Source organism: Sturnira hondurensis, unplaced genomic scaffold (assembly GCF_014824575.4).
Source record: "Sturnira hondurensis isolate 20B ecotype Veracruz unplaced genomic scaffold, ASM1482457v3 Scaffold0011299, whole genome shotgun sequence".
Classification (NCBI taxonomy): domain Eukaryota; kingdom Metazoa; phylum Chordata; class Mammalia; order Chiroptera; family Phyllostomidae; genus Sturnira; species Sturnira hondurensis.
Genome location: NW_028083930.1, coordinates 451456 through 580454, shown reverse-complemented (window position 1 = coordinate 580454; position 128999 = coordinate 451456). Strand labels below are relative to the sequence as shown.

Below are 128999 nucleotides of genomic sequence, written 5' to 3'. Positions count from 1 at the left end.
TACAGTCACAAATTAGAGGAACATATGAAGGCTAAACTAATTGAAATGAAGGGAGATGCACAGGAAACCAATAGTGATGGAAAGGAAACTGGGACTCAAATCAATGGAATGGACCAGAAGGAAGAACGAAACATCCAACCAGAAAGGAATGAAGAAATGAGAATTCAAAAAAATGAGGAGAGGCTTAGGAATCTCCAGGACATCTTTAAACATTCCAACATCCGGATTATAGGGGTACCAGAAGGGGGAAAGAAACAGCCACGAGTGGAAAATGTATTTGAACAAATAATAAAGGAGAACTTCCCCAGTCTGGCAAAGGAAATAGACTTCCAGGAAATCCAGGAAGCTCAGAGAGCCCCAAAGAAGTTGGACCCAAGAAGGAACACACCAAGGCACATCATAATTACATTAGCCAAGATGAAAATGAAGGACAGAATCCTAGAAGCAGCAAGAGATAAGGGGGCGGTCACCTACAAAGGAGTACCCATCAGACTGTCAGCTGATTTCTCAAAAGAGACCTTACAGGCAAGAAGGGACTGGAAAGAAGTATTTCAAGTCATGAAATCCAAAGACCTACAGTCAAGATTGCTTTATCCAGCAAAGTTTTCATTTAGAATGGAAGGACAGATAAAGTGCTTCTCAGATAAGGTCAAGTTCAAGGAGTTCATCATCACCAAGCCCTTACTATATGAAATGCTAAAGGGACTTGTATAAGAAAGAGGTGATGAAAAATATTAACAGTGAAAGGACAGCAAACACACAGTTATTAAAAACCACACCTAAAACAAAAGCAAACCAAGAGGACAGCTAGATCAGGAGCAGAACCATAGAAATGAAGAACACATGGAGGGTTAGAAACAGGGGGGTGGAGGAGGAGAAGAGGGGAGAAGGCACAGAAAATAGCATAGATGGTAGGTAGAAAATAGATAGGGGGGAGGGTGAGAATAGTGGGGGAAATATAGAATCTAAAGAAATTGAGACACGTGGTTATAAACTAAGGGGGGGAGAATAGTGGGGGAGGGAGGGTGCGAGTGGAGGGGAATGAAGGGGGGGAATAGAACAACTGTAATGATATAATCAATAAAATATATTAAAAATAAATAAATAAATGTGAAAGTCTTGAAAAATACTTATTATCGAAAGATTTTTATAGACATTGCTAAGCATTTCTTAACATTTTTATTTTAAATTAAAACTTAAACAACATTAACTTTAATTTTAAATTAGTGTGACTCCAAATTATACAGTATATGTAGAAATCAGAAAGAATACACCCCAAGTAGTTATCTCTGGATTGTAGAGTTATAATTATTGTATTCCAAATTTTCCTTTTTACCCTTTTGTTTTTATTTTTCTCTAATGAACATATAGTTAGATAACAAAGAGGAAAAAATAATTTTTAATTAAAAAGTAAAGAAAACTAGGGTCCTCAGCTATACTCATTGATTATTACAGTTATTTAGCTGTATTACAAAGAATTAAATGACCCTGGCTGGTGTGGCTCAGTGGAATGAGTGCCATCCTGTGAACCAAAGAGCTGCCAGTTAGGTTCCCAGTCACAGTACACGCCTGGGGTGCAGGCCAGGTCCCCAGTGAGGGGTACTCGAGGGGCAACCACACATTGATGTCCCTCTCCCCTTCTTTCTTCCTCCCTTCCTCTCTTTCTAAAAATAAATAAATGAAACTCTTTTTTAGAAAGTTAAATGTAGTTTATATGGTTTAGTTTCCTCTAAGTGTGTGTGTATGTATAAATATATATACTACATATAATAAGTAGGCTTATCTTTCTACTTATGTTTTGCTTGGACTGCTTTAAAATAAAGTGATATGCTAATTGATGGCAAAGAGAGCCACCCAGAATTATGCAAAATGCCAGAAGGAGAACTTTGGCAGGCTTTAATTTAGCACTCTGAAAAATTATAATTTTATTGCAAATAAGCCACAAAGTGGATTTCCTACATGTGATTTTTAGAGTTACCTATAAGTACCTGGTTTATCCAAGGCAACTTAATACAGTTAATGAACCTTATACAAATATTTACAGGCCCAGAAAGAGGTTTATTAGCAGACTTGGCCTTCCTTGCAGGATGTTAACAGTGAATTCCTGCCAGCCCCTACAACACATACAAAGAAATGCTAGGAAGATTTTGCCAATGGTTTAGGCAAGGAAAAATGTGGAGCTGTGAAGTTTGTGTTATTTACTAGATGAGTCTGAGAGTGTATTCATAAACAATAATGCAAATGCCCAAAATAAACTAAGTGGTATATGTAAAACCTACAAATTAAGAGCCCAAATTTTAAAGCACAAATTAAGTGCTTTAAAAACAAAAAGGCGGGCCCTGGCTGGCGTAACTCAGTGGATTGAGCGCGGGCCTGTGAACCACACCATCACGGTTCGATTCCCAGTCAGGGCACATGCCTGGGTTGCAGGCCAGTTCCCAGTGGGGGATGCACAAGAGGCAACCATACATTGATGTTTCTCTCCTTCTCTCCTTCCCTTCTCCTCTAAAGATGAATAAATAAAATATTTTAAAAAACAAAAAGGCATTTCTCTAACATAACCACTCCCTTTTTCCTTTGCCCATTAATGCAAGCTGGACTTCCTACTGTGGGATTGCCCAGGATTCAATCTTAGGTACCCTCTAAACCAACTTCACCCTGACCCTTGTTTTAAGTAATGTCTGTAATCTGGTGACTGACTCCCAGACACATATGTGTCTTTCCTGTGACTTCCCAGCTAAGACACCTGACATCTGAAGCTTGACAGGTCTATCCTAAACTCTGTCTTCCTATCTAAATCTACTACTCCTCTCAGTTTTCACAGCTCAATAAAGGGCATTGCTATTGTCCTAGCTGCCCACCCTGAAAGCCTAGGATTCATTTTGGATTTTCCTTTTCATTTTCCCAACATCGAATCTTCAGCAAATCAAGTCAATTCTCTCTCCAAAACACAAAAATACATATGAAATCCACCCCCTGCTCACCACATCATCTCTCATCTGGATTATTGTAATAACCTCCCAATTGCTCTTTCTAGAACCCATTCCCCAGTGAGGGGCCAATGATATTTAAAATTTAATTTGTAGCCCTGACCGGTGTGGCACGGTGGGTTGGGCATCATCCCGCAAACTGAAAGGTCACTGGTTCAATTCCAGGTCAGCACACATGCCTGGGTTGGAGGCATACAAGAGGCAACTTATTGATCAATGTTTCTTTCCCTCCCTTTCTCTCTTTCTCTAAAAATAAACAAAATCTTAAACAAAAGCCCACCAAATCTTTTTAAAATTTCAATTTGTATGAATTTATTTTTATTTTTGTGACACTATCACAGATGTCCCAATTTCCCTTTTTTTTGCTCACCTCCACCTAGCCCTTGCCCTCCCCTTCCCTCTGGCCATCACCACATTGTTGTGTGTGCCTATGGGTTATGCATATATGCTCTTTGGCTAATCCCTTCACCTTCTTTCATCCAGTGCCTTCACTTCCCTCTCCTCTGACAGCTGTAAGTCTGTTCCATGTGTCCATGCCTATGTTTCTGTTTTGCTTACAGCTTATTTTGTTCATTAGATTCCACATATAAGTGAGATGTTTTGGTATTTGTTCCTCTGACTGACTTACTTCACTTAGCATAATACTCTCCAGGTCCATCCATGCTGTTGCAAAAGGAGAGATGTCCTTCCTTTTTCCGGCCCTCTATTGGTTTTCTATTCAACTTGGAAACCCCTCCCTGAACTTCTCACCTTGTATAGTTGACAAGGTTTATGAATGCCTGTCCTCTGCTCCCTACTCCTCGCAAATTGTTCTCAAGCTTCAAGGGCCTTCTTTTTATTTCTGGGATCCCAAGTTCATCCTACAGAGGGCTGCTGCTCTTTTTGTTTCCTTTGCCTTAAAGTTCCCCCATCCCACTCACACCCCATCCACGTTAATTAGTTTTTGAAACAGTAAAGAATTAAAGAATTGAGAGCATACAGTGTGTAACTGGCAACCAGACGACTTGAGTACTCATCTCCCACTCTTTTCAAGATATTTTACTTACCCTAAACCGCTAATGATCATGACTACTGTCAACAGCAACTGAAGTGTTTCCTTGGCTTATGATTTCCTCTTCTCTGAAACAAGTCCCAACAGTTAACATCTCTCTTGGAAATTTAGAGCATAGACATTGAGATCCAAATCTGAGGTCACTGGAGCTGGTCACCTGCTGTGCAAGTCCCCAAACTGTCCAATTTCTGCCAGATTTCCTTATTCAGCTCCTCCTTTGGAGTTCATGAACTGCCTGGTATTCTTTAGTAAATCTTTTATCTAAAGTTGATTCCTGTAACTTATAACTAAAACAATCTTTGACTAAAACAATGAAGCATTCTATCTTTTAAAAAATATTNTCATCTCCCACTCTTTTCAAGATATTTTACTTACCCTAAACCACTAATGATCATGACTACTGTCAACAGCAACTGAAGTGTTTCCTTGGCTTATGATTTCCTCTTCTCTGAAACAAGTCCCAACAGTTAACTTCTCTCTTGGAAATTTAGAGCCTAGACATTGAGATCCAAATCTGAGGTCACTGGAGCTGGTCACCTGCTGTGCAAGTCCCCAAACTGTCCAATTTCTGCCAGATTTCCTTATTCAGCTCCTCCTTTGGAGTTCATGAACTGCCTGGTATTCTTTAGTAAATCTTTTATCTAAAGTTGATTCCTGTAACTTATAACTAAAACAATCTTTGACTAAAACAATGAAGCATTCTATCTTTTAAAAAATATTTTATTTATTTATCTTTAGAGGGGAAGGGAAAGAGAGAAGGAGAGAAATATCAATGTATGGTTGCCTCTCTTGCATCCCATGCCTGGAACTGGCCTGCAACCCAGTCATGTACCCTGACTGGGAACCAAACCTCGATCCTTTGGTTCGCAGGCCCGCGCTCAGTCCACCGAGCCACACCAGCCAGGGCTGAAGCATCCTATCTTAATTACCTAGTCTGCTTCCTACAACTCAGCCTCACAGAATTCTTCTTTTACTGGGGACTATTGGCTATTTCAGGGCATCTGTGAAACTTGAAACCAGCACTAATGTTGGTATATATAGAACCATTTAATATGCATCCTCTTCCCTCACACACATGTGTGCACACATATGCACACACTCTCCTGCATTCTCTCCAGATCCTCTCATCACCCTTTTTAACTTTACTCCAGCACCCTTCAGGATAGATTCTATTCTGTTTCGTGTTTGCCAATGCACATCAATAAATCTAACTCTGAAAGGGAAACCTCTCTCTCCTAGAAGAAACTCATTCCTTTTCCTTTCCTGGGTTATCTTATTTCTATTTAAATGCCCTCATTACCTATGTTTCAATCTGCAGGGTAACAGGCTTCAATTTTTGGAGGTCAGGATTCCTTTGACAAAGGCTACAGACACTCTCACAAAAATATTCATATACATGAACATACATTTGAATGCAACAAAAGTTCTTGGAATCACTCTGCTAAGAATAATATTTCTGTGACATCGTTCTATCACTATACACACACCACCATTAATTCCTACCCTTCTCTAACACCTTTGCTGCCATAGATACTGATAAAATAAACCTGGCTCCTCCTTCTTTGAGTTTACTGTGCTGACAAAAAAAGGAAAAAGGAAAAAGTTTCTCTAACTCTTACAGTTAGAATTATTAATCATTAAAAGCTTCCTCCATTAGAATACTTCCCCAGGACAAACATTTTACATTGTCCTAGATAATAGTTAATATCACATAAGTTACATTTTAAATGCTTTCCTTCATGGGGAGACATTCTTGGACCCTGTCTGAGATTAGGAAACAGCCAAATCTCATCAGTAGCACATTTATCAAGAATTTATTAGGTGGATTATTTTCTGGCAAGATTATCATAGTGATTAATCTCATTCATTACTTGTTAATTTTACAAGGTAACATTTTCGAACCAGTTCCCAGGTTCTAAAGATGTTGTTAATTTGAAACCTGCAGCTTATGTACTAACTCTACCTTTTAATTAGAAAAGAAGTCCAAAAATGTTGGTGATTTTTGGGTTGCATTCTCCAAGTTATATTTGAGTTAACTGAGGAAAATAAAAAGTAGAGAAGAAAGATGGAAAAAAGAAAGGCAGGGTGGGTGCAGTAGAGAAAGAATTCTAAGATTAGAGGCAGATGAGAGATTGAACCGAAAAGTCTTTTTTCCCCCACAATGCCAGTGGGTCACAACTGGCCTCAAGGCCCTAAGGCTTCTTTTCAGCCCAGTCAGCTTCCTGGTGGATGCATTTATTTTTTATTATTTACTTTTCAATAGAGAATGGTCTAGAGCAGGGTTTCTCAAAGTTGACAGGGTTGGCATTTAGAGCCAGGTAATTCCTTGTTGTGAGGGTTGTCCTGTGCATTGTAGGTTGTTTAACAATATTCCTGGTCGCTACTCACTAGATACCAGTAACATTTTCCAGTTGTGACAACAAAAAATTTTGCCACAGTGAGGGGCAAAATTGCCCCCAACTGAGAATCACCAAATAGAGAAAAAGTCCACAGTCAGACAAATTTAGGTTCTAACCCTAGCTCCATCCCAAAAGCCTATGACTTTAAAAAAGTACTATTTATCTGAGCCTGTTTTCTTGTCAGAAAGTAATACTTTTCTCAAGTTGTTTTGAGAATGAAGTGAAATGAAATATGTGAAAAGGTTACCAACAGGTACTTGGTAAAAATTGAACACTTATTCAAAAATTGAAGCCTCACTTATTGAACATTTATTGAGTATTTATTTATATTGGATGCTAAGAACATAAACACACACAAAAATCTTGTCCTCCAAGAGCTAACTGACCTCAAAAGAGACAAACAAGAAACTATAATAGACAACATGCATTAATAAAAATTATTTACCAAACCTTACATAATTCTGGCTCTATTTTTGTTTTTAATAGTTAATCTCTCTTTATAAGCTCACCTTGCATGTCTCCTGATAGAGGAAGGGGCCAATGAGTGGGGTCTTGAAAAATGAGTAGCAGTTCATCAGAAAAACAGAAGCACACTAGGCAGAGAAACAGAATGAGCAAAGGCTTAATAGTCTAGTAATTTCATGGAACTGTGTTATCCAGAGGACTACAATGAGGCTGAGTAGGAGAATTCAGCGCAAGATGAAGGATGATAAGTAATTTGGACTTTTTCTTACAAGTCACAAAGACTTCTAGGGTGCTCTTACCAGGATGGTGGCAGGACCAGATCTGCTTTGGAAACACTTTGGCAGCAGTGAGGAGGATAAATGAGAGGTGAAATGAAGGGCAGAAGAGATGGGAAGCAAGACAACCACTCAGGAGCTATTCGTTCCAGATGAGAGGTAATGAGGGCCTGAAAAGCAGACTCAACAATGACAATAGCAAGATGCCAGTAGGCTCCAGGGACATTAAAACATAAAACTGACAGGATTTAACAACTGATTAGATGAAGAAGAGGATAGCAAGTAAAGAAGAAGGAATAAAAGGTAATTATAAGATTCTATCTTAGAAAATTTGGTGGATACTAATGGCATTTAGAGATGACAAGCACATAAACTGCTCTTTTTCACAGCTGCTGCCATTAACTATGCAAAGGGTCCCACTATCTCCAGCTTTCATTTGACAGATTCATGTACAACTCAATTCAACAGACCTAGGAGAGTACAGGCCACACCCAGAAGTTTGGAGACATCAGTTATGCCTGTCCATCTTTGCTTGGTTCTGGGAAAGTCCCAGGAAAATAGTATCATGAATAAGAAATAATCACTGTTGGTCATTTGTGTATGCAAGACACAAAAATAGGAAATTACAGTACAATGTGACCTGCATTACATAATAGAGGTACTGAGTCAGAGAATGTTTTGTAAAGGTCATCCTTAGAGTAAATAGGAGCTGTTCAGAAAAACATGAGGACGAAAAGAATGTTTTAGCCAAAGGAACAACAGATGAAAAAGCATGAAGAGGTAGTATAATTGGGTATGACTGTAGGGTGAGTGAGATAAAAGGTAAAGCCAGAGATGTAGAGACAGATCGTAAAATGTCTTGTGAGCTAAGGATTAGCAAAAGTATAATTTTCAAAGAAAGCCCCCAACACTTAGTAGGAAAGAAAAAAAGATGACAAACATCTCAGTACATAGTGAGGCATATTTAATTTTTTAAGAGTTTATTTGAGACAAGCCTTTAAGTAGGTTCATCAAGAAAAGAAGAGAGAGGACCCAAATAAACACAATCAGAAATGAAAGAGGAGAGATTACAACTGATACCACAGAAATAGAAGGGATTGTAAGGAATTACTATGAAGAACTGTATGCCAAGAATTTTGAAAATCTAGGTGAAATGGAAAGATTTCTAGAAAAATATAATCTTCCAAAACTCAGTGAAAAAGAAGCAGAAAACCTGAACAGACCAATAACAGTAGATGAAATTGAAGCAGTAATCAAAAAACTCCCATCACACGAAAGCCCTGGACCAGATGGTTTCACAGGAGAATTCTACAAAGCATTTAAGGAAGAGCTAACCCCTGTTCTTCATAGACTATTCCAAAAAATCCAAAATAATGGAAAACTCCAAAGCTCTTTTTATGAAGCCAGCATCATCCTAATTCCAAAACCAGATAGAGACACAACAAAGAAAGAAAACTTTAGGCCAATATTGCCGATGAACATAGATGCTAAAATCCTCAATAAAATATTGGCAAATCGCATCCCACAATACATCAAAAAGATCATACACCACGACCAAGTGGGATTCATCCCAGGGATTCAAGGACAGTTCAATATCCAGAAATCAGTAAATGTAATACATAAACAAAAGCAAAGACAAAAACCACATGATCATATCAATAGATGCAGAAAAAGCTTTTGATAAGGTACAACACCCATTTATGATAAAGGTACTCAGCAAAGTGGGAATAGAGGGAGCATTCCTCAATAAAATATGAAAGACCTACAGCCAACATCATACTCAATGGGCAAAAACTAAAAGCTTTTCCACTAAGATCAGGAACAAGACAACGTTGTCCACTTTCACCACTTCTGTCATTGTTTGCAGATGACATGATAGTGTACATGGAAAATCCTATAGCCTCTACCAAAAAACTGCTTGAACTAATAAATGAATTTGGCAAAACAGCGGGATATAAAGTCAATATCCAGAAATCAAAGGCATTTCTGTATACTAACAATGAATCAGCAGAAGCAGACATCAAGAAAAAAATCCCATTCGATACAGCAAAAACAAAAATAAAATATCTGGGAATAAATCTAACTAAGGAGGCAAAACACCTCTATACAGAAAACTACACAACACTGAAGAAAAAAATCAAGGAAGACACAAACAAATGGAAACATATAGTGTGTTCATGGATTGGAAGAATTAACATCATCAAAATGTCCATACTACCCAAAGCAATTGACAGATTCAATGCAATACCTATTAAAGTACCAATGGCATATTTCACAGACATAGAACAAACACTTCAAAAATTTATATGGAACCAGAAAAGACCCCGAATAGCAGCTGCAATGTTAAGAAAGAACAAAGTAGGAGGGATCACAATACCTGACATCAAACTGTATTACAAGGCCACTGTAATCAAAACAGCCTGGTAGTGACATAAAAACAGGCACATAGACCAATGGAATAGAACAGAGAGCCCAGAAATAAACCCAACTCTCTACAGTCAATTAATATTCAATAAAGGGGGCAGTAACATCAAATGGAGTAAAGATAGCCTCTTCAACAAATGGTGTTGGGAGAACTGGACAGCTACATGCAAAAAAATGAAACTTGAGCACCGACTTACACCATACACCAAAATAAATTCAAGGTGGGTAAAAGACTTAAATATAAGCCATGACACCATTAAGGTCCTAGAGGGGAACATTGGCAGGAAAATCTCAGATATTTCACACAGCAACATTTTTAGTGGTATGTCCCCTAGAGCAAGAAATATAAAGGAAAGAATAAACAAATGGGATCTCATCAAAATAAAAAGCTTCTGCATGGCTAAAGAAAACAGTATTAAAATTAAAAGACAACCAACTGTATGGGAAAACATATTTGTCAATGATACCTCAAAGGTTTAATCTCTAAAATATACAAAGAATTCAGACGACTTCACTCTAAGACAACTAACTCAATTTAAAAATGGGAAAAGGACTTGAACAGACACTTCTGCAAGAAGGACATAAAGAAGATCCAGAGACACATGAAGAGATGCTCAATATCGCTAGCTATCAAAGAGATGCAAATTAAAACCACAATGAGATACTACTTCACACCTGTCAGAATGGCTATCATAAATAAAGCAACAAACAACAAATGTTAGAGAGGTGGTGGGGAAAAGGGGGCCCTAGTTCACTGTTGGTGGGATTGCAGACTGGTACAACCATTATGGAAAACAGTATGGAATTTTCTCAGAAAACTAAAAATGGACCTGCCTTTTGACCCAGCAATTCCTCTGCTGGGATTATATCCTAAGAACCCTAAAACACCAATCCAAAACAACCTATGCACCCCAATGCTCATAGCAGCACAATTTACAATAGCCAAGAGGTGAAAATAACCTAGGTGCCTGTCAGTAAATGACTGAATCAAAAAATTATGGTACATATACATAATGGAATTCTATGCAGCAGAAAGGAGCTCCTACCCTTTGCAACAGCATGGATGGAACTGGAAAGTATTATGCTGAGTGAAATAAGCCAGGTGTTGAAAGAAAAATACCGTATGATCTCACCTTTAACAGGAAGCTAAACAAAAAAAGAAACAAGCAAGCAAAATAAAAACAAAGACACTGAAATAGAGAACAGGGACAGTGACCAGAGGGGAGAGGGGAGGGAATTTCAGGGGAAAAAGGGGAGGAATTTAGAGGAACTAGTATAAAGGACACATGCACAACTAAGGTGGGTAGAAATGGGAGGGAGATGGGAAGCACAGATGGGGGGGCTGGGATGGGAGTAAAAGAGAAAACTGTACTTGAAAAATAATTAAATAAAAAGAGTTTATTTGAACAAAATTTGATTTGATTTGATTTGAGAAAGTGAAACTGGAAATGTTTAGGTGTGCTCCAACCACAGGAACTGGGGGAAAATCTCCTATAGAGAAGAGGAGGAAGCAAAGCAAGAAATTTATTGACTGTAAGTTAAGCTGTTGTATTATTTGGGGAAGCCAACTTGGCTGTTGGTGATTGGTTAACTTTAGGTTTTGATTTCTTAACCTTGAGGCATTTACAGGCATTAGATCCACCTTGGTCTAAGGTGTTTCCTTCATTAACACTAATTATGTACCAAATTCTGTGTTAGGCTGGGCCAGTTGATGGATTATTGTTCTCCCAAGTACTTCATATGCACTTTGTTCTAGCCATTGTCACATTGAGTTGTCATCTTTCCATTGGTGTCCTCTATTAGATATTGTAAATTCCCCAAAGCCAGAACTGTTGACATAATCATCCTTATCACCGGTCTTAGTGTCTGCTCTTATAAATGTTTGCTACATGATCTGTCTGGTGAAAAAATTTTCCTGAATATCTTACCTTCTAGGGTCCATAGCATCATTTGGACAAGAGTTAGTAAACTCTGATCTTGGACAAAATGCATATATTCTGAGCCTTAGTTAGTGTCGCAGACTCTGTCCAGCAGAGTCCACCTATTGTGGCTGACAATGAGAATCAATACACAGGCAACAATCCTGTGTGGAAAAAGGGAACAGGCACAATTACTCTCTCAAGGGGAGAGTGCCTAGGTGCCTCGGCCACTCCCTCAAGAGGGGAGCACCTTGACCCTTGCCTAGACAGGCTTTTATTGTTTTCCTGGGGTCTTACATCATAGAAAGATTTATTATCTATCACATAGATTATTATTGTCTACATTCTAGGTACAATCAAGGAAATAAAAATAACATGCAAAGGAGAATGGCAATGAGCTCATTAGCTCTGTCCTTGGGAGAACTCATACAGGCTTTGGATATTACCTTGAAGATAGACAATACACATTTGTTGTTTTAGACCAGGGTGATAGAGTTTTACCAAGAGCAAGCCATAACAATCTGTATGCATTTTCTAGGCCTGATTCCCATGGGAAAACTTGTTTTGAAGGTCTGCCTTCTGCCCACCACTTCGCTTCTGTAGGTTTTCCATACAGAGCTGAGTCACATTTGCCAGGCCAAGACAAACCAGTCTCCTACAAGTTAGGGTTCTCATCTATAAAAACAGAATTTAAAATTTTTTTCATGTCTGAAAATATGTGAAAGTACTTTGTAGCACTGTTCGAGTATGTTTTATATATTTCATCTTCCTTACAAGCTAACCTGTGCTCAAAACTCAGGAAAAGAAATAGGTTGAGCCCAGAGTTGTTATTATAGGCTGGTAAAATGCTAATGTAAATTGTATTTTTCAATGAGCATTCATGTTGTTTCACTAGATGCTGTGAATTACACTGTCTGCTCCTTGCTCACTCCACTCACTTATATTCACCTTCTTGCTGTACATTAAATATGCCAAGCTCATTCTTCCCTCCTTGTTTTTGCACTATTTACTCAGCAAGATATACACTTTTCCCAGGTAGCTACACGATTACCTTCGCTTCTTTCAGGTCTCTGCTCAAATGCCACCTCAAGACACCTTCTCTAAGTACTTTATCTAAAACTGCATCTGCTTCTTTTCTCACTGCCATCACTTTCTACTTCCTTAGTTTGCCTTACTTTTTCTTTATAACAATCATCACAATCATGCATTTCCTTATCCTTTGCCTTCCATGAAAGCTCCATGAAAAGAGTGCCTCATAGCTGTATCCACAATATCTAGAACAATGCCTGGCACATAGAAGACAGAGCCTTTTGCTAGGTACCTGCCTAAATGGCATTTGGTAAATAAATGTTTGTCACTGAAAGCACCTGTCATCATATGGAATTAAGGACTTGCAAAACATAGTAGTATTAGAAGACCTAGTCTTGCCATTAACAAGGTGTTTACCCTTGGAAAGTCACTTATTTCTGAGCCTCAATTTTCTAACCTGTAAATTAGGAAGAGTATTATCCTCTACCTTCCCATTTTACAAATCATAGAATTGTTGTGGAATAGGGTCTCATATAGCATTTTACTAATAAGGTATGTTTGTTAGTGTTAATTCAAGAGCACATTGTCTCACTCATCTATTACCAGACCTGACATGGGTCTGGATCTATAAACAATTGCCAAAAGAATGGACAGCAGAGGTTGAAATTTTCCTTTGTGAAATGAACTGAGCTTCAAATATTCATACTCTTAAATAGTCACTATAAGTGTCATTTCATTTTATATAGCACACATATTGGGTTGACCAAAAAGTTCATTTGATTTTTTCCTTAAGATGGCTCTACTAGTAGTGTTTAGTTGTTGCTTACCTCATTGAAAAAAATTTTGTTAGACTGTGACAGCTGTCATATCAGCACATATTTCTAAAAATCAAAATTGGTGAATTTTTGTGTAGCCATTTTAATATTGAAGATGGAATAAAATATGCAATGTTTTTGTCATATATGCTTTATTATCTCAAGAAAGGTGAAAATGCAACTGAACTGCGAAAAAAGATCTATACAAGTATGGAGAAGGTGCTGTGACTGATGGAACATGTCAAAAGTGATTTGTCAAGTTTTGTGCTGAAAATTTCTTGCTGGATGATGTTCCATGGTTGGGTAGACCACTTGAAGTTCATAGTGATCAAACTGAGACATTGAGAACAATCAATGTTGTACCACGCAGAAGATAGCCAACATACTCAAAATATCCAAATCAATAAAGTTAAAAAATGAAAAAGGTGCCTTTTGTTTTATGGACAAAAATCATAGGACTTTTGGCCAACCCATAATTAGGAAAGTGAGCAGCTAGAAATATTTCTATTTGGTACAGCTTTTGTTCAGGATAATAAATATGAATGCTTGTTTTGACTAAATGAATGGTTCTCCTGGGTCAGCGCTAAATAACTGCTTCTGCTATTCTGATAATTTTGATCCAGGCAGAAGATACATGCTTTTATCAACAGAGCATCAATCCTTGAACAACCACTCAATACAAGGGAGAAAAGAAATGCTGTATAATTTAGGGACATGAGCCAAGCTTCCACTCATTAGAGTAAGCTAATGTATGACAGGAATACACAAATACAAAATTGTTAAACCAGAACCAAACATTTTCTATACATACATTTTCATGTATAACTACTATCTTTTCAATGAACTAGATCAGGATTAGAAGGAATAGCCCTGGCTGGTGTAGCTCAGTGGAGTGAGCCCAGGCTGTGAACCAAAGGGTCACTAGTTCAATTCCCAATCATGGCACATGCCTGGGTTGCAGGCCAGGTCCCCGGTGGGGGCCATGTGAGAGGCAACCACATATTGATGTTTCTCTCGTTCTCTCCTTCCATTCCCCTCTCTCTAAAAATAAATAAATAAAATCTTTAAAAAAAGATTAGAAGGAATAAAGTTTATAGTAACCGAAGTAAAAGTTATTTAGTATAAACCCAGGTTCTTGCCATTAGGTTGGGGGGAAAGGCTTAAGTCTAGACTAAAAAAGGTGCTCCTTCTTTAAAGACTTGTAAACAGATGTTAAAACTGAGGTGATGGGGAATAGCTTGTTCTGTATCAACATATGCACTTTGGGTATATTACCTCATTTAGTCCTTACAATCTCCATTACACAGACAGAAAAACTAATTTATCTAGAGATAAGTAAGAATCTTGCCCAAAGTCAAACACTGTGATTTGAGTCTAAGCTACCTGAATCTGAGGTCTCTTATGCCATGCCATTAGTCTAAGTCATGAAATTTTATTTGTATGAATACACACTGCAGAGCAGGAGAAATTTAACAATGTTCACTTACCTTTTGGAAACTATGGCCAAGTATTTCCATAGTTTGATTTGCAAACACCCAGGCATACAAACATAGAGTTCAGCATATCAACTTATTAAACCAGGCTATGGAGAAAAAGGGCATTATGAAGTCAGCAGAAACAAAGAACTTATATAACTTTGTGCAAGGATTTGGATATGAGGTTATTAAATGGTCTGGAATTATTAAAAACGAAAGTTTAGGAATGACAGAAACTTTTGCACAACTGCAAGAGAACATTCTCTTAAGCAAATACGTAAAAGATTAGGACGGACAAATTGGTTGGCAAGACACTTATTAGGGTGTGTTAAGTTCCATTTATTTTGCAGCAATCTTGTTTGGGCACTTTGGAAAAATCCAAAACATAATACAGTGGAGTATGACATTTAGTCGGTGAAAATTCACTTCAAATTCTAGCCCTGTCATTTATTAGTAGTCATTTAGTCTTTGAGCCTCTTTGTTCTTCTATAAAATGGGGAGTTGGGGAGTGTGAAGACCAACTCTAAGGTGTTGCTGTGAAAGTTACGAGAAACCACATATGGCAGAATATGTACCCCAAATCAGTTAATTATGAAAAGCTAGAACTCACCATCAAGATGTAAAATCAGTTAATCAGTGGTCGGGCAGGGGGTAGGGGTGAGGGCAGATATCAGGAATCCAAAACACATCTTTTATCTGGAGAACTTCTTAGAGATGATTACTACCCTATGTTTTCTTAGGAAGGAGACAGAAACACTTGCACAAAAGAATTATTTGTTCACCTTTGAGGGAAGGTAAATCCCTTTCGCTGTTTTAAAGACCAAGGAAAGATCCAAACTTCTTAATTATGTATTATCTACCATGCTTTCTCTCAGGGAATCTTTGAGGTTCAAGAATATCTGTTAAGGTTGAACACAAAATTAGAGAAATCTGAAAATAGACAGGGTGTTAAATTATATTAAATATTATAGGTTTGTATGAAAATATTTCTACTCCTAGATGGAAAATTTCACCTGGGACAGTGCCTAAATCCATGCTAATGTATTTAGTGGTGAAGTTCAGTGATATTTGCAACTTCACAATTCAGGAAAAAATATATAAATAAAATATGTACATAAAGGAAATATGGCAAAAAGTTAATTGTTGAACTTAGGTGGTAGGTATACTAGTAATGTTTAAAACTGTTCATAACTGCCCTGGAGGGTGTGGCTCAATGGATTGAGTGCTGGCCTGTGAATCAGGAGGTTGATAGTTTGATTCCCAGTCAGGGCACATGCCTAGGTTGCAGGTCCAGTCTCCAGTAGGGCGTAATTGAAAGGCAACTACACATTGATGTTTCTCTCCTTCTCTTTATCCCTCCCTTTCCTTATCTAAAAATAAATAAATAAAATCTAAAAAAAATGTTCATAAAAAAGTATAGGGGGCAGGGAATAGTTGCATTTAGGTACTACCCCAGGTGAAATCTTCCATCTTTTCCTTTTTTCAGCTCATCATACAGATGGTTGAAACGTGGGTGCTGATGCAGAAAAAGCTGATGGGGAAATAAAACAATATATCCCATACTAAGCTAAAGTCAATTAACTAAAAGACAAGTCCTACAAGACTTTTAAAACAATGTTATGTCACTTACAGTCATTCAGCCAGATGGTGAGAAGTCATTATTAACTAAAATCTATGATTTTAAGAAAGAAATTTATTTGTGTGAGTATAGGGAATAGTATTGACTTTCCAATGGACCTAATCCAAGGAATTTATCTAGGTATATTGAGGGATCACATTTGGAAGACATTAAGGCAACTAAGGAATAAGTTACATAGTTACCTCTGCTTTGAACACAGACTATCTTAAGAATCAATCCTCATATGATAATAATTAATGCGTATCTGTCAGTGGGTACACTTATCTTCAGGGGTGGTATAAAAACAAAAAGAATTGTGTAGAGAAAAAACCAAAGTGCTACAGACAATTTTAGGTGTGATTGAAGACCAATAAAGAAACAAAAAATTGCAAGTAAAAGAAGATAAAAAAAAAGATTTTACAGAACCAGAAAACAAAAATTAAAAAACCCAAGAAACCAAATAAAATAATCTCAAGTTAATTTACTACATTTTTGTACCACACAAGCTTTGCAGCATACAAACTTTGCACCTCTTAAGAAACACCTATAGTTCTTTGGTAGAGAATTTCTTGCAGGACAGGATCTGGAATTGAAGTTCCCTCCAAAGACCCCAACAGAACTCCACTGACTTCTAAGAATGTCAAGAGAATGATCTAAAACATGAAAAATGTTTCAAGTCTTATTTAGAATATTAAAAATTAATAGCAATCTAAACATCTAATAGAAGTATGACACACTTACAATGTAAACTTCCTTATAATTTCAATATAAGTATGAAGAATAAGCCACAATAAAAAATGTTGAAGTAAAAAAAATTAATAAGTAAATATACTTATGACTATTTTAAAAAATAGTCAGGAAGTCAAGAATACCAAAAAGACAATTATACAGGGATGTAAGAACTCTGTTACCACCCCTTTTCCTACAAAAAAAGTTTAATTCCTGTTATTAAGAAGAATGGGATCACAGTTCGATTCCCAGTCAGGGCACATGCCTGGGTTGCATGCCGGTTCCTTGCAGGCTAACTACCAGCAGGGGATGCACAAAAGGCAACCATACATTGATGTTTCTCTCCCTCTCTCCTTCCCCTCTAAAGATAAATAAATAAATAAAATCTTTAAAAAAAAAAGAAGAATGGCATGGCTGAAACGCCACTAGTGAACAGTTATAAACTAAGAGCTCAAGAGATAATACTTAACGCAGGATAGATTACATATTATAAGGTCACAGTCCTCAATTGTCTCTTCTATTTTCACAAAAACAGCAACCCATGCAAAGCCATCTATTCTTCCCTTTTTTCTAATGGCAGGTCCCAAGATGTCCATCAAAATACTGCCAGGAATAGCATTCTTAATTATGACCACGTACACACAACTTGTTCTCAAAGGCTTTTTTTGCCTGACCTGACATGAAATACACTACTTCTTTGGAGGATGTTTATTCATTTGTTTTACCATGGAAGAGCAATGTTGTTAAATTATGCATCTTTTAAAATCACAATCACAAAATCAAACTCATATATTACTATTGTAGGTTAGTGTTAGGAAATCCCCAACCTAATGGGCTATGTTTAAAAAATGTTTTAGGGTGCTTGGTTTAAACTCAGAAAGCATTTTTTCTCAGAAATATTATAGTAATAAGGGAAATGGATCTACAAAGCCTCATTTTCACAATCTCTCCAAGTATTTCCTGGTCTAAAAGACTAATGGATACTTAGGATGCTTCATATGCTTTCCAGGAGCCTCTCACACAGGTCTCCATTTCTATCATGGTATTTTCATAAGTGGGGTATTTTTAAGCTGGAAAATGCCATACTAACAATTTTAGTTTTTATCACCTAAAATATATTAATATTTATTTTTACAACAGATAACACTTGATTAACTTAAATTCTAGATGAAAGATATTTTTTTAAAAAATCAGAATTAAAAACAAAGAGGTATAAGAGAACACTAAAATGTCCTAATAGTTTGCAGACCTGAAACATCAAAAGCAAGATGCTATTTTAAAATATGTAACAACTCAGGTTTAAAATGAATAAATTTAAATTTAATCCCCTTTGAATAAAACCAAAACTGGCAATCTAATACCACTGGGACAAGGTGCTGAAAAACTAAGTTATAAAACAAATACATAAAACATAATTACAATTTAAATGCTTTGAATTCTTTATCTTTTAAGCCTACACTTTTAATACAGAACTAATTTTCCTAACCTAAACACATACAGTCTTATTACTTAACACTTTATATTTAAAAACTGTGCTTTAGGAAAAAAGTGGGGGTTAAAAGATAAGACTGCTTCTGACAGTAACATAGTATAACTCAAACAAATGCTTAGACCTTATGTCTCTAACTGTATTTCTGCATTTTTCTACAAAAACATTTTAATATCCAATAGTTTCATCAGCCCTTCCATTTTCAAACATCCCTCCCATTTCCTAAAGGGTAGACCTTAATACTGAGTCTCCTTTACACATAAGGCAGACAATAATTTTAATTTGTGGAATCAGGGTATTATGCTCCAAATTGAACATTCACTAGAGTGCTTAGGATGTTCAAAAATTTCCCAAAGCTCTCTCCTGGTCCTTTCAGAACAATCATAATGTAATAGAAATGCAGAGATTAGTCATATTTGAGTCTCTCTGTCAGGGGTTTCTCCTTGTAATGGGAAATAACTTGAATTAGGATGGAACAGTTGATAAGCAGGAAGAACAAACCAGCTAACCATATAAACAAAAAGGTGTTCTTTCCTTGAAACTCGAGAAGATATGCAGGAGCCAGCCATAAGGCCTGCCCTATGAACCACAGCATTAGGAGAACTACAGCTCTTTTCCAAGGCATTCTCACTAGTGGCATCACAAGGGGCAGTAGGCAGAGGTACCAAAGAAAGTACTGAGAGGTGCAGACTTTGTTAAAAGTCACAAAAATGGACGTATGAAGAAAACAACAAAAGACAAGGTCTCTGTAATATGCGAAAGACACTGCTGAAAGCAAGATGAACTGTGGTAGGAATGCAGCAATTCCCAGGGGAAAGCTCCACTTGCTTTCTGCGGTCAAATACAGCATGTAGAAGTATGGAGAAAAGTTGTGGCGTATATCTCTCCTAGTCAGATGATAAAGGTAGGTGTGCTCCAAAAATTCCCAACCATATTTATAGTAAAAACCGAAACTCAGGGCAAAAAATGTGAGTCCAGTAACTACTACATAGAGCACCACAGCCCGATCACACAACCTCTTCAGGAATTGGTGAAAACGAGCCTGGAAGGAATACCGGGATTGGCAGAGGCTTCTGTCGTCGCGATCGGGAAGCAAATGGAGGGCCATGGGAAGGATATATGTCAGCGGATATATCTTCATATGCACTGCAAAACCATGGAATACAGCGGCGCACGCGACGAGTCTTTTTTCTATTAGGTACAGGGCCATAAGCACCAAAGAGGCAACGACCGAGTCCGCATTACCTCGGCTGGATACCACCATAGGCAAGGGATTAAGAAGCCAAAAGACACAGTAACCGCAGGCATGGCGGCGGCCCAACCCCTTAAGCAGCAGCAGGCGGTATAAGAGGAAAGCCGTGAGGAGGTCACAGGTGATAAAGAGAAACTTTCCAAAGAGGTCGCTGACGTAGATGTTGGGAATGAGGAGCCAAGCAAGCAGTGGCGTGTAACGGTAGGTCGCCCTCAGATAAGGCGAGTGTCCCTCCGTGACGAAACGCGCGGCGTCGGTGAAAACGTGGTAGTCGACGTCCGTGTACCTTACGAACAATGTCCGGTCCTGGAAGACCCCGTAGAAAACCAGGGCGACTCGGGCAAGGGAGGCCACACCAAACACCCGGGCGGGGGTTACCCGGTGGCTCAGGAACCATTCTGCCCAGTGCTCGGCCGGACCCATGATTTAACTGGGCGATAGCCGCTGAGTCCCAGCGCCGAACTGCCTTCGAATCCCTAACCTTCGATCCGGATCCTCGCCTCCACTTGCTCGCCCATCTCGCGCCAGCTAGGCGGCCCACCGAAACAACTACCGGCTAGTACTTCCGGCATGAAGCCCGCCCCCTGCTGTTTTCGGTCGCGAGCCCAGAGTTAGCTTTCTCCTAATTCGCTGTCTCGCTTTTACTCTTCCTCCGTCGGGGGCGGAATTTCTGGTCCTTGTAGAAGGCGACTTCCGCTTGCCTTATTACGCGGTGGAGCTGGGATTTCTCCTGTGTGAACCCTTTTACCCGCCCTAATTCCAGTGGGCGGAGCCAGACCCCGAAAAGGAGCGATCAGCGAACTGTATTCCTCAGTCCTGGGCAGAAGACCAAAGCCAGAAAAATGGAGTGAAGGGAAGCTGAACCTGTTTTAGTTTCTGACGGGTTACTCCGCCACCTCGCGGTTTATCCCAGCGGTTTGTGGGCCCCGGGTTCGGCTAGGATGAGTTGAAGAAAGCCCAGAGCGAATGCGTCTCCTGCAGTATTTGGACATGTTTATACGAATTTTGAAATCATCAGTTTACTAAATTCGAATTTAGGCAATCCTAGATGGAAGAATAGGAAGGACGGGGAAGCTTTGTAGCGTTCCTAGACTCTGCAGGGCTCTGCAGGCCATTTAGGCAGCCACTATTTGCTCTTGCTCTGTCAAGGTTGTCTTCCCCTCCCCAGTCACTACTTGATCGTTCAGGCCTCAGCTCAAGTGTTAATCCTAAAGGCATATGATGGCTTTCAGCTCATTTTTCACCAGGTAGTATGATTTAGATGCCAGACCTCTGCGCTAACTGAGGGTAGAGAGGCTCTAAGCTCTAGAAAATCATTTGCACACAAAGACCCTGGCCTGCACCAGTTCCTACTGTCCCAATACTCCAAAACTCCCTTTTGGAATGACCGTCTTTTTATTATAGTATTTGTCACATGGCTTTGTGATAACCGATTTTTTGTGTGTATCTCTTTCCTAGTTTTCCATCAGGACACTTTGAGTTCTTTAAAAACAGATTATTATTTGTCCTTTTCTATATCCCCATATCTGACACATTACCAGACCTATAGTAAAGATTCAATAACACTTAAATTGATTTTAGATGTCCCTATTACCAAAATATCTCTAGAGTGGCATCCTTGGCGTGCTCCCAACTCCCGGTCCTTTTTTCTTTCAAATAGCCTTTACGTATCTCAAGTTCTGCCCTCTTTACTACCGTACTTCAAACTTACTTTCATGAATTTCTCACCAAGGAGTTCAGCCCATTACCTGTTTCCCTTCTGCCGGCACTTACTGCACTTACAGTGTGCATTGTGGAATTTCATAATTTAATTCAGATTGTATCTATAACCCTATCAATGAGACAATAGGGGTTTTGAGGTTAGAGATTATATCTTATCCTTAATTTTTTTCAATTACTCATTTCTTTTGCAGTCTTAGGCACATGGTAAATGTTCAGTAAATACTGATGTACTTGATTTTACAGATTGACCCTATTTCCTACAGGCAGTCTTCTAGACTAGCATAAGGAGAGTAAAAGATATTATCCAGTCTGAGCATGCAGCTCCCAGGACTACCCTCCATTCATCCATTATATAGCTTATAATTATCCTTTGGAGGAACATGTTACTCTTTTACATTCCATATTCATATTCTGATATCTCTGCACTTTTATATGTGTTGGTGTAATTATATGCCTTATATTGATAATTACTTTTAACCATTTTCTGCATTTTAGTAACCATACATACAAGAAGAACACATAAAGAATAATAATGCTGGTAATGATTTCTAATAGCCAGCTTTGTAGAATTATTTACAATGTGCCAGGCATTGTGCTAAATGTTTACCATGAATGGAAGATATTCTGATTTTTACAAATGAAAAAATCAAGGCTTATAGCATTAGCTGGTGTGACTCAGTAGATTGAGTGCCGGCCTGTGAACCAGAAGGTTGCCAGTTTGATTCCCTGGCAGGGCATATGCCTGGGTTGCAAGCCAGGTCCCCAATTGGAGGTGTACGAGAAGCAACCACACATTGATGTTTCTCTCTTTCTCCCTCCCTTCCCCTCTCTCTAAAAATAAATAAAACCTTTTAAAAATCATTAAAAATAATTTAAAAAAGGAAATCAAGGCTTATGAATATTAAATAATGTTTCTAAGTGACATAGTGAACTAGTGACAGAGTTAGAACTCAAAAGCAGGTCTGTCTGATTCAAAATATTCATAACAACTATGCAGCTAACCCAAAATTAAATGTCAATGATTAGTTCTGATTTTCTCCTCTGCCTCCTCTCACTGATCTCTTGTATGAATCTTTTTGATAGGCTCTCTGTGATTCTTCTCTGATTTATTCTTTGTCATATAAGTGAGACTCAGTCCCAGAAAGTAGAGTATTGGCAAGTAATGGTCAGAGGATTAACTAAGTATGGGTTCCCCTAGCTGGGCAGGTTTAGGTGGTATGACAGAGAGGTTTCAGCCCATTTGTTTCTATAGAGACCTAAAAAAGAATTGGGAGGCACCTGATTTGGGCACATAAGGAAACAACTAATCAAAAGAAACTAAGTTTGGATCACTGAAGTCAAAGGAATGAGATATAAATAGTAGTTATGGGAATGAAAAAGGGACTGACTACCCATACAGAGCTTTTTACACTGGGCTTAGGGATTCTGTCTTCTCGCTTATCCATAAAAGAGCCACATTTTTTCATATGCTCAACTGTTCATTACCCCTTGAACTATTATAGTTCTTCCTAATACCCCCTTTCAGTGTCTGCCTCTAGGTTTCCATTCATTTAGAGCCAATGGCTAGGGGAAAAGTACAGACATGTATAGCTCATCCCTAGCCTCCTTAGCCAGGACCTAGACCTTGGTCATTATGCTGTATATGCTCTCATTACCTTTCCAGATCCACTCTTCAGCTTTTTGACATCTGTGCTCTACGTGGTTAATCTCTATGGACAGCATCACATAGGCTTCTTTGCCCTGTGGATTCCTATTAGAACACGTCAGTGGGAGGAACGAGCAGATCTTTGTCTGAGTTCCTCTACCTAAGGCCATGTCTTCCACTGAAGCTATAGCCCTCTCCCTTAGCCACCACTCTCTCCAGGTTCCAAAAACTGCCCCTTTCAGTTTAAAACTGGTAAAGGCTTCCTACTGTTATAAGTCCCAGATGTTTCACTATTGATTTGTTGGTTTATTAACCCAATCACACCTTTGTAAATAATCCCTTTATTAAATCATGTCCAGTTAGCCCTTTGAGTGCGTCATCCATTTTCTGCTGGAACCCTAATTCAATTACTTTCTTTTTCTGGTAGATCTTGCTTATATTTCCTAGTTTGTAATTTTTAAATCTATTTTTTAATCTATTTCTAATTTTCATGCTCAGAATCCTTAGTCCAGACCTTCAACAACTCAATTTAATATGACTGAACACCTATACCAGGAGTCACCAACCCCCAGGACATGGACCAGTACCTATCCATGGCCTGTTAGGAACTGGGCTGCACAGCAGGAGGTGAGCAGTGCCCAACAAGTGAAGCTCCACGTGTATTTACAGCCACTCCCTATCATTCCCATTACCACCTATGCTTGGCCTCCTGTCAGATCAGTGGCAGCATTAGATTTTCATAGGAGTTGAAACCCTACTATGAACTGCACATGTGAGGGACCTGGGTTGCATGCTCCTTATGAGAATCTAATGCCTGATGATGTGAGGTGAGTTGAGGCAGTGAGGCTAGTGCTGGGGAATGGCTGCAAATACAAATTATCATTAGCAGAGAGGTTTGACTGCCCGGAGACCATAATAAATCAATTGCTTGCAGACTCATATCAAAACCCTATCAGTGAGTGGCAAGTGACAATTAAGCTGCTATAAAGCCATCCTTGCCACTCCAGTCCATGGAAAAATTATCACTTTTGCCAAAAATTGCCAAAAAGGTTGGGGGCCACTGACCTATGTTAGTCTAGGATCTGTGACATTACCTTTCCTACAAGCTTTTGCAAGTCTGTTAACTGGTTTAGTGTCTCCTGTCTCTGAATTCTACTGTGAGATTGATATTCATAGTAAATACTTTAATTAGATTCTGTCCTTCCTCAAACATCTTCAGTATTTACCAACTGCCTATAAAAAATAATAAACTATTTAGCCTGACATTTAATCCCTCCATTACTCGACCTTTTTAACCTATTTACCTATAAGGCCTTTAATTCTAGGTTTATTAACTGTCCCTTAAATATGCCTGTGCTTTCTTCCTACAATACTTTTGCTTAAGCTGTACCACCTGCAAAGAATTGTATTTCTCTTCTCTCTAATCTCTTCCTAGACCTTAACAAGTGGAAATGATCTATTATATTATTTAATAGTTAATTATGCCATGCCTTATGAAATATATAATTCTTTTATGATTATTTAACAAATATACCAACTCTACAGCAAACTATCTGTGTGAACTTTAGGCAAGTTCCTTTCCTCTCCATTGTCTTCCTTTGGTGCATTTATTGAATGTCATACATGCCAGGTGCTGTGCTAAGTGCTGAGCTTGATCAACTTGATCACTAGGTCCCTGATAACCACACATTGACATGAATCCCAGTCACCTGGCACTTAATGTCTGAGTGATAGGACACTAGTCAAATAAATTTACAAGTAATATAAAATTGTAGCTGTGGTAACAACTATGAAAGAGAAATACATGGTGCAATCATAGCTTTTAACAGGGTCTGATCTAAGATGGGCATAGTAAAATTTAACAAGGTTAAATTAGGGGTTGGCAAGCAGTAGAGATTGTTCCACAGAAGCAGGTGCAAAACCTAATATGATTGTATGTCCCTTTATGCAGTATATCATGTCTTCCTTTTTTTTTTGTTACTTAAATGGTACCTTCCACCTAATAGGGACTCGATATTTGCTGATCTTTTTCTTGCATCTATGTCAAATGTGCTCTAACCAGAACTCTTAGACTGATACCATTCCTTGCCTAGTGCCTGTCCCTGTAAAATGTTTTCCATAGAGATCTCACTTTTTGGAACTTATTGTTAATGATATATCTATCTGGGCCTTAGTGTATGCTACTTGTTATTTTAGCTTGTTTTCCTCATAAGTTTGTAAGTTTCTTCAAACTTTAAGGGACTATATTTCATATATTTTATATATGATATATGATGTGTGCACTGGCCCACAGTGTCCACAGAGTTATGGATGAGATATGAAATAAATTCACACAGACTACCGAGTCCTGTGGAGGAAAAGGGACAGCATGGCTACTCCCTCAAGGGGGGAGTGCCTCGGAGTGGCCTAGCCACTCTCTCAAGGGGAGAGAGCCCCAACCCTTGCCCAAACAGGCTTTTATTGAGTTCAATTAGCACAGGAATACAGGTAAAGTTCATTAATTATTATCAGGCAGTAAGTATCAAACAATAGATAACAAAGAACTCTGAGGGCCTATTCTGAGTCAGGGTCTGTTAGCTAAAGGGCTACAAAACTTTGGGAAACAAACTCATTTCCTGCTCGGACCCCTATCGTTTAACTAAGAGCATTAGCAAGGCAGATTTCACAGGATTTTACGTATTCTTTCTTAGGCCTGATCGCCCAGGGAGCCCTCCCTTTCCAGCACAGGGCTTCACTGCCCTCTGTCATTGTTTCAGGCTTAAGTCAGGTAGTGGAAGTAAGGCAGCCAAGAGATTAGGAGACTTCTCCCAAACAGAATGAGGACTCGGGTCCATCACCCCCTTTCTCCATAGCCCCCCAAGTCCTTTCCTGGGGCCTCCACGTGATCATGCCTGTCTTAGGTCGTTCCCCCCTTGGGGAATCTTACCCATCATTGGCTAATTGATCAAGCACTGGGGGCCAGTTATAGATGAAGTAAAAGGAGCAGAAGCAGTGCTCCTGCCAGGGAGTAAGCTTTGTCTCCTTAGTGGCTTTTGGTCCGAAGGTCGCTCACTCAGCCTTAGCCATGTGGGGGTTACAGCTTCTGAAACCAGGCAGGGCAGTGCTCAACAGATATATGTCATATGACTTACCACTAAACTAGTGTTTTCCAAATGTAGATAAGTATTTATTGATGATGATTAAGAGTCCCAACTTTTTGCTCCATCATTCTTTGGCCCTCCCATTTCTGAGGAACAAGAGTCAGTGACTATGGGATCTGTTGCATTTCCTCTCAGAGAAAATTTAGGGCTAAATACTGAACCAGGCCTTTTTCAGGCTTATGATAGATAACAATAGAAGAGAAACCCATGTCTTTGTAATTTGGGGGAAGAAATGCCCAGCAGTTAATTGAATAGGCTTATAGAGCCTTGAGTATAACCTGGAAGAGAAATTGGGCATCTGATCACTGGCAAAAGGCACAGTGCCCAGGAAGGATCCAAGGCAACTTGACTTCCCTGGATTAAGCTGAGCCAAATGTCATATTTCTAGGTCTTAACTTAAAAACAAAAACAAACAAACAAACAAAAAATCCTTTTTCTTTAAAAACTGAGTTTGAAAGGTACTCAATAAATGATCCTAAAGTTAATGAGGGGAGGTGTAGGAAGGTATAGAGGGAATGAATAAAAGCAATGAGGGAAAAAAGGGTGGTCACATGATAAGAAGTTCTTCCAGCACAGACAAATTCAACCTTTTTTCCAGGTAGACCTGTGAGTTCAGACCTTAATAATAGGATTGGGTTTGGATTTCTAAAAGAAGCTAGAGTGAAGAACAGAGATTCATCCATTTTATTTAGTAGTTTTTCTGGACAGACAAAAATAAAATAATCAAAGTCTCACACATCTTTTTCCTAGGTGAATTTGACCTACTTGAAAGCAATGGATGGGGGAAAACTATCCCTAGATACTTTTGCTTCAGTAGAGTTGGCCATTACTGAGCCTGGAGGCCTGTGCTAAGTTTACAGCAAACATAGTGTATTGTTTTACAAATAAATTAGGTTAAATAGCAGGGGTAAAGGACCAAGGTAGCAGCCTTGAGGAGAGAGCAGTGGCCCTGGCTTGTAGCAGTAGTAAAACTGACTTTCTTTCTCTGCTAAGGCCTTATAGGGAAATCTCTGGATGGTCTTATTAGCTGACAGAGGTTGAAGAAATGGTGATATAAAGCACAGAGTAGGAATTTCAGAAGCCTCTCATGAAACTTCATGACCTTCTAGGGCAGCTGGTAGCCCCACTCATTTTCATACAGAAGCAACAATGTTAAAGCACCATGACCCCATGCCCAAAAGACAAAATTATACATTTTAACTTGCCAGGATTGGGACTCAGGACATCTCTAGCATAGACAGCATTCTCTTTGGGCTGCTTACAGCCACATAAAGGGCTGAGCCTCTGCCTTGGGAGTATCTTGGGCCTGATACTTCTTTTATCCTGGCCTTTGGGTTCTAGGGTCTAGGCTCCTCTTTAGTGCCTCTGCACACCAAGTGTCCATCTTCTCAGTTGAATAGCCATTGCCTCCAGGGACTGGAGCTGCAGTTGCCCCCACCCTTGTGGAAGAAGAGGAAATTCAGTGTACTTCAAGAGAAGAAAACAGAAGGATGCTTTTATTTAGTAATTTTAAGCAGTGCTACAGTGACAGGACACTTCTGGGGATGGGAGAACAACATAAGTAGGAATCCCCCTAGATTTTTATGGGTGGAGTGTCTCCATTTTTTCTTCTGTCTCCCTGGTCCTATCAGCAACACAGGCTTTATCAGAAGCCTCAATGGATGAATCTTTTATTTCTGAATGGAAGCTTCCACCACTCTCTTTCTCATAATCAGGTATCTCACTTTCATCTTGAAACTATGATTACTGGTTGTTAAATTTAGAAATCTAGGGAGTCAACCTCAAAACCAAAGCAAGATATCTACCCCCATGCTAAGATCTCTGAACACTTCCTTTCTGTACGTTCAGTATATCTGGTTTTATATACATCTATATACATCTCTCTACATATATATAATTTCTGTTTTTCTAGATAAATGCTTTATATATATCATATACTAATTTTCCAAGCCTCCACTTACCTCTTGTTTGCTAGCTCACATAAAACTCAAGGGTTTCATTGATTTCACTAAGTTCCTCAGTAGAACACTTTCTCATCTTTTATATTGCTGTCATCAGTTGCTTTGCCCATCCTCTGAAATCCTTCCCTTTAACATCTGTGCCTAGTGCTCTCTTGACATGCCAAGCCCATGGTTGGTTGGTCAGGGGCCTCATTTCTCACCATACCTGGCTGCTTCTAAAGCCTATCTGATAGCCTGAAAGAGGATTTCAGCTCAGAGGAAACAGAGGCCATAGTCTAGAGAGCTATTTAGGGTTGACAGTGTGAGGTGTTGTTCTGGAGGATGAAGGAAGGGAAATTATGGGAGAATAAGCCAGGTTGTATTAAAAAATCAGTATGATTTAAAGTGCAATTTAGAGCAAAGTCTGAGATCATGTTGGAGAATCAAAGTCAGAAAATGTTCTCACTTTGTAATCCAAAAATGTGAGGAGAATATGAGGGCTTAGAATAGACACCAGGGGGTGGGAAGAGAGTAATTCCCTCAGAAGTGAAGCAGCTGTGTGCTGAAGAAACTAGAAGGAGGATTACTTGCTAATAGATAAGAAGAGACATACACTGCAGTACTTTTTGCCTTTACACATTGAAAGAAATCAGGTATGTCTAACGTTGAATAAAGTTGAGAGCCCAGAGCTGACTCTTTGCCTTCTATTCTGTTTCAGATTTTCAAGTTTTTCTGGTACTTACTTTCTTAAGAGCAAGGGAGTAATGGTGGGGTTTACCATAAATAGAGAACAAAAGGTCTTCAAGACATAATTAGAGTTCAAGGAGAGATCAATATAAGAAAATCTTGTGCAATTGTAGTAAGTGGTGACCATGAGTTCAGCCTCAAAATTTTGTGAGTTTCTCTGCAAGGGTCTGCACACAGGTGCATATACAAATTCTGTAGCAGTGTGTAGCTTGTAACGATTGGCTGAGTCCACTTTAAACAAATTGCCACTTGATTCATATAGGAACTCTATACCAAACCACTTTGTGATGGGGGGGGGGGGTCCCTCGGTACCTAAATGAGACCAGGAAGTACTCTTGGGATTTCAGGTATTTAAAAAAGCTGTGTTGCCCATATGCCCTTCCTGACCCCTACCACAGTCCCCACCCGGGAACAAGGAATGGCCTGAGTCTGATCTCTTAAAGTATGCATTTTAACTTGCCTGAAACTGGCCTCATGGCAAAGGAAAGTAGAAATGAGACTGATATTCACTTTATACCAAGTCTCAGGAATGGCTGAGGGAGACCATGGTTATTTGATCAGGAGGTGTAATTTCCTTCCCTTCCAGCATTCCCTAATGAAATAGCTGGTACTCTTCAGAAGGACACTGGGAGGGATAACAGGGAGAACAGTGTCTGCCAGCCACAGAGTTGTGTGTCTGCCCAAACCTTAACAAAGCATCCCCGATTCCCAGAGGCTCTATATAACAGTCTGGAAATCTGAGAATTTACTCATCCCACTTGCTCTGGTTGGTTTAACTTTCCTGGGAAGTCTGTGCTCTGTGAGTCTAGTTTTAGTCAAACATCAGTGTTAAGAGAGGGAGGCCTTTGCATTCCCAACCCCACCCACTCACCCCCACTTCCTCTGAAGTGTTAGAGTTAAGGGAACGGTGATCTAGGCAGGCAAGAAGAAAAGCCAAGGGCAGTGTAATCTGGAACAGCATTTCCAGACCTTTCCATGGGGTCTAGGCATGGAACTTTTCCCCAGGGAAACATATTGATGAGAGGCATTCCATTCAGAGGACACAGGGAAAACAATCCTCCCAGATCAATCTGGAGGACAGGTTCAAGGATTTGGACAGTAGCTCTGCAAGTGGTCATTCCACAATGAAGAGTTCAGAATCCAGGGTGGGTACAGGTGTGATGGTTGTGACTAGATTTTCTGTTTCCTGGGTCAACCCAATTCTCTGGGAGCAGAGGCATCAATGAGAGAACTGAGTATACTGATGATCCACTTTAGAAACTACAAAGTGGAAAATAGTGGTGACCAAGATCCTACGTTAAGTCAGGAGTTACCAATAAAAATTCACCATCAAAAACCATGACTTCTTTCAACAGATTGGTAGAGACTTCAGTATAAATTGATTACAGATTCCTATATTTCTGAGGACACAGACCCCAAGGGGATCCTCACAGAGTATTGCCTTAGGGAACTTGCTAGGCAGACGGTTAGAGAGGGAGGGGATTCCAGTCTCAAATCACCAAACTTTCTGGTGGTGATGGGAGGTAGGGAGGGGAGTGAATCCATCCAACTGCATGGTCCTCCTAATGCGAGCCTCCCACCATGGCCAAGGCCTCCAAGCCTTTCAGCCTAATCTTCCCTCTCTTTCCTCCATCCTGGCTTAAGGGTGGGGGCTGTTGTGTAATGTGGTGGAAGTGGGGTGAGGTGAAAGGGGAGGATGGGAGAAAAACTTGGACTCCAGTTGGTCTACACTTCCCACAGGCCACTGGGTTAAAGGAGAGGGAGTAGGAATGGGTGCTTCTGGATAAGCCTGGGTAATATCCCAGGGTGCCAATAAAGAAAGCAAAACCAGAGGGATAGGGAGGTGGGAAACTAAGCAATCAGACATTGCTGATGCGTACACTAAGGGCAGTGCCCTCCTTCTCAGCTTGTTCCCTGAACGATTCCTCCAGCTTGAGCTTTTCGGGGTCTCCGTAGCGTACAGTGCTGTCACGTAGGCCACTAGGAGAGGCCACTTTCACAACTTGGTCAAAAAGGCTGAAGTCAGCTATATATTTGCCACTGGCTGACAGTGAGATAGCAGGTGTGAACTCATAGCCCCAAAGGATCTCCTCTGGCAGGTAGGAAGTGCGCACTTGGCAGGTGGCACTGGTGGATTCCACTGTCCCACTTAGGATCAGCACCAGCTCAAAGTCACCCTCACCACTGCGAAGGGGGAGGTCTTTTAATGGACTTGTCTCATCTACCACATGGTAGAAGGTAAGGGGTAGAATGAGGAAGGGGCTGTCAGAGGCCGTGTCTACTTGGAAAGTCACATTGACCTGGTTGAGCCGGATGTTCTCACCCTCTTTGGTCTGGTGGGTCTGAAGCAGTTTGCCTGTCACCTGGCAGCCAATGAGGAGGCTCTTACGCATATTGGCAACTCGGATCATAAGGCAGGGCTTTCCATTGTGGGCAGCTATGACTGCATGCTGGCTGAAACGGATAGTCTCAGCCCGCTTCTTGGGCCGAGCAATCTTCGCCAGGAAGGTACCTGTAATGAAGATTTCCAGGATGGTGGTGAGCACCAACTGGGCAATCAGAAGTACGATGGCCAGTGGACATTCCTCGCTGATATAACGGAAGCCATAGCCAATGGTGGTTTGGGATTCAAGGGAGAAGAGAAAGGCCCCAGTGAGTGTGTGGACCTGTACCACACAGGGGGTATGATTAGCTGGGGGGCCCAGCTCCAGCAAGTCCCCATGGGCCACGGCTACCAGATACCACACCACGCCAAAGAGGAACCAGGTGCCTGCAAAAGTCGCAGAGAAGAGCAGAAGCTTGTAGCGCCACTGCATGTCGATGAAGGTTGTCCACAGGTCCTTGAGGTAGAGGAAACGCTTGTCAGCAATGTGCTCCATTCTCACATTGCTGCGACCATCTTTTGTCAGAACTCTTCGCCGTCGTATCCCTGGGCCCATTAGGGGCCGACTTTCTGTCTGAGTGGTCTGACTGTAATATACCTTGGCAACTGATGTCATCTGGAGGGAGCAAGACAGCATAATGGAGGTTATTGCAAAATCCAGCCATTCCTTGCCACCACCCCATAGGAAGGAAGAAATAACATTCATTTTGATACCACTGATTTGTTCTTTTATTAGCAAATATTTCTGAGCACTTGCTATAGGCCAGGTACTGTGCAAGATATTGGTAAGTCAAAGATGAAAATGACATCATCCTTGCTCTCCAAGAACTCGCAGCCTAGTGAGAAAGACATGTGTACAGGAAGCAAATAATTGCAATACAATTTAATATTTGTAATTCTTGGGAGAAGCATAGAGGAAAGAATAATAAGTTCACAGTTCCTTAAAGGTGGGGCCAGAGTATAGAGGGGCTCTACTGATCTCCATTCATCACAAAACCAGTTCTGTTAAGATCTCTAATTCTGAAATCCCTCACCACCCTCAATGACATCAGCAATAAAAAATACCTGGTTGAAATCCTTGCGGGCCAATTCCCCTTACAACACACATACTGTTAATTTCTTATTCTTCCCCCTACCCCTAAGTCATTACTCAATTTTGATACTAAGATATTCATCTGGCTCAGAAAGTAGCAACAACTGCCCATTCTTCTACCCTTCAAGATGTTCTCTAAGCACCCAGCCCTTTCACTAGTATTAGTGTTAGTATCATCACCACAACCATCATCTATTTGTATCATTTGGGGGACTTTGGTCTAGGTTAGGGTTTGGAGTAGTATTAGGAAGAACACAGACAGAACAAAAAGAAATTTATTTAAAAAATAAACAATGATCGAGGAGAATAAACAATCGATTTTCTCAAGGATTGGGGGAAATGCCACATCGGAGGTGACAAAATTGTCTTGGCTGAAGGAAGTAGAAAGATTAAGAGTATATGATCATGGCTATATCTGCACAAGCTTAAATTCAGGATTACTATTTGTCCTGATAGTAGAAAGTGGGACGAGGCTCTGAAATAGAAGACAGCTCACTTAATTCAAGGTGTCTGGCACCCTTGCCCAAGGAGTAACTTGTACTTTTCCAGCAGTAAAAGAACTGTAATCACTTGAGCCCTTTGATTCTGAATCTGATGGCCAGACCTTCTGGGAAGGAGCAGGATAATCTCTGTGAAGTATGGTCCTTCTTGGGGAACAAAGAAGCTCATCATATTCTTCTTTCTGAGAAGCCTGAACCATTGCATTTTGTTGTTCCTTCACACTGCCCCTACTTTTCTCCATGGCCTTATACCTGAAGAACTCTAAATTATTTGGGTCTATTCATATACACACCTAAGTAGGCACTAAATTGGAGATCACCAGCAGTTGAGTATCCTAGAATGTTCACAGGCAATCAGTAGCCCATTTTACAAGCCCATGCCCACTTGGAACTTTTGCCCAGGTGAGACTACTGAACCAGACCTGGATGCCATCCACTTCCCAATATCCTTAGCTAACTGGAGTAAAAGGGAAGATCTGTAATTCTGAAGTTTAAAGAATTCTTATTTAGAGGCCTAGTAAAGCCTTATTCAGTATTTAGGAGTAGTAGTAATATTAAGAAACAACCACCCTACTGCCTGCATCTATATGCTATTTTAAAGTTTACACATTAGTATGCTTTCTTATTTGATTCTCAAACTCTTGGAAAGATGTGAAACCTCTATAAGAGATTTTGAAGAACTCTTATAGAACAAAGGAAGCATTGGAAAGCTGTGGACGAATAAACATAATTTAAATTTTCAATAAGAAGAATGAGGTATACTTCACAAACTACAAACAGATGAGATCTCGATCCTAGACAAGATTTTAGAATGGAACATTAAGATTGTGAGTACTTGGGTGGGATACAGAAGTGGCAGTTGTCAGTAGGACCCACCATGGGTAACTAGAACAATTTACATTAAACTAACCTAATTTCCTTCCATGACAAGGTTACCAAATTGGCAAATCAGAGAAATGCAGTGAATAAAGCATCTCTAAGGAAGATTTTTAACAAGATATCTCATTATGTCCTTGGGGATACAACAGAGAAGAATGAACAGAATGCTACTATAACTCACTGATTTAAAAATAAAAGATCAGTGGTATTGGTGAGTGGATCATGATAGCCTGGAATCAGTTTTCTAGTGATATACCAGAAAGCTTTATCTTTGTAATTGTCCTACTCAATGTTCTTAATACTAATTTTATGCAAAATGTAGAACACATGGTCATGAATTATGTGGATGACACAAAGCTGAGGCAGATCTCAAATGCAAAGTCAGGGACAGAATTAGGATCCAAAGGAGACAGATGAGTGGGCCACATCTAACAAAAAGAATAAATTTTGAGTTACATATTCGTGTCCAAAAATCACCTGAGCAAGTTCTGGATTGGAAAGCAGGGGCATGAAAATAAATTTTGGCAGAAAATAATCATGTATTAATTACCTTTGCTTGCCAAAAAAGCAATTCAATCTTAGCCTACTTTAGTTGAATTAAAGTATCTAGATTCTGCTCTGCTCTGTTTGTTTCATACCTGCAGTACTGAGTATCAAGGAAAAATCAGGTTATGAGAGGATTCAGAACCATATAATATAAGAAATGGTTAAAGAGTCCTGGCCAGGTGGCACAGTTGGTTGGAGTATCATCCCATACTCCAAAAATTTGCGGGTTTGATTCCCAGTCAAGGCACATACCTAGGTTATAGGTTTGATCCCTGGTCAGGGTGCATATGAGAGGCAACCAACTAATGTTTCTCTCACATCAATGTTTCTCTTCACTCTCCCTCTCTCTTCCATTCTCTTTCTAAAATCAATAAAATATATTCTTGGATGAGGATTTTTAAAAAAGGGAAAGAAAGAAATGGTTGAAGGATATGGAAGTTAAATCAGGAAAACAAATTATCTGAGGGATATGATGTCTGTGGGTAAATATTTTGTTTTAAGAACTGTCAAGTGAACAGGTTTGGACTTTTCTTTGTGCTCCAAGAGAAGCAACAGGACCAGTGAGTTCAAGCCACGGAGGAAAAGATTTTAGATTGATACCAAATGTGGAAAGAGCTTCTTAAAAGGTAGTGATTGCCCTGTTCCTGGAAGTGTTAAAGGGTTCTCTAGAGGAGATTAAAGCTTTTGATGGAAGACTGAAAGACTGCCTTTAAGCTTCCACTCATGGAGAATCAGGATGCCTCTGTCCTCCTCCCCATCTCTAACCCCCACACTTCCTATAGTGATATTCAGGGATCATTCATCAAAGACCAGCATTGTGCTGAGCAGAGATTCCGCATATCTGGAGGAATGGAAGCTCCTGGGACTCAAGGAAAACCTTGTTTATCATTCCCAAAATAATAGTATCTGATTATAGGTCACTTTAAAGTTTTTAAATATGTAATTTTACCCCACACCATGAGGTGAGTAGGAAAGGCATCATTAGAAACTGAGGCTCAGAAAGATTTGCTCCAAGAAGATTAGTAGTAGAGTTGGTGTTCTGGATTCTGGGCCAGGATTTTGTAATTGTAGCAAATGCTTCTGTGTTTCCCAGGTTCTTTCTCATGGGTCTCGTGTTTTTAGGAGGTGCCTCTGTAGAACCCTGTATGGAGAATCACAGCTGAGACACAGAAGACAGAACCTGGAGCTTCTGGAACCCCGTGTTAAGGCTATGGACTTATGGGCACTGGGTATTTGAGCTACTGGTTAAAACTCTGTTGTGATTGCCGCCTCCAGCTGTGTGCCTGCTGTTGCAGGCTGCCTTTAGACCTGCCTCCTTCATCTGTTATCTGCTGCTCCTAGCTGTTATGCCACCACCCACAGCCAAGTAGCTTTATTCTCACTGGTGATCAGAGCCAGAAGCAGAACTTCCCGCCAAGATGGAGGCTTAAGTAGATACACTGTGCTTCCTCGCACAGCCAAAAGAAGGGCAACAACAAATTTAAAAACAAAAAACAACCAGAACAAACAAAAAATCAAACTGTATGGAAGTATGACAACCAAGGATTTAAGAAGAAACATTCATCCAGACCTGTAGAAGGGGTGGAGATGAGCAGCCACGGTGGAGAGGACTTGCAGCAAGGTGGTGGCTGGAGGACCAGGGTGAGCAGCAGCTGGTGGAGCAGATACACATTTGTGTGCAGATAAACCCGGAGGAACAACTGGAAAGCAAGGCATACTGCACAACCCAGGGCTCCAGTGTGGGGAAATAAAGCCTCAAAAGCTCTGACTGAAAAAACCTGTGGGTGTGGTAGCAACAGGATAAACTCCCAGCCTCACAGGAGAGTTTGTTGGAGAGACCAATAGGTCCCTATCATGTACACAAGCCACCCACCTGCTAATCAGCACCAGAAGAGTACAATTTGATTGTGGGTAGCCGAAGTGACTGAAAGCTGGCCAAGAGCCAAGCAAGTGGCATTGTTTCCTCTTGAACCCCTCCCCTACATACAGTGCCACAAGGCAGCCATGTGGGTTGCCAAATACATAAGGCTCCACACCTTACTACATAATAGGTGCACTGACATTTTAAAAAATGGCCCAAATGAAAGAACAGATCAAAGCCTCCAGAAAAAAAAAAAAAACACAACTAAGTGATGAAGAGATAGCCAACATATCAGATGTAGAGTTCAAAACACTAGTAATCAGGAAGCTCACAGAATTGGCTGAACATGATCGCAAAATAGAGGAAAAAGTGAAGGCTATAAAAAGTGAAATAAAGGAAAATGCACAGGGAACCAACAATGATGGGGAGGAAACCAGGACTCAAATCAATGGTTTGGAGCAGAAAGAAGAAATAAACATTCAACCAGAACAGAATGAAGAACAAGAAATCACTAAAATGAGGAGAGGCTTAGGAACCTCCGGGACAACTTTAAATGTTCCAACATCCGAATCATAGGGGTGCCAGAAGGAGAAGAGGAAGAGCAAGTAATGGAAAAGTTATCTGAACAAATAATGAAGAAGTTCCCCAATCTGGCAAAGGAAATAGACTTCCAGAAAGTCCAGGAAGGTCAGAGAGTCCCAAAGAAGTTGGACCCAAGGATTCACTCACCAAGGCACAGCATAGTTACATTACCCAATATTAAAGGTGAGAAGAGATTCTTAAAACAGCAAAAGGAAGGGAGATAGTTACCTACAAAGGTGTTCTCGTAAGACTATCAGCTGATTTGTCAAAAGAAATCTTACAGGCAAGAAGGGGCTGGAAAGAAGTATTCAAATTCATGAAAGGCAAGGACCTACATCCAAGATTACTCTATCCAGCAAAGCTTTCATTTAGAATGGAAGGGCAGATAGAGTGCTTCCAGATAAGGTCAAGTTAAAGGAATTCATCATCACCAAGCCCTTATTATATGAAATGTTAAGCGGATTTATCTAAGAAAAAGAAGATGATCAAAAATATGAACAGTAAAATGACAACAAACTCACAACTATGAAGAACTTAACCTAAAAGAAACACAAAAACAAAGGAAACAACTAGAAGGGGAACACAATCACAGAAATGGAGATCACACAGAGGGTTATTGGTGGAGAGGATGGGGGGGAGGATGGAGGGGAGAAGTACAGAGAATAAGAAGCATAAATGGAAGCTACAAAATAGGGGGAGGTTGAGAATAGTATAGGAAATGTAGAAGCCAAAGAACTTATATGTACAATCCATGGACTTGAACTAAGGGGGGAATGTGGGTGGGACGGGGGATGCAGGGTGGAGGGGCATAAAGGGAGGAAATGGGACACCTGCAATAGCATAATCAATAAGAAATATTTTTTAATCTATATATATTTTTTTAAAAATAGCCAGAAGCAGATAAACAATCAGCTGCACCCTGCTCCCAGCTGGCCAAGCCCCTGGAAGGGGAGCCCACCAAAGTTCTGGAAATGGTTGTTTCTGTTCCACCTGAAATACACATATTCTTTTCCTCTAGAGGGTGCTGTTTCCCCAAAACAGTCCCTGTCAGATGCCAGGGACAGAATCTGAAAAATTCTGAAGACAAGACCAGACTCTGAGTAGTAGAAAGGGACAAAACTAGAGACATTATTTCTTTCTCCTCTAAAAATTGAATTAATGTTTCTTTCCATGAAACAAACACCAGACATACCTACAGTGACATCCAGCATGTTTCCTCAGCAAATACCATTCCCGTCCAGTGCTTCATGCCTGTAGAACAACCCAGAGCTTTCTTTCTTTACCTGAGAGCTCATGGGTTATTTATTTTCCAGAGTGAATGCATTTGTCAGAGCCTTTCTGGAGTACAGAACTGCTGTAGAGAAAGAACACTACTCTCGTGCATCTTGTGACTACAAGTGATCCATGGCTCTCCACTGCTTTTGGATAAGCTGCAAGCTTCTGAGCATAGCATTCAAGACCTTGTTGATTTGGTCTCTACCACTGTTCTACATGGACCCCAGACTCCAGCCCTGTAAAGAGCCTCACTTTCATTCTTTCTGCTTTTGCACCTTCTTTCATATTGCCCAATCTCATGCCTATCGGATGACCCTCTATTCATCTTTCAAAACTCAAGTGTTATCTGCCCCTTTGATGTTTTCCCTGATGATCAAAAAAAATAGTCTTTCTTCTCTATCTCCACACCTCCACCCCAGAATGGGTTTATTAAACAAGTCATGTACACATTTCTATTTTAAAACATCATAATGGACCCAGCTATTCCACTTCTGGGAATATATCCAAAGAAACCTGAAACACTAATTTGAAACCCTGTGTTCATTGCAGCATTACTTACAATATCCAAGATTTGGAAGCAGCCCAAGTGTCCATCAGTGGTTGAGTGGATAAATAAGCTGTGGCACATTTACACAACAGAATATTATTCAGCCATGAAAAAGCAGGGACTCTTACCCTTTGAGACAGCATGGATGGACCTGGAGAGCATTATACTAAGTCAGAGAAAGTCAGAGCATTAAGCCAGTCAGAGAAAGACAAATAGCATATGATTTCACTCATATGTGGACTCTAATGCACAAAATAAACAAACAAAATAAAACAGACTCATAGATACAGAATAGACAGACAGCTAGCTGTCAAAGGAGTGGTGGGTTGTAGGGCTTGGTAAAAATGATGACTGGATTAAGCAAAAAAACAAATAAAGAAAGAAAAGAAAAACCTCATAGCCTCTTAGACACAGAAAACAGTATGGTGGTTACTAGAGGGAAAGGGGCTATGGTGGGTGAAAGGGGGTATGGGGGATAAATGGTAATGGAAGGAGACTTCACTTGTACTAAAATTGCACACCTGAAACCTATATAACTTTATTAACCAATGTCACCCCAATAAATTCAATAAAAAATAAAAATAAACATCATGTTTTCAATGGTTTGTTGACATTTTTTTGCCATCTGTGAGTTCTTAATTTAAAGCCACAGACTATTTCCCCAGTACCAAGTACAGTTGGTTAAGAAAAACAGAATAAAAGAATGACTGAAAGCCTGATCTAGACAGGCCCAAGTGAGAACAGCTTTGGTCTACATTATGGGAGATGCAGAATTTATGAAGATCTTCGGGTGCACCACGGCAGAGTAACATGGGCCCAAGTTTACACAGGCTCCACTAATGCTGCAGATGTTTACAAATCCTTTTTTCAGAAGGTGAGAGAAAGCAAGCCCCAAGGCATCAGAACCAGCTGTCCTCTGGGTCAGCTGCTCCCTTCCCAGGCATATGAAGAGGGAGAATTAGCCTTATAAATAGTTGTGAGCATTAGAGTGGACTTTGTCAAAGTAAGTGACAAGAAAGGATGCTTCAACCCCCTTCCATGAACAATGGTGGAGGTAGCAGGAAGAGTTGTGCACCTTCTCCTGAAACTTTCATGTTGGAGGAGCAGGGACATGCCCCTAAGCAAAGAACTTTATGCTTTCTCTGTGGCAAGAGCAACTTGACTAAAAGAAGCTTTAGGTACTAATACTAAATGCATTCATTTTCAAATATGAGTGAATTCTTTTTCTTATCCTACCTGCTTCTACTTTTTGGTTTTCTAAATAATGAATGGTGTCATCATCCTTTGAGTTACCACATTGAGAATCTTGGAATCATTTCAAACTTTCTTTCCACAACTCAGCATTCATCTGATGGCACACGCTGAGGATTTGTAACTTGTGCCACTTTCTCTTTAGTTCATTATCTTAATGCCTTCTGGATAAATCACTGCATCAGCCCCCTACTCTCCTGTCTCCATTCTGTCTCTCCATAAATCCAAACTATGCTTCTACTGGGTTACTCTTCCTCAGTTATAACCCTGATCACAAATCAATGAGCATGTATGCAGTACTTTACAAAGTATTTTCACATTTCCTTCTCATGGAATTCCTATAAGGTATTAAGATTATAATCCTTATTTTATGAATGAGGAAACTAAGGCTCAGAGAGATAACGTGACTTGGTAAATTGTGGAATTGGACTCATGCTCAGGTCCTCTGTCTTGTAAACCCATCCACTTTTCATTATACTATAAATGCCTCAGCTCCTTCCCCAGGCCAAAAGATTTTAATGTCTCTGCATTATCAAAGAGAGGCCAAACTCAGTCTGACATATATGGTCTTCCTTGATCTGCTTCTAAACCTTTCCAGCTTTATTTTCTACCTCTCCTCTCCTATGACAAGCTTCAGGTATACCAACTGTTATTCCCTGTTTCCTATTGTATACACCCATGCTTTTCTCTCTTTCTAGCTTCCCTTTTCTCCTTATCTCTATATAGCTGAGATCTTTTTCAGAGCCCAGTTCAAATGGCCCAGTTGTCATAAAGCTTTCTTTCATCCCCACAGGCTTACTATTTCCCTTTTCCAGATATATGTCTATATACACAAACACAAACAGTTAAGCCTTGAACTGCACAGAGGTTAGTGGTGCTGACCACTATGCAGTCAAAAACTTAAGTCAGTCTTTCACATACACGGTTTCCCAACTGTGGATCAGAAATACAGTTGACCCTTGAACAAGGAGGTTTGAATTGCATGGGTCCACTTATATGTAAATTTTTAGTAAATACTATAAATGTATTTTATCTTATGATTTTTAGTAACATTTTCTTTTCTCTAGCTCTAACTTTATTGTAAGAATACAGTATATCATACATATACAAAATATGTGTTAATTGACTGTTCGTATTATCTAAGTAAGGTTTCCAGTCAATAGCTATTAACAGTTGTTTTTAGGGAATCAAAAGTTATACACAGATTTTAAAGCTGTCCCTAACCCCACATAGTTCAAGGGTCAAGTGTATAATCAGCTGTACCGTTTATGGCCCATCTATTTGGCACATCATGTGTCTTCTACTACAAATAAGCTTACTGAAATAAGAATTCATGTGTATGTTTTGATTAGCCTGATGAATGATTAGCATAATGTATGACACATAAGTAGGTGCTCAAGAAGTATTTTATGGGTGAATGAAGGAACGGAAGAGGACTCTCAAAAGACTCCAGCTATAGAAGTCAATCTAAGAGAACTGATAATGGACCCCATCCTCACAGTAGGGCAGGGAAGTGTGGAAGCTCTTGTCCAGGGTGTGATGGATTGAAGTTCCCTCTGGTCCAGAGCCTCTCTCACTTTGGGGCCTTCTCATTCTCCCTTCTTGTTTGTGTCTTCTCTTGGTGTTTCTTATGATGTATTGCCTTTTTCTTTGTACACATGGAAACCCAATAACTAATTATCAACAATAATAGATATGCAGATGAGCCAAATGTTCTCATCTGTAATGATGCTGCCTACCATGCAGGAAGCCTTGTGCAGTTTCAGCTGTATTTTCATGCATTCATAAACATTTTTTTAGCACCGACTGGGTGCCAGATTCTAAATGAGACATTGGAATATGGAGATTAATTAGATATAGATTCTTACCTTGAGGACCCTATAATCTAAAAAGGGAGGCAACCATAAAATAGGCAGGAAGTGATAAGTGCCGTAGAAGAGGTAGCCTTGAAGTGGTAGGGGAGTTTGCAAAGAGAAAGGTAACATCTAGCTTGAGGAAGTAGGGCTGGGAAAGAAATTAACATGCATTCGTTAAATACCTCTTATGCACTAGGAGCTAGGCAAGGCTGTTGGTAATTTTTTAATGCTAACTCATGTAATTCCCCAAACAATGCACTACTTATACCAGAAAACATAATAACTAAGTAACAACCAGGAGTTGAGTTATTCCTACATGTCCAACTGCCTCATTCAGGGAAAACTTTATAGAGAAAGGTGACATTGGGCTGGGCTTGAAGGATAGGCAAGATTTGAACCTTGGAGTTTGGGGTTTGGGGCTCAAAGAAAAGACTCTTCCAGGGAAGGGCACAGTGTGAGTAAAAGGTATAGTTGAAGAAATCCAAGGCCAGCCAGGGAGCAGAAGCCATTTGCTTTTGTTGCAATTTTTGAAGCACATGAGAGATTTAATAGGACAAATTGGGAAAACAGTGATGTGCTCTGACCCCTAACACTCTCCTCTTCCATGTGTTTGAAGGTCATTTTGCTCAAATGAGGGGCAATAGCCACATCACTTGGGAGTAGAACCTTGTGGCTTCTTCCTCATGATGCTCTGGCCTACTGGATATCCTTTCCTGGAGCCACAAGGTGATTTCTCTTTTTTTACTGTGGAGTCCTTCCTCTTCCTAACTTTGGTTCAGGGAAATAGAATGAGAGAGGAGGAAACTGCCATTTACTAAAAATGCGACCAACACTTCACATTTCATTTCTGCAACAACTCTGTAGAACAGTTTTCCTCTTTATTGAATCACTGATGAAATTCAGGGCCAGGGAGCCCAGGTGATACAACTAGAAGTAGCAGGCCTGAGATTAGTACATAGTTCTGGCTACATTTCAAAGTCCATTACACTATGACTTCAGGTGAATCTTACAGTGAATTTGCCTTCACTAAGCAAATTCAACACAATAACCAGAGAAGATGACACCTGGAGCATGCTAGGAGTGAGCAGAAACCAGTCTGGTGAGAAAACTCACCAGCATTGATGCCCAGGGTGTGTCTGATGGTCTATGGTGAGGCTCTTTCTGTCACTGCTTGATCCTGAGTTCCTTCTCCTGGGTTTGCATGGCATGTCTTTATTCCTTTGTTTCCTTCCCTAGAGCTCTGCTCTCAGTTCTCTTCCCATATCTTCTATCATCTGTGCTGCCCTGCATGTCCCTCTTATATTTCTTGTTGACTCTTACTAAAGTGTTTCCCCCTTTGTCCTCCTTGTCACCTTCTTCTTTGTTTTTTTTATTCCCTACATATCTGTCTGTCTCTTCTCTTCATAGTTTCTTCAGCCTCCTGTATCACACCCTGGAGAGCTGATTTTTGAAGATAGTAATATGGAGGAATAGTATGCTATTCATCTAGTCACAACTCTGTCCTTAAAATTGTGTACCATGCTGCATCACAATCCACATGACCTTATCAATGGACATATTCTAAGCCTTGCAGTTTCCTATTCTCCCTACTTCTTCCCTCTACAAATAGCCTCTCAATTTAGGAATTTGGAAATAGGCTCAGATAGGCAGTTTTCACTCTATTAACTAATCCATTATTTCAGGTTTGAAGGTATTCCTCAACAAATCACTGTGGGGTATAGATAAATGAATAGGTAGATAGAAACAAGAAGCAGTAGTACCAGCTCACTCTGTGTCCCAGTATCTATCTGCTCATCAAACTCAAATGCTGTATGTTGAGAGAGCCCTATACACAAACAAAGGAATCTGAAGTACTATCAGTCTCAGAAGCTGAGGGTAGGCTGGTCTCTAAGCCCACATTCATCTCAGAAAATTAAGTAAGGTACATGTCCAACATAGCACTCTGAGATGGAGTGAGAGAATCAGGTACAAGGGTAATTGAAGCCCCTGCCAGGAACTAAGATACAGCATTGCCTGGTAGAAAGTGGGCTGAACTGAGAAGCAAGAGACATAGGAGCCAGTCTCAACTCTGCCCATGACTTGGGCAAATCTCTAAACCTCTCAGGCCTTTATTTCCTTACTTGTGGAATAAAGGCATAGTTTCACTTGTCTCAAACCAGTGTGCCAAGAGGTACTCAAAGCCACAGGATTAAATTTTCATGTACTTCCTTGAGATATCAATTTTACTTAAAGATTTTGAAGTAAAATCTTATTTTAGTATTAAACAAGCAATGCATGATGGGGTAGAATAAAAAATGCATAATTTAAAAGACAAAGTGGATTTCAAAGATGCCCAATGTTTGGCTCACCTCTGTATCTTTTGAGGTATAATTTCCTCTCTTCTTCCTTTCAGAATTGCTAGGTCAGTTTGGGAGAAGCTGTGTTCGAGAATTATCAAGGTCACTTCCTGCCTTAAAACTCTATGTCCTGCCTGAATCCCTCCCACTGCAGTTTGGTCCCATCCTTAGCACTGACCTCAGTGGAGAGAGGAAACAACTACTCAGCCTCCACTTACCAACCATGTATCTCTTTTTTCAGATATGGAGCCCAACTTGAAAAGCAACCTTGGAAAGCTCCAGAAGGAGATCAGCTTACATTGGAGGCTGAAAAGAAGGATCTCTGGGTTTTCAAATGTTCTTAATGAGAGAGAAAGCAGAAGAAATGAGAGGTAGGGGATGTAAGAGGAAGGCCAGTAAGAAAAGCACTGAAGGTATGTAAGCCCTCAAGGTTGGAAGAAGAAGTTGCATTTGGGGTTCTTTCCAAACTTGATGTCTTTATTTATTAATCTTCTTCCTGTCCTGCCCCAAAGAGAAATAGAAATTAAGCCAGATGCACACAAATTTCGAGGTGGGGAAAAGGTGGGCAGTGTGTGCATCCTGGGCCTGCCTTGCCAGCTGAGTCAACTGTTGCCTCTGACCCCCACCCACAGGCCTCCATCCCCTTCCTTCCTATCCTCTACCCTCAGCCTGACACCAAGGCCCTGGCCCAGGGAAGAATAGGCTTTTCTTCCCTTGTGTGAATGTTTGGAAAGTTCTCATAGTCTGATCAAAAGAAAGGATAAAAGCTTTCAGAGCATTTCCTGGGAGGCTGTGACCTCTCTCTGGCCCCTCTGACCCTGCTCTGTATTTTCTGGTCAAGCGAGGGAGGGACAGAGATGGGGCCATGTCAGATGTTCTTCTCTGTCCAGAAACCATGCCTACCTGCCAATGTGGGCTAATCAGGACCACTGACCCTTCCTCTGCCCCAATCCCAGGCAGCGCCTTTTGCCCCTATAGGAAGAGAACAGTGTTCCTGCAAAGAATTGCCCAGAGAGAGGCATCTCGGGGACACCCTCTGTCCCCAGCTGGAGAGGGAGAATGACTTCCTGGCATGTACAGTAAATGAGCACTCTTTGATGTACCTGCCCACCCCCTCCACCCCTCCCTCTCACAGCAACCCTCACCCCGAGTCATCACCGGGCCACAGTGTCTGCTGCTACCCACTGTCTGGAGCAGCAGGCTGCACATCCTGGTTCTGTTGAGGAGTTTGGCACTGAGCAGAGTTCAGTTGAGGACAAAAGATTCACCATAGCCTCCCTAGTCCCAGCTCCAGCAATCCTTAGAGCCTTCAGTCCTGCCCCCATCTGGGCCCTCACCTCAGAAGAACATCTACTTGAAGACGTTAATCCATCTCTTGTCACCTCCACTAAAGAGCCGGCAAATCAGCATCAGTGCTAAGATATAACTGGGAGCAATGACATTAATAGTAATAACTTCTATTTTCATTGTTATTCTATTGTTACCTGTAAAACATGAGACACTGAAGAGGTTTTCAAGAACACTGGGGAAGATCTCCAAGGGTCTGGGCTGAGTTAAGGGGAAATAAAGCAATGATCACAATGTCTGTTCAGAATCTTTTGTTCATGTGATGGCCTCCCCTGGCCCTCTATCACTCTTTAGAGAGCCATCACCATCACTCAGATAATCACCATCTGGCCTCAGCTCCTGAAACCCCCCCATAGAGGGAATCTATACCCAACTGATCCCCAAATATACTGGTCAAGGTGCTCATACCGGTTTAGAGGTTAGAAATATTCTTCTGGACAGAATCTTCTCTGGGGATTTCACCCTCACCCCAGCTACACTTACAGCAGAGGAAGCTGGTAATATTACAGATGGGGACAGGGAGAGGCAGAAGGTGAGGGGGAACTCCTCCAAACTTTAAGTTTCTCCAGGTATCTGCCCCTCTCTGTCTGCCCAGCACTGAAGATTTACTTTCCTACCACCAGAGGACAGGGATTCCCAGCCCCATGGAAAGTCCCTTGGCTCTGTAGCTTGCCTTCACTCATAGCCCCTTCCCTCCCCAGCCTACTCGTTTTACTGTAGGTCAAGCCATATCAAATTGCCAATTTGAAAAATTGGGTCCCATATCAGCAATATCAAATGGTTCAATCTACTAATATGTAATATCAATAAAAAATAAGAGTATCAGCCACCTGCAGGTCATGAGGCTCTGCTGTCTACAAAACACATCAGAAATAATTCCACTTGACCCACACAGCCAGGTTGAGTGGTAGCTAAGCAGAACTGAGCTTTCTTTAAGATCACAGCTGACCAATCATTAAATCCAAGGGTGTTTTCTCAGTCCTTGATCTCAGCAATCTCTCTACAACATTTGAAACTGACAACAAATTAGTCTGCTCTTCACACTTTTTCATTTAGTTCTTCCTGTGATGGGAATCCAATGATTTTGTAGACCTTGAATAGCCACTAAGAGTTTCTGTAACTTCTAGATTTCATGATTTGGGGCAAATCACTTAAACTTCCTGAGCTTCCATTTCCATTGTCTGTAAAAAGGACATAATAATACCTTTCTCACCATGGTATTTGGAGAATGAATTGAGAGTAAATATGTAAGAGCATTGTAAAAGCACTAAATGTGAAGAGAATCTCATTGCTACTTTCTGACATTGATCTCCAAGGTTCCCTTTCCATTTAATTTTGATCCATCTTTCTGACTGTGGTCTCTCCTTTGCCCCTTACCTGTTGGTGTGTCTCAGTAATCCACCCTTGGCTGTCATCTCTAACCAGTCCACTCTCCCTTCCTCAGCTGTTTCAACCCTTCCCATGGATTCCACTTCACTTCTGCCTATCTGTCCAAATACCAATAGGCTCCCCCTATGTGAAGCATTCTAGTTTTAATGTATCCAGACTCATGTCCACTCTGCTCAAAATGGACTCTTCTTTTTTCCCCTCTTGTTCACAGCATCACCACCCATTCAGTCCCCTGATTTTCTCCTTGCTCCTCATCCAATTGGTAACTAGGTCTTATCAATTCCACCTCTGTGGGCACCTGTCCATCTCCTTAGAGGCTTCCCTCATTCAGTCTCATATTCTCTTTCACCTAAAACTCTCAGGGGATCCTAAGAGCAAGAATTCCCTGCTCTTCCTGTCCCAGATGCACTTTCCTCACTTCCACCTACCCCACCTGCCACAGGGCCTTTTCCATTGCTCCTGCTTTGAATCATTTAATGAGCCCCACAGCTTTTGTAATAAAACCCAAACTCCTGACATAGTATTCAGAACACTTCATCATCTGATTCCGCCCTAATTTTCACAGTGTCTCCTTTGATATTTCCATTCACTCTTCAAAACATGGCTGCACTCCACTTGCATGTGCCATCCCTTTGGTTATGCAGTTCCCTATACCCAGAATGCCCTCTGCAAGGACTTACTCTCCCTCTGTGTTGCTAGGACATTTTGCCACTTTATCAATATAGTACATCTTTTTCGTTCTCAAAAACTGTGAGCTCTTTGAAAGCCGAGACTATATCTTAGTTTTCTTTTTTAAGCTGGTACCTTTTCATTTAGCTGAATTGATTAGTATAAAAAATGACTTGGACTTGAAATCCCTGCTCTGATTCTGGGATAGAAATGTCAACCATAAAGCATGTGGGCCACCACTAACACTGTCCCTTGCCTTTAACTGATATCACTAATTTATCACAGTACTTTATTTCTCACTGAGCCTAAGAATCTTCTCAACATGGTGATATAGAGAGCCATTTTCAAATAAATGAAGTGGCCTAGCAAATGAAACCTATTTGTTATACTGGCATGTCTGGGTCACAGCCAAAGGTCCCTATCTGTTCTTCTTTCCCACTATTTGCCATCCTGCTCTGTGTCATTTACTAGCTAATAGAAACTTCAATCAACCTCTTAATTTCTCTAGGGCTCAGTTTCCTCACCTAAAGAGGCAATAAAACCTTCCATTGTGTGGTCAGGGTTACATGAGATAAAATATGTGAAATCTTTAAGGCTCTTAGTCAAATATAAAATGTTATTATTAGCCTACTTTGAAGATGAAGAAAAGTATCTACTAAATTAGAGAAACAAGGGCTTAGACAGGTAAAATACAATAACTTGCTGACAGTTATTTAACAGCTGAGCCAAAACCTCTGTCTCCAGTCTTATGGAATTTGTCACATTGTTTCTCCACACTCCAGTAGGATTGACGGTGCTCAAGGTTAACCCCTGTCTTATTTCTTCTTTCTCTAGGGGAACAGTGATTAATGAGGTAGGATGTACCGTAGCCCCAGAATTGGAGGAGTCTTCCAAACAGTATGCTTTATCCCATCTCCCCTTAATTCCTGAGAGGAGGGTCCCTCCAAAAACCTCCCCACCTGCTGAGAGGTAGTGGATGTACAGTGAGGGATACTGCATGGAGCTAAGTTCCTCAGCTACTGCCCTTTGGCCCCTTGCCCTCCTGTTTTTCCCCAGCCTTGGTGGCTCCAGACAGCTGGCAGGCTTCTCAAAGCCCAGTATGGCCAGGCCTCAGAAGATAAGGTATTTGGGGTGAAGGCCAGTGAGCCACTGAGCTGTCACCAGATATGCTACTAGAGTCTGAGAAACTAAAGAAGGGCCAAGTTGATGGGACCTGTTCCTTAGGGTCCCAGGACCAGCAGGGTTCCCTACCTGAGAAAAGAAAGGCAGGTCAACTAAAATCCTAGCTGAAGGCCCCTTCTCTATACACTTTCTTCTCTGTGATCTTATAGGTTGCACTAGCTAGTGATGAGAGAGGGCTTGGGCCTAGCTGGTGGGGGCTCCAAGAAGCAGTATAGGAAGAGGCAGGAGAATCACTCTCCAGTACGGAAGCACCCTCAGGAGCAGCTCCCATTGGAGTAATTTCATCTTACCACTCCTTCCAGGAAGAACCATGCCCATCTTCCCAAATAAGAGAAAGATTAAGAAAAGGTTAATTCTTTAACCTCTAATTCTAAAGGTTAATTCTTAATCTTTGTTTTGTTCATATTTGTGTCCTCCTCAGTTCCTAATAGAGCTTTGCTTAAAAGAGTCTGTAAGATTGGTCTTCTACATTTCTTTTTCCTCCCTTGGGCCCCTTGTTGATGGGTAACATGCTTCCTCCTTGAGAAGTTCTCTCTCCAAGCTTCCTATTGAAATTTCAGGGCAACATTTAGGGGCACTAATTTGGCCTCCCCAACAACCTTTATGACAGACTGAAAAGCTGTCTTTTCTCTAGTTTCACTCAGTCCTCACTCCACACTGCCCTCTCCCAACTCTCTGTAGTGAGGGGGCCATATGAGGAAATGAAGGCCCTAAGGGGGTGCAAAATACTCAACAGTAGGGCCTCAATGCCAGAAATCCAGTCTTCTATGGGGAGGTAAATTCCTCTTTCACAGTGCAGAGAGGCAGAAATCTTCAGAGCTGGACCAAAAACTGCTCCAGAGTTGGATAACTTTGGACTTGAGCTTCTCCCTAAACCAACAAGGTCCTTATGAGGAGCCCAGTGGTTCTTCGTGCCCAGGGACCAAAGACAAGAGAACTGAGGCTTTTGAGTAAAGGAGAAAGAAGAGTAGGAAAAGGAAGATGTAGAGGAAGCAGGGGGGCACCAGCTCTTAAGCCCGTTGAATTACAGGTGGGACAGAGGCCGTAATAACCTGAACTAGGCTCTGTTTTCTCTTACCAACAACAGTTCTTGGCAAATAACAGGGCCTTCACTGTGGTGAACTCTTCCTCTTCTCACTTTTTGCTTAATTTCTACACCCAATCTGGTATTATCTTAGATGTCACTTTCTCAGGGAAGCCCTTCTGAATGTTCACACCCACAGTAGGATTTGCAGCCCATACTATGTCGTCCCATAGTACCATGGACTTCACCACTTCAGCCCCTACAATGAGCCAGCCTTGTGGCAACTGTGTACCACATCATCCTATCCTCCCTGAGAAGTGGGTAGTGCCATTACCTCATATTGATGATGTAGAAACCAGACTCTGAAAGGGTAGCTGATTTGCCCAGGAGGCCCACTAGGAAGTTGAACCCAGGCCTGCTTAAACAGAAGTCCATGCTTTTTACCTTGCTACCACCATACTGTCATAGAATATCCATGCTGAAAGGCACTCATGGTCATCCCATTCAATTCCCTCATTTTACTGAAACAGCAGCCCAGGTTTAGAAAAGCTGAATAACTTTCCCATGACCACACAGCTGACTAGTATCATATGTAATTTTAATCAGAATTAGAGCAATAACCCTGAACTTCTTTCTTACCCCAACCCCTCTCTTCCTACGAGATCCTTTTTTGACCCTGGGTTACCGAAGGGCCAAGTGGTAGGGAGCCAACCTGGGAACATTGTCTGTTGACTTTTCCCTTGTCCAACCACAGCCACAGCCCAGGAGGTGTCCAATGTGCCCAGCCTATCACCAGGTATCAGAAATCCTCCTCACCCCTTTAGCAGCTGGCCCAAAAATACACCATCAAGATCATAAACAACAGCAAATAGCTGGCCCAGAGGGAGGGGGCAAATTCAATGATGTTCTCTGCTCAGGATATGACAATGCGCAAGAGAATTCTTCGAGACAGCTGGAAATCCCATGGCCCACAGGGGCTCTGTGCCATCAGCCTTTGTTCAATAGAAGACCTCTCTTTTTCATCAGGGGGTGTGAGTTGTCCACCTCTTTCTATTCTTCCTCTTTGCCTAGAAATACCTTATATCCAGGACATGCTTTCCTGTTATGTCAAAATTTACCAGCTGTAGCATAAGCAGTTTATCCCTATTTTTACCCTTGGTGAAGATAGAGACCCATAGGTACACTGTACTTAGGAAGGATGTCCAGGAAACTGAGCCACCTTCTCTGAGAGAGGTTATTTCAACTTTCTGTCCTTCTCAGGTCTCCTAGTTCATGTACAGAGAGCAACCTGACTTTCACACACAGAATTCTAAGGGGACCACCTGGGCAGAAATATCTCTACTCCCTTTTCAACTTTCTACCTATTTTTTAATTTACTTTCCTTGTTTTAAGAGAAGGATGGGGTAGCATGAAGACACTGACTAGATGCAGAACTAGATTAAGAGGTTACTATATCCCTGCCTCCCTCTTTCAGTAGCTAACTGCCTAAGTGCAGCTGGAAGAGTTGAAGTTATACTTAAGGTGGGCCTCTTTCTCCAACAGGGGACATTAGAAGGGACATTTGGAGGCAGAACAATTCCAGGGTTTAAGGGTGGGAAAGATGTGTTGTGGATGAAGTGGCTTAAGCAAAATCCTGTAGCCACAGAGAGGGAATTCCAAGTGAGGAGTAAAGTTAAGGAATAGAAGGGTCCTGCAAGTGTGTGAGCCACTCTGATGTAAGGGAAATATCATGTAGATCAGTGTTTGATAATATTAGCAAATAAGCAAACCAATATTAGCTTAGCTCTCCATCTGATGGAGTTTCTGCCACTGTAACCCTATCCACCACCCAAGGTCCCAGCACAGCTATTGTGAAGGTAGCCCTCAAATTCTTGGGGTTCTGGTGAGCCCCCTGTCTAACTCCCTTTCCAGGGCACCTGCTCTGGGCTTCCAGAAGATGTCTCAGACCAAAATAGTAGGAGAGGAATAGGCACTCCCTTACAGATCCTTGTACAGACATAGGATATTAGCAGGAAGGATCAGAGCCAGGCATCACGAAGGACTTGTAATCAATAGAGATCTCAGACTCTAGACCCTAGCAAGATGGCAGTGGGGCTTCTCTCTCTCTAGCCATCCAAAGTCAGGAGGAGAGGCGGGCTAAAGTGAGGGGAGGGAATGAAAAGATCTAGGATCACTCTGCCTAGAGGCAGTGGAAGGGTCAAGGTGAACTTTTGAAGTTCTTTCTAGACCCAGAATCCTACTTAAGTTTCCTATATGTGTTGTTTGCCCTACCTACCACCCCACCATGCTCCCACTCCTTCCCAAGGAAGATGGGTAAAAGATAACTCTGTGAAAATTCCATAGGATCATGTGAATGAAGCCACAATACAGATAATGACCCTCAAAAATTACCAAAAAACCCCCACCTATAGGCGGGAAACTTCCATTATCATTCCAGCCTTGTCACCTGGACACATCATTTTACCTCTCACAAGGGAAATGATAAGTGTTCCATTTACTTCACAGGGCCATGAGGGACTGTGACTATCCACGTGCACTGGGCAAATGCAAGGATGGTTTCCCTGGGCCTGTGCTGTACCGGGCCAGGGTTTGGTCATTCACACATAGCTTCTCCAACATGTTTGGCTCTGTTCAGGTGGGGATGGGAGGGAGCTGGGCACAGGGACTTTAGCCTACCCAACACCTTCATGGTCAGGTGGGAGGGCACTATGCTCAGAGTTCAGCAGAGGCCACATCTGTGGTTAACATATAAGCAGGTGGGTTTGGGGCAGCCAGACATTCCGTGCCCCAGGGCCACATTCTTGAGGTCATAACAAGTGCAAACTTGTTATAACCTGTGTTGGAGCAGCAGGGGGCAGCGAGGGCATGGGGGGGAGGGATGGATTGGTGCTGAGCTGGCTGAGGCTGGTAGAGGGGGTACAAGGGGGAAAGAGGGGGCTGGGTGGAGGGTGGGTGTGCAGGGACATCTGCTAGTGGATGGTGGCAGGCATGCAAGTCTGTGGGCCTGGGGCAGCCTCTGTGTCTGGGCACATCTGTTCCCCATGCCATGTGTGGGGCTGCATAGATGAGTGTGTGCTTGTGTGCCTCTGCATATATTATGAGTCCTGCAGTTGTCCGGGGAGGAGAGGTGGCAGCCAGGCCCAGCTGGGCAAGTAGAGCAGAGGAGGGGGCAGGCTGTGTCCCTTCTCTTCTCCAACTGCGTTTACAAGCTGCCCCTGCCCTGCCAGCTGGGGCCTCTCCCCTCCATGAGCCCATTTCCCCAGCCTGTCCAAGAGAAGGAAGGGTGCTTCCTGTCCTCCCCCTTCCCCACCCCAGCTCTGGGCCCACTCCCCCATGCTCTCCGAGCCCTCTGGACACTGGGGCGTGTGGGGGTTGGTGGTGGGGGCAGTCTCTGAAAGCAGGTGACTGTTTGGGGGAACTTGGGGACAGAGCCCCCATTGTGCCTGCCCCAGAGCCACCTCAATGGAGCTCTCTGGCACAAAGCGTCTTTGACAATGGGCAGGACATTAGTATGCAGAGCCAGCCCCTCAGCCTTCTCCCGGTTCTCCAGCCCAGGGGCAGGAGGTAGGGGGCTGCTGGCAATGCCAGTGGAGGCAGGGGTGGGGTAGGGCTGAGACTGAATTGGTCTTAGCCCACAAGGGCTCCCTGGGGGGGCACTACTGAGGAGACAGGGCAAGGAGACTAGACCAGAGCCCCCAAACCTGCCACTTGCCAGAAAGGACTTTGCAAGTGGAAAAGGCCACAGGGACTGGTAGTGATGGGAGAGGGGGGTGGCTCTGGGAGGCCAGGCCCCTTGGTTTCAGGCAGGCTCTAGAAAAAAGCAGTGGGCAGTCTGAGCCCACCTACTTTTTTGCCTCAGTTTTACCCTTTATTCAAGGGAATTATGTGGGCAGTAGAAGAAAAACAGAGCAACAGACAGTGAGATCTCAAACCTAAGCCCATCATGTCTCAGAGTTGTCAAGTTTGGGGGTTGTGGGTAGGAGCTGAACCTCCAGAATGCAGAAAGGGTGTGCACTCAGGCCTGGGGTATCTGGGCTTCTAACAGAGATGGTGCCTGCAGCTCAGGTTAGGGGGAGTTGGCTAAAGGGCCCAAGAGCCAGGACTAGCTCTTCCTCAGTGTGTGTCTGTCTCCCCATTTGCCTCAACTCATTCCCCATGCTGTGGGGAGAGGCTTCTCTTCTCCTGCCCAGGGGACCCCCAGCCCTTCCCCAACCCCCATTATCACCCTCAGCGTTGCCAGCTGACTCCCCCAAGATGCAGTGTCCTGCCCTATGGCACCTCAGCACAGAAGGCAGATCAGGAGAGCCTGAGAAAGTGAGTGCACTTGGAGTGGTGGGATCACTGAGAGCAGACAATGCTCTGGGAAGAGGCTACAGGCACCACATGAGAAGCACTGTTGCCCTATCACAGACTCCCTCTGCCCTAGGTCCAGGAACCCTCAGGAGAAAGGGCTGGAGCCACTTTACAGAACTGTTCACCATAAGACAAGACAGAAAGATCCTCTGGGCTTAAGCATGTCTTCTGGCTTCCTCCTCTTCCTGGGATGTCAGGAAGTCCTCCAGGATATCTGCCCTCAAGGCTTCCTGATTTACTGCCATGAGTTTAGGAGTTCTGGATGGCTCACCTGGATTGCTGGAGTAAAGGTAAGATCTGCTTGGGTTTATTTACTCCACTGGAAAATCTGGTGGGGAGAGCATAGGGTTAGGAGATGAACTCCTGTGTTCGGGGTCCAACAACCCTGTTAACTTTCCCTGGGACCTGGTGCAAGTACTTTCCCTGTCTAGGCCAAGAAGCCCTATTGGTAATGTGGGAAGGATTACCTCTGTAGCTCCCTGCTTTCTGGGCCAATGGGCAGTGAACTCAGAGGGTAAGGCTCTGGAATTCAGTAAGAACTTACTTTATTCAGCACTATGCTAAGACCTTTTCTAGTATTATGTTATTTCGTTCTCAGCAACTCTAAAAAAGTAGACATTTTAAGCTGTATTTTATAAATGAGGAAACTGAAAGACAGAGATGTTAATGATTTGCCCAAGGTCACACAGATAGTGAGTGGTAAAACTGAGATTCAAGCTCAATTTTAGTAGGCAGTCTCTCCAGAGCCCACATGATTGGCCCCAAAATTCATCCCTAGTGAAAACATTAAAAAAAAAAACATGGGCAATGGAGAAAGTTCAGCCAGAATATCCAGACTGGCCAAGAGTTTTTTCAAACTGTTTCCTGAGGTTCCTCTAAACTAGTAATTCTCAAAGTATGGTGTGGGGCCCCTGGAGGTTCCTGAAACCCTTTCAGAGGCTCTTTGAGGTCAAACCTACCTTTATAATAATGCTAATATGTTGCTTGCTTTTTTCATTTATTCTCTCATGAGTATTCAGAGTTTTCCAGAAGCTATACGACATATAGTAGCGTTGAATGCAGATGCAGACATGAGAAACCAACTGTCTTTTATTAAGCCAGACATTAAAAGAATTGTGAAAATGTAAGACAATGACACTCTTCTTACTAAGGTTTCTGTTTGATTTTTAAATATAGTTATTTTTCACTTTAAAGTGTAACTTATATTGACATGCAATGGTTTTGTTGTTATTTTTTAATCCTTACCTGAGGACTTGCTCATTGATTTTAGAGATAGGGGAAGGAAGGAAGCGGAAGAAAAACATTGATGTGAGAGAGAAACATTGATCAGTTGCCTCTCGTCACTCACTCATATCCACCTTGACCAAACATGCAACCCAGGCATGTGTTCTACCCAGATATCGAACCCATGACCCTTTGGTTCACAGGACAACACTCCAACCAACTGAGCTACACTGGCCAGTGTTGTTATTTTTAAATGAATTAATAACTATTTAAGTCTCCTAGTTCTTATTTCTTTTTTTTTAAAGATTTCATTTATTTTTTTTAGAGAGAGGGGAAGGGATGGAGAAAGAGAGGGAGAGAAACATTAATGTGAGAGAGAAACATCAACTGGTTGCCTCTTGTACGCACCACAACCAGGGACCGAACCCACAACTCAGTCACGTGCCCTGACTGGGACTTAAACTGGGGACCTTTTGATTTGCAGAACAATACCCAACCAACTGAGCCACACTGGTCAGGGCCTCGGTTGTTATTCCTAAAATATCAATAGTTACAACCCATATAAGCAAAAGCTGTTTGGTATCTTCAATAATTTTTAAGAATGTAAAGGGGTCTAAGATCAAAAAGTTTGAGAACAACTACCCTAGGCCCAAATATACTTGCCCTCTCTTTTTACCAGTTGCCCATGTCTTTTTATTTTTATTTATGACAGGGTCAAACAGGGAGGTTTAGATATGGGAAGGAAGTATGTGCTGTGGTCTCATGGTTGGGACTAGCATCAGGGGTAGAGATGGAAATTAGGGGTTCTAGGTCTGCTGCTTTTAATCTTCAGGTGATTTTGTCTCCACAGGTTGGGGTGATTGCTAGGAGATGGATTTCTTTGGAGTTGGATTCCTTAAGAGTTGGATAATGAGGTCTTACATACACCCTGCTCTAGGACACTCATAGTATCTAAAGCAAGGCCACCCCACCCCACCCCCCCCTGCCCCTGAATCAACAATCAGAAAGGTTTCCTAGGTAGAGCCAGGTTGGTCAGCAGGAACTCTGGAGCCAAGGGTCTAATGCAGAAAAAGATGACTTCGCTTCAGGGAGTCCACAATCTAACACAGGCAGAGGCCTAACCCTAGAGAGGCCCCTGTGTAATGAGGCAGACAGGATCCCCTCCAACATCACCACTGCATTGAGCATCCTGGGCAAAGTTACAGACACAAGGGACAAGGGACAATCAGGATGCTGAGGAGAAGGGGGTACAAGATGACAGAGCAGATAGGGAAATGGAGGAATGGAGATTGGCAGGAAGGGTAGGATTAGGAATAGCCTGTGTGAAGGCTCAGAGTGGGAGAAAGAGTGTGGCTCAGAATTGCCATTGAATATATTCCCCTGGAACAAGATCTGACTAGAGCAGTCCCCCAAAATGGGGGTGCTGGAGGGGACAGGAGGAAGGTTTACGAAAGTATCTTGAAGACTGTGACTGGGAGTTTTCATCTGAAAACCAACAGGGATATATAGGTAGGAAAGGAGCAAGATAAAACTGATTCTTCATGGTGACAATTTCAGGGACAATTCTGTGGTAGAAAGGGAATCAAGGAAAGGGACAAGCTAAAGTTAGGGAGGTCATTATGTGGGCATCCAGGAGCATAATGAGATGGACAAGCTAACAGAAGGGGAGAGCACATACACCTGAGAGAAAGTGTGAGGGGTGGGGAGAACCTAGGCAGGGAGAGGAACAGGCAGGGTCATTGAGGGGAACAGGTGAAAGGCAGGATAGAGGGAAGCTGAAAGAGAGGAATTGTGCAGAATGGTGAAAGAGACTATCTAAGCCACAGGGGTATCAAACTCATTTTCACTGGGGCCACATCAGCCTTGTGGTTACCTTCAAAGGGCCAAATGCAGTTTTAGGACTGTAACTGCTCCTTAACTAGGGGCAAGGAGCTTAGCACTGCTGCCCAGTTGAAACAAGGTGGAGGGCCAGATTTGACCTGCGGCCCTTGTGTTTGCCACCTGTGATCTAAGGGAAGAAGTTCAACAGCTCAGTTATTGAATCCAAGTTGAGATAAGATATCTGCTTGGTGAAAACTTTGGGAGGAAGGGGCTATAAGTGTGGAGACCTAGGGCCTGGTGCTGGTCAGCCTGTTGGAATAAAGATAGGAAACTCATCTTAAACTACATGATAATTCTCCCACCTTCCAAAACTCTAGAACCATGTGGGGATGGTGACCTAGGACCTCAGAAAAACCACAGTGAAAGGCTGTGGCAAGCCACAGAAGCCAGGAAGATGACAGAGTAGAAAGAAAGAGTCAGAGCACTTTCTCCAAGCTAAGCACCATTCCAAGCCCTTTACAAATATTGACTCTTTCAGTCCACAACTATTGTTAGCCCCATTGTAAGGATGAGGAGACTTGTGTAGCTAAGTGGTAAAACCAGGACTTAAACCCAGGAAGTCTGACTCCAAGACTATGCTCTTAGTCACTTCGTCTACTGCTGCTCAGGCAATGCCAGAACAGAAAGGACTCAGCCATTCCAGAGAGGTCTCAACAGCTGCCACAACAATCCCTGCACTTATCTGAGCTTCACAGCTCACCTCAGAAGTCTACTAATGGGCTTTTTTGTTCTGGGATTTTTGTTTTTGTGTTTGTCCAGAAGGTGGTCTTCCTTTCTTTCTCAATCCTTATTTTAGATTTCTTTCCTTTAATGAAAAGTGTTTTCTGAAATCTAACCTGCGCTCCTCAAACTGCAGCCTCACTCCTTTCCCAGATCCTCTGCCATTGGAAGAGAAGCAGATGGTCATTGTGCACCCTTTCTATGTTTCACCTTTTTAGAGGCCTGAAGTGTTAATTCAGGTCTTTCGGGGTCCAGCTTCCTGAACCTCTTTCTGCAAGCCACATAGTTCAGTTTTTACTTGTCTCCCACATTCCAGAGCCAGCCCCTCCCACTTCCCCACCACCTCAAATCCAGCTCCAAGCTGGAAGACACCCACGGGAGAGTTTTTCCCACAATCCCTTTCTCTTTGCCCTTTCAAGGTTCTGATGGGGGGAGGGGATGAAGAGGGGACACTTAGATGCACTGTCTCCGTGAAGAATGATGGCAACACATATATTAAACTCAGATGAATGCATATTAGCCTGTGGTAGAGTGGGGTGATGTGTTAAACTCAAAAAGCTCTGATTCCCAGCAGCTGCCCAAGCCAGCCACCTTTCACTGGGTGCTTTTAAAACACTTGAATTACAATCTTCTTGCTGTTTCTTCTCAGTGGTGTGCCTCGTATGATCCCTTCTCTCTACCTCCTTCCAGGGCCTCACCACCGTCCTGGACAGCTTGGCCTCAGACTGGACAGTAACACTGACCAGTCAGGCAAGAGAAGAATTTAGGCCAGGGAAGGGAGGGAGAGTGGAGGTTTTCTCTTCTGTCCTAAATAACCCTTGGCAGGAGAGTTGAGGAGTGCCATTGCCCAATGCCTCTCTCCCTCCCCACCAGGGGGCTCAGCCTATCTTTCTTATGTGAACATTGCCTGTTCACATATTGCTAGGAGACCCAGAAAGCCTTTTTCCTCTGAGGAAGTGGAAGTTCCCACATGACTCACCCCTCAGAGCCCTAAACCCCTTATTCCACCACTCCCGGGACGACCACAGGGGACTTCATCTGAGCCCACTCAGATCCATGTCCCAGCCTCTCTGGTCCTTAGGGACAGCAAGGGAAGGAGGCCTCTGGGTCTTCTGCCAGGCTTTTTCCTTGTAGCCCAATCCAACCAGGCTGGAGCTATAAATGAGCTCGTGTACAGAAGGTAGCAGGTGTTATTCACTGGGGCACAGGGACAAGATGGAGGATGCCAAAGGGCAGACAACAAATCACATATGTCAATAGACTGGATGTGGGGGTGATGTTGAGGAGATAGAGTTTTTCCTCAGGGTAGGGGCAGCAGTGGGATTGTGCATTAGAACCACAGAAGTAATGGAACCATAACCCTGCCTCCCCCCTCCACTCAGTAGTCATTGCCATTTGATATCCACTGCGACAAGTTGGCTGCTCAGACTCTGGGTGGGGGCTGGGGGATGGCTCAGAAAACAGCAGCTCCTTTCAGGACCCAGGTTGGCAAGGCCTTTGGGAGGCTGGACTGGCCCAGATCACCCCCCCACCACATCCCCTCCCTCCCTCACCACCACCACCAAAGGACCGGGGGTGGGTGGGGGGGTGGGGCAGAGTGCAGGGAGGAGTTGGCACTTCCTGGGCCATGCCTATTGCCTCTACAGACCAGCCCTGGCCCTTCTCCCTGGGGTAGCACCTTCCCTCCCCCTCCTTCTTCATTTCCTCCTCCATGAAAAACTAGCTATGAGCCAGGACACCTGCTTCCTTCTACTTGGTCCCTCATACCCTGCCTATACTCTTAGGAATTAAAAAGCCCCACCACTCATCACAGGATGGTGGCCTCCATCATGTCAGAAACGTGTTTAGAAATCTTTGGAGATCGGGGTTTGGGGATGAAACTAAAGGGAATTCAGTGGTGGCTGCTGGTCCCTCCTCAGGCTGGTTTTGACACCCACTCCAGGCCCTCCTCAGCACACTTAAGCAATGAGCATTCCTCATAGAAGGGCACCAAATCTCAAATCATCATCTCCCTCCAATCCAGAACTCCCTAAAAGCAGTCCTGGTGGGGGGAAAAAATTCAAACCCCACCCAAAGGGAGACCATCCAAAAATCTTTAGCCAGAATTTGTATTGATGAGCAACATAATCAGGCTTGAAGCCTTGGCCTTCTTTGGGTCCAAAATCATACTGGTGTCCTTAGCAATCCCAGTTCACCATCTCCCTCCCCAGTCTGCCTGGGGAACTTCATTAACAAGAATGAAGTCTCAAGATAAGAGAGGCCCTAATCCCACTTTTGCTCAGCTTTGTCCTTCTGTCCACCCCAGGGTTCAGCTCTCCTCCTGGTCCCCCAAATCAGGAAGTTCACTTATTTCTTTCCTTACACAGGTGCCCTTGGTTAGTTCCTGACTGGTAGAAGGGATGGGAAGGGAAGGTCATCTCCATCTGAAGGTGAATGTTAGAATGCAATCTGCCCTTCTTCCTCTAGCTGGAGTGGCCCTGCTGCTTTCCTCCTGGGGATCTTAGTGTGAAACAGCTGGGGTAGTGGAGTAGTAATGAGGAGGGGTATCTTGAAGTGGAAGGCAAGTAGGAATGGAGGGAAGAGACTGGGTGGGCAGGGGTCCTAAGCGCACCAGGTTACTGAGGATCCCTAGTTCAAGTTGTGTTTTTCTTTCCATGTGTGAACTAGTGGTAAGTGGGTGTCGCTATGTGAGTGTCACTGTATAGGGATGGGGGAAGGGCTGGGCATGGGAGTGGGAGTAACTTGAAGATCCTGGGAAGAGGGGGCACTGTCAGGAGTGCCAGTGTGGGAGTGCATGGTTACAGGTGGTGGTCACTGTATTCGTTGCAGGAGCCGTGATGCAACTGCAGGGCTGCCCAGTGGGAAGAAGCATCAGGAAAGCCCCTTCCTTAGCCTAAAGGGCTGAGGTAACCAACTTGGCTTACCTTCTGGGAGCCTTTCCCAGGAGGGTCAGTGTGGGGCCGCCTAATGGGGGAGGCTGAGGAACAGAGCCATCCCGCTGAGACCAGCCAGGTAGAGACCCAGGGGCTTGGGGCCCCGATCTCCCTGGAGAGTAAAAAGGACAGGACCCCGGCCGGGCAGCAGCACTCCCTCCCTCATTAGGGCCAGGGGCTTACCTTGGGTCCTGGTGGAGTGGCCCTTCAGATGGGCAGCAGGACTGACAGATGGACGGGGAGGACAGGAGTGAGGAAGGAGCTGTGCGACGCGCAGGGCTAGGACTCTTAAACCGGAGCTGGGATCAGATAAGGGCTGGTCCGGGGCCGGGGCCGGGGCCGGGGTCGGGCTGGCTAGGGGCAGAGCTGGGCCGGGCCGGGCCAGGCCGCCCCCTCCCTTTACAGCTCCGGAGCCAAACTTTGTGTGAATGGAGGGTTTAGAGTGGCCGGGAGGGCGGGGCGGAGGCTCAGGATCAGCCAATGGGAGCGTGGAGCGCCAGGCCCGCGCCGCGTTAATTGGAGGGTCTCGGGCAGAGGGCGGGGCAAAAGGAGCGAGGGTGCGGAGCCCAGACTGAGGGAGAGGCTAGGCAGAGCTCAACACCAGAAGACTGAGAACCAGACAGGCTCGGGGGGAAAGAGAGAAGAGACGATCCGCGAAGCGATAGAAGCTACGCTGGCAAGATGACAGGGAAGAGAGAAGGAAGGAGGCGATCTTGACAGAGTGGGGAACCAGCGGGGCCGACGGGGGCGGGCCTGGGCCGAGTTAATAAGGTGGAAATGAATTCGGGGCAGCCCAATGGGGTAAATAGGGGTTGCACAACGGGGGTTACAGGATTCTGTCTTTCAGCACAATTTCCTTGTGTTCTCTGTTCCCTAAGCACTGGGCGAAGTCCTGGATGCGAGATACGCAAAACACCATCTCCACCTGCAGCATATGGGCCTGGAAGGAGAGATGGGGCGCGGGAGGCGGCAGAAAGTGAAAGATCGCTCTACTTAGGGGGGTCCTAGCAGATGTGGGAGGACCCAGGTGACAGCTAAAGAAGGCGGAAGCCTCAGGTATTGGGAGATGACGGCGAGGGCACTTAAAACAGAGGGAACCGCATTCACAAAATCCTGGGGGGACATGAAAATACAAGTCTGCTTGGGATAATGCAGTAACTGGTCCATTGGATGAGAGGAACGGGTGGTAGTTCTCAGCCTTTACATCAGCAATGACTTCTCTCATCATCTGAATTTATGTTTTTTTAAAATATCATTTAATTTATTGGGGTGACATTGGTTAATAAAATTATGTTTTAATTGTACAATTCTATAGTACATCATCTACAAATTGTATCTGTGTTCACCACCAAAAGTCGTCTCTTTCCATCACCATTTATCCCCCCTTTACCCTCTTATCTGCCCTGGCCCCCATTTCCTTCTTGTAATCACTATACTGTTGTCTGTGTCTAACGGTTTCATTACTTGTTTTCACCCTTTTCACCGCCCCCCCCCCGAAATTCATGTTTTAAGGTTTTTATTCTCAATCTACCTCCACTCTTGGTGTTTATTACGGAAGAAAATAATTATTGCCCTATTTCTATTCATCATGAGCATTTAACTACTAATCAGTGATCAAGTATTACCATATTGAGTTGATGTATATCTTGAAATAAGAAACTTCAAATTTTAGCTTGGTGCAACCTCTAAAAGCCATATATGATGGAAAAATGTGCATTTCAAATAGCACCTAAGGCTGGGGGGCTGGATACAGGCTACAGGTCAGAGTGTGTTGGGGAAAGACCTGAAGTAAATATAGAGTTGTGCCAGTTCATGGTCAACTCTGAGCTTCTGAACAATAGAGAGCAATCGCAGGGTCTTGGTGGGGGTGGTGGAGTTGGGGAAGCCATAGATGCATTATAGAAAAATTAATCAGGAGGCAAGCAAGATAGTTTGAATCAAGGGGAAACATGGCAGCAATCCTAGATTCTCCATTCTTCCCCAACTTATTTACCTTATGTAATCAACACATCTACTTTCTAAAACACCTAAATCCTCCTCCTTTCTATCTATCATCATGGCTGTGGTGCAGGACACCATCACTTCTCACCAAAATTACTACCCGCATCTGGAAGATCACTGGCAGCCCAGGACCCTGACCCACCCTTCACAAAGGAAGTCTCAGAAGAAGAGGCAACATGTGTTCACCATGTCAGTTCCTGTACCTTTGTATCAAAACCCCAAATGCCCCTTGCTCTGCGGTCATAGTCCAAACTCCTTAGCTTGACAAAGGGTACTACTCTGAGAAGGGAGGGAAGAAAGAATCAAAAGGAAGGAGCAGAAAGAGATAATTTTTTATCATTTAAAAATTAATGTTCGAATACAGTTGTCTCCATTTTCCTACCATCACTTTCCCTCACCCCACCCACCCCCACCTCCTACCCTCAATCCTACCCACCATGGTTTGTCCGTGGGTCCCTTATACATGTTTTTTGATGACCCTTTTCCTTCTTTCTCCCATCCTCCCCTTCCGCTGCACCGATTACTGTCAGTTTGTTATTAATTTCTATGTCTCTGGTTATATTTTGCTTACTTGTTTATTTTGTTGATTAGGTTTCACTTATAGGTCAGATTGTATGGTATTTGTCCCTTGGCTTACTTCACTTAGCATAATGCTCTCCAGTTCCATCCATGCTGTTGCAAAAGGTAGGAGCTCCTTCTTTCTTTCTGCTGCATAGAATTCCATTATGTAAATGAACCATAGTTTTTTGATCCATTCATTTACTAATGGGCACCTAGGCTGCTTTCAGCACATGGCTATTGCAAATTGTGCTGCTATGAACATTGGGGTGCATAGGTTCTTTTGAATTAGTGTTTCAGGATTCTTAGGGTATAATCCCAGTGGTGGAATTGCTGGGTCGAAAGGCAGTTCCATTTTTAGTTTTTTGAGGAATTTCCTTACTATTTTCCACAGTGGTTGCCCCAGTATGCATTCCCACCAACAGTGTACTGGGGTTCCCTTTTCTCCACAACCTTTCAAGCACTTGTTGTTTGTTGATTTGGTTATGATGGCCATTCTGACCATTGTAAAGTGGTGTCTCACTGTGGTTTTAATTTGTGTCTCTCTGATAGGTAGTGATGCTGGGCATCCTTTCATATGTCTCTGGGCCCTCTGTATGTGCTCCTTGGAGAAGTGTCTGTTCAGGTCCTTTGCCCGTTTTTTAATTGGGTTGTTTGTCTTCCAGAAAAAGATAATTTGAGGTGAAGGAGAATTCTCTGGAGAAACTAATTTCAAATGGCCTTTACTTTTTCTGTAGGGCAGAAATGTAATTTGCTTAGGGTTAGGATGGGGCCAGACAATTAGAAAGAGTTTACATGGTCCTGACTGGTATGACTTAGTTAATTGAGCATTGTCCTGCAAAGCAAAAGGTTGCATGTTCAGTTCCCAGTCAAGGCACATGCCTGGGTTGCCTGTGTTTTGGGTTTGGTCCCCAGGCAGGGCCTATACAAGAAGCAACCAATCAGTGTTTCTCTCACTTCCCCTCTCTCTCTAAAAATAAATAAATAAATAATATTTTTTAAAAGAGTTTAGATATTCTACAACAGAAGGGGTTTGAGATGGCATAAAAGTACACAGATAAGCTTGAATGGTTCCGTGATTTTCTCATTTAGAAAGAGTGATATAAATTGAGTTTTTGCTGCTGGCTGGTATGGCTCAGTGGATTGAGTGCCAGCCTGCAAACCAGGGGATCTCCAGTTCAATTCCCTGTCTAGGGCACATGCCTGGGTTGCAGGCCAGGTCCCCAGTGGGAGGCATGCAAGAGGCAACCACACATTGATGTTTCTCTCCCTCTCCTTCTCCTTCCCTACTTTCTAAAATTTAATACACAAAATCCTTTTAAAAATAGAATTTTTGTTCTTAAATTATGTCATTAACATATGTATATATATATATCTCATACATAATTCCTTTGTACATAGCCAATGACAGTTATTAACTTTTAATAGTTATTAACTTTCTCTTTCTGCAAGAGAAATCCTAGAATAGTCACTAGGATTCCAATACAAAATCAATGATAAAGGGTAAAATCAATGATTTTTAAAGAAAATTTGTATTTGTGTTTATTATGTAAGATAGGTATATTACTTGAGATGGGAAAACTGAGGTTCAGAAGTGTAACTGGCTTGTCTATGGTAACATAGCTAGAAAGTGTGAAATGTGGAACTTGAATCCACATGTGTTTGTCTTGGTAATATAGACTGAATCTACATGTTTTAAATATAATCTTCATTGTAAATGTGAGTACATGTTGGTATGAAAAATTTAGCAGGATTGTGATGTCCAGTGTCCACCATACAAAATGACAGTTACAGAACCACCTTTCTTTGAGGACCTCCCTTCTTTCAGTTTAGCAAGTTGTGTCTTCCTTATTTTTGATTGCTCCAATCAGATTTACTCCTTCCAACTTTGGCCTTATCTATTCTTTCACTGTATTCATGATGGGACAGGGGTAAGTAATCTGTTCTAGAAGGAGAGTCTATGAGTAGGCAGCAGTATGAAAGACTTCTGCTGGACAGAAGGGATGACGGAAACTTTGAACCAGGAGGTATGATGAGGCTCAAAATAGGCAATAGTTCACAGTCATAGAAGTTGGCTGAAAAGAGTGACAAATGTTCACTATAGAATTCCAAGGGACATTTTAGTGTTCAGGCCCCACAAAGCTGAACAATTCCCATGGGTAGTGGGCACCTCAGAGCTGGATGATTCAGACCATTGAGGAGAGGTACAAAAGGGCCTGAGCTATATCCCCAGTCACTAAAGATCATAATTTCAGTATACCACCTTCTTTCAGCAAATGCAATCTATACAAACTCACATTTATTAGATAAATTCAGGCATGTTTAATCATATTACTAAAGGATTCTCTTCAACTATGTAGTTCCTCTAGTAACTTTCCAATTAAGTCCAATATATAAAATTCCATTAACACCCAATGCACCAAGATAGGAAGAAGGCAAAAGGAAATAAAGAAATGAAGAAATAGGACCTGAGAGCCTGAGTCCTGTCTGTTCTCCTAGAACCCATACCTTACCTGTAAAATGAGGACTAATTTTAGACTGCCCCCAATGCCATGACTTTTAAATCCTGATCTACCTCCACCCAATTGTACAAAGCAAGATAGTCTCATGTACGAGAAGTCTTCTTATCCTCTAGTTCCGCTGAAAACAGCCAAAAATCCAGCAAGCACCTCAACCTCAGGAGCCCAGTGGGACACTCTCTACCTTTCCTTGAGTTGTCCTGTGCTTCTCCCCTATCACTCTAACCCCAGCCACATTCAGTGTTTCAACCATATCCTCCCTCTGCTCAGAGTTTTCTAGGGTCTGGTCTCCTGTGAACTTACAGAAATTTTTACAATCTACCATGTCAGCCTCCCTGCTCCATTCAACTCATATCCTCAACTATCTCCTGTTTTCCCCATCATGCTTTCTCCCCTACCTCTGAGCTTTAACCCAAGCTCAGACTCATGATCTTGCTCAGAGAAACTTTCTCAGATTGGTTGATCCCCGGACTGCCACATACAATTGTGCAGTTTGTGGACTGCACGAAGGCACCTGCTGAGGGGGCAAGTTGAGAACTGAACTGCATTTAGCTTACCAATTCTTGCACCCTGGCTCAGAGTCGTGTCTACTGGAGGGCTCTCCCTCATAATTAGTACCACCTGCTCTCCAAGCTGCATGCTTTCAAGAGGTTTATACCAAAGTTATTTGTAGATCATCAATGTGGCCCCAGCTGTGCCCCTGCTGCCCTCAGTATTCTCCAATTCCAAAACCTATTTCCCATCATCACAACTGTACTGACATATTTTATTGATTCCTTGTAAAGTTGTTTTTTTTTTTTTCAAATCTTACAATATCTGAAAGCTGGGATCATGCCCATTTTTCTGTATCCTGGTACCTAAGAAAAAAATTTTCCACCTCACTCTGTTCAAGCTCAATGATAAACAGGATTCCAGGTTAGAGATCAGGTAACGTCCAGGACCTACAGAATCAGTAAATCAAAGGAAAGGTAGTGAGGCTAGACTCAGGGCAGCGGGGACTGAGGCAGGGGGCTGGCTGATCCTCCTTCCTGAAGGCCCTGCCAGCCCCAGGATGTCCCCCTCCAGGAAATGGGGCCAGTTCTATGCAAATGTGTTCTTGCCTAGGAGTTTAGTTTCTTCTCTCAGAGCTCCTGGCACAGTGGAACCAACATGAGCAGTCGCTTGGCAAGACAGAGAGGGGCAGGGTAGCAGTCCCAAAGCTCAGGTGACAGGGCCAGGCCCAGGAGATGAGGATGTTGACTGGGGCTTTAACAGCCCTCCTGATGCCAATCTCAGCTGAAAACTTGATATTTCCACTTTGAACAAGGGACACCAGCAGGGAACAGGGTAGAGGAAGGTCATGTACCAGGAGTGCCCTCTGCAGGTCTCACTGGGTGGCACCAGAACAGAGGAAGGAAGCACAAGCTGGGAGATCTCAGGAGATGCCTGGGATGAGGATCAGACCAGGAGGAGAATTTAGCAAGCATTTACTGAATATTTTTTCTTTTTAAAATTATTTTATTGTTGTTCAATTACAGTTGTCTGTATTTTCTCCCCACCCCTTCCCCTACCCCCTCCAAACCCACCTCCCTCCATTGCTTACACCCTCACCCTTGGTTTTGTCCATGTGTCCTTTATAATAGTTCCTGAAAACCCTTCTCCCCACTGTCCCCTCCCCACTCCCTTCTGGCTATTGTTAGATTGTTCTTAATTTCAGTGACTCTGGTTATATTTTATTTGCTTCATTTACTGAATATTTAAAGTGTGCCAGATATTGCCTCATGTTACTATATTTTGCCATGCATAGTGCACATGCACATTTTGTGCACATTATATACGGGATTAGCATACCCGTGAATGTGTATAATAGTGTTAGTACTATGGGTTTAGGTGGCTTTCTCCTGCTAAGCGACTGCTCATGTTGGTTCCACTGTGCCAGGAGCTCTGAGAGAAAAAACTAAACTCCTGGAATGTAATCATTATAGCCATGTATAATGAGCATCCTTATTCTTCCCTCAAAAATTTGGGCAAAAAGTGTGCATTATACACAGTAAAATACGGTAATCCTCATGACGACCCCAGGAGATGGGTTATATGGTTACTTTCATTTCTTAGAGAGATTGCTCATTTCTCTAAGAAATGAAAGTAACCATATAACCCATCTCCTGGGGTCGTCATGAGGATTACTGTTGACCAGTTGGGTGACTTTGGGTGACTTTGAGCATGTCTAGGCAAGGGTTGAGGCACTCTCCTCTTGAGAGGGTGCTGAGGCATTCATAGACACTCCCCTTGAGAGAGTAGCTGTGCCATTCCCTTTTTCTCCACAGGATTGGTGTCACCTGCGCATTTATTCTTGTCTTCGGTCACAATAGGAGGACTCTGCATGGCCGGAGTCTACCACAGAACACCTTACTCCCAAACACATCAGGGCTAGTGTTTTCCCAGAGCAAGGAGCTTCCTAGGAAAAAGCAAGCATGACAACTTTTTTCTTTTTCTTTCCTGAGGGGGTGAGGATACAAGCTCTGAGTTGTCCAAGAGGAGGGACTTCGCTAAAAATAACGATGTCGTGTAGATCAGCCTCTAGTGGTACCCAGAACTGGGGAGGGGAGGTGGATGCTCTAGAATTGTCACCAGACTGGTTGCTATGGAAACAGGAAAAGAGCAGGGGAGCCTGGGAAGTGGGGATGACACAGATAGCAAGTCCTAGTCAGAGCTGCCGCTACATTTAGGAGAAACAGCAGTGTCTGCGGTTCTCACCCTCCAAGGGGACTGGGGTGTGGGGGCAGTGTCAGGGGCATGGATGCTTCTGCCCAGGGGTCTTTGCTGCAGCCGGCTGCTCTCCTCTCTACACACTGTGAGTTGAGTCATGGGGGACTTGGGTTTGGGCCCCTATTTCCAAGGCAAGAGGAGGTTTGGGAAGAGCTGGGTCCTAAGGGAGTTTTCACCAGATTCCTTTCCAAAAAATGAGCCACCTTGTTGGCAAGCACTTCTTAGGCAGAGAAAGGGAGAGCAGAGAAAAATGTGGCACTGGGGTCTTTTGGAAAAGAGTCACAGTATACACAAAAAATAACAAGAAAATAGGCTGGAGGAACAAGACTCTTTGGAGGGAAGGTGCAGAAAACAGGTCTTTGATTCTTGTTTAGAGGGATAGAGGTGGTAACAATTCCACATCTTTCCTGAGAAAAATGCAGTCACCACTGAGGAAGGCACAGTCAAAGTAAGACTCACCTAGGTCCCTGGGGCAATGGAGAGCAAGAGTCTAGTGGTGATCAGACTCTGGGTTCATTCCCCACCCCTGGGGAAGAGGTCTGTCTCAGTTGGCCAGCTGGGGATATAATTACCTAATACCCTGAGATAACATCTGGAAGTCCACCTAAAGCTAGGATAAGTGAAACTGATGTACTTTTTTGCATGACTTGGAGGTCTGTGAGCCAGCCAGGGCTTAGACACACTTCCTGACGAACAATGTCTGGGATGAAGGGCAGGAAAGGGAAGCCCATTGTTGGAGGATGGGAAGGCCCTAATTTGCAATTGCACTGGGGCTCCTAGACCCTATGTCCCCTGACTCCTCCTGGAAAATAAATTTGGGGTGCCCCTAAACTCTAAGACACCTTGTGTTGGTTTCTCCTCCTGTCCCAATGCATGCGCACACGCACACGCGCACACATACACACTACCTTCAAAGGTCTAACTGCAGAGTATCTCACTCCAGACCTTAAATCTGAATGGCTCTGTTTGGCATTACATATCCTCAGGACCTGGTCAAATATCCAGGCCACCTATGATCCTCATGTCACACTCTTCCCCTCCAAACCCCACTCCAGACAGCTCAGATTTCCTTGAAAAGGGAGTGTGTGGAGGATGATTCCGAGGAATAAAGGTTGAAAAGTCTCGAATCCTTATTCTAGACCTTCTCTTTTATGATCCACAACTCCAAAGGACCCCTAGGTGCTTGGGTAAGGGCCCTGGATCTCTATCAGGGTAGATTGTAGCTCAGAGAGCTCCTTGCAGATCAAGAATTTTAGGCAAAATCAGGTGGGTTTCTCTTGGAATGTGAGCTTCGGAGTATTTGGGGGTGGGGCTGTTAGGATAGTCAGTGGGAGGTATGATGTTGGGGGGAAAGAACTGGAGGGAAGGGGGAGGTAAATTTGGGTGCTTAGTGCTTCACTGGACCTGATTTATTACATCTCATGAGGAAGAGGATAGCAGAGAGATACAAACCTAACTCCTGATTCCTTTACCCTGAGCATCTATACTGATGGCTTATCCTCCAACCCTCTGGCCCATTTTCATGCTGTCTCCACTGTGCAAAGAACCCAAGGGAAGCGGGGTGATTCTACAGCAGCAGTGAGCATGGTTAGTGCTCAGGGAGGGTTTCCAGTGGGACTTTCCTAATGTGGAAATTTTCAACTCTCGCCCACTGGAGATTTTTTGCTTCCTTCCCACCACTTCCATTTCTCCTTTGTAAGCCTGTTGAGAGGACGACGATATGGATGGGGATAGAGTGAGTGAGGTCCATGGAGGAAGGAACTGGGACTTTCTGTGTGTCAGTCTTGAGGTGAGCTTCAGAAGACAAGTTGAATTGTGGAGAACACAGATTAAGGGATTACCTTGACAACAGCTGGGAGTGAAGGGAGCAGCAGAGCAGTGGTTTTCAGCCAGTGCATCCTATAAATTTTTAAAATATACAATACCCGACTATTTAGTCAGGGGCACTGACTCCTTTTCCCTTAGTTTGTCAAATAAAAAAATGACAACAGCCAGCAACACAACAATAGCCATCTGGTGCGAATGAGTCAAAAATTATACCTCTTTTTTTGTCAGATCAGCAAAAAATGCATATTTTTGGTGTGTTGCAGAATTTTAGTAATTAGTTTACATGTGCAATGAGATGAAAAAGGTTGAAAATCGATGGGAGTAATAGACAGAAAACTGTACTTGAAAAATAATTAAATAAAAATTTAAAAATCGCTGCAGTAGAGGTATATTAACCGCCTGCCTCTGAGCCTACATTCTAATGATTTCAGGAAATTGCCCCCATGCCTGGGCCTTTTGTCAGTACAGTGCGGCATACCCTAGTTAGAGGTGGTTAAGGCCAAGGTGTCAGGTACCCCTCCCCTGAAAATAATCATCAAACTTGATTTGCTATCCAGTTCAAATACATTACCCCATTTGATCTCATGGCTTGTGAGGTGGGGGAGCAGTGATGGTTGTATGTATTGTTCCCATTCTACTAATGCAGGGACTGAGGCAAAGAGACACTAAGGGCCTTGTTCAGGGCCACCCAGCCCCTCAGTGCTGGCCCAGTTGTCTGTGCCTTTCCCAAGAGTCGGTTCATTGGGTCAATATTTCTAAGTCTCTGCAGGAGCCGGGACACCACCAAGGGGAGGCAGGAGGTGGCGGTGTGGACCCAAGAGCGCTTGGGGGCGCTGACTCCAACCCAGACAGTGACCCAACCCTCCGCCGCTGCCATGGCACAGGAGAATGCGGCCATCGCCCAGGGCCCTGGGGAGCCACCCCGACGCCGCGGCCGGCAGCGTTACGTGGAGAAAGACGGTCGGTGCAACGTTCAACAGGGCAACGTGCGCGAGACATACCGTTACCTGACTGATCTGTTCACCACTCTGGTAGACCTGCAGTGGCGCCTTAGCCTGCTCTTCTTTGTGCTGGCCTACGCGCTCACCTGGCTTTTCTTCGGCGCCATCTGGTGGCTCATTGCCTATGGCCGTGGCGACCTGGAGCATCTGGAGGATGCGGCCTGGACGCCGTGCGTCAACAACCTCAACGGCTTCGTGGCCGCCTTCCTCTTTTCCATCGAGACCGAGACTACCATCGGCTATGGGCACCGCGTCATCACTGACCAGTGCCCCGAGGGCATTGTGCTGCTGCTGCTGCAGGCCATCCTGGGCTCTATGGTGAACGCCTTCATGGTGGGCTGCATGTTCGTCAAGATCTCGCAGCCCAACAAACGAGCTGCCACACTCGTCTTCTCTTCGCATGCTGTGGTGTCGCTGCGCGATGGCCGCCTCTGCCTCATGTTCCGCGTGGGCGACCTGCGCTCCTCGCACATCGTCGAGGCCTCCATCCGTGCCAAGCTCATCCGCTCACGCCAGACACTGGAGGGCGAGTTCATCCCGCTGCACCAGACAGACCTCAGCGTGGGCTTCGACACAGGGGATGACCGCCTCTTCCTTGTCTCGCCGCTGGTCATCAGCCACGAGATTGACGCCGCCAGCCCCTTCTGGGAGGCATCACGCCGTGCTCTAGAGAGAGACGACTTCGAGATTGTGGTCATCCTCGAGGGCATGGTGGAAGCCACGGGTGCGGGAGGAAGGAGAGCGGGGTGGCAGACCTGGGCAGGTCTGAAGAGGGCAAGGGCAATAGAAGGGGCCAGGGACAGGGGAGAGTTTAGACCAAAAGGTTGATGGAGGGTGAGAGAATGAAGTGAGATAGCGAGCCTCCCTTGGGTGGGACATGTGAGCAGAGTCCCACCTACAGAGGCCAGAGAAAGCTATGAGAGACCCCCCAAAGTGGCCCTGGCTTGGGGCCCTGGGCTGAGAGGTCTGTGTCCCTGGGAATAAAGAGGAGGACTAATAATAGCTACCACTCACTTACCCAGCACTTCTCTGTCTTGCACATCTCTAAAGTACCTTATATCTCTGAGTTTATTTAAACTTAACGAGAACCCCTAGGAATGCTTTCAGCATTCCTAGCCACTTCTTAGAAACAACTGGCACCTGTGATGTCAGTATCTCTAACTCAAGCATACACAGTGAAGGGCTTGGAAGAAGGTAGGAAAAGGCCGGTGCCATGGGAGCCAATGAGGTCCTTCAGGACTTGAGATCTAGGAGTAGAGAGAGGATTACAAAACTGCAGGTAGATAACCAAAGGCCCACATAGGTCCTGCTACTTTGTTGTCAGAGCTTTTGCACACTGCTGGCTTCTCTCATAAGCCTCACCCTCAAACCTATTCCTGGCCCCTTCAAGCTGATCCTCTATAGACCACCCTCTGCCTCAATGTTACCTTTCCCTTCTTAACCATCCCCAGGTTCCCCCTAGCTTTTTCCCCTCTTGCACTCATCCCATCCCCTTTTCTCTCTATCCCTCCAGCTCTCACTGTTTTGCCCTTATCTGAAGGAATGCATCTTCTTATAAAGATGTCCCTGTGCAACCCTCTTTTCCCTTTATACCCAGCCTCTCCCTCTTTTCTTCTCAGCCCCTCTTTCCCCACACGGTCACTTCTGCCTCTTCTCCTCCTCTCCAACTGGATTCTTTTTATTCCAGCCTTTATCAAAGGAAGGAAGGATACATCCAGTAATCCCAAGATGTCTTGGTGTGAGGTTTGCCATGGTGAGAGCCAGTCTCTGGTTAGCTGAGGTTCACTCTTCTATTCCCCCTTGTTCTGAGGTGAACATGGACTGAGGTGTCTGGGAGAGAGTCTGGGGGTAAGAGAAGAACCACTTGCCATAGGGGTGTGCCCACCCAACAGAGAGGACAGGACCCAGGCCCAGGGCAAGGAGGGTGGGGTGGAAAAGATAGAGATGAGAACTTGTTCTAGAGTGGCAAAGCTGGAAAGGATGGTATTATTTTGGGTGTGAGAATCAGGATCCAAAATGCTTTTGAAAAGCAAGTACAATGAGCCAAAATCCAACAAGTTGACATTTAAAAGGGGTAAATATAAAAATCTACATTTAGACATTAAAAAAATCACTTATGTAAGCACAGCATGGAAGAGCTCTGGTGAAAAAGAACTGGGGGTTTTAGTTGGCCACAAGCTTAATGTCATAGCAATAGGATACAGCTTCCAAAATGTTTCTGTAATGTAATCTTGGGCTCTATTAGCTAAAGCATCATGGCCAGAAAAGAGAGGTGGTATGCCCTCGCTTATGCAAGGATCAGGCCTTGATTAGAGTACTTATCACAAAGTTTTTAAAGGATCCTCCTTGGCCATTCTGTTTAACAGTGAAGAAAGTAGAATTCTGGAAAGCCAGGTCACATGAGGAATGGTGGAAGGTGACAAGGATGTTCAGCCTGAAGAAGACATGTTAGAACTTGAGAATCCTGTTTTCAGATACTTGAAAGGGTGTCATATGGTGGGGTAATGAAACATAAAGGTGGAAATCCCGGAAGGCAGATTTTAGCTTTGAATAAGGAACAACTCAACTATTAGAGCCATCATGCAAAGGAGTGAGCACTTTGTGAGGTAGTGAGCTCTCAATTCTGGGAGCTAATCAAGTACAAACCAGATGCCCACAATTGGGAATGCTACTGTGGGGGATGGGGGCTGTATGAAGACGGACACTGGATTAGGTAATCCCCAAGTTAAATATTAAGGTTAAGCTTCTCTGCTTGGCAACTCCAGTGGAGAGGCAAGGAGAGAGCAGGTTGGTGATGAAAAAGAGTTTGACAAATGAAGAAGAGATGAGAGCTGAGCATGTACAAGAGTTGGAAATGGAAAGAAAGTTGGCTGGACCAAAAAGGGTGGGACATTTGGGAAGGACTATAAGGAAGAGTGCTGGGATAGGGTGGCAGAATGAAAGGCAGGAGAGGGAAGCTTAGTGCTGGGATCCACCTAACCCTTGCCCCTTCCCCCAGGAATGACATGCCAAGCTCGGAGCTCTTACCTGGTGGATGAGGTGCTGTGGGGCCACCGCTTCACATCAGTGCTGACTCTGGAGGACGGCTTCTACGAGGTGGACTACGCCAGCTTCCACCAGACTTTTGAGGTGCCCACACCCTCGTGCAGTGCTCGAGAGCTGGCTGAGGCAGCAGCCCGCCTTGATGCCCATCTCTACTGGTCTATTCCCAGCCAGCTGGATGAGAAGGTGGAGGAGGAGGGAGCAGGGGAAAGGGCAGGGGAAGAGGCTGGGGCTGACAAGGAGCAGAATGGCTGCCTGCCACCCCCAGAGAGTGAGTCTAAAGTGTGACCAGTTTCTTCTAGACTCCTCAGGCAGGACCAGACACAGGTACCTAGAGAGCTGGATATTGGAGGTGGAGAAGGAGGTAGGTGAGGTCCCTGAGAATGTGCTAAGGCTGGAGAGTCCCCGCAGAATCTCGAGTCCAGGATCCAATGTGGAAGGGAGGGATCCTGATTTCAGGAGAATGGAGGGTGGGGATACGTGAACTTATCAGCCAGTCTGTGTTTGACCATATCTGTTCATGGGTGGATAGACAGAAGGGTGGACTAATGTAGATTGGATGGGTAGATGGAAGCAGATAAGAGAGACAGTTGGTAGATAGGGAAGTGGACCAACAGACAGGTAGTGCACTCAGGGTTGCTGCTAACCCATAGAGCATCTTTGTGCAAATTCTAAAACGGCACCCTTTTCTTCCAGACTGACACCACCCCAAACCAGGGTAAGTGGCTTGGGGAGCAGAGTATGGGCTGGATTCTAATCCACATTCACCTCCTCAGCCAACCTCCCTCTGTATGGCACACCTGTCTCACACAGTAGTCCCAGCTGACCCAGAGAGGAAGCTGGATGGAGGTGGGCAGAGATGAGGAGGTGCCTTCCCAGTTCCACTCCCATCATTATGACAGGCTGGGCAAGCAGACGAAAGGCTGTAGGCATAGCTCAGGAGGGTGTAAATGACCTTGTCTACTGCATAAGGAAACAGGAAGTGGGGAGCTGCCAGAGTTAGGGCTCTGGTGAAGGAGACCTCTTTTCTGACAGTGTAGTACGATTTCTTAAGTACCTCTGCAGATGTAGGAGGGGAGAGGTTCTGAGGAGGAAGAAGGCCAGGGAGAGATAGAGTGTGAGGTCACTAGAGTTGGGACACAGGGGCCCTTGGGAAAGCAGAATTAGACTTGGGGTACAGTGAGAGGGGATCGTTCACTGGGTGTTCATTGGGTATAGAACACTGAACCAGGGACATGGGAGATGAACAGTCAGCGACTCATTTCCTATTGGAAATACAGTGTACATGGGAAAAATAGAAATATGCCTATGGCAACTGTTTCAAACTGAGAACCTGAGCAGTGTCTCTGAGCAGGGGTAAAAGGTTTGATCATCAGAAGCTAGGGATTAAGGCACAGAGAATAAACTAAACCAGCAGCTATAACACTTGTGAGTAGTGCATCAGGGTCACCTGGAGGGCTTGTAGAAATAGACTCTGGCTTCACTCCCAGAGTTTCTGACCCAATAGGTCTGAGGTGGAGACCAAACATTTGCATTTCTAATGAGTTCCCAGGTCATGCTGACACTGCTGGAATGGGGAATACAGAGAGGAGAACCTCGGCTGTAATGGAAGACCTGGAGGTCATATCAGGAGATGGAGCTTATAAACTGAGTTGTAGCTGAGGAGAAGCTGAGGAATCTTGGGATGTAGACTGAAATATAAAGGGTGGAGTCTTGTGCATGATGAAAAGAGACCCTGAAAGCCAGGCTGATGAGTTTAACTCTGGGCCCAGGAACTCAACCATCAGTGGAAATAGGGCAGTGACAACTAGAGATAGTTTGGGGGAAGTTCAGGTAGGAGGAAGAAGTCAGGAGGCCTTGAAGGGATTCCTGGGGAGGTGGTAGGGATCTACAGCAGGAAATGGCAAAGGAAAGAATCCCATGTAGGTTCTTAGTTTCATAGTAGCATCTTTGCTGCAAGCATTTTTGCCACATAATTAATGGGCTATAAGGCAATTTTGCCATTAAAAAAAAGGACATAAAATTAAAGGCTTTATTGTGAAATACAGAGTATTCAAATACATTTTAAAAGTGTGTAGACTCATGGCAATACTGCACAAGTCTCTGATTTTACTTTGTGGTTGCACCTAAGTATTTATCTTAGTTCTATGAGAAATGTGAGTTTAACTCTGCACCTTCAAAGACAGACCTCAGCCTCTCTTTCTCCCCCACGTAATGTTTTTCATAACCAACTCTTGGGGCAAATCATCGTCTGGAAGAAATGCTAACTATTTTAAGACCAGCACCACATCTACTTGCCACTGTATAGACCATTATGGAGACTAAGATTTATATAAAATGTAAAAATGGGAGTACTGCAAGAACTTTTATGAATGGAGAAATGAAACCAAAATGACAACTAGATTAAATACATTAAATCTGCTGAAGGTAATTGATTTGTCAATGGAGAAATGAAACCAAACACAATACCCCCCTCCAAAAAAACTGTCAGTCAGTTATTTTATCTCTCTTACAGCAAAACTGCCTTATGGTCAGTTATTATGCAGTGAAAATGTTTGGGGCAAAAATGCTTGCAGCAAAGATGCTACAATGAAAGGGTGCCATACTAGAGGCACCCTTGCAGCACTTCAGAGGTAGGATCAAATGTGGTAGAGAATGTGAGGGAGGCAAGGCATCCGACATCTGGCTGTACCTGTGGCCTATGGTCTGCCCAGTTAGGACAGAAGCCCCTGCAGATGCTATTCATGTCCCACATCCACCCCCTTCCTGTGTCATCCCAGTCACTAAGGGAATCCACCCAGGATGGTGAGTAGAGAGCAAAGGCAAGTTAATAAGTAGCGTTAAAGGGGACCTGAGGCTGGCCTCCTGGGAGAAAAGTGGGTGCCCAAGCAGGCATACCCTCTGACACTGGCTATACCCCACTCCTGTCCTTGAATAAAAGTCTGGGCCCTTGAGAGAAAACACCCCACTCTGCTCCATTCCAGGCTGGGAAGCTGAGGTCCAGTGGGACCTGTACCTCGTGAAAGGAGAAAAGGGGATTCCAGAGGGAGCCCATGCCAGTTTGGGTTCACTCAGAGGACATCTTTGTCTCAAGTCACAGGGCCATGTGAGTCATTATCAAAGATGACATCTGGAAATCTGGTGTCACCTGAAGAACAAATGTTGGGATGCAGGATGGGGACTCATTTAACTCGGTGAAAAGGCTGGAGTCTCAACAGGAGTAGCCTGTCTACACACACACACACACACACACACACTCACACACACTCATGCACTAGTTAATCCAGTGCAATTAGATGGGAAGAGACACTGAGGCTGGATGGAAGTCTCTGAGACCCCACCATACCTTCCCTCGCCTCCCAGGCCACCACTGGGTACAGTGTAAGGAGTCCTAGATTCTAGTCCAGACACCATCACTAATTAGTTATATTACTCTGGGTAAGTCACCTCATTTCTCTGGGACTCAGTTTCCCAATCTGTAAAAATAACACTCAGCAAACTAGTAATGTTCAATAAATGTTTAAACAACTGAATTAAATGAGGTAGCCTGGTGCCTTTTAAGGTACAGTGGATTAAGAATTCTAAGATTAAAGAACCCTTAGGCAGAGGGGTGACGTAAGGCCTGCAGGGTACCAATGGGGGCAGGTATATGCAGGGACTCTGGACACACAGGCTCCCCTTGACTGCTCTTGTACCCACCACCCGGGCAGGGCTGTGTTCTGGAGTTTCTATTTTTCTGCTGTCAGACAAAATCATGAAAATGGGAAGGAAAAAGGCTGAGGCTCCAGGGCCAGTGGGAAGAGTCATGTCCAAGACCAGCGGGCCCAGCAGAATGAGAGGGTAGTGGTGCCAGGAACTCAGAATGGGCACTGACTCCAGAAAGCCTGTGCCCTACAACCTGGGAACAGCTGGGAAAGCCCGCCCCCCCCCCGGCAGGAGTTCCAATGAGAATTGGCTCAGCACTGACAGGTAAGACAGCAGATGGGACCCAGGTGTCCCTTCCTGGGTGGGTGGCAATGCCCACAGAGGCCAGATGGTGTTTGTGGTGGGAAGAGAGGCCTGGTTCATCCAGAATGGGTTATCAATCCCCCAAAACTCCCTACCACACCCCCAAGCCTCATTCAGCCTGATGGCAGGGAAATCACAGCCACCCTGGATTTTATAAAACAAGTTTATTCACATTTTAGAAAAACTAATTCTAGGAGGGAAGGCCTCCCTACAGGCTGGGTATGAGATTGAGATCATAAAGCCAGAGGGAGGAGTCAAGAAGGAAAGGGAGTAGAAGCTATACCCCCACTATATGGGGATAGGTCAAATAAATTAAAGGAAGGGCAGACAGAGGGAGAGGGTATCCACACAACCAGAGTTGGGCTTGGAGCTGGGCTGGAAGATAGTCAACACCTGTGAGAAATGGAAAGCAAGCATTGAGTGGGCTAAGAAGAGCCCCGAGTGGTGCTCCCTCCCAGCTCTCACCTGGTGAACAGGGTCTTGCAGAGAACTATGACTTGGCTCCTCCTCCAGGTGGGGCCAGGGAGCAAGCAGCTCATCTCAGGGCTTGATAAGGCAAGGCTAGGGGTTCTTTTCTCTTACCTGGGGTGGGGCAAAGGATCACTGTTTTCGCAGCCTCTTCATGAAGCAGCAAGTGATGGTGCTAAGGATGGTGGCGCCTGTGACTAGGGCAACCCCTGCACCCACCAGCAGGGGCACGAACAGAGTGTCCAGGGCTGGGTGAGAAAGAATGGCTATGTTCAGCCTCGGGTGCCATTGCCCTTCACATACTGTTCCACTGACGTCCCAGCACCTTCTCTATCAAACTCTCTGTGCCCACGTCCTTCTCAGTCACAGACAGCCCTCCCAGCCCACTCCCTGCCCCCTCTGCATTCAAGGAAACCACCACCACCAAAGACCCTGGAGAGAAGATGGGCACTGGAGGGCTGAGAGCTGTATTTATAAGACACTTCACATGAAGAGATGTGGCGAGAAACATGAGACAGTAGAAGAATTAGAATGGAAGAACAAGAGTGTGGTGCTAGAGAAAGGTGGTGAGTGAGGAGGGGAGATTAGGGGTCACTCACCATGCATGTAGGGGTAGACTGTAACAGGCCCTGAACGGGCACTGCCCACCTGGTACCAGCTGTGGTCAGTGTGCTGTACCCAGGCACTGGGGGCACAGTGGTATACACCTTCGTCCTTGGGCCCCAAGCTGTGTAGTCTCAGCCGATGGCTTCGGGGTCCCACCAACTCCACACTGACAGGGCCTCCTCCAGGCCTGACCCCCAGTTTTGCCACACCATCCTGATCTATGCCACCGACAAGCTGGGCAGAGGAGGAGCTCAGCTCCCCATCCTCAGGTCGCTCTACCCACCAGTTGGTGGCCAGCCGCAGCCCTGGGGGGCCACCCTGCACAGAGATGTTGCAGAGCAGGGAAGCGGTCTCCCCGCGGTATAGTGTACCTCCTGCTAGCCATGCCAGAGCCTCCAGCACCACACCTGCAGAACAAAGACCATGGGATCAGAGGACAAAAGGTCAGGGGTAGGGAGCATCTGGTCAGGACCACTGTCCAAGCAATACCCCAAGAAATTCAAGGTGTCCCCACAATCTTAGGAATGTGAGACTAAAGCATGGAGGCAACTGTTGTAGAGAAAGAGGTAGAGTGACAGAAGATTTCTGCAAGCCCAATCCACCTCTCTTACCTTCCTCCCGTACATGCACAGGGAGGGGCCGGGAGCGGGCACTGGCTGCTTCACGAAGCCGGGCTCCAGACCCTCGGACGTAAGCCTTGGCAAGGCAGCGGTATGTACCCGTGTCACCAGGCTGGGCAGCCTCCAGCCGTAGCCGGTAGGTTCTGGATGCCACCTTCTCCATGGCAATGTGTCGGCCCTCATAGCCCGGGCCCAGGCTGCCCACACCCTCTGTGTCCAACTGGGCTACCAGGAGGCCAGGCCCAGGTGCCCCTGCAGGTGCCATCTCCCAGCCCACAGAGTATGCAGCATGATGGCCTGGTGGGGGCAGTGTCCCTGACACATTGCACAGCAGTTCCAAGGGATCCCCTGGGCCAATCCGACGTTCACCAGGTCCCACTGCCACTGCCAGCTGGCTGGCTGAAATTTAGGAAGGAAAAGAAGTGTCACAAAGGTAGGAGGAGGCACAGAGTGCCTGACTCCCCATCTGTAGTCCTTTGAAGGCAGCAACTTCAAGGCCAATCATCTGACCCCCACAAGGTATGACCATCTCCCTTACCCAGAAGTCTAATTCACACCTTCCATCATGGCCCTCCTATCTCCACACCCAACTCTAAGCAGAGAAAACCCCTCATGGATATAGAGAGAAACGATGCTCACAGGACTGCTTACTCTCAGGAAGGTGAGCTCCCTAGTCAGACAATGACCATCTAATCAATGACCATCTGTGTCCATGGTGCCCTCTGAGATATTGGCTCCCAGCTCCTGTACTCACACAGGGTCTGCACGTCCACATGGGCCAGGACAGCCCTCTTCTCAGCTATTTGGGACCAGGTGCCATCAGGATCCTGAATCCATTCAGCAGCAGTACAGTGGTAGGTTCCAGCATCCTCTGCCTGGGCACCCCCCACCACCATGCGGTACCTGTCAGCCCCCTCCTTGCCGAGTCGTAGCTCCCCTGCAGCTAGCCGCTCAGCATAGAAAGTACCAGCCTCCACAGCCAGGTCAGGCCGAAGTCCCACCACTTCCTGTAGAGTCACTCGTCCCACAGGTGCCTCAGGAACAGCTCGTCCAAAGGACACAGCCAGATGTGTGTGCTTCTGCGTGCTTGTCCGAGCCAAGCAGCCCAGTGCCAGCTCCTGCCCCTCATGCACCGTCAGGCGAGGGGTAGAAGTCTGGGCCTGGCGGCCTCGGGGCCCTGGGGAAGTTGCAGATACCTGCAGCACATCTGGAAGAACTGAAGAGAACAGCTGGAGTGAAGAAGGGCTGGGAGCTGGCAGCCCTCATTATCGTTTCCTATATACAATCTACTTCCCTGAATAGACTGTGAGCTCCTACAGGGCGAAGATTTCATGGTGTATTATTTTTTCTGTAACCCAGTGGTGTCAACCACAATGCTGGGTACAAAACAAGCATTCAGTAAATAGTTGCTGAATATCAGAACCAGCCCATTGCCTACTCACCCTTATGTTTGGCACTGACCCCTGTTTGAAAGAATCAGAAAAGTGGCTCTGTCTTCCTTCTCGGAAGACAAAGAAACTTAAGAGAACAAAACTGTCACATGGTCTTACTCCTCCTACCCCAACTCTGCTTTCTCCTCTCCTCACCCAGACCTGGATCCTAGAATCTCCAGTAATGGAGTTGATTCACCCCATCAAGGAATGAAAAAGGGATCAGAGAGTTTAAGGATGCTTCCCCTTTCCAAGGGAGGAAATTCAATGGCATAAGAAGAGTATAGGACTAGAAGGAGTGAAAGTCCCAGACAAGCCACTAGGTTTGTTCCTCAGGTGGGCCTCAGGTTCCTCATCTGCAAAACCTGAGAGGGTGCTAGATAGGTCCTGCAGGACCTGACTTGCTGCCCTTTTCAGGGAGCTGGCCCCACTCCTCCCCGGGTCCCAGTACCTCTCAGTTCCACCTTGCTGCTGTAGCTGCCCAGGTAGCGAGCATCAGTGGAGGGTGTGTAGCACTCATAAATGCCAGCGTCCTGGGCCTGCAGGCGGGCGATCTTGAGCATCACAGCATCACCACGTAGACGCTGCACCTGCACCTCACCAGCTGCCACACGGGGCCCAAAGACAGCATAGGAGAATCGGGTATCCCTGGTACTAACAATGCCAAGTGCAGCCTCTGGGGCCTCAGGCCTGTACAGGAACCACTCAAAGTCCTGCTGGGCAGGGCCCTCGTAGCCAGTAACATTGCAGGAGATTGAGATGGCTGTGCCAGCCACACGGTACAGCGGCCCCTCTGGGACCAACACCTCCCGGGCACAGCACCGAACTCCTGTAGATGAGAAGAAGAAAAGTTGGAAATGCCGGGATCCCCATTGCATCCTCCTACTATTAGCACCACTGTTGACACTTCCCCCTAAAAGGAAAGGAAACCTGGGGGAAGTTGGTAAGTTACTTGGGCCGTGTTCTGAAAATGGGGAAAAAATGCTGGGAGGTTAGACATCTGGGACTCAGGAGCTGATAGAGCCAGGTTTGCCTCAGAACCCAGAAATATCCCATTTCTGGCAGACCAGAAGTGGAGCACCTATGGGCAGAAAGGAGAACATCTGCTTTCTTTTTTAACCATTTCCTGATTCCAGCTGTACCATGATTCTTTCCCCCAACCCCCTAGTCTCATGTCTGTGGTTCCTGCTCTGGCCTGGACAGCAGAGCCTTCTAGGTAAGAGATTCTGAAACCATATGTCCTTCTCCTTTGTTTGAGAGGAGCTGGCAAATTCTTGTTCAAAAGTGCTGGTTGGCTCAGCTGTGTCACCTGGGCCAGGGGACTCCAGACAATGGAGCAGTTGCCTAAGCTGGACAGGGCACAGACCCAGTCATTTCTTACCATACAATACCCTCCCCCGCTCCAGCTGTGCCATGAGCTCATTGCTTCTCCAACTCCACAGGACTGCGGAGACAGTTGAGCCTTATGGGGCAAAAGCCAGCCTCTGCCCTTGCCTCTGGGGACAGAATATCCCTGCCTCCCCCCTCAAGTGCCTGCCAATCTTCCAGGCTGGCCCAGCTGAGGCACAATGTCCCCCACCCCTAAGTCCCTAACAAAAGCCTTCATTTGCATATGCATGCATTCTTTTTATATATGGCTCCCTTTCCACAGGGAGACAGGAAATCCCCAGATGCCCCTTCCCACCTTTCTCGTAACTCTCTTCTTCATCCTACCCTCAACCCCAGGCCCCACACTGCCCTAGCTGATACTCCTGGAGGCTTGAAGGGCTCAGCTTTCTCCTTCCATTCTAGCCCTACTAGATAAGGTCATGGAACCTCAGAATGTAAGGACGGCTAGGGCAGACCCTTGCCTCCATTTTACAGACGAGAAAGGTAAGGCAAAAGATACAACTGTCCTTGAATGGCTTCCACACATCCCTGCAGAGAAGATGGGAAACTCCAAGGCAAGCAAGACCTAAAGGGAAAACCTCACCAACCAGAATGTCACTCCCAGGGGCATCTCGAGGCTTGTCCAGTGGCTGAAGGAAATGGAAACACTGAGTCTGTGGTCAAACACTGTTCTCCAGCTCTTCCCAAAGTATCTGAGCAGGCTCCTTGCTCTTCTTCCTATGGCTGAGTCACCTGGAGAACTTGTGGTAGCCCAGTTAGAGAGCAGACTGGGAGTCACCCCCATTTCTGTCCCCAGCTATATGGCCTGGACCTGTGCCTTAACCTCCCAGGCCTCAATTTCCACACTAAGGAGAGCTAAGAGCTTCTCCTTTGACAGTGTGACTCAGGAAAACCCTGCTGAGGTCACTTTATTATCAGGGTGCTGACAAAGGTGGATGAGCTGACACCTTCCCTAGTCTCTACCTCCCCAGGCCTCCAGGCACAGGCTGCTCAGAAGGGCCTTTTCCCATCTTCCTGGCTTCACAACTGTTTGGAGATCCCCATGGGGAAGTCACCCCCCACCCCCTCCTTAGGAAACCAGCTTGGGCGGCAACTCTCACCAGTGAGGTCCCATCCTCTGTATTAGTAGTGAGGGAAGGGAGAGCAAAGAGACTTGCTTTGCAGTAAGACAGATCTGGGTTCAAATCATACACCCAGCACTCACTAGATGTGTTTTCTGGTCATGTTACTACATTTTTCTCATCTTCAAAATGACTATAAGTGCAGGCAGGCTATTTCATCTCTGTGCTTCACACTTCCCCACCTCCCCTGGGCTCCTCACTACTCTACCCACTGGAGAAAATGGGCTAAGTGCTAGGCAACAGGGCTCTGTGATATCCTCCTGCCTCCCACCCAGGGCCCCAAGGAGAGGGTTCATTCTACTCTCACAGGGCCCAGAGAACTATGTAGCATAGGGAGACTGCTTGATGCCTTGGGAGCTCTGGTCCAGAAAAGGCGACTGGGGCTAAGTCAGTCTGCGCCTGAACTATGGAAGCTCTGAATCCTGGCAGCTAGTCTATATCCCTTCACCTTACCCCCCCCACCCCCAACACTGTGCTCTTATATCAAGGGCTTCAGTCTCCCAAACATCTCTGTACAGGCAGTCTCACTGTATTGATGCCACACTCCTCCCCCAGATCATCTTCAGGGAACCTTTCAGTTCCTGCCAAAAACAATCCCAATGTCACTGCCCTTATGCATCCATGCTGCATCCATGCAGCAGTGACCCAGAACACCCCACCATGAACACCTACCATGACAAAAACAGGGTGCTTGGAGATCCCAGCATTAGTCTCCAAGGAGCCCGGTTTCTCCCCAGGCAGGAAAGCTGAGACTGAGTGGGTGTGACCAGCAGTGGGAGACTAGAGAACCAAGCGCCATCTGGGCGTGGGGAAGCTGGGCAAAGAGGGACCCTGGCCAGGTCGGAGATTGGGGTGAGAGAGGGAACTGCGCCCAACCTCAAAAGATGAAGTGTGCAACTTCAGAGGATAAAGTGTGCGTGCGCTTGGAGTTGGAGGCAATTAGGGGAGACTTACTTCAAAGATCGTGGGCAGAACCGACCCCTGGGCCTACAGCCAACTTGGGGCAATTATGAAGACCGGCAGGCACTGCCCACGCAGGCTGGGCCTGAAGCAGAATGCGAGGCAGAGAACATTTGGCCGCAGCGAACCCAGGATCTGAGTATGCCGACTGAGAAATAGCACCTGGCCTCCTGAGACCTGGCGGTCCCCGGAGGAGCACCTCAGTGGGTCCTCACTGCGTTCCATCCTGGGGCCTAGCGCTGGGGATCCTTCACCCCACCCTAGTCTGCGCGAGTGGTCCCATGGCGCCTCTGACGAAAAGTGGGATGAGAGGGGCTCCGAAATGCTGGGAAGGCTGGGCTCCAGGTGGTAGGCACCTGCCGAGCGGAGCGGCGGGGGCTAAAGACAGGGACTGGGCTTACCCAGCATTAGCAGCAGCAGCAGCGGCGGCGGCAGGGGACAGAGGCCGCCCATCCTGCGCAGCTGGCTCTGGGGAGACTCCGGGGGTAGCGCAAGCTCTGAGTGGCCAGAGGTTCCGGGGGGCGCATGCCCGGGTAGGGGGTGCAGAGCGGAGCCGCGAAGCGTGGGTGCTGGGAGAGGTGCTCAACGGAGAAGGAGCTGCCAAGTCCCCTCCTTTCCCCCTTCTTCCTCTTCCCTCCTCCCACTGCTTTCCCTCCCTCTTCTGAGACTCGTGAAATCATTCCCGCCCTGCCCAGTCCGGGCTCCGCCCTCTCGCCCCAGACCTAGGCTAACCGCCACCAACGCGGGCTGCAGGCTCCGCCCAGGTGTGGCCAGATCCTCAATCCGCCCGGACCCTTCCGGACCCGGGACCCGGCCCAAGCCCCAATTTTGCACTTCTGCCCTGTTTCCGGTTTCGCGTGGACTACGGCCCCAGCCGCGACTCTGCCCTTGTGCAGAGCTCCGTGGAGTCCCGCATAGTGAATCTTTGCCCTGGCTCCGCCCAGATCCGGACCCTGGCCCCGCCTACTTTAGTCCCGGCCCGCCCAGGCTCCGCCCCCAACCGGGTCCAGGACCTGGGCCTGACTCCTCCCTGATCCCAGCCAGATCCCGCCCACTTCAGCATGGCCCCCGCCCCTCCCAGCTGCGCTGGAACGTGGGCGGGAGCTCTGTCCCAATTCTAGTTGGCGACCCCAGGGCCCAGCCAAATTGCAACCACCGCCTCACTGTGCACTCCCACTCCGTACTTGCCAACCGTTCCCCTGAGAGTTGCTGTAGGGGCCCTGGATTTGGCGAGTGTGTACACGCACTTAGAATTCGGTTATTTGCTCCGGGCTGGTAGGCCTTGCTGCAAACCCCGCTGAAGTGGGCGTGGGCAAGACTCAGGAGTTCCTGACGCAAAGAATCTGGGCTGCAGAGCTCTGGAGACCTGTTTGCCAACCCCTCGGGGCAGAACCAGAGGAAGCGCAATAGGAGGGTGGGTCCGCTGGGAGCCCTCAATTCCTGATGACCCTTGGTCTGGTTGCTTAAACTCCTTCTACTCGTTTTCTTGTTGGCAAGTTGACATCCACCCCAAACTGTTTTTGTGACGATTAACTGACATAACATACATAAGGTGCTTGGCACACCATAACATAAAATAAGATGGATGGATATATATATATATCCATACATACCTATATCCACATATATATGGATATATCCATATCTGAGATATATATATATATATCACCTCAGAGAGCTAGCTTTTTCCAGGAAAATCAGCAAACCCAAGACAGCAGGACCTCCAGACCTGACTAATAATTACAAGGAGCTGACTAAATGGTCACAAGCTCTGGACCTCTGGCACACTAAAGATAACATCTTGACCTATGTTATGTTTCTGATCCTGAGGTGGACCCCTGGGTACTTTCCCATGGAACCAGACAGAAGGACACTGGGACACACTTCAGAAGTGTTCTTAAAACCTGAAGAGATGATTTTTAACCTTCACTTGACCTCCAACCAATCAGCTCCCAGCACAACCCAGAACCCCTAAACCGAGCTGGCTTGTGATTTTGCCATATATAATCTGAAACCTACATAAAATCAGGGAGTTTGGGCTTTTGAACATTTGCTTCCAGTTCTCCTGGGTGGCACCATTTATAATAAGAAATAGCCAATATTTCTCCACTGCAATTCTCAGTGTTAGTGTTTGGCTTTGCTAGTACCAGGTGGACAAACTCCTTCTGTTCTGTAACAACATATATGCCATTTATGGGAGCCCTACACCATAAGGCCCTTTTGGATATGTTGATGTAAGAAATATTTAAACTTGTAGAAATTTTTTATAAGTTTATTGGAGCCAAACTGACAACAATTGCCAGAAAGCAAAATCTCAGTGGATTGAGAAAGTACTCCAGAGAAAGGCAATTTTGTAACTTGTGTATACATTAGAATAAATGGAGGAGACATAAGCAGAGTTACATGAAATCCTTTTGTGGGGGATTAAAGAGGCAGGAGAAGGAAGACCCAGGAACTCCCTGGGAATTAATAAAAAGGCAAATCAGAGAAATGTGCATATTTCTTTTACATTGGTGGGTACAGACTAATTAATAATTAACATTTACAGCACACAGAGATGGTATGCAGGGAGGGAACAAGGTAACAATGAGGAGGGCCCTGGCTGGACAGCTCAGGTGGTTAGAGTGTCTTCCAGATTACTCCAAGGTTGCAGGGTCGATCCCCAGTCAGGGCACATACAAGAATCAACCAATAAATTTGTAAGTGGAAAAACAGATAGATGTTTCTCTGTTTCCCCTTCTCTCTCTCTAAAATCAATTTAAAAAAGAAAAGAAAAGAAAAGAAATCAGCCCTGGCTGGTGTAGCTCAGTGGATTGAGTGCGGGCCTGCGAACCAGACGATCGCGGTTCGATTCCCAGTCAGGGCACTTGCCTGGGTTGCAGGCCGGTTCCCTGCAGGCCAACTCCCAGCAGGGGACACACGAAAGGCAACCATACATTGATGTTTCTCTCCCTCTCTCCTTCCCCTCTAAAGATAAATAAATAAATAAAATCTTAAAAAAAAAAATCAATGAGGATTCTTCGGTCCACTGCTCTGGCCCTGGGGGTTGTGCCTTAAGGAGTCTAGAAAAAAGGAATACTCTGACATTTCAAAGGTATGTTATCTTACATGCAAAACAACAATAGACAGGATCTCAAAGTAAAGATTGACCTCTGACAAGGAAACTGCAGGCCTAGGAAGGGACTACCCACTATGACCCACTTTAAGCTAGAAGAATTTTTATGTTCAGATCATCCTATGTGGTCCCTGCTTTTGTAAGGCCAGCCATGCTGACCTTACACTGAGCTTATCAGGTTTAGTATGTGTCCCCTTGTTTTCTGTCACAAATATGGTGTAATTAACAGATAAGAAGCCGAGGTTCATAGGGATTAAGCATTTTGCTCAAGACCACACAGCTTCTAAGCAGCAAGGTATGTTACCAGGGCCCCCATTTCCCCACACCCTATTGTCTCTCTTTCCAAGCCTCTCCAGCCTATAAACTCATTCACTCAACAATTACTGATCATGGAAGGGAGGTGGGGAGCAGTGGGTGGGGGAGGGGGGGTGGGGGTTAGGGTGGGGGGTGGGGGGTTAGCTGAGATGGGAGTAAAAGACAGAAAACTGTACTTGAAGAACAATTAAAATAAATTTTAAAAAAAACAATTACTGACAAGGCCAGTCTCCATGTTGGCTCTGGAAATCTGTAGTAAACAAGTCCAGAGTGGTCCCTGCTCAAGCAAGTAACATGCAGTTGTATCAGGAAGACAAACCACTAGTAAGTAATAACCAACCCCCAGTATGGGTGTAAGAAGGGAGGACCTCTGGCAGGCTCAAGAAGCCGGGGCAAATAGATACTGGAGGCAGCACTACTATCTCCAGTGGAAATAAATTAGCCACACACCCACCCCAAAATGCAGCGTTTTCCTCCCCAGACTGAGTTTCAGAGGCCACCAGCAGGGGGAGCCCATGGTTCAGGCCTGACTCATCTCAGATGCTTACATAACTTGGAAAACGGGGGGAGGAGAGCAAGCACCAGGCACGAGGCTTGTCACGCATACAGACAGACACTTTTACTCGTGATAACACCAAGGAGCTTCATACAGAAAAACGTCGCAGACACAGAGCAGTGCACAGACACACACAGCACACACGCACATGCTGCCAAGGACAGAGATGTGGCGTAGACTGCAGACTACTCCTGAACCCTCCCCGTCTGGCCCATTAAAAAAACTCACAGACTTACCCAGCACCTTGGCTGATACCTGGTGGTGGCGTGAGCAGAGAAAAGAGGAAGGCAGACTTTACATGAGCCTCAGGCCAGCCTGAGACATGAGGGAGGGAAGAAGCCTGCCATTTCAGAGGCATGTGAGAGGTGCATATTGACCATGGAGCCTATCGTCACTGTCATCACCCACTTCCTACTGGCTCTCCATATACCACCAGGTATGGCCATACATCAGTCTCCAGGTCAGTGTTTCACATGATTATGTAATAATATCCCCTCTAGACAACATATGTCCAGGTACCAAGTTGGCACTGAAGTGTCCTGAGTATCTTTAAAGATAATTAAGACCCACACTCTGCTCTAAAGGAGTTTATCATCTGGCTGAGATGTCACAACCATGAGACATGATTCTCAGAGAGACACATCCAAAGACAGACCCATCAACATATTCTGACCTGTGCCAGGGGAATAACATAATCTCATTTAATCTTCACCAGAATCCTCTGAGGTCAGTGCTATTATTATTCATGGGAGGAAACTGAGGCATACAGAAGTTTAGGAATTTGTGAACCTGGGATGGTCTGAATGTGGAGGAGACTGTGTTTCTATCATGTTACATGGCTACTTAAAGGTAGACATGGATCCAACACACATAAATACACACTCAGCTATTAACAAACAGCACCTTACAGGGTGACAAATACATCAAAGCACATATAAGGTGAAAAAAAAAGATAGGGGGAAAAAAACAATCTACAATCATGCTATCAGATCACTGATCAGGAAGTACTAGCCCATGCCCTGGCCAGGTAGCCGACAGTGGGTTAGAGTGTTGTCCTACCATGGCAAGGTTGCGGGTTTGATCCCTGGTCAGTGCACATACAATAAGCAACCAGTGAATGCATAAATAAGTGGAACATCAAGTGGATATTTCTCTCTCCCCCCTCTCTTTCTCTCTAAAATCAATAAAAAAGAAGTACTAGCCCAAGACTTTTTAAAAAGAAGAAACAAACACACATACCCACCTGACATCAGACATAGAAATGCCGCAAACAGCTCTCTTTCTTTTATTTATTTTTTAATCCTCACCTGAGGATATGCTCATTGATTTTAGAGGGAGATGAAGGAAGAAAGAGAGGGAGGAACATCAATGTGAAAGAGAAACGTCAATTTGTTGCCTCCTGTATGTGCTCCAACTGGGAATTAGACCCACAACCTAGGTATATGGCCTGACTGGGAATCAAGCCTGCAGCCTTTTGGTGTACAGGATGATGCTGCAAGCCAACGAGCCACCTAGCCAGAGCAGCTCTCCCTCTTTTAAATGGGGGTAAATGCCAGCTTGGTGGGAGCTAAGGATTACACATGCAAGAATGTCCTATGATTTGTTTGTGTTCATAAAGCCTTGACCCATACTGCCATGATGAGCTATATTTTCCCACCCTCCCAAAAGGGAACATTCTCTCTGCTGACTTGTTGAGAGGATCAAGTGAAGGGATAAGGCAGAGGTAGAACAAAAACCTGCCTTCTCCTTGACAACTAACTCATGCAGTGATACATCGAAACAGCTGCATACTCGGGCACCCAGCCACAGACCAAGATAAACACACAGAAGTCATGCGTGCCCAAACACACTCAGAAAACTACAGAGCCATCTCCCCAACACACATATGCACATCAAACCCTCTCCCTACTTCCTTTCTAGCCAGGCTCCCATACCTTCATGATGGCCTCTATGCACGTGTATATTCCCTGAACCCTCCTCTCTCCCTGGCTAAGCCCACATTTATTCCCAAGTTCTCAAACACTATATCCAGGGTATGGTACATCTGTTAAAGAATAGAGGAGCAATAGTGCCACTATTGTTCTTGGTACAACCTGGTCATGATTTCAGAGGAGGTCCTGTCATTTCTATGCCCAGGATTAATGCCAGCTGCCACCCACTTCAGAGTGCCATGGAGGGATCCCTGTGAAGTGGAATTCCTTCATCCTCCCTCCACTGAGAAGCCCCTCATTTCCCAGTTTTATAGGGCTGGGCGTCTGGGCTCCACCTCATCCCTCTCTTCCATTTCCAGCCAGCTAAGAGGGAGCTGATGGCACAGACATGTCTGGAGGATGGCATGGGATTAGGCAACTCCCACTGTGTGATATCATGTCTTCTACAATCAGGCAGCCTGAGGTGGGATGGAGATTCATCAAGGGCAGAAGATGACAATGGTTTGACTGAACAGAGGTTCTCTGGCAGGAGGTGATTAGCACTGGGTGGCTGCCCCTGTGTCACTGAGGTTGAGCAAGAGACAGATGTAAAGAATAAGTCATTTACTAGTTTGTCCATACCCAGCTCTGAGCAAGGTGAGGAGAAGACACCAATACTCACTAATACTGAATACTTACTCTGTGCCGGGCTCTGCTCTGAGCCCAGTTCAGCATGCACCTGCTCACACTTCTCGCAACAACCCACAGGGGAGCAAGATTGTTACCAGTTTTGCAGATGGGAGAGGGGGCCCAGAGAGATGGGTAAATGATCCCACTTACCCAAGTTTACCGGACTAGCTATTGGTAGCTCCCAGATACAAACACAAGCTGCTTAATTCCCAAATTTAAACTACTAACATTCTTCTTTCTCCTGCTTCCCTAACCTGCACATACTTATTTGTATATGCACACGTGTGACCTCTCTCTCTCTCTCTCTGTGTACACACACACACATGCCTGCACACACACAATGGTGCCTATGCAACCTTTTGAAATAACTGTGTTTTTCCACTGGTGTATTTCTCCTAGTACATAGTAGGAGTTCATTTGTTGAATGAATGAATGCAATTCTGGAGGTCTATCAAAAGAGTAATCAGTGAGAATGCTGTGCATGGGTGATTATGGGGGCAGAATGGGACAAGGGGGATTTCACAAACATGCTCACTTCTAACTCTGGGGTCCCAGCCTGTCAAAGCACCTAGGGAGGGAATGAGAAATGTGGTTCACTGGGTTCCCTGAGGTGGAAGAGGGTCTTAACTCTGTCCTGCAGTGAGAACAGATGATAAGAAAACTTGAGGGGAAATCTGGGGAGAGGGTATGGGAGCACATGGCCATTTCAGCCCAGCTCAGGTCCTGCTTGTCACCATTCCCTGCTGTGTCTCATGGTCTTCCCAGGTCTCCCTCCCAATATCCCCTGCTTTCTCCACTGTCCACACCTGGACTCTGCAGAAACCTGGCACCCCTTGGCTGTCCTGGCTGAACAGTGCACAATTCCCTCTTTTCCCTAGTCCAACTGAAACAAGGGTGGAATTTTTCCAAAGGCTCTCTATTGGAAAAGCAAAGGGAAAACAAAGCCAGAAATAAAGACTACAAAAACAAAGAAACAGATGGGACAGTGGGGGTGAAGGAACTTGTGGGAGAGAGTGGACCCAGAGTTCTGATGCTGCTGTGACCCTGGCTCCCACAGCACCCTATCCTCAGCCCTTTGATGGCATTTCCACACTTTGCATTGTTATCACTCCAGGACTTGTTTATATCTGCATCCCCATCTTGGCAGTGAGTGCCTCAAGACCACTGTTAGCTCTTTTGGGGCTCCACCCCGATGCCTAGCACAGTGCCTGGCAAGGAGTAGAAGCTCCAAAGACATTTGCCAAGTACTTAAGCAAGGAAGTGAGTAAGATGGTGAGTAAGAGAGGGGAGCTGGGTTCTTTCTCTCTGATAGCCAGATTGCCTCTGTGGTGGGCACTGTTGCTGCCTCTGGAGTTGTTTCACACTGGTCACTTTGATCCACAGCTCCAAAAAAACTTCTCCTGTGTCAGAGCCTGAACATTTCATCCCTCAGGAAACAATCTAGGCTACGCTGTGGTGAGGAGAGGGTGCTGGAGATCAGATTCAACTAAAACAGAAACTGTATTACCAAGGCCAGGACATTGAAAACAAAGGGCAGAAAATAATAGCTAACATGCATGGAGCATTTAAGTTCCCAAAACAATCCGATGAGTTAGAGCTGTTAAGAGAACCAAAGTTTAGAGAAACTGAAATTTTGTCTATTGAGTGGTAGACTAGATTTCTTATCCAGGTATTCTGACCTCACAGCAGTCAGGGCCACATTGCTGCCTCTGTAGAGAACAAACCATCATCCTGAGAAGGTCCTATGATCCAGGGGAATAGCAAGGTACAGGTCCAGCCAGCTGACAGAACAGAGCGATAGGGAATCCAGGTGAGTAGGACTGCTCACTCCAGGTGGGCACTGAGGCACCAAGCATTGATATGGAGGAAGCCAGCTCCTGAACTAGATGTCCCTGGGGATAGAGGATTGGACAGAAAAAAACTAAAACTTAGGGGATGAGGCACGTTACCAATGAGGAGTTTAGGCATATGAAACAGAGCTTCAGTGTCCCCAACTAAGCCAAAAATTTTGGAGCTAGAATTCTAGAACCAGACAGCACAACCTTGAATGGACCTGAGTTTGCCAGCTGTGTAGTCTGCATCCTCTATTTGGGGAAGCTTCTCAGGATCTTTGTTTCTCCATTTCCTCATCTATAAAATAGACCTGTTATGAGGACTAGACCAGGTAGTGCATTAAAAGGGCTAAAATTCTTAGCATGGTGCCTCATCACCTGTTAGCTGTGAGGAGTCCAAGGTCTGAGGGACAATCTAGCTCAGTTCATTCTTAATCCTGCCTGCATGTTGAATCACTCAGGGGTCTTTTAAAAGATACTGATGTCTGGATCCTACCTCAAACAGGTAGGATCCAGATAATTAAAACATGATCCCTGGGGGTGAGGCCAGGCACGAGACTTTAAATGTGGAGGCGAGAACCCCTACCCAGTCCAATTCCTTCACTTTATTGATAAGCAGTAAAGGACTTATTCAAGTTCACACGGCTAATTAATGGTAGAGCAAATCCTGTATGGCAAGCTGTTGCCCTTCCTCCAGTCCAGCCCAGGGTGATTTTCAGTACTTCATGGCTCAGCTTTTGCTCCTCATCTTTGGGATAGGAGAACCGCCCATATGAGAGGCAGAGCCTAGGCCCACCCAATGTCACTCAGCAGAAATGAAGGTAAAGAAATGGGAGTAGCTTGAGGAGATGAAGAAGAGTCCCTGAGGGCTACAAGAAGCCTTGGGAAGACTAGGTTAAGGGATGGTGTAGAGGGATTTTTGACACTAAATGACATGAGATTCTGACAAAAGAACCATGGCATGGGAACCCTTCTTACCTTAATTGTAATAGTCTCTCCAGTACCTGGCACAGGCGCACAGCTAAGTGCTCAACAAATGCTGGGAGAATGTCTGGATGATGCCACGGCATAAAAATGAGCATGTACTATGACTGGTTTGCCAGGAGCACTCATATCTCCAAGGGGCAATGCTGAGAACATCCAAACAGGAGCACAAGAGTGAAGGGATTCCAGACTTGCAGAGAAACTGAGGCACAGAGGATACTGAGCTCTCTGAAGTCCCAAGGAAAGCTGGTTATGTGGGAGCAAGGCTATGGCCCTGTGTCCAAGTGTTTGCAGGGCATTCTGTCCTAGCTGGGCATCTGGAACACCATAGGACAAACTAACAGGGTTGTACCCTGGGTCAACTGGAGGGGGCCTGGTAAAAGAAGAAAGAAGTAGGAAGAAGAAGGCAGGGGTCCAAGCCAGGCTGCCTCTTGATAGGGAGAATGGGGAGGCGGGGTGTTCTGGGCCAGTGGCTGGGTCAGATCTCCAGCCAAAGCAAACCTGCCTCAGGAGGCTTGGGGGCAGGTCCCTCCCTGCCCAGATGGAATCAAAGGAAAATAGGAACCCTGGAGGGCCCAGCTGTGACCTTTGCCCCAACACTCAGCAAGGCTCATTAACCCCAGCCTCTCCATCACCTCTGACATAATTTCTCCAGCCCAAAGAATCTCTGGAAACAAGATGCATCTAATATTTGCTGATCAAGTGCCAGCCAAGAAATATCAGGGTCCTTCAGATGGACAGGGCCTCATCCCCAGCTCTCTTCTTCTCCTCCAAATATATCTAAACCCTGTTCTCTATCGCAGGGACTCTCCATAAGAGACCAGGGTGGTCTCTGCCCAAACCCTGAGCCCTTCCTTGCTTTTATGCCAAGAGTTAAAATGATCAGACTCATGCCCTGGCTGGTGAAGCTCAGTGGATTGAGCGTGGGCCTGTGAACCAAAAAGATCAGACTCATTTTTGTGGGTTATACTAATAGACAAAAGAGGAGTATCTGCCCTCCTGATCTTCTTCTCAATCCAGGTATCCAACAGGTGGTTCTTGAATAGATACAACTACAGGAAACTTCTGTTCACCTGAGCTGATCCATGAGTTGAGGTGGAAATAATCAGAATTTGGGAATTTGGGAATTATCAGAGCTACAAAGGAACTGCTGAGATTTTCTAGCTCTGTTCTTTGTTGTTTGGATGAAGATGCAAGGCCAGAGTGGGGGGTGCCTCTTGTTCAAGATCACACAGCTGGTTACTGGCAACACTATGACCAACTTACAGACATGTACCCTTCATATTAGGGGGTACATGATGGGGGCCAGGGTGGGGGCCATGGGTAGTGAAAGTGGGAAGAGAGACGCCCAGAACAGCCCTGGACTATCATGCTCAGGGAGGGGGTTGACCCGGGCCCCTGAGTAACACCATTTATCCTTTTCCGCTTTTCCTTTAGACTTCTACCTGCATGACTATGTGGGACACACACGTGGAGCTCTCTAACCCAGAAAACAGTAGGAGGACAAAAGAAGTAGGATCTGAGCAGGGGAAGAGAGGATGAGGGAAATTCTTCTGGTGTTCTTTTCTCTTCTACGTTTTCTAAATTCTTTCTAAAATGGCTTTGACAATAAAAAATTATAAAAATAATCTGGGGAAAACATTAAAGGTAACAAAAGCACACAGAGACAGAGGAAGAGGTTTTCAGAATCCATTTGAGTAGATTGAAAAGAAAGCAGAGGAGCAGACATCAAGGGAAAGATAAAGCAAAAACCCAGCACCATTCCTGTAGTCCAGTGGGGAAACTGAGGAAGCAGCAGGACTTGAACAGCCACTCTGTGGCTTTGAGCCAAACCTTCCCACCGTGAGGTCACTACATTTTTCAGGAAGTGGGAGGAGAGAGGACTGGAGAGAAAGGGGAAATAAAAGGCACCTTTATTGGAAACTTGTCATGCCCCCCCCCCCGCCTGCCCCCACAAGGCCTTCCCAGGCTCCTTTGTCCATCCTATCATCTCAAGGCAGCTTCCCCATGGAAAAAAAAAATTCACCCACACCCCCAGAAGGTCTCAGAAGCCTGGCCATGGTGACAAGACCACAAGCCCTGAAGAAGAGAGAGTTGAGAGAATGGAGCATGGCTGGAGGGAAAAGCAAGACTGCCCAGAGAGGGCTGGTTATAGGGAGGAGAAGGAGAGCAAGGAGGACTGGTAAACTTGGCCCAAATCAGGACTGCGGCAGAAAAGTGGGGTGAGGGGGTGGGAGGAAGGACAGTGTGGGTGATAGAAGCTCCCAGTGCTCCTTCCCTCCCACTCTCCCTCCCTCTCTCTCTTTCTTGATCTTGAAACAACCTTCAAGTCTGGGCTGGAGGCCCCAGGAGGCCAGTCACTTAGGAAACAAGACAGTTCCTTGGAGACCTTGAAAACCCAACTGCAGCTGAGCTGCGTCCCCACCCCTCCTTCATGTACAGGCACATGCAATCCCATGAATTCTCTCATGAACTCTCACGTACACCCACATGCACTCCTTGGCTGGCCACATGCACACACACAGACTCTCACACATTACTACACAAATAACTGATTTCTAACAGACTGACCCCACATCCAAGTGAGTGTTGCTTTCTGCTGTCTTAAGGAGTTTCTACACTGAAATTACCATTTGGTATATTCACATGGTCTTTTCCTCACATACAGATCCCACACAATCATGTCCACAGTCACACAGGTACATGTACAGATGTGTGCAATGTACTATCATCTGTCTCTCTCTAATCTTCCCTCTACCTCCTACTTCCCTGATTTCCCCACACCAAGTACACATTGGATTTAGTATACCCTCATCTTGCCCTTTGTCAACTGCCTCTCTGCCCTATGACTTTCAAACCTACTCCCCAAACCAGTCATCCTGACTTTCCCATGTCTTACTCTCAAGTCTTTTTTACTCCCTGCTTTGTTCCTCTCATTCCAAGGGCCTTGATCTAAACTGATACCACTGGTTGTGTTCAGAGGAAGAAGTAGCCCAACCCAGGCACCCGAGATCAAAAGGACCAGACTCTATTTATGTCCTAGAGTCTGACTGAGGTCCACAGTAGAGGAGCAGGAGGGAGACTCCCAGGGCCTCCACACTTACCTGGGCAGGGAGGGCATTCAGGGACACATGGGTGAGAAATGGGTCCCAGGTATCCTGTCCACTCTTTCATCTGAGCCCCAAATATGGGAGCATCAGTGCCCTTGGGGCTTTGCGCTGGACCCCATGCAGAGCATGGCAAGGAGCTCTGCCAAGCTGCATGGGCACAGTCCTTTCTGGTTCTGGGCCTGGCCACAGGGACAAGAGCCAGGGCCTTGGAAGGACTGGGCAGTTCTGGGAGGTACCAGCAAGGTGAGGGTGCAAGAATTAAAATTGTGAAGGCCCAGTGCCTGACATCTATACACCTTTTGGTTCTGGGGCTGATTTTCCTATCTATCTACCTTGTGTCCTAGAGAGGGCTGGGCAACAGATAACCCAGGGTGCAAAAGCAGGGTGCTAAAACTAAGAAATAGGTGCTTCCTAAATCCCAAGTCATCCTCTTATCCACTCTGACCCCAAGGCAAAGTTGCCCTTCAGCAGCCCCAGTGTTGAGTGACCTGGCCACCTGTGGCTAGTGACTTGTAGTGACTTCCCTACCAGTCTTTCCTGTTGTCTAACCATAAGACTTCTTGCTACATCTTCAGCTATGTCTCTCACTCTTTTCTCCACACATGGGCTCAAACTGGGTCATCTTCCTCTCTGTTTCCTCCTGCTGTCTGTTCTCCTTCAGGCTCAAATTCAAGATTAGTTAAGGGGCCCATGGAGAGATGGCATCTGCCCAATCCTATCCACTCTTCTACTTATAACCCAGGAGGAGAAGGGGGGTGGATGTGGGGTGTGACCTTCCGGATCCCTGTAATGGAAAATCTGGGAGGAGATCTGCTACTTGGGGAATTCAGATTTGAGCCCTGTGCCCTCAGAGTGGATTTGTGGGAGGACAGGTCTATAATCCCTCTGAAAGGAGTTTCCTCTGGGGCCAGGATGGACGCAGCCCAGCCAGTGGCACCTGAAGCCTTTGGACCAAAGGCCCCATTCTCTCCCTCCTCTCATCCTAGCTTCGTTTGGGCTCAGGGTGTTCAGATCTGCCCCCAAACCACTGGCTTCCCTTTACTCTCTCCATGTACCCAGAGAAATAGGGACCCTCCAGGTGAATCCTTCCTCTGACTACTCCTGGGAGAAGGCAGGGATGGGTTTTTCTTCTCTCTCTGCCCCTTCTTGTTCCCCTTTCCTCCCTTTGCACTTCATTCTTTGGCTCTTTTATCAAATGGACAGCAACAACACCCCCAGATCAGCTGGTCCCACCCCGTTTCATCTTTTCTACCCCGGTACTAGCTGGCACAAGGTTATAGACACCCCTTCCCACCCCTTCCAGCGAAGGCAATGCCCTCCTGCTGCCTTCTCCAGACTTTTTTTCTGCCTTTGCAGCCACCTTTGGCTCTCACCAGGTTCTTCCAAGGTGCCTCACATACCAGGGCTAGCCTTGAGTTACTGCACTAGCTACTTTTTCCAGCTGTAATGTCCCCACAATCTCTACAGTAGGGAACAATCTATTTGTTTCTCTGGGGAATTGGTGTAGTAGGATCAGGAGACCTGGCTTCTGGTTCTATCACCTCATATTGTTTAATCTCTCTGGGCCTCAGTTTCCCCATTGGAAAAAAAAAAGAAAAGGTGGACCATATGTCCTCTGGTGTCCTAGGATTCTGGGAGGAACACTCCCCTCCACTTGTCCCTGAGGGGTATACATTCCCACTTTCACGCTTCTCCCAGAGCACGGGGAGGGGGTTGAGGGGGAACACACAGCAGGACAAACTGACTGCCACTGCCAGTTGCTTAAGGGGCGGGAGGGGAGGAGTCCTCAGGGATCCTGTTTCAACAAACGTTTCTTTCCAGAGGAGGGGAAGGCGGAGGCGAGGGGGAGAGGGGCCTATTTAAAGCTACCCTGTTGCTGGCCATCTGTCTGGTTGCCTCAGTCTCTGGACTTCCCAGACTGCAGTGTGGGCTTGTGAATCCTCCTGCTAATCTCTCCAGTCTATATCCCCTCAGCCACTTGCCCCAAGATGGGCCGTGGGGTGAGTATCCCCAAAGAGCTGGGGTGGCTCTATGGGAAACAGAAGGGCTCTCTGGAGGCTAGAGGGAAAGCATGAGGTGGGATGGGATGTGGAGGGAGGGCCAAAGAGAAGCTGACCGCTGGGGTGATTTGAACTTGGAACTCACTGTCTCTTGGCTACAGTCACACACACAGATTCACTGCTTGCATGCCCAAGTGTCCTTCTCTTCAGCAGCCTACAATCAGCCTCACATCCCCTCCAGCTTTCACTCCAGCGCCTCTGAATCTCTGTCCTGTATCTGGCACAGCCTCTCCTCTCTCACCACATCTCTTGGCCTTCCAGCTGAAGGGATATTGGCACTGTTGATCCTCCTGCCTTTGCCACTCCTGAAAATATTCATTTCTCTGGGAGTCCCAGCATGAGAGGATGAAGATCCAATATGAGATTGAAGAAGGGCAGGAGAGCAACTGCTCCCCAGTCGCCAAGCAGCTCTGGAAGCCAGCTCCAGGGGTCCTGAGTTCCAAGGACAGCTGGGAAGGGGATTAAAAATGATGTGCCCCCAGGCTCCAGCCCAGCACTCCTCCAAATCTCTTAGCAGCATTGTCTGGGCCATGGGCTTTGAGGACTTTCCCAGAGGCTGGTGAGAACTGCCTGCCCCCCTGCCTCCCACCCCTGTCCAACACTGCCAGTGGTACTCTGCAGCACTGAAGTATGTCGAGGAGAAGGTTAACAACCATGACTCGGGGGAAGGGACGGGCACCAGGCCTTGGATACTCAGAAATGAAATTTCTATATGGAGAAAAGTGGCTCAACCCTTTTACACACTGCTTCTGCTACTTTCCTTTTGTGTAATGCAGGGCACAGAGGGAAAGGGAACAGGAAGCTATGGGGGTTGCTGAGGAAAGAGGGGGCCTATGGGATTGTGGGGTGTTTCTGAGCTCAGCAGGGGTCAGGCAAGGACTTGTTATTGCACTGAGTTTAGCAGCTGGGAAAACTCTAAGCTTGGACACCAGGGTTCCTGAGCTAGAATGGGAGCTATAAATAGAACCAGTGTGTGTATGCACTCGAGTGTGCTTGCCTGCAATCCATGTACTCCTCATAGGCTGCAGTTGATACAGATATCCATGGATGAGCACCTGTGTTTGTGTCTCAGCAGGTAAATTTGAGAATGTACAAAACTCCTAGCATGAGTGGACATCGATGACACTTTGTGTGTTGGAGGGGGCTGTCGTGATAGTCTGTGAGGAAGTCTTTCTGAGGGAGGGCTTCATGGAGGTAGAAGTGACAACTGTGGGAAGATATGCTCTCTTGGGACCTTCAGCTGCACCCTGGTGTAAGGTGGGGTAGGATGTGAAGGGGGGGAAGAGAGGAAATTCCTGAGGGAAAGGGAGTCCCAGCTAAGTTGTAGGACCTCTTAGGAGAAACCAGGTGACCCTTTATTCCCCCACAACAAGTCCTCTCCACTATTCCATTTTAGAACAAGGTGGAACCTAAGCCATTTGATCTTGACTTCTTTAGGGCACCACAACTGCTTGGAGTCTGATTCTCCCCCAGAGTTCATAAAGTCTTCTTCCCTGCCACCCCTAGTAGAAGGTCAGGAAGCAGATCCAGTTCTGCTTGGACTGAGAAAATGGGTAAAGTCGGGGGACTTAGGGCTGGAACTTGGAGTTCAACCTACCAGAAGACACCTTAGGACAAAAATTACCCCTCCATCTGCTTCCTCACATTGGGATTCACTCTGCTCCTATCCCTTTCCCCCTGCATCTTCCCTCCAGAACAAGGACTAACTGTTTCCCCATCATTCTGTGGCCATAAAGGGCAGTGTGGGAGTTGGGGGAAGGAGCAACACTGGTGGAAGAGAACCCGCCAGCTCCAGCTGCCACCAAGAGGCTGGGGGTGGTGGTAGTGGCTAAATTCCAGCTCCCCCCACTCTGTCCCAGCCTCTGGCTTTCTCAGAAAGAACTCTCTGTTCTCCTTTAGCATTCAAGCCCCAGAATGGAACTTGTTGGTTGGGGGAGGGAGGAATAGTCTTTGGAGGTGGGGGGAGTCTTGCTTCCTCTCTTTCTTTCTTGCTTGGGCAGCCCGCTGGCCCCAAATCTCCACAGGCTGCTGGCTACAGAGGCTGAGATCCTTGCCAGGGCAGGGGGAGGGGAAAAAGACTGTGTGTCCTACACTATGTGCCAGGAGAATGGGTGGGAACTGAGGGAAGGGGGTGCTACATGAGGCCACTAGCTCAGCCACCATCCAATACGCCCAAAGTGCATGAGCTGGCAATTTTTAAAAAGCCATGCATTTGATTTGAAGCCTCATGAACTTTGTTTTACATATGAATGTGTAGAAATTCTCAGGCATTCTGGTTCCTTTGCCCCAGCTGCACCCCTCCTCTGTGCAGGGTATGGCAGGGAGAAGGGGTGAAGGCCTCCACCTCCTCCCTGCCCCTTTACATCCAGACAGCCTCACTAAAGCCTCAAGGGCAACAATAAAGCTCATCCAGCCTGATCATTTGCTTTTCATTCATTTCTTAGTCCTGTCCCACCAAGGACAGGATTAGTGAATCCAAAGCGTTTTGGTCTAGTCAACGAACAATCTTAAGTCATCTGGGAAAGGGAAAGACAGCAGTCCTTGCAAGCCCTCCCCACTTCTCTGAAGGGCTGATTCAGTCTCATGGACACTTCATATGAAGATAAATGCGAACTTTAGTGTCTAGGGGAACATGATGTCCACTCCCACTGCATACTTCCTTTCATCTTGATGTCACTGGTCAGATTCCTCCCTCTATAAGGGCTGGATCAGGACAGCTGCTGCATTCTTGAAATTTTTCCTTAATCTGATAGAAAACAAAGGCATTATCCTGGAGCACCAAGGGTTTTTGAGGCAGTGGAACTACTCTGTATGATACTGTAATGGTAGCTGCATGTAATTATACATTTGTCTAGACCTGTAGAATGTATAACACCAAGAGTGAACCCTAAGGTGAACTCTGGACTTTGAGTGTCAGTAATGTGTCAGTGTAGGTTCACAGAATGAAACAAGTGTGCCACTCTGGTGGGGGATGTTGATTATGGGAGAAACTACACATATGTGGACAGGGATATATAAGAAATATAGAGATGGGAAATCTCTGTACTTTCTGCTCAATTTTGCTGTGAACCTAAAACTGCTCTAAAAGAAAAATGTACTTTTAAAAAATGCATTATGCTTCATAAAAGGGCAAACATCTTAGCCATAAATTCCATCTAGGTATCCCTGTATTATGAAAAAATTATACCTAATATAGAAAATCTCATCCCGGAACATCTAGCATGGAGGCAGAAACTGAGCAGCCCCTTTGACAAGGACACAATATCTTGAGGGAATGGTGGGACAGGGGCATGGAGAGAAAGGGAGTGAAAAGATACTGGTCATGCCCACCTTAAGCCTTCCCAGGCCCCTCCTGTCCCATCACCCCAAGACAGCTTCCCTTTGACAGGAGAAATTTCCCACCCTCTTCCCAAGAAGTCCCCCATGAGGCCCTGGAAGCCTGGAAGCCTAAGGAGACCTCAGGCACTGAAGAGGAAAAGGAAAACGTCAACCTCATGAGGCTCCTGCTAAAATGTTTACCTGATTTCACCAGAGGTCCCAGGAATGCCTAGACCCGAGAGCTACATGAATTTTAGTTTTAGATTGATCCTCCAAGACATTTTTTAAATCTTTTGGACAAATGGGGCCTGATTGTCTACTTACCCCCCAAGTCCTACAAATTGTCTCTTGCCCAAATCCCCTCTGCAGAAGGCCTGCCCAGCAGGATGGAGAGGGTCCTCATTTTCTGGACGCACTCTGACCCTCCAACTACTGACTCCTCTGAGTCCTAGAGCCCTGCTCATTCTATGTCCACTTTCTACCACCAGGCCCTATTGGCTCCTCATCTTCCTCTAGACACTTCCATGTCCTGACCCCTGCCTCCCCAAAGACTCTTAATCCCCCAGATTCCTAACTGTCTTTACTCCTCTCTGAATAAAGTAACCATGATGTTGGGACAAAAACATCCCTGCAGGTGCTTCTGCCCCCTACCACCCTCCCAATCCTGCCCACCTCTTTTCAGCATTTTAAATGGTATAAGGTTGTGGTTTTAAAGGTTTGCTTTATTTTGTTTTTTTATTTAGCAGGAGAAGTCTTTCAACAAATAAAACCTTAGCAGAAGCCTAACTACTAAACAATTAAGAGTGGGCTTCTGCATTATGCTGAGTGAAATAAGCCAGGCTGAACAAATACCATGTGATCTCACCTTTAAGTGGAATCTAATCAACAAAACAAACAAGCAAGCAAAATATAACCAGAGACATTGAAATTAAGAACAATCTGACAATAATCAGAGGGGAGGTGGGAGGGGATAATGGGAGGAAAGAGGGTAAGGGTTTTCAGCAATAACTATAAACGACTCATGGACAAAACCAAGGGGGAGTGGAATCAGGGGAGGGAGGTGGGGATGGCTGGGGTGGGGGCTGGGAGTGGTGAGGCGTAAATGCAGACAACTGTACTTGGACAACAATAAAAAAATTCAAGAAAAAAGTGGGCTTCTGAGTCCTGAGCCTCTCAGTCTTTTGTGAAATTCAAACATAGTGCCCCATGGCTCTGCCAATAGTTTTCAAGCTGAGTGCTTGGGATTCTCTCAATCTCCTTTGCCCACACTGGGACATCACTACTTTGAATCCACTGGCTCCACTACCAATGTCTGGGTTCCCTGATGTCAGGTATGAGTAGAGGCTATAGGTTCTGTCTTCCTTGACTCTCTGGGCTCTCCCTTTTTCTGCAGGCTGGACGTGAATACTCACCTGCAGCCACTACTGCAGAGAATGGAGGTGGAAAGAAGAAACAGAAAGAGAAGGAGCTGGATGAGCTGAAAAAGGAGGTGGCCATGGTGAGACCCACAGCCTGCCAAGCTGGGCTGTGGAAAGGGATCCCATGCTAGGAGAGGTGCCCCACAGCCTGGTACACTCAGAGAAGCTTATACCCTTGGCCTACCCCTCATCTTGCCTCGCCTCTCTGCCCCTCATTGACCTCACATGCATTCTAAACACACACACACACACACACACACACACACGTGTGTGTGTGCATGCTCTCACACATGCAAAACCTCGATCCCCAGAGTAATTTGGTTTCCCTTCCCCAGGATGACCACAAGCTATCCTTGGATGAGCTGGGCCGTAAATACCAAGTGGACCTATCCAAGGTGAGTGGAGGGCTCTGGGGGGGGACATCGAAGAGGTGAAAGAACCATGCAGCAGCAGGATGCAAGGGACATTAAAACTGTAATCCAACTCTCTTTACAGATGGGGAAACTGAGGCCCAGTGACTAGTTGATGGCAGAACCAGAATTAGAACCCAGATTCCCTGCTTCCTAGTCTATAGCTCTTTTCCTGTGTACCTGAAAGCTAGGACTACTTAGAATCCAGACTCCAGAGGGTCCTCCAGGCAGGGTTGACCCTCTACTTCAAGCAGCTTCAGTGATGCACAACCTCTCATGGTACTGATATACATGAAATTGTGGTGTGACCCATCACTATTCAACACAGTAGTATGTTGGGGATCTGCTATGTATGAAGTATGTAATAAGTGTTTGACATGCACTTTTCTAATCTTTACAACAGCCTTCAGAGATAGGTGCTGTGGGCCTTTCTTAGAGTAAGGAGACTTAGAGGAGGAGAGTATTTTCCTAAGGTCACAACTGTAGTAAGCAACACAGTCAAATTGTCAAGCCAATCACTTCAAAAAAATAAAAACACTATTAATAAAAAATGTAGTAGTATAACCTCTTCCTGCAGGCCTTCCCTGATTGCCCTTTTGAAAATTCGATGTCTCCATTCCTTTACCTTACTTTATTTCCCTTGGTAACACTTCATTCTTTGGCAGTAATATGTACTGATTGTGTGTCACCTCCCTAGATCATAAGCTCCACAAGACAGGAACTCTGTGGGTCTTGTCCATCTCTGGGTCTCCAGAGTTAATAATAGAGCCGGACACTCAATACACATTTATTAAATAAATGAGTGGACAGATAGAAAAATGAATAAAAAGTGGCCCTTCAAGGATCTCAAAGTCTAATAGCAAAAGGGAATTCAAACATAGAATTCCAGTACCATATGGTACTGCCTAGGATACAACATGATGTGGAGAGGGGCATTTGAATCAGCCTGAAGCTAGGGGATCTGGGCCAGGCAATGCTTTCTGGGGAAAGCGATGGGCAATTGCTGAAGCTGGATGATACTGATAGTCAATAATGTAGGACTCTACTTAAATCCTTGGTGAAGTGGGGAATCTGAAAGAAGAGAAACGGGGGAGGGACCAATTGAGATGTCTTTACAGGAAACCTTAGCCAGGCTGCCTCCAGAGGAGATTATTGTGGCCCAAAATGTGTCTCAGTCCAATGATGACCAGAAAAGGGGCCACACTCAAAATTTTCCTCAGCCTTCAAGGCCTCTGACACCCATTGCCACCACCTCCTTCATGTAGCTTCTCCTGATGGTCCCTCACCCCTTCCAACCACATGGGATTTTCCTCTCCACTTGGATATTATTCTCTTCCAAAGTGTTGATGAGAAGTGGTGAGGGGCTGGATTGGTTACAGATACAAACTCCTGCACTCCTCCTTGCCTTCTGCAGGGCCTCACCAATCAGCGGGCCCAGGACATCCTGGCTCGGGATGGGCCCAATGCCCTCACTCCACCTCCAACAACACCTGAATGGGTCAAGTTCTGTCGCCAGCTTTTTGGGGGATTCTCCATCCTTTTGTGGATTGGGGCCATCCTCTGCTTCCTGGCCTATGGCATACAGGCTGCCATGGAAGATGAACCATCCAACGACAATGTGAGCTGGAATGCCTGATCCCTGGACCAGCCCATGACTTTGTCCTCCAACCCTGAATCTCCAGAATAGCTGGGAGGCAGGGAACAAGACCCTCATGTCATAGTGCTCTGTAGGCTGAAAAGGGGTGAGGTTTCTATACATATCTATAAACACCACAACACACACATAAACAATCATTCATGAATGAGAAAGTCCATCTCTGTTCTTTCACACTGAAGTGGGCTTGTCCACTATTCCTTAGTCTTCACCTGCTAGTGATATCCTAGTTCTGGGAACCCCCTGAGATTCTGCATGCCTCCTCCAGGCTTAGAAGTTGGAGACTAGAAGATTGAGGGGGAGATTAGAGAGAGGAACTTTCCTCTACCATTTTCACTTTCATTCAGAAAGATTGCATTTAATGCTCGTCCCACTTGGCAGATGCCCCTCTAGGGTTGGAAGATGGGCACATCTCTCAAACCCTTTCTCTTTACCAGCTATATCTAGGTGTGGTGCTGGCTGCTGTAGTCATTGTCACTGGCTGCTTCTCCTACTACCAAGAAGCCAAGAGCTCCAAGATCATGGATTCCTTCAAAAATATGGTTCCACAGGTAGCTGGCCAGTCTGGGCTACAGACTGGGGCATAATGTTTCTAGGAAGGTCTAGCTCATCCCTTCTCAACCTCTTGTGCTCTGAAATGAAAGCCTTGAGCCAAAAAGTCCCTCTAGCTCCCCACACCAGGACCTAGTTTTATTGCTAAGGGTGCAGGGCTTCTCCTCCTCCTTAGTGGAGTTGAAGGAAAAGTGGGAGACCAGTAGGAGAAGGAGGTAGGGGTCTAGACAAGCTTGTCTAGACAAGCTTGTCTCTAGACAAGCATGTCTCTAGACAAGCACTTCGTTATACGCCCGTGGCCTCCCCACAGCAAGCCCTTGTGGTGCGGGAGGGCGAGAAGATGCAGATCAATGCAGAGGAAGTGGTGGTGGGAGACCTGGTGGAGGTGAAAGGTGGAGACCGCGTGCCTGCTGACCTCCGGATCATCTCTTCTCATGGCTGTAAGGTGAGGAGGTCATGCCAGAGCAACTGGCTGGGCCTATGAAGGCTGTATGGGCCTGAAAGGGACTCAGTTATAGGTCTGAAGATTGGGAGACCCAGGTCCAAGTGCCAACTCCTGCCCACATACCTGCCAGCTGCACCTTGTCTCATAAATAGTGTTTATGCATTGTCTCTTTGTATCTGTGTGTGATGAATGAATGTTCTGTGCCCTAAGTATTTCTCTGATATTTGTTTTATAGCCATCTTGTATTGAGTACCAATTATTGTCAGATGCTTTATGTACATTCACATGTGTCATGTAATTCAACTTTGTAAGAATAGTTTGATCATGCATGGCTGTTCCATGTGGCCACACTGGGCAGTGACATTTTCATAAGCTACAATATTGGTGGTACCTCTTGCAGTTGTGCAATGCATAGATTCTGATTACATTCCACATTTTACAGATGAAGAAATGGAGGCTGTATTGGTTAAGTAATTAGCCCAGGGTCGCATAAGAATTTAGTAAGAGCTGAAATTCCAAACCAGTGCAGGGCAATAGCTGAGTAATGCTATAAATGTGTAATGAGGACAAGTGTAATTTTGTCCCTCATGTCATGGAGATTGAGTGCAGTTGGAGTCAGGAGACAACTGTATGTGCACAAGTGTGTCTGGCATTCTGATGACTATACCCTTCCTTCTTTCTCTCCAGGTGGACAACTCATCCCTAACTGGCGAGTCAGAGCCCCAGACCCGGTCCCCCGAGTTTACCCATGAGAACCCCCTGGAGACTCGCAATATCTGTTTCTTTTCTACCAACTGTGTGGAAGGTGAGAGGTTTCCCTGGTTGGGGGCTCCTCATCTAAGCACCCACTGAGGGAGGAGTCTGAATCTTGAACTCCCAATCAGGATTGGGGGCTGTGGCTGTAGTTACTTGTCAAAAACCCTGCTAGAGAGGAGGAAACTGAGGATTTAGGAGTGGGGATTCCTAAATACTATGGAAATAGTGCCATCCAGAGAGCAGGGTATTGGCTGGGATGGCATGACTCCGTGGAAAAGTGACCCCCCCCCAGACAGATCTCTGTTCTGTCCAGCCCAACACTTAGCGAACTCCAAATACCCTAGGTATTTGGCCAAAGTCCCCCTACACACACACACTCTCATGCTCACAAACACATATGACAAACATACTCACATATATCATATACTCATACATATACAAATCACACATATCACCCACTCCCATGCATACATGCTCACACACATTACACACACATCACACACTCACATTTACACATTCCCAAGCCAGCCTTGACTTCTGAATGTCTTTGGCTTGACTGATGCCTTCTGTTTCTGGTCTGGGACTATTTGCCTCCTTCTCAGGTCCTTGCTTTCACCAGAGCCCAAGCCTGGGGAAGGGGAAGGAAGACTTCCATGCCAGATGGACATTTGAGGCCCTTCTTTAGGCTATATCTAGGACTGTGCTTCACCAAGAAATTGTCATGCTTAGGCTGCCCAGTTTGCCCCAGCCTTGTTCTGGGTTCTAGAGATGACCAAAGGCCAGAGAGAACTCCCAGAGCTGCCACCAATTAGTGGTTGGGGTCCAAGTACAACTGCAATCTGTGCCTTCTGTGGTCATTCCAGTGAATCAAGTCGGGACTGACTCGGAGAGAGAGTATGAGGCAAGAGCTAGTGGAAGAAGGAGGCCTGACAAGACCATGGGCTTCAGAAAATATGTCAAAGAAGGCCTTGTACCCCACCACCACACCTTTCCCTTCATATTTGTTGTTTATTTTCAGTGGATTATGTCTCTCTGGGCTTTTCCCCTCTTTCAGCAACTTTGAATTACAACGAAAATCACAACACATTAAATTTCCTAAATTTTTAATGTACTGAGATTCTAAAGTTTGTTCTCTTTTCCTATAATTGTTAAAAATGCTTAGTAAAATATTTCCAGTGCTTGCTCTGCAATTGGCTTTGAAGAGAGTACAGGAAATGAATGGAACTAACATCTGTTGGGTGCCTACTATATGCGAGACACTGATCTATGTGCATTACAGCACTATCTTATTTAATTATTAAAACAATATGTTGGTATGCACTCAAACAAGGATTCAAACTCCAGTTTGGCTGATTCTAACTAGCATGCTCTTCTCACTGTCCTCACTGTCCTGCCCTTCTTCTCCCAAAGGCCCTTTACTGTCTACATAAGGGTCAGTAATTACCTTACTTCTTCTATGGAGATTCATGCTTAATGTTAAGAAAGACAATCTTGCCCTTGCTGGTGTGGCTCACTGAATTGAGTGACAGTCTATGAATGAAAAAGTCACTGGTTCAATTCCCAGTAAGGGCACATGCCTGGGTTGCAGGCCAGGTCCCTAGTTGGGGACATGTGAGAGGCAACTGATCAATGTATCTCTTGCACATTGACATTTTGCTCTCTCTCTCTCTCTTTCTCTCTCTCTTTCTTGCTCCCTCCCTTCCTCTCTTTCTAAAAATAAATAAATATTTTTTAAAAAGAAAGAAAATCTTGAAGACTACATGGAAAAATCCATAAGTGCCTTCTTTTCTGTTCATAATAATACATTTGGATAACAAGTAGGAGATTGATTTTACTGAAGTACTGCAGGGAATATTTTTGCACTTATTAAATCTACTTATTTTAACTTTGAGTTTATTTGAAAGCCCTTTCTGCAGGCCCAAGTATAATAGAAAATAATTTGCTATTGTACTCAGTCTGGGATTGGAGATTTAGATACAGTCTACTGAAACTCCAGGATCAGAGTCTTCGGTTTATTTACTCTGGAATGGTTTTCCTTTCTCAAGAAAAAGGGCAGGACTTCAGTTCCTCAGAATAAAGGCACTCAGCCTGGTGTCCCTTCCTGTGTTGCAGGCACTGCCAGGGGTATCGTGATTGCCACAGGTGACCGGACAGTGATGGGCCGCATAGCCACTCTGGCCTCAGGCTTGGAGGTTGGGCGGACCCCTATAGCCATGGAGATTGAACACTTCATCCAGCTGATCACAGGGGTGGCTGTGTTTCTGGGTGTCTCCTTCTTCGTGCTATCCCTCATCCTGGGATACAGCTGGCTGGAAGCAGTCATCTTCCTCATCGGCATCATTGTGGCCAACGTGCCTGAGGGTCTGCTGGCCACTGTCACTGTGAGTAGGCAGGCTGAGGTGCCACCAGGGGAGGGTCTTGTTACCCTTTCTTCAAAAGTCATAGAAGTTTTTTGCCTCTCAGCAATTTTTTCACTGCTAGCCCCTAAAATCACGTATCAGATTCTCATTTAATACATAGCTTAGAGTGTGAGTCTGAAAATGATCATTTAATACATGGCTCAGAGGTTGAGTCTGAAAAATCTGAGGCAGGGCTATATTTTGGCGTGCAGTCTCTCTCCTGCAGCTTATCATAGTCGCCTATTCTCACCACCTATTACCATTCATCTGCCCCTGTAGTCTGGAGATCATCCTGGCCCTTCTGTAAAGGCTTTCTCAAAGGTCACCCCTGACTACCTAACAAATCCGGTGACCTTTTCTCAGCTCCATCCTTAATGCAGCTGCTGAAATAAATACTGCTGACCACCTGCTGTCCACCTGCCTACAATCTTCTCCTTCACTGATCACTGTGACATGTCACTATCCTGGTTCTCCTCTCCTCTGTCCCTGGCAGTGTCTTCTCTTCTCAATGTGGGTTCTCAGGCCTCAGGTCTCTGCTTTTCTCCTTACACACTTAAGTGAGCCTATAACCCAACCCACCTGTTCTGTATGGGTTACTCTCACATCCTTATGCCAGCTCTACTCTGGCCCTCTCTGGAGCTCTAGACAAATGTCTTAGTGCCAGACTGGACATTTCACCTAAATATACACCTGTAATCTCTGTTCAACTGCTCACACCTAGGTCCTACTCCCTATGGAGTAGGATCAAGGGAGAAGGGATAGAATCGTACTCTGGGGTAAAGTCATAGATACCTCTTGCTCAGGCTTGGCCCTTTTTTATTCTCCTCTCTCTCTACCAGGTATGTTTGACCCTGACAGCCAAGCGCATGGCAAGGAAAAACTGTCTGGTAAAGAACCTGGAGGCAGTGGAGACCCTAGGCTCCACCTCCACCATCTGCTCTGACAAGACAGGCACCCTCACCCAGAATCGCATGACTGTTGCCCACATGTGGTTTGACAACCAGATCCATGAGGCTGACACCACTGAAGACCAGTCTGGTGATTGTGCACCCCAGAAGGGTGAAGGGTTCTTTCGGGAGGGTGTCCTGGACACTGGGTAGCAGAGTGGGTGAGGAGAGATAAGAGTTTTAGAGGGGAATCAAGCTCCCTCATTTTCTCCCAGGGGCCACTTTTGACAAACGATCTCCCACATGGACGGCCCTCTCTCGGATTGCTGGTCTCTGCAACCGTGCCGTCTTCAAAGCAGGGCAGGAGAACATCTCTGTGTCTAAGGTAGTAGAACAGGGCATTGCGATACCCTGTTCACTTTACTGATGCCCAGCTTCCCCTCTCACACCCTGTGGTAGCCTCCAAAACTTCAGTGCCCTCTCACCTTGGTCCTCCATCCTTCTCCACCTTCACTGATACTGAATTCTCTTCTGGCAGCGTGACACAGCTGGTGATGCCTCTGAGTCAGCTCTGCTCAAGTGTATTGAGTTGTCCTGTGGCTCTGTGAGGAAGATGAGGGACAGAAACCCCAAGGTGGCAGAGATTCCTTTCAACTCTACCAACAAATACCAGGTCTGGATGGAGCACTGGGACAGGGGAAAGGGAGGGACATGAAGTCAAGAAAAATGGAGCGTGTACAAAGTCAAGAGGGAATCAACATGAGGAGGAGGGGCATCCGACAGCATGCTCTCTCACCCCTAACTTATTCCCCAGGGTAATATGGGTGACTATATGTCTGGTTGTCATCACTTAGCTCCCAAACTTTCATTCCTTGCTTCAACCCTATTGGCTTTTTCCAGAGCTCCCTGTCCTCTGTCCCCAGTCTCTCAACCCTTTTATCCCACTCAGTTGAAACATACTTCTGAAATTTCTTTAGGGTATTCCTCAGCCTGTAGGCATCTATTAAATGCCAAGAATACAGTCTCAGCTATGCCCTGTATAGTCAATAGAGGTAAAGCCCCACTGACACTAGTATGATGGTGGGGAATGCTGACAAGAAAGCCATCTAGTCCCTGCACAGTGCATGTCTTAACTGATCTTAATAAATATTTGTTGAGCCAATGAATGTCCTATGGGAAGTTGACTCTCAGATTACAGGGTTGGGACCATGAGGTCCAAACCCTGCTTTGCACACAGACTGTCCCTATGCTGACAAGGGTGGATGAGTCAGCAGTTTTTACATTAAGGGAGGGTTTCTTACCAACCTCTGTTCTGTCCCAGGGTCCATGCTGGGCTCTGGAGCTAATAAGACAAGTATGGCCCCATTTGTAACCATTCATCTTCTCTCTAGCTGTCCATCCATGAGCGAGAAGACAGTCCCCAGAGCCATGTGCTAGTGATGAAGGGGGCCCCAGAACGCATCCTGGACCGGTGCTCCTCCATCTTGGTGCAGGGCAAGGAGATCCCTCTGGACAAGGAGATGCAAGACGCCTTTCAGAACGCCTACATGGAGCTGGGAGGACTGGGGGAGCGTGTGCTGGGTGAGGGTCCAGAGCAAGGAGCAGGGATGTGAAAGGAATTCCTAATCCTCAGGGCCTTCCCTAGGGTGAGAGGCTTCAGGGGTGTTCAGGCATCCACCTTCCTGCTCTCACTTTCTCTTTCTGCACCCCTCAGGGTTCTGTCAGCTGAACCTGCCCTCTGGAAAGTTTCCCCGTGGCTTCAAATTTGACACGGATGAAATTAACTTTCCCACTGAGAAGCTCTGCTTCGTGGGGCTCATGTCCATGATTGACCCACCCCGGGCTGCTGTGCCAGACGCTGTGGGCAAGTGTCGGAGTGCAGGCATCAAGGTGCTGGCTTCATTTCTTCACCTTCATCCTCTTTTTCCACACTCCAAAGGTCAAGAGACTGCAGGGGCTACTGGCCTGGAGTCTCCAGGCCACTGGTGATCTCTCCACGGTCTGAGAGGAGAAGCTGTCATTTGCAAGGAAATGTTGGCCATTGCCTTGGAGAGCTCACTCTTCTCCCTTGTGCTCAGAGTGCCCAGTCTCCTATGCCCATCTTCTCCCTCCCTGGCATGGCTCATTCCATTCTGAAGTCAAGCTAATTTGGCAGCCCTATCCTGGAGAGATGGTGTCCTACCCCTCCCAACTACTGCCAACTCTCTTTAGCCACTTGGGATGGGATTAGCAGATTCCTGTCTGCGCTCACTCACTGCCCCCAAGACCCTGAATCATTTCTCTGCACTCCTCCCACCTTGGACCCCTCTCCCAGGTTTTCTTGTCTACTGCTACTCTTGTCCACAACTGCTTCTCAATGGCCACCCCTTTCTTGGTGCTACAATTTTTATTCCCTTAACAAATATTTATTGCTTACCAACTATATACCAGACACTGTTTAAGGTGCTGGAGTTCAACAAACAAATGAACATAATTCTCTTCCATCTTGGAGCTTACTTTTCTGTTCCAAAGATACAGCTCTATACCATTCCCATTTAACCTAGCAACTAACCAAGCATGGTGCTATTATCTGCTCCTCTTTTTTCAACATCTCATCTCTTATCATATTAGTTCAACTCTACCTGTCTACTGAGTGTCAGGTACTACACTAGGCACTGGGGATTCCAAGATGAGCAAGACACAGACTAGCCTCTGGAATTCATCATCTTTCAGGGGAAACAAATGCCTTTACAGTTAACCACATAACAATCATAATAGCTAGGGTAGTTGAGCACTTACTATAGATCAGATACTCTAATAATAAAAACAGCCAGTTGTTTTGTGAGCCTTTATATGAATCAGGTACTACTCTTAGCACTAAACCTGTATAATCTCATTGAATCTTCATAATAACCTATGAGTAAACACTAGCATTTTCCCTTTTTTACACAGAGGGACTGAGGCACAAAATACCATGCCCAAAACCACACAACTAGTAAATGGTAGGGCCAGAATTTTAAACAAGATAGTCTGCTATTTCTCAACCATCATACTAGGGAACTTGATATATATATATATCTTCTAGTATGGGGGTATGTGTATCAGAGTGGGTAAGTAGCTTTCCCCAAATAAATCTGCTGGTAAGAAGTAGACTGGCTATATCAAGTATAGCCTGTTTCTCTGGAAGGCACATGCTCTGCTATTCATTAGACTGCCTCTTGCCATGATCAGAACTATCACGGAGGCCTGGGGAAATTCCCTCCATGGGAAGACAGAGAAGGGAGCAGTTAATTCTGCCTCAGGAAATTGGACAATGTTTTAGAGAGGGCATGATATTTGATCTGAGCCTTGAAGGTTGACAAATATTTTGTAAAGCAGTGAGGGAGAGAAAGGCATGTCAAGAGCAGGGAACAGTGTGTACCCTGTGTGGTTAGACTGTATCGGGTGTGTGCGTGGGTTGGAGGAAGAGGTGGCAGAGGAGCACTGGGAATTAAATTGAGACTGAAATGTTTGGCCAGAGCCAGCTGGAAGAACTTTGCTGAAATGCCAGACTTGGGCTTTATCCAGTGGTCCACAGATAGCCACAGGTGTCACGGGGCAGATTTAGCCTTTAGTTGGAGGAGGGCCTAGATTTGGAATAGAACTGGAGTCAGGAAGATAGTCAAGAAGCCATTAGAATAGTTTAGGCAAGGGATAATGACCTGAATAAGGGCATTGACAAAAGGAAGTCCTTATATTTGAGAAACATTTTGAGAAGTTGGTGACTAAACTGTATATAGGAGGTGAGGAAGATATAGGAGACAAAAGGCCTGAATAGATAAGGGATAGTTTCTAAGGTAAGGGGTAGAGAAGCAGGCATGGTGGAGGTGGTAGAAGTAGAAATAATGAGTTCAGTTTGACCTTGCATTCTAAGAATCTGTAAGACATCCAGGGAGAGATGTTCTAGAGAAGGTTAAAATGTGATTTAGAGCTCAAGAAAGAGGACCAAGATTGGAAATTTGACTCTCATTAGCCCATGAATGCAAAGTAAAGACATACTAGTATGTTTTATTGTATTACAAAGGAGCAGTCCACTTCACCAAACAAAATAGATGCCAAAGCAGCAATAGCATAAAGTAGCTCAGTTAAACTCTCAGTGATTACAAATTGTAGTGCTTATTATTCCTAGGAAAAGAGCATGGATCTAGAAAGATGAGCATGAAACCCTGGGCCACATCAACATTTAGGGGCAACTAGAGGAGCAAGAACCAGTGATGGAGGGAAGAGGGTGTTAAGATGCAGCTAATATTTATTGAGCATCCACCATATGCCACATATTCTTCATGACAACCATGAAATGTAGGACGCATCTTTTCCATGTGCTGAGATGCAGTGAAGGCATTTGTCTAAGGTCCTAGAGTTGGGGTAAGTCAGCATTTAAATTTACATAGTCTTCTGATTCCCAATCCACTTCTTCCACTCTGATTGGCTGCCTCCCTGAGAAGGGTGGGAAAGTACATAAAGAGGATGGAGAGGAACCAGGTGTAAAGAATCCATGGAAGCCAATGGAGGAAAAGGTTTCAAGGAGGGGTGGTGCCAAACACCTCAGAGAAGTCAAGAAGAATGAGAACTGTAAAGTTGCCATTGTTTTTCAATTGGGAGGCTCATATAGCCTTTGGAGGGCAGTTTCAGTGGAGTGCCATGGGTGGAAGAGAAGGCAGTGAGGCCTGGAGAGGCTTCCTTATTAGAATGTATGCAACTTTCCCCATGACCCCCTCCACACACACACACAAATGCTATATCCTAATCCAACTCTGATCATTTTATGTTTATGATAGCCCCTTAACTGACCTCTCAGATGCTAACCACCCTCCCTACCCAACTCCATCCATTCTGAAACACAATGAACATTATCATTAGGGCAGGAATCACCTTCTTCCCACATCATGGAAAAATGTCAGGGCAGGGAGTGTAGGAGGGTTGTCTCCCTGTCCTTATTCTGATCCAACCAGTTAGATGGCCCACAGCAGTCATATTGGACACGAGAACCATGCCCTAGTTCTGGCTCCTTGTGACCTTGAGTATATCACAGCCCTTTCTAAGCCTCTGTTTTCTTATAGGTAACAGGAGAAAGCTGTTAAGGGGCCTCCCAGCTCTGACAGCCTCATATCCCATGAAATCCAAATGTCTAAACAATCTTTGAGGTTTCTCACCCAAGAGACCCTCATTAACATGTTATTCTGTCAGGGCAGCTTTCCTCCATCTAAACAAACTATCTCTGATCCCTGAACACAACTTGTCATTGTCTCTCCCCCAACCCACCCCCCGCCCCCCCCCCACACACACACTTCCATTATTTTAGCTGGAATCTGTGAGCCCAACCATCTGCCTTTTCCTGACTTTGGGAAACAAATAGGCTGAGGTAAAGTGGAATGGTCACTTAATATAGCTGTCCTTTACTCTTTTCTGCTTTCCCCTTTTTGCCAGGTAATCATGGTGACTGGGGACCACCCAATCACAGCCAAAGCTATTGCCAAAGGCGTGGGCATTATATCAGAGGGCAATGAAACTGTGGAGGACATTGCAGCCCGGCTCAACATCCCTGTCAGTCAAGTCAACCCCAGGTGACACTTTTGCAGAATTCCCTGTTCTCAGTTAACCCATCCTCTCCCACAGGGTGCCTGAATCTTCCCTGGGGTATTTGGATAGCACCTCTGGGAACTTCATAGGTTTTTCCTTTGATTTCTCAGTCCTGAATGTGTCCAGGTTGTACATTGTTTATTTGTGTAACCTTGGAGATGTCACCTTACCTTCCTGACCCTACATTTTCTCAACTACAAAATTAAGATCCTATCTACACTGCAGGGTGGCTATAGCAATGAAATACATATAAGAGAATGAGCACACACCTAGCAAACTGTACTGACTGTGATTATGCATGTGGCAAATATCTAGCATTATTTCCTCAGAGAAATGGGAAAAACAGGTCACAGAGCTTGAAGGGAGAGGAGGATGAGGCCCTGGGACAGACTGGAGCCCTGGTGGCAGTGAGGAGAGGCAGCTGGCTGGTTAGGTCAAGAATCAGCACCTCTGCCTCTGCCTTCCAGAGAGGCCAAGGCATGTGTGGTGCATGGCTCTGACTTGAAGGACATGACATCAGAGCAGCTGGATGAGATCCTCAAAAACCACACAGAGATTGTTTTTGCACGGACATCTCCACAGCAGAAGCTTATCATCGTAGAGGGCTGTCAGAGGCAGGTGAGCAGGGTGGCAGTAGGTGGGAATGGGCCTGTGCAGATCCTTTACCCTCCAGCTTGGCTGTACCTTCTCCCAGGGAGCCATTGTGGCAGTGACAGGTGATGGCGTGAATGACTCTCCAGCACTGAAGAAGGCGGACATTGGCATTGCAATGGGTATCTCAGGCTCAGATGTCTCCAAGCAGGCAGCTGACATGATCCTGCTGGATGACAACTTTGCCTCTATTGTCACAGGCGTGGAGGAGGGTAAGGAAGCTACTGGTGAAGTGGCATCCAGAATGATAAGCCTGCACACCTACTTCTAGTGCCTTTTACCCCAATCAGAGTCAACTCAAGATTCCAGGTGCCCACTGCCAGCATTAGCTTCCTTCACATGTAAAATCTTCCTCTCTCAAGAAGTTGGGCAGCTACACCTCCATGGCTGTGGTGGGGAAGGGTGCTTCTGATCTCCCTGATGCCCTTGGGAACTGCCCACAGGTCGCCTCATTTTTGACAACCTGAAAAAATCCATCGCGTACACCCTGACCAGCAACATCCCTGAGATCACCCCCTTCCTGCTCTTCATTATTGCCAACATCCCCCTGCCACTGGGCACTGTGACCATCCTCTGCATTGACCTGGGCACTGACATGGTAAGGCCAAGGGCTGGTGTAGGATACAGGAAAGGCAATCATGTGGGCACAGTGAGCAGGGATGGATAGCAGGAGGAGAGAGAAGAATGAAAGGCAGCTGACCAGACTTTGCTGGCTTAAGATAAGACAAGCACAAGGGTCTTTTCCAAAGCTCTTCTCTCCCCTACTCCTCACCTCACACAGGTCCCTGCCATCTCCTTGGCCTATGAGGCAGCTGAGAGTGACATCATGAAGCGGCAGCCTAGAAACCCACAGACAGACAAGCTGGTGAACGAGAGGCTCATCAGCATGGCTTATGGACAGATCGGTGCGGCGGGGCCCTGGGGCTCAGGAGGGAACCTCAGAGAATTCTTTCCCCAGCTTTTGGAGTCCACAACAGAGGCCAGCTTCCCCAGGGTCAGGGACATGTATCTCTGGCCTGTTAGTTCTGGTGCCCTCCAGCTTCCCTTGACTCTAGGCCCTACATTTTGCCCATGACCCACAGGGATGATCCAGGCTCTAGGAGGCTTCTTCACCTACTTCGTGATCCTAGCAGAGAACGGTTTTCTGCCATCACGGTTGCTGGGAATCCGCCTCGACTGGGATGACCGGTCCACAAATGACCTGGAGGACAGCTATGGACAGGAGTGGGTGAGTGAGGCTGGGTACATGCAGACATGTGTGTATGAGACAGGGGTCTAAATGCCCAGCAGAGGTGGTCAGAAATGGCCAACTGGGATTGGAGACTAAGCATGGATTCAGTGCCCATTGTTTAACAATGGCACCAAACCATGCTACACTCTGGCCCTGACTTTTCTTCTCATAATGTTGCCTCTCTGCCCACTCTCCCCCAGACCTATGAGCAGCGGAAGGTGGTGGAGTTTACCTGCCACACAGCCTTTTTTGCCAGCATTGTCGTGGTGCAGTGGGCTGACCTCATCATCTGCAAGACCCGCCGCAACTCAGTCTTCCAGCAGGGCATGAAGTGAGTGCCCACCCTACCAGGCACTTGCCTACCCAAGCAGAGGGGCTGTCATAGGCTCACCTCTATGCCCTGGGCCCATTTCTACTAGGAGGACCTAAGGTTTTAGTTACCCATTGTAGATCCAGAGTCATGTTTTAAAAATAACAGAAGAAAGAGTGATATGACTATTTCTGATGAGTTTTATTTTGTTCTGAAAATGAACTTTGTCAAGGTCTTCTTCCACCTTCCTTCCTTTTCATTTTCTCTCCATGCCTTCTTTCCTTCCTTCATTATTTACTTTATTTCCTTCTATCCTTCCTTCTTTCTTTTTTTAAAGATTTTATTTATTTATCTTAGAGGGGAAGGGAAGGAGAGAGAGAGAGAGAAATATCAATGTATGGTTGCCTCTCGTGCGTCCCCTGCCAGGAACTGGGAACTGGCCTGCAACCCAGGCATGTGCCCTGACTGGGAATCGAACCTCGATCCTGTGGTTCGCAGGCCCGTGCTCAATCCACTGAGCTACACTAACCAGGGCTTTCTTTTTTAAAATTTAATTCTTGTTCAAGTACAGTTTTCTGTCTTATATTCCCAGCCCTGCCCCCACAGTGCTCCCCACCTCCCTCCCATTTCCACCCCCCACCTTAGTCATTATCCATGTGTCCTTCATACTTGTTCATGTGAGTCCATCCCCTTTTCCCCTATGATTCTCTCCCCTCTCCCCTCTGGACCTTGTCAGCCTGTTCCGTATTTGAGTGTCATTGGTCATATTTTGCTTGCTTGTTTGTTTTGACGTTTAGATTCCTGTTAATGGTGATATCATATGATATTTGTCTTTCACCACCTAGCTTATTTTGCTCAGCATAATGCTTTCCAGTTCCATCCATGATGTTGCAAAGGGTAGGAGCTCCTTCTTCCTTTCTGCAGCATAGAATTCCATTGTGTAAATGTACCATAGATTTTTGATCCAGTCATTTACTGATGGGCATCTAGGTTGCTTCCAACTCTTGGCTATCATAAATTGTGCTGCTATGAACATCGGGGTGCATAGGTTCTTTTGGATTGGTGTTTCAGGGTTCCTTCTTTCTTTCTTTCCTCCCTTATTTTCTTCCTTCTTTAATTCCTTCCTTCCTTCCTCCACCTTGTATTCTAGTGATATTTATCTCTATTATTTGCCCATCCCTAAATACAGGGTCTCCCATGCTCCCTTATACTCACAGGTAGGTCTAGTTTATAGCACTTGCCCTGTGGTAATGATGTTATCCTTGTGGTGTCTATGAGCTGCTCCGGGTCAGGTTCAATGTGATCTTATTGTGTGAGTTAATATGTAACAGTCACAGAAGTAAGTGATTCAAAAACATTGTTTAATCTCACAATTTATGGATGAAACCCCCAAAATGTTAAATGATGTACCTGAGGTCACCAGCTGATAAGGGTTAATACAGGTCAGCTTTTAAAGCCAAAGCTCTTGGCCAATGCATAGGGTGGTTCACCTATCACAATCTGGCACCTGTGAGGAACTCAATAACTACTCTGTGATGGTAGCATGTATGGTAGCAAGTGCTGAAGGTATCACTCCTGTTCTTTTTATTTTCTTTGGCTGGAAATGATGAACACAATTGTCCAAATGAGTTTTGTCATAATTTCTGAGTTTGGAAAAAAATAAAGATGCCAAATCCTGGTGAAGTTAGTAGCATTTAAGATCCAAAGGAGAGAAAAATGAAAAAAAATCTGTTAGATAAATAAAGGTAGGCAATTCCAGTGAGCTAAAAAAGACACTGTTGGGGAAAATACAGTAAAAAGAGAACAAGGAGCAGAGAATCTAAGAAATTTGGTACAGTTCTGGGCTGGGACTTATTGTGCAGTGCCTGAGGGACACAGGAAGGTGAGAACATAACTGACTAAATCCAGCCAAACTGAGGGGCAAATGGAAAAGAAACAAAAGCCAAGCTGGGTACAGGGGAGTACTAATACCAGCAAGTTACCTGGCCAAAGGCAGCCTCAGCACCTCAGGCTTTACCTGGGGCTCCTGGGCCCTCAGGGGTCTTCCAAGATAGTATTTCCACCATTCAAAAATCTTTATGAAAATCAAGCACTTTTCTGTAATAAGGCTCCTAGGCCCACCCAAGTGCCATTCTTAGGCAGAAGCCTAGATATGAATTATAGTGAACACATGCTAATGTGTAGTTCTGGTTAGAAGCTTCGTCTATGTCTGATTAATTTTAAGTGGGGAAATATAGTCACTACTTAATTGACAAATGCAGCTTGCAAGACAAAAATCAATTAAAATGTGGCCTTTTTGGAAGAAAATAGGAGGGGTCCTTAGTGAGTGAAAAGTTTGGAAACCACTTGCTTCAGCCATAAAGAAGTGATGTGCACAAGGTTATAAAAGGTTGAGTAATAATATGACCTAGCACTGTTTATGTTTATGAGTTTTCCATGCTTTATCTCACATAATTTTCCCAGCAGTCCTATGATATAAGGGTAATATCTCCATCTTACAGAGAAGAAACACAAGGCTCACAGGAACATTGCTTACAACCAAAAGCTAGTAAGTGGCAGCACTGGGACTAGATGCCACCTGTCTAACTCCAGAAACTGCCCTCAGAACCTTATTTTGTTTTGTTTTTCAATTCTGACATAGTAAACATACAATACATTGAGCACTTATTCTCTAGTGAACTTTCTTTTTATATATATATTTTATTGATTATGCCATTACAGTTGTCCTATTCCCCCCCTTTGTTCCCCTCCACCCTGCACACCCCTTGCCCACCATCCCCCCTTTCACTTATGTCCATGTGTCACAAGTTCTTTAGATTCTATATTTCCCATACTAGTATTGCCCTCTCCTCCCATCTATTTTCTATCTACCATCTATGCTACTCATTCTCTGTACTTTCTCCCCCCTTCTCCTCCTCCCACTCCCCTGTTGCTAACCCTCCATGTGATCTCCATTTCTGTGGTTCTGCTCCTGATCTAGCTGTCCTCTTAGATTGCTTTTGTTTTAAGTGTGGTTTTTAATAACTGTGAGTTTTATGTCCTTTCACTATTCATATTTTTTATCTTCATTTTCTTAGATAAGTCCCTTTAACATTTCATATAATAAGGGCTTGGTGATGATGAACTCCTTGAATTTGACCTTATCTGAGAAGCACTTTATCTGCCCTTCCATTCTAAATGAAAGCTTTGCAGGATAGAGCAATCTTGGCTGTAGGTCTTTGGATTTCATGACTTGGAATACTTCTTTCCAGCCCCTTCTTGCCTGTAAAGTCTCTTTTGAGAAATCCACTGACAGTCTGATGGGTACTCCTTTGTAGGTGACTGTCCCCTTATCTCTTGCTGCTTCTAGGATTATCTCCTTCATTTTAATCTTTGCTAATGTAATTATGATGTGCCTTGGTGTGTTCCTTCTTGGGTCCAACTTCTTTGGCACTCTCTGAGCTTCCTGGATTTCCTGGAAGTCTATTTCCTTTGCCAGACTGGGGAAGTTCTCCTTTATTATTTGTTCAAATAAGTTTTCCACTTGTTGCTCTTCTTGTTCCCTTTCTGGTACACCTAAAATCAGATGTTGGAATGTTTAAAGGTGTCCTGGAGGTTCCTAAGCCTCTCCTCATTTTTTTTTTTTTTTGGAATTCTTGTCTCTTCATTCTTTTCTGTTTGGTTATTGTTTTCTTCCTTCTGGTCCACTCCCTTGATTTGAGTCCCAGTTTCCTTTCCATCACTATTGGTTTTCTGTGCATTTCCCTTCATTTCAATTAGTGTAGCCTTCATTTGTTCCTCTAATTGGTGACTAAAATCAACCAGTTCTGTGAGCATCCTGATCACCAGTGTTTTGAACTGTGCATCTGAAAAGTTGGCTATCTCTTGGTCGCTTAGAAGTACTAGCTCTGGGACTTTGAGCTGTTCTTCAACCTTAATGTTTTGGTCTGTTAGCACCTGTTACGTGTGAGGGGCATAGCCTTAGGTGTTCGTTCACGAGGGTGGGGTGACCCAGTCACTGGGTTGTGATGCTGTATGTGGGGGCAGGGTCAGAGAGGGGCAATGGTGTTTGTTCCACTCTCTCTCAGATTTTGGTTCTCTTTGCTGCTTTTCTCAAGCAAACCTGGCCCCCCTGCTGCCAGCTCCCAGGTGTGTGGGCCTGTGCACCGTCCAGGACCCTATGGGTCTCTCCAACACACTCTCTGTGAGCCTGGGAGCTTTTCCCAACACCTCAACCTCGAAAGTTTTCCCAATTGGTGCTTTCAGGTTCTAATTCCTGTCGCTAGGGCCCTAGCCTCATCGGTCTGTCTCACTGCTCCCTCATTTGCTTGGTTTATCTGCTTGTGAATGTGTGACTGTGGTCAGCCAGCCACCATGCACCCTCACTGGGTCCACCCATTGCCACCCCATGCCTGGGATCCATCAACCATGGCCTGTGCTCCTGCGTGCCTGGGACTGTCCGGCCGATCTTTCCTGCCCAACCCAGCTCCACTGTTGACTCTGCCCCTCTTACCGGTCTGGCTGAATGGTTCGTTGTTGTCAGACTTCTGTACAGTTCAATTTCCTGTGTTTTGGCTGTGTTTTTGTTATTAAAACATTGTCGTCTTTAAACATGGTTGTGGGAGGAGGCACAGTGTTTCCACCTACGCCTCCATCTTGGCCAGAAGTCTCTCTAGTGAACTTTCCCTCTGCTAATATTTGCTTCTTTATTGAATATCTGTAGCCAAGAGGTAACAGAGGTTGTAGGAGACACTGAGGATATAGAAGACACAGGTGGGCCCTGTACTGAAGGAGCTGTCATGGCATCTTCCTTGGGGAAGATGCCTGGGGAGATGATACTTTCACAGGCCACTTTTCTGGAGAAATAACAGATTATAAGCTGCATGAGTGTGGGTCCCATGTCTCCAGAAGGAAGCTCATATTGCACATGGCATCTCCAGAACAGAGCACATCACCCAACACATAAAAAACATTTATTTAATGAATGAGTATGTGTCATAGGTAACATTAAGGGGTAATATCAATAAGTATAAAAATTTAAGAAAATATTTGTTGGGTTACACACTGTATGAGAAGGTGTTTGCAGAGGGCACAGGGAGAGATCATAAATGACCCTTCCCTCACATTTCTTCTTGCCTCTTTCCCCTCCACCACCAGGTGTCTCCCTGAATCTCCCTTTTTTTTTTCCCTCTTTAATACTTCATACACTCCTTTCTTTGCTTTTCCAGGAACAAGATTTTGATTTTTGGGCTCCTGGAAGAGACAGCACTGGCTGCCTTTCTATCCTACTGCCCAGGCATGGGTGTGGCCCTCCGTATGTACCCACTCAAGTGAGTGTTTCTTTAAATGGGCACCTTCTAGAATCCAAGTTCTGGTCCATTCAAATCCTCCTTTTTGTGATCAGCCTCTAATGTTCCTAATACTCTCCTCTGCTTCTTTCAGGGTTACTTGGTGGTTCTGTGCCTTCCCTTACAGTCTCCTCATCTTTATCTATGATGAGGTCCGAAAGCTCATCCTGAGGCGATATCCTGGTGGTAAGCATATCCATACCTCACCAGAACCCCCAACAAATGCAACCCCTCTGCTGGTTACCCCTCCAGGGATCCTAACCCAAACTCCATTCCAACTAAAGAGCCCTGCTCCTTTTCTCAGTGCCCTCAGGTTCTGGGGTCCCAGGTCCCAGGTCCCAGGTCCTTCCTGACTCTGTTGAACTCCTCACCCTTTTTGTCTCAGGTTCTGATCTACCCTAACCCACCGTTAGTCTCTGAGGCCCTACACCTTCCACCTGAAATCTCAGAACATCAGAATTAGAAAGGCCCTTAAGGTCATTTATCCCATCTACACATTACAGACAAAGAGGGGTACAGGGGTGAATGTATTTGTTCAGGGTCATAAAACAAGAAGCAGTACAAATGACACTAGAACCAAGGCCTCCTGATTCCCAGGCATCAACCAAATATTGTTTTCCAACAAGCATTTTGATCACTTACTGGAGCTTAAACAAATACAGTCCATGGGTAGTGTTTGGCTTGGCCTGGCCTACACTGTGCAGGTGTGTTTTTCTTTTTTTAATGCCCAGCATTTAAAATGTAGAGGCTTTCACATAAAATCTGAATTTCTGACTTCTTCTGAAAAATTACAAGAGCTACCAAACCTATAACCACATTTCTTCTCAGCTTCAGTAAGTGGCTGCCCCTTTAGAAACCTATTTGTTACCTGAATAGCCACTATAGGCATTTGCATTTTCACCCCCAACTACTCTATGCCCACTCACTACTGTGAGAAATACGAATCTCTCCTCCTAATCTATGGCCCCAAGTCACTGTGTTTTCTCCCCTCTCCATTTTTACCTGCCTACAGATACTTACTTCAACTCCCTTCCCCAGGCTCCTATCCACCTGGCCTCAACCACCTAAGCCCCTATGCCTCCTTGTACACTCACTTGCAAACCCTGTCCTTAATCTCTCTAACAGGCTGGGTGGAAAAGGAGACATACTACTGAGCACACTGGAAAGAAGAACCAAGCATGGAAAAGATGGCATGCCCTGGAGGAGTTGCTGGGATGGTGATGGGGAGGGATGGAAAAACTGGGGTAGTTTTTAGGTGAAGATTTGGCGAGAGAGAATGAGGCAATTCAGCCTGCCAATTTGGGGAAAATGGGTAAATAAACTCCCAGAGACCTAACTCTGAACAGCCACATTAGACACTCTCCCCAGATCCTGCTTCATCCCCAACAAAAATGTTGTCTGTTTTTATGAGGGCTTGAAGGTTACTCCAGCCCTCCACATTCCCTATCCTTTCTCCCCCACCTGCCACCAGAACCGATCAACATCCAAAGGCAGGGACAAGTCTAACCAGGAGGAAGGAAAACTTCTCAGGTCACCAATATCTCTTTATCTCTCCAGCCTCACCCCACTTCTCACCTTCACCCCTCACTTGCTTCCTGCCCAACTCTGTCCCCTACTTCCCCCTCCAACCAAGAAATCACAAATGGCTCCTTCTATTGAGTCCATAAAGGGAAGCTGGTTGGAGAAGACAGCCTGTATTCCAGGCAAGGCTAATTAAGAACCTCTAGAGGAGAGCTAGGCAGACGCAGACAGGTGAGAGGTTGGCATATGGTGGAGGAGGCAGACAACAATGGGAGAGAGACAGAAAGGAAAGATAGATCAATGACAAGGCACTTGATGCCTGTGTTCTCCAGATAGACATCTGGGTTCCAGCTCTGTGTCCTGCCCTGGGAGCAGACCAAATTCAAATGTTGTCAGAGTAGCAGCAGAGGCAGTACCAGAATGTAATCCTGGGAGCTTCACTGAGATCCTACACCCATGTGTCACAGAGTTCCCACTGACTCTTGCTTTGTGGTCTATTTGGTCCATGAGGTCCAGGTGTCACAGATGTTCCAGCTGTCTCAATTACATGCACTTGATAATACCTGCCCTTTAGAATGTTAAGAACTCAGAAGTTCCATGTTGTTCTGAAAGGGATAGCTGCCACCCTTCCCCTTTGTGCCCATGCTGATGAACCTGCATCATTCTAAGCACTGACAAGCCAGGAGTTCCCTGGCCAACAGCTGGAATCAGGGTAGAGGGATTTCCAGAAACTTCCTGTCTTCCAGGGACATGTAGAATCAACTTAAGTCACAAATATGGTCAGACCTCTGGACCAGAGGGAAAGCACTAAGGGACCTGCCTTTGACCTCTCAGTCAGGGATATTCCTCCCAGGTAAATGCCCTTTATGCTGATGTTCATTGTACCACTTTCCCTAAGATGAGCAATTGGTTTCCAGTTCCTATGGGAGATACTTTTCCTTCTTTTACTCCCTCTCTACCTAGCACTTCTGCTCTGCAGGCAGTTCTGCCCATTCTCTAAGGCTGGCTTAGAAGGTATAGGGAATGCCCCCTTGAGAGATTTAGATGAACAAAGCAAATGAGAGACACCTAAGGAAAATGAAAGATCTAAAGCAAAAAGGAAGGAAACACAAAGAGCAAACTTTAGGTCAGGCCCAAAAGCCACCTCCCAAGGTCTGTTACTTCATTATAGTGAAATTCTACTTTATCAGAAGTACCTTGAAATAAGTGAATCATTGTCTTGGGCTTGGAAAATAAATGGAAAATCACAATAATTTGGGTCTAATTAACTTGAAATTTATTGACTGTGGACAAAAGTTTATCTTTGCACAATAAATACAAAAGGCATCTGTTCAGTAAATTAAGAGGATAAACAATATTGCTAAGGGTGACATATTTAGTCTTCCTAAAACAATTCTTTTCAAGCACTTTAGGAATCTATTTAGAAGTAGTGAGTATACGGGCTAATTATCATTGATTTTTGTGCACTTGTTAAAAACATCTGCAAGACCTTTACTTGGTGACCTTTTATAAGACATTAGTTTGAGACACTACATATGTACTTGAAAATAATAAAATTGCATTTCTTTATGAAAAAAGAAATCCCTTTCATAATTCAGATTTTTATATTTAATACTTGCCTCTGTTCCAAACTGTGATATTGAAATATGTGCTAAGATAAGACAGCTTATAGAGAAAGCAATAAAGAGAGGGCAAGAGACAGAGATAGGGGGGAAATAATCTTGGAGCAGATGATATCAGTGGAGAAAGCTAAAGGGAAAAGAGGTTGGGTTGAAATGATCTATAGAAGAAAATATAGTAGGGCCTCCTTCCATATAGATGAACTCACCCAAGCACCACAAAATGTTGTACAGGGCAGACAGAAAAGGGCCTATGAAACTATTGGGCCCAAATCCTTGCCACTTCTGCTTTTGTTTCAGACCTAAATCAGTCCAATCTCAATGTGAGGGGATGAAAGAAGGAGATACTGAGCTGAGGAGCCCTGACTGTCAGCACCAATTAACAGTCTATACTGTGTGCAGAGCCCAGTTTTGGGGCTGGAGGGAAAAGTAGGTATAATCCTTGAGACTCACTGTGTAGCACATTTCAGAAACATTCACAGATAGGGTGTGATGGGCAGAAAGGTGGGATGCTTTTGTGCTGGAGGAGGATGGGTGGGTGGGAGGTGTGCATTCCTCCTGGGAGTGGGAGAGAGGAAGACACCAACACTTATTACAATCTTACTCCAGGACCATGGATAAACAGTCAGAAGTCAGTTCTTGGCTCCTTTATTTCAACTGTATTACAACACAGTGGTGATGGTTACCGTAGCAACAGCTGTGGGAGTACTAGAGGCAGCTCACTTTGTGCCATAACATTGCCAAACCTTTATTTGTATAGTCTCATTTATTCCCACCTCAGGGCCTTCTGTCTTGATGGTCCCTCTTCCAGGACCATGTTTCCCTACTTATTCACAGTAGTGAGTATATGGGCTAATTATCATTGATTTTTGTGCACTTGTTAAAAACATCTGCAAGACCTTTACTTGGTGACCTTTTATAAGACATTAGTTTGAGACTAATGTCTTGGGTTCCTCACTCCATGAGGGCTGCTCCTTAAAATGGTCTCCTCAGAAAAGGCCCTCAAAGACCACTCCAAATAAAATAACACCATGGCATTTCTTGCCCCATTCTTTGTTTTTATTCATAAATACTTACT

General features: G+C 45.1%; 5 protein-coding genes across 5 annotated transcripts; 2 read left to right on the top strand and 3 right to left on the bottom strand.

Annotated features, from left to right (window-relative positions):
• Positions 1-17877: 17877 nt before the first annotated feature.
• On the bottom strand, positions 17878-20619 carry PIGM (phosphatidylinositol glycan anchor biosynthesis class M). Its single transcript, XM_037059803.1, has one exon. The coding sequence runs from the start codon at positions 20351-20353 to the stop codon at positions 19085-19087; it is 1269 nt and encodes a 422-aa protein (XP_036915698.1). The 5' UTR covers positions 20354-20619; the 3' UTR covers positions 17878-19084.
• A 6484-nt stretch (positions 20620-27103) lies between these two features.
• On the bottom strand, positions 27104-61371 carry KCNJ10 (potassium inwardly rectifying channel subfamily J member 10). The gene is made up of 2 exons (XM_037059802.1): positions 61139-61371; positions 27104-32123 (listed from the first exon to the last, which is right to left on the bottom strand). Exon 2 carries the CDS (start codon positions 32121-32123, stop codon positions 30984-30986), a length of 1140 nt encoding a protein of 379 aa, XP_036915697.1. The 5' UTR covers positions 61139-61371; the 3' UTR covers positions 27104-30983.
• Positions 61372-71371: 10000 nt separating this feature from the next.
• KCNJ9 (potassium inwardly rectifying channel subfamily J member 9) lies at positions 71372-77203 on the top strand. The gene is made up of 2 exons (XM_037059801.1): positions 71372-72333; positions 74608-77203. Exons 1-2 carry the CDS (start codon positions 71484-71486, stop codon positions 74937-74939), a joined length of 1182 nt encoding a protein of 393 aa, XP_036915696.1. The 5' UTR covers positions 71372-71483; the 3' UTR covers positions 74940-77203.
• A 1601-nt stretch (positions 77204-78804) lies between these two features.
• On the bottom strand, positions 78805-86079 carry IGSF8 (immunoglobulin superfamily member 8). Its single transcript, XM_037059800.1, has 7 exons — positions 85655-86079; positions 82235-82612; positions 81108-81569; positions 80345-80752; positions 79727-80140; positions 79242-79375; positions 78805-79052 (listed from the first exon to the last, which is right to left on the bottom strand). The coding sequence occupies exons 1-6, from the start codon at positions 85704-85706 to the stop codon at positions 79260-79262; spliced, it is 1830 nt and encodes a 609-aa protein (XP_036915695.1). The 5' UTR covers positions 85707-86079; the 3' UTR covers positions 78805-79052; positions 79242-79259.
• A 13555-nt stretch (positions 86080-99634) lies between these two features.
• Positions 99635-127883, top strand: LOC118996417 (sodium/potassium-transporting ATPase subunit alpha-2). Its single transcript, XM_037059798.1, has 23 exons — positions 99635-99765; positions 104537-104641; positions 104897-104956; positions 106386-106589; positions 107063-107176; positions 107488-107622; positions 108310-108427; positions 110491-110759; positions 111617-111815; positions 111940-112049; positions 112203-112337; positions 113056-113245; positions 113379-113554; positions 117110-117246; positions 117730-117880; positions 117957-118125; positions 118357-118511; positions 118695-118818; positions 118996-119141; positions 119345-119475; positions 124662-124763; positions 124876-124967; positions 125907-127883. The coding sequence occupies exons 1-23, from the start codon at positions 99754-99756 to the stop codon at positions 125933-125935; spliced, it is 3063 nt and encodes a 1020-aa protein (XP_036915693.1). The 5' UTR covers positions 99635-99753; the 3' UTR covers positions 125936-127883.
• Positions 127884-128999: the final 1116 nt, after the last annotated feature.

Bases quoted from the DNA above. Each gene is read 5' to 3' on its own strand.
- KCNJ9 (XM_037059801.1), top strand. From the start codon at position 71,484: ATGGCACAGGAGAATGCGGCCATCGCCCAGGGCCCTGGGGAGCCACCC. The intron at 72,334-74,607 runs GTGCGGGAGGAA...CCCTTCCCCCAG, and splicing joins GGGCATGGTGGAAGCCACGG to GAATGACATGCCAAGCTCGG.
- PIGM (XM_037059803.1), bottom strand. From the start codon at position 20,353: ATGGGTCCGGCCGAGCACTGGGCAGAATGGTTCCTGAGCCACCGGGTA.
- KCNJ10 (XM_037059802.1), bottom strand. From the start codon at position 32,123: ATGACATCAGTTGCCAAGGTATATTACAGTCAGACCACTCAGACAGAA.
- LOC118996417 (XM_037059798.1), top strand. The intron at 104,957-106,385 runs GTGAGTGGAGGG...TGCCTTCTGCAG, and splicing joins ACCAAGTGGACCTATCCAAG to GGCCTCACCAATCAGCGGGC. The intron at 113,555-117,109 runs GTGCTGGCTTCA...CCTTTTTGCCAG, and splicing joins GTCGGAGTGCAGGCATCAAG to GTAATCATGGTGACTGGGGA.
- IGSF8 (XM_037059800.1), bottom strand. From the start codon at position 85,706: ATGGGCGGCCTCTGTCCCCTGCCGCCGCCGCTGCTGCTGCTGCTAATG. The intron at 81,570-82,234 runs GTACTGGGACCC...TGTTCTCTTCAG, and splicing joins CAGCAAGGTGGAACTGAGAG to TTCTTCCAGATGTGCTGCAG. The intron at 80,753-81,107 runs GTGAGTACAGGA...CCTAAATTTCAG, and splicing joins TGTGGACGTGCAGACCCTGT to CCAGCCAGCTGGCAGTGGCA.